This window comes from Magallana gigas, chromosome 1 (genome assembly GCF_963853765.1).
Source record: "Magallana gigas chromosome 1, xbMagGiga1.1, whole genome shotgun sequence".
Classification (NCBI taxonomy): domain Eukaryota; kingdom Metazoa; phylum Mollusca; class Bivalvia; order Ostreida; family Ostreidae; genus Magallana; species Magallana gigas.
This window is the reverse complement of record NC_088853.1, coordinates 14,064,477-14,174,686: the sequence shown is the minus strand read 5'-3', so window position 1 is coordinate 14,174,686 and position 110,210 is coordinate 14,064,477. Positions and strand designations below refer to the sequence as shown.

At 34.4% G+C, this 110,210-nt stretch overlaps 6 protein-coding genes across 10 annotated transcripts; 2 read left to right on the top strand and 4 right to left on the bottom strand.

Annotated features, from left to right (window-relative positions):
* The first annotated feature begins 13,994 nt into the window (after nucleotides 1-13,994).
* Nucleotides 13,995-18,053, top strand: LOC105324623 (uncharacterized). Its single transcript, XM_066085228.1, has 3 exons — nucleotides 13,995-14,014; nucleotides 14,397-14,436; nucleotides 17,075-18,053. Exons 1-3 carry the CDS (start codon nucleotides 13,995-13,997, stop codon nucleotides 17,987-17,989), a joined length of 975 nt encoding a protein of 324 aa, XP_065941300.1. The 3' UTR covers nucleotides 17,990-18,053.
* Nucleotides 18,054-18,634: 581 nt separating this feature from the next.
* LOC105324622 (kelch-like protein 6) lies at nucleotides 18,635-22,463 on the bottom strand. Of its 2 annotated transcripts, none has more exons than XM_011423745.4 (2): nucleotides 22,018-22,463; nucleotides 18,635-20,838 (listed from the first exon to the last, which is right to left on the bottom strand). In XM_011423745.4, the coding sequence occupies exon 2, from the start codon at nucleotides 20,788-20,790 to the stop codon at nucleotides 19,039-19,041; it is 1,752 nt and encodes a 583-aa protein (XP_011422047.3). In that variant the 5' UTR covers nucleotides 20,791-20,838; nucleotides 22,018-22,463; the 3' UTR covers nucleotides 18,635-19,038. The 2 variants fall into 2 exon arrangements, with proteins under 2 accessions (XP_011422047.3, XP_011422048.3); XM_011423746.4 differs by lacking the exon at nucleotides 22,018-22,463 and adding an exon at nucleotides 21,415-21,625.
* An 8,753-nt stretch (nucleotides 22,464-31,216) lies between these two features.
* LOC105324621 (sarcoplasmic calcium-binding proteins II, V, VI, and VII) lies at nucleotides 31,217-42,137 on the bottom strand. The gene is made up of 6 exons (XM_066083607.1): nucleotides 41,927-42,137; nucleotides 37,864-37,916; nucleotides 35,269-35,374; nucleotides 34,825-34,953; nucleotides 32,713-32,825; nucleotides 31,217-31,464 (listed from the first exon to the last, which is right to left on the bottom strand). Exons 1-6 carry the CDS (start codon nucleotides 41,982-41,984, stop codon nucleotides 31,222-31,224), a joined length of 702 nt encoding a protein of 233 aa, XP_065939679.1. The 5' UTR covers nucleotides 41,985-42,137; the 3' UTR covers nucleotides 31,217-31,221.
* A 7,895-nt stretch (nucleotides 42,138-50,032) lies between these two features.
* On the top strand, nucleotides 50,033-73,092 carry LOC105324620 (zinc finger protein 271). 2 transcript variants are annotated; one of them, XM_034465695.2, is made up of 8 exons: nucleotides 50,033-50,171; nucleotides 54,415-54,687; nucleotides 62,136-62,404; nucleotides 62,704-63,125; nucleotides 64,128-64,247; nucleotides 64,696-64,804; nucleotides 65,478-65,705; nucleotides 66,201-73,092. In XM_034465695.2, exons 2-8 carry the CDS (start codon nucleotides 54,452-54,454, stop codon nucleotides 66,497-66,499), a joined length of 1,683 nt encoding a protein of 560 aa, XP_034321586.1. In that variant the 5' UTR covers nucleotides 50,033-50,171; nucleotides 54,415-54,451; the 3' UTR covers nucleotides 66,500-73,092. The 2 variants fall into 2 exon arrangements, with proteins under 2 accessions (XP_034321586.1, XP_065939671.1); XM_066083599.1 differs by lacking the exon at nucleotides 64,128-64,247.
* Nucleotides 73,093-76,914: 3,822 nt separating this feature from the next.
* LOC105324619 (uncharacterized) lies at nucleotides 76,915-86,402 on the bottom strand. 3 transcript variants are annotated; one of them, XM_066083595.1, is made up of 16 exons: nucleotides 86,185-86,402; nucleotides 84,761-84,838; nucleotides 84,170-84,325; nucleotides 84,008-84,059; nucleotides 83,370-83,440; nucleotides 82,716-83,039; nucleotides 82,260-82,398; nucleotides 81,904-82,173; nucleotides 81,537-81,818; nucleotides 80,955-81,067; nucleotides 80,398-80,539; nucleotides 79,512-79,778; nucleotides 78,538-78,604; nucleotides 77,990-78,050; nucleotides 77,102-77,212; nucleotides 76,915-76,982 (listed from the first exon to the last, which is right to left on the bottom strand). In XM_066083595.1, exons 1-15 carry the CDS (start codon nucleotides 86,314-86,316, stop codon nucleotides 77,105-77,107), a joined length of 2,262 nt encoding a protein of 753 aa, XP_065939667.1. In that variant the 5' UTR covers nucleotides 86,317-86,402; the 3' UTR covers nucleotides 76,915-76,982; nucleotides 77,102-77,104. The 3 variants fall into 3 exon arrangements, with proteins under 3 accessions (XP_065939667.1, XP_065939664.1, XP_065939665.1); XM_066083592.1 differs by having other exon boundaries at nucleotides 84,761-84,841; nucleotides 86,185-86,401; XM_066083593.1 differs by having other exon boundaries at nucleotides 76,915-76,963; nucleotides 84,761-84,841; nucleotides 86,185-86,401.
* Nucleotides 86,403-87,446: 1,044 nt separating this feature from the next.
* LOC105324617 (uncharacterized) lies at nucleotides 87,447-99,049 on the bottom strand. Its single transcript, XM_020065643.3, has 3 exons — nucleotides 98,923-99,049; nucleotides 95,289-95,438; nucleotides 87,447-93,884 (listed from the first exon to the last, which is right to left on the bottom strand). Exons 2-3 carry the CDS (start codon nucleotides 95,434-95,436, stop codon nucleotides 90,910-90,912), a joined length of 3,123 nt encoding a protein of 1,040 aa, XP_019921202.3. The 5' UTR covers nucleotides 95,437-95,438; nucleotides 98,923-99,049; the 3' UTR covers nucleotides 87,447-90,909.
* Nucleotides 99,050-110,210: the final 11,161 nt, after the last annotated feature.

The following is a 110,210-nucleotide window of genomic DNA, read 5'->3' as shown; positions in this document are numbered from 1 at the left end:
GATTCCACTAATCAAAACTCTAAAGTCTGCCCCCATTAAGGATCTAGAGGGCTGGCCCCTAAAATATTCAATCATTTGTATCTCAAAAATGAACAACAATTTTAGATGGGTGTAAGAACAAAAAATGTTAGTATTCGTGAGACCTTTCGATTGAACTCAAGAAAAAGGGACTCGTAAACTGTATTACAGATAACTTGAAAACAATCAAGATTTCAAATACCTTTGGTACCTAGCCTTTTTACAAAATTGATACCAGCGAGATTTTAGTCACTGTAAGTGATTGAGACACAAACTTTTATAAATGATAGACAATCGATTGAAGATATATTTAACGGGTTTTCTTTTGTCAACCGTCACTTCCGGTACTCACCAGAAGAGTTCAAACAATTTATTTTTTTCACAAGTTTAACTGATTATCTTTGGTGTTTCATCTTCCATGATTAACAGTGGTGTACACTAAACAAATGTATAATAAAACCTAGCTTTTATTTTCATAAACCTCTTTTGTTCGTCCGTTTTCGGTCTCGAGACAAAAAACCTAGATTCACCAAGATCGCAGATTTGGCAGAGAATATCGATATTTCATCGTATCATATGAAAATAAAATCGGGCGGAAGACCTAATCGTTACTCGTAACGAGATCTAGTTAAGGTCTTCCGTTTCCAACGGAAGACCTTATTGTTTTCGTACTGTTTATTATTATTTTTTTTTTCCAAATTTTGTGCACGCGATTTCTCGAAAACTACTCAACCGATCTGAACAATTTTTTCACAGATGATGGGAAATTATCTGAATTTTATATGTTTTTGAATTTTTTGTCGTCGTCACTTCCGGTCCGGATTTACGGTCGATTTTGTAATTTTTTACGACCAATTTTGTGCAGAGTTGATCTCAGAAACTATAAGAGATATGACTTTGAAATTTTCAGGATAGGTAGAGCATGGTTTGAAGTTGTGCACTATTTAGTTGTTTTGCACCAGTGGCGCTATTCCTTGGAGCTCGCTTAGGCACAAAAATGGGGTACAGATTTCGAATCAAAATTTCCATATGTTTTGATCAGTATCTTTTTATCAGTTGATATTTTGACAAGACATATAGAACAAAAGTAGTAGAGAATCAAAAGTTCTATCCAATAAAATCAAGAAAAAGGGACTGGCCCCTTTAATTAGGGACCAAGAGACTCGTAAATTCTATTACGAATAACTTGAAAACGATAAATATTTTGTGATGCATTATAAAAATCTAAGTTGTTGATCTCTACATTATCGGTTTAAAAGAGTTAACGTCAGGCCCATGTATGACGTAATTAGGGTTTTTATTCTTTATCTTCAATTTTTTTTTTTTTTTTTGGGGGGGGGGGGGGGGGTAATTTTGAAATTGTATCGATATCTCATGGTATCATTTTATCTAAAAAAAAAAATCGGACGGAAGACCTACTCGTTACTCGTAACGAGGTCGTATCTAGTTATTATTATTATTTTTTTCCACAAATTTTGTGCACGCGATTTCTCGAAAACTATTCGACCGATTTCAATTATTATTTCACAGAAGATGGGACTTGATGTAAACTTCATACGTTTTTGAGATTTTTCCTGTTGTCACTTCCGGTACCGATTTATCGGCCATTTTGCACATTTTCACGACCTATTTTGTGCAGAGCTGATCTGAGAAACTATCAGAGATATGACTATGAAATTTTCAGGATATAGTTAGTCTATAGTTTGAAGTTGTGCACTATTATGTTGTTTTACGCCAGTGGCGCCATTTCTTGAAGCTCGCCTGGGCTCGAAAATTGAGTACAAATTTTCATTCAAAATTTTCATCTGTTTTGATTTGTATCTTTTTATCAGTTGATATTTTGTTAAGACATATATTACAAAAGTAGTAGATATTTAACGTTCTTTCCAACAAAATCAAGAAAAAGGGGCTGGCCCCTTAAATTAGGGGCCAAGACACTCGTAAACTCTATTACAAAAAACCTAAAAATGATAAAGATTTTGTAATGCATTATAGAAGCAAAGTTGTTGATCGTAGCAATATTTATCAGGTAAAATCATTTTCACACCCATTTATGACGTAATTAGGGAATTTTAGGGGCCAAAGTACTTAAACTTTGACGCAATATATCTAGAGATGGAGACATATTTTGTTAGACATCATAGAGGAGAAAATGTTTGCATTAATAATTTAAAGCGATTCCACTTATCAAAACACCAATGTATGTCCCCATTAGGGATCTACAGGGCTGACCCCTAAAATATTCAAACATTTGTATCTCAAAAATGAACAACAATATAAGATGAGTGTAAGAACAAAAAATGTTTGTATTCTTAAGACCTTTTCAAAGAAATCAAGAAAAAGCGGCTGGCCCCTTTTTTTTGGGGGGGGGGGGGCAAGAAACTCGTAAAGTCTATTACAAATTACATAAAAACGATTAAGATTTCGTAATGCATTATAAAAGCAAAGTTGTTAATTGTAGCAATATCTATCTGGAAAACTCATTGCAACACCCATTTATTACGTAATTAAGGATTTGTATACATTATCTGAAAGTGTGTGTGTGTGGGGGGGGGGGGGTAATTCTAAAATTATATCGATTATTCATGGTATGATTAAAAACAGAAATCACAAGGAAGACCTACTCGTTACTCGTAACGAGATCGTATCTAGTTAAGGTCTTCCGTTTCCAACGGAAGACCTTATAGTTTTCGTACGATTTCTTCTTATTATTATTTTTTTCCACAAATTTTGTGCACGCGATTTCTCGAAAACTATTCGACCGATTTCAATCATTTTTTCACAGAAGATGGGACTTGATGTAAACTTCATACATTTTTGAGATTTTTTCTGTCGTCACTTCCGGTACCGATTTATCGGCCATTTTGCACATTTTCACGACCTATTTTGTGCAGAGCTGATCTCAGAAACTATCAGAGATATGACTTTGAAATTTTCAGGATAGGTAGTTTATAGTTTGAAGTTGTGCACTATTATGTTGTTTTACGCCAGTGGCGCCATTTCTTGGAGCTCGCCTGGGCTCGAAAATTTAGTACGAATTTTCATTCAAAATTTTCATACGTTTTCATCTGTTTCTTTTTATCAGTTGGTATTTTGTTAAGACATATATAACAAAAGTAGTAGATAATTAAACGTTCTTTCCAACAAAACCAAGAAAAAGGGGCTGGCCCCTTAAATTAGGGGCCAAGACACTCGTAAACTCTATTACCAATAACTTAAAAACGATCAAAATGTTGTAATGCAAGATAGAAGCAAAGTTGTTGATTGTAGCAATATTTATCAGGTAAAATCATTTTCACACCCATTTATGACGTAATTAGGGATTTTAAGGGGCCAAAGTACTTAAACTTTGATGCAATATATCTTGAGAAGGAGACATATTTTGTTAGGCAATGTAGAAAAGAAAATGTTTGCATTGATGATTCTAATCGATTCCACTAATCAAAACTCTAAAGTCTGCCCCCATTAAGGATCTAGAGGGCTGGCCCCTAAAATATTCAATCATTTGTATCTCAAAAATGAACAACAATTTTAGATGGGTGTAAGAACAAAAAATGTTAGTATTCGTGAGACCTTTCGATTGAACTCAAGAAAAAGGGACTCGTAAACTGTATTACAGATAACTTGAAAACAATCAAGATTTCAAATACCTTTGGTACCTAGCCTTTTTACAAAATTGATACCAGCGAGATTTTAGTCACTGTAAGTGATTGAGACACAAACTTTTATAAATGATAGACAATCGATTGAAGATATATTTAACGGGTTTTCTTTTGTCAACCGTCACTTCCGGTACTCACCAGAAGAGTTCAAACAATTTATTTTTTTCACAAGTTTAACTGATTATCTTTGGTGTTTCATCTTCCATGATTAACAGTGGTGTACACTAAACAAATGTATAATAAAACCTAGCTTTTATTTTCATAAACCTCTTTTGTTCGTCCGTTTTCGGTCTCGAGACAAAAAACCTAGATTCACCAAGATCGCAGATTTGGCAGAGAATATCGATATTTCATCGTATCATATGAAAATAAAATCGGGCGGAAGACCTAATCGTTACTCGTAACGAGATCTAGTTAAGGTCTTCCGTTTCCAACGGAAGACCTTATTGTTTTCGTACTGTTTATTATTATTTTTTTTTTCCAAATTTTGTGCACGCGATTTCTCGAAAACTACTCAACCGATCTGAACAATTTTTTCACAGATGATGGGAAATTATCTGAATTTTATATGTTTTTGAATTTTTTGTCGTCGTCACTTCCGGTCCGGATTTACGGTCGATTTTGTAATTTTTTACGACCAATTTTGTGCAGAGTTGATCTCAGAAACTATAAGAGATATGACTTTGAAATTTTCAGGATAGGTAGAGCATGGTTTGAAGTTGTGCACTATTTAGTTGTTTTGCACCAGTGGCGCTATTCCTTGGAGCTCGCTTAGGCACAAAAATGGGGTACAGATTTCGAATCAAAATTTCCATATGTTTTGATCAGTATCTTTTTATCAGTTGATATTTTGACAAGACATATAGAACAAAAGTAGTAGAGAATCAAAAGTTCTATCCAATAAAATCAAGAAAAAGGGACTGGCCCCTTTAATTAGGGACCAAGAGACTCGTAAATTCTATTACGAATAACTTGAAAACGATAAATATTTTGTGATGCATTATAAAAATCTAAGTTGTTGATCTCTACATTATCGGTTTAAAAGAGTTAACGTCAGGCCCATGTATGACGTAATTAGGGTTTTTATTCTTTATCTTCAATTTTTTTTTTTTTTTTTGGGGGGGGGGGGGGGGGGTAATTTTGAAATTGTATCGATATCTCATGGTATCATTTTATCTAAAAAAAAAAATCGGACGGAAGACCTACTCGTTACTCGTAACGAGGTCGTATCTAGTTATTATTATTATTTTTTTCCACAAATTTTGTGCACGCGATTTCTCGAAAACTATTCGACCGATTTCAATTATTATTTCACAGAAGATGGGACTTGATGTAAACTTCATACGTTTTTGAGATTTTTCCTGTTGTCACTTCCGGTACCGATTTATCGGCCATTTTGCACATTTTCACGACCTATTTTGTGCAGAGCTGATCTGAGAAACTATCAGAGATATGACTATGAAATTTTCAGGATATAGTTAGTCTATAGTTTGAAGTTGTGCACTATTATGTTGTTTTACGCCAGTGGCGCCATTTCTTGAAGCTCGCCTGGGCTCGAAAATTGAGTACAAATTTTCATTCAAAATTTTCATCTGTTTTGATTTGTATCTTTTTATCAGTTGATATTTTGTTAAGACATATATTACAAAAGTAGTAGATATTTAACGTTCTTTCCAACAAAATCAAGAAAAAGGGGCTGGCCCCTTAAATTAGGGGCCAAGACACTCGTAAACTCTATTACAAAAAACCTAAAAATGATAAAGATTTTGTAATGCATTATAGAAGCAAAGTTGTTGATCGTAGCAATATTTATCAGGTAAAATCATTTTCACACCCATTTATGACGTAATTAGGGAATTTTAGGGGCCAAAGTACTTAAACTTTGACGCAATATATCTAGAGATGGAGACATATTTTGTTAGACATCATAGAGGAGAAAATGTTTGCATTAATAATTTAAAGCGATTCCACTTATCAAAACACCAATGTATGTCCCCATTAGGGATCTACAGGGCTGACCCCTAAAATATTCAAACATTTGTATCTCAAAAATGAACAACAATATAAGATGAGTGTAAGAACAAAAAATGTTTGTATTCTTAAGACCTTTTCAAAGAAATCAAGAAAAAGCGGCTGGCCCCTTTTTTTTGGGGGGGGGGGGGGCAAGAAACTCGTAAAGTCTATTACAAATTACATAAAAACGATTAAGATTTCGTAATGCATTATAAAAGCAAAGTTGTTAATTGTAGCAATATCTATCTGGAAAACTCATTGCAACACCCATTTATTACGTAATTAAGGATTTGTATACATTATCTGAAAGTGTGTGTGTGTGGGGGGGGGGGTAATTCTAAAATTATATCGATTATTCATGGTATGATTAAAAACAGAAATCACAAGGAAGACCTACTCGTTACTCGTAACGAGATCGTATCTAGTTAAGGTCTTCCGTTTCCAACGGAAGACCTTATAGTTTTCGTACGATTTCTTCTTATTATTATTTTTTTCCACAAATTTTGTGCACGCGATTTCTCGAAAACTATTCGACCGATTTCAATCATTTTTTCACAGAAGATGGGACTTGATGTAAACTTCATACATTTTTGAGATTTTTTCTGTCGTCACTTCCGGTACCGATTTATCGGCCATTTTGCACATTTTCACGACCTATTTTGTGCAGAGCTGATCTCAGAAACTATCAGAGATATGACTTTGAAATTTTCAGGATAGGTAGTTTATAGTTTGAAGTTGTGCACTATTATGTTGTTTTACGCCAGTGGCGCCATTTCTTGGAGCTCGCCTGGGCTCGAAAATTTAGTACGAATTTTCATTCAAAATTTTCATACGTTTTCATCTGTTTCTTTTTATCAGTTGGTATTTTGTTAAGACATATATAACAAAAGTAGTAGATAATTAAACGTTCTTTCCAACAAAACCAAGAAAAAGGGGCTGGCCCCTTAAATTAGGGGCCAAGACACTCGTAAACTCTATTACCAATAACTTAAAAACGATCAAAATGTTGTAATGCAAGATAGAAGCAAAGTTGTTGATTGTAGCAATATTTATCAGGTAAAATCATTTTCACACCCATTTATGACGTAATTAGGGATTTTAAGGGGCCAAAGTACTTAAACTTTGATGCAATATATCTTGAGAAGGAGACATATTTTGTTAGGCAATGTAGAAAAGAAAATGTTTGCATTGATGATTCTAATCGATTCCACTAATCAAAACTCTAAAGTCTGCCCCCATTAAGGATCTAGAGGGCTGGCCCCTAAAATATTCAATCATTTGTATCTCAAAAATGAACAACAATTTTAGATGGGTGTAAGAACAAAAAATGTTAGTATTCGTGAGACCTTTCGATTGAACTCAAGAAAAAGGGACTCGTAAACTGTATTACAGATAACTTGAAAACAATCAAGATTTCAAATACCTTTGGTACCTAGCCTTTTTACAAAATTGATACCAGCGAGATTTTAGTCACTGTAAGTGATTGAGACACAAACTTTTATAAATGATAGACAATCGATTGAAGATATATTTAACGGGTTTTCTTTTGTCAACCGTCACTTCCGGTACTCACCAGAAGAGTTCAAACAATTTATTTTTTTCACAAGTTTAACTGATTATCTTTGGTGTTTCATCTTCCATGATTAACAGTGGTGTACACTAAACAAATGTATAATAAAACCTAGCTTTTATTTTCATAAACCTCTTTTGTTCGTCCGTTTTCGGTCTCGAGACAAAAAACCTAGATTCACCAAGATCGCAGATTTGGCAGAGAATATCGATATTTCATCGTATCATATGAAAATAAAATCGGGCGGAAGACCTAATCGTTACTCGTAACGAGATCTAGTTAAGGTCTTCCGTTTCCAACGGAAGACCTTATTGTTTTCGTACTGTTTATTATTATTTTTTTTTTCCAAATTTTGTGCACGCGATTTCTCGAAAACTACTCAACCGATCTGAACAATTTTTTCACAGATGATGGGAAATTATCTGAATTTTATATGTTTTTGAATTTTTTGTCGTCGTCACTTCCGGTCCGGATTTACGGTCGATTTTGTAATTTTTTACGACCAATTTTGTGCAGAGTTGATCTCAGAAACTATAAGAGATATGACTTTGAAATTTTCAGGATAGGTAGAGCATGGTTTGAAGTTGTGCACTATTTAGTTGTTTTGCACCAGTGGCGCTATTCCTTGGAGCTCGCTTAGGCACAAAAATGGGGTACAGATTTCGAATCCAAATTTCCATATGTTTTGATAAGTATCTTTTTATCAGTTGATATTTTGACAAGACATATAGAACAAAAGTAGTAGAGAATCAAAAGTTCTATCCAATAAAATCAAGAAAAAGGGGCTGGCCCCTTTAATTAGGGACCAAGAGACTCGTAAATTCTATTACGAATAACTTGAAAACGATAAATATTTTGTTATGCATTATAAAAATCAAAGTTGTTGATCTCTACATTATCGGTTTAAAAGAGTCATCGTCAGGCCCATGTCTGACGTAATTAGGGTTTTTATTCTTTATGTTCAAATTTTTTTTTTTGGGGGGGGAGGGGGGTAATTTTGAAATTGTATCGATATCTCATGGTATCATTTTATCTAAAAAAAAAAAAAAAAAAATCGGACGGAAGACCTACTCGTTACTCGTAACGAGGTCGTATCTAGTTATTATTATTTTTTTCCACAAATTTTGTGCACGCGATTTCTTGAAAACTATTCGACCGATTTCAATTATTTTTTCACAGAAGATGGGACTTGATGTAAACTTCATACGTTTTTGAGATTTTTCCTGTTGTCACTTCCGGTACCGATTTATCGGCCATTTCGCACATTTTCACGACCTATTTTGTGCAGAGCTGATCTGAGAAACTATCAGAGATATGACTATGAAATTTTCAGGATAGGTAGTCTATAGTCTGAAGTTGTGCACTATTATGTTGTTTTACGCCAGTGGCGCCATTTCTTGGAGCTCGCCTGGGCTCGAAAATTGAGTACAAATTTTCATTCAAAATTTTCATATATTTTTATTTGTATCTTTTTATCAGTTGATATTTTGTTAAGACATATATTACAAAAGTAGTAGATATTTAACGTTCTTTCCAACAAAATCAAGAAAAAGGGGCTGGCCCCTTAAATTAGGGGCCAAGACACTCGTAAACTCTATTACAAAAAACCTAAAAATGATAAAGATTTTGTAATGCATTATAGAAGCAAAGTTGTTGATCGTAGCAATATTTATCAGGTAAAATCATTTTCACACCCATTTATGACGTAATTACGGATTTTTAGGGGCCAAAGTACTTAAACTTTGACGCAATATATCTAGAGAAGGAGACATATTTTGTTAGACATCATAGAAGAGAAAATGTTTGCATCAATGATTTAAAGCGATTCCACTTATCAAAACACCAATGTATGTCCCCATTAGGGATCTACAGGGCTTTAAGATGAGTGTAAGAACAAAAAATGTTTGTATTCTTAAGACCTTTTCAAAGAAATCAAGAAAAAGGGGCTGGCCCCTTTTTTTTGGGGGGGGGGGGCAAGAAACTCGTAAAGTCTATTACAAATTACATAAAAACGATTAAGATTTCGTAATGCATTATAAAAGCAAAGTTGTTAATTGTAGCAATATCTATCTGGAAAACTCATTGCAACACCCATTTATTACGTAATTAAGGATTTGTATACATTATCTGAAGGTGTGTGTGGGGGGGGGGGGGGGATTCTAAAATTAAATCGATTATTCATGGTATGATTAAAAACAGAAATCACAAGGAAGACCTACTCGTTACTCGTAACGAGATCGTATCTAGTTATTATTATTTTTTTCCACAAATTTTGTGCACGCGATTTCTTGAAAACTATTCGACCGATTTCAATTATTTTTTCACAGAAGATGGGACTTGATGTAAACTTCATACGTTTTTGAGATTTTTCCTGTCGGCACTTCCGGTACCGATTTATCGGCCATTTTGCACATTTTTACGACCTATTTTGTGCAGAGCTGATCTCAGAAACTATCAGAGATATGACTATGAAATTTTCAGGATAGGTAGTCTATAGTCTGAAGTTGTGCACTATTATTTTGTTTTACGCCAGTGGCGCCATTTCTTGGAGCTCGCGTAGGCACGAAAATTGGGTACGAATTTTCATTCAAATTCTTCATACGTTTTCATCTGTATCTTTTTATCAGTTGATATTTTGTTAAGACATTTATAACAAATATAGTAGATAATTAAACGTTCTTTCCAACAAAATCAAGAAAAAGGGGCTGGCTCCTTAAATTAGGGGCCAAGACACTCGTAAACTCTATTGCAAATAACTTAAAAACGATCAAAATTTGGTAATGCAATATAGAAGCAAAGTTGTTGATTGTAGCAATATTTATCAGGTAAAATCATTTTCACGCCCATTTATGACGTAATTAGGGATTTTAAGGGGCCAAAGTACTTAAACTTTGATGCAATATATCTAGAGAAGGAGACATATTTTGTTAGGCAATGTAGAAAAGAAAATGTTTGCATTGATGATTCTAATCAATTCCACTAATCAAAACTCCAAAGTCTGTCCCCATTAAGGATCTATAGGGCTGGCCCCTAAAATATTCAATCATTTGTATCTCAAAAATGAACAACAATTTTAGATGGGTGTAAGAACAAAAAATGTTAGTATACGTGAGAACTGTCGATTGAACTCAAGAAAAAGGGGCTGGCCCCTTAAATGAGAAGCCAAGACACTCGTAAACTATATTACAGATAACTTGAAAACAAGCAAGATTTCAAATATCTTTGGTACTTAGCCTTTTTTACAAAATTGATACCAGCGAGATTTTAGTCACTGTAAGTGATTGAGACACAAACTTTTATAAATGATAGACAATCGATTGAAGATATATTTAACGGGTTTTCTTTTGTCAACCGTCACTTCCGGTACTCACCAGAAGAGTTCAAACAATTCATTTTTTTCACAAGTTTAACTGATTATCTTTGGTGTTTCATCTGCTATGATTAACAGTAGTGTACACTAAACATATGTATAAAAAACCCTAGCTTTTATTTTCATAAACCTCTTTTGTTCGTTCGTTTTCGGTCTCGAGACAAAAAACCTAGATTCACCAAGATCGCAGATTTGGCAGAGAATATCTATATTTCATCGTATCATATGAAAACAAAATCGGACGGAAGACCTACTCGTTACTCGTAACGAGATCTAGTTTATCATCTGTTTTATCCCTCTTTGAATAGCGTCATCAATGATTATAATTGTACCAAATACGATGCATTGAAACGATATATAAGGAATATTGTTGGGTTTGTTTCACATTTGTATTCACTAAGGGACACAACCCAATTTATATATTTGTAAGATTATTTTTTTTTTCAAAGCAGAAGTCTCTTCCTCTGTCAAGCAAAGATCATAAGCATAAATATCGTATACAGAATTGTTAATATATCTATACTGACCCCAGTCCGTACGTGACTAATAATAAAAGTTCAATGTTTAAAGTTCAGTTAACAATTATAATATCCGTTGATCGCTGTCAAGAAACGAATCATCGTTCGAGAGTTTTTAATCACCCTGATCATTTCGGTGGTACATGTATTATGAATTTTTGTCACTTATTCGTCCTGGTCAGTATGATTGACGTTATGAACTTCATAGCTGTTCAGTAGATAGTTCATAATAAGCGTTTATTTCTTTACTTTATAGGGGTTATGTATTTTTTTTCTGCAATGATCGCTGCCTTCATAACCCGCATGAAGCACCAAAACAGCAATTTATTGTTTATATTTACATCTATCTTATAACAAATTAATAGATTGATTGTAAAAAGTAAGTAAAATTCACTAAATTGCTGTTAATGTACATGAGTACGTTAGCTAAAAGAAACAGTTAAAACTTCTATTTTTATATTTTGAGTCTGAAATCATAGATATTAGTTTGTGCAGTCCGCTTTTTTCTTAGGTCGCTGAAGATTTCAACCAATCGACAAACGGGACATGTAGATTGCAGTCTGGCTGTTTTATAGAGCAATGAATTAACTATAAGTTTCAAATAGAGGGATCATGCTCGGACTGAAATCTACGTGATCCAGTTCTATCTGGTTTATCGATTGGTCGAAACATTCAGCAATAAGAAACAACCAATGACAGCACGAAATTTAATTACTGAGCAATTATAATGATTTCAGACTCAAATTCCAAAAGAAGATGAATAGTTTTGCCAGTGATTTTTCTCTTATCTAAGGTACTGGAGTACATGAACAATTAACAATTTTAATTACGTTTTACAATTAATTAATTTGTTCGTTAAAAATTATAAATATAAACAATTAATAACTTTCTTTGGTGATTCATGCGGTTTATGAGCAACATTGCAGAAAAAAGAATAATCAGTGGTTTAAACGTCCATGCTTGGATATTAGGAGTCCAAGGGGCCAATCCATATACGCCATGTAATATGAAAACGAACTTAAAAAATATAATGATTTTTTTTCTCTGTATATTTCCATATTTATGCACCCTACATGCAAAATAAATTACATCAATATGCAAATATTATGTTCACATGATTGTATGAACATTTCTTTATAATGAAGGTAAATAATTATTTCACAGATCTTTATTTTAATATAGTTTATACTTATTTCTGTCAGTCTCTGACATCATACATGCAAGATGAACCATGTGACTTATTAATGACAGCATAAGAGTTTAGAGATATGTCTACGTGTAACTTATTATTCATGTCCACATTCATACGGAAGTTAGAAAAAAAACCTGCTGACCACTCCTTGTTTCCGGAAATAATATTTAAGAGAGCTCGACGGTCGTTGCCATTTTAAGGTGGAATAACACATCGTCATAAAACGGCTGACCTCTGATCAAAACGACATTTTTTTAAGGATTCTATCGACGGTAAAATAAAACTTACTTCATAGCCTAGTGGATAAAGTGTCGGGCTTGTGATCTGTACGTACCGAGTTCGAATCCCGCTGAGCCTTTTGTTGTTATTTGATGAATTGATTTTTTTAAATATCATCCCTAATTTGCAATGTTTTGCTTATTTGACATATATATAGTTTATTTATCATTATATCTTTCATAATCAAATAATTTACAGTTAATTTGAGTGACTTTTTTCCAGGTGTGTTATTCCACCTTAAAGAATTTTGATTTCCTTAAGAAGGAAAGGTACATGTATGCACAAAGGAAATGATAAAATCTTAAAGCTAAAATACTTGGATTATTTCCTTACTAAATATTAATAACAGTTAATTGACAAACATGCATTTTTCAAAGTTTGATACAGATCTTATGATTAATTTGCCCCCCCCCCCCCCCCTCTCTCTGATCCTTAACCTCATATTTTTAATATTCATGTTGTTCTTTAGGTAAAGATTATGAATGAATAAAGGAAATGATCAAATTTTAATGCTAAAATACTTGGATTATTTCCTCACTTAATACTAATAATAGTTTTTTGCCAAACATGTATCAAAGTTAAACACAGATCTTATGGTTAATGTGTTGACACCCCCCCCCCCCCCTGGGATCCTTAAACTTATATTCTAATATTCATGTTTCTTCTTTATGAAAGGATTGGGAATGAATAAAGAACATTGAATCTGGAATGAACGTCTGGACTTTCGTATCATTGAGACACTTTCCCTATAGCAGCTGCGACCCCGGAACATGATTTCGGCTAGCTAAAACTACTTACCGATCTCTCTATGTGAATGGGTTATAATTATCATTCCCTTGGTTTTAAACAGACTGGTGTGGATGCACTTTAAACTTTGTATAGAAATGTTGGTATTTGTCAAAATATAACGGTATCCTCTACGAATATTTTTTACAAAAAAGTATTTGACCTCTCTCGGCCGACGGATGATAAACATGATAAGTTACAAGACATTTTGTTAACATTCAAAACAGATTAACGTGCATTTTTCATCATCAGCGTACTGTTATTCACAGATTTTCATTCAATATTCATAATATCTTTTCTTTTAAAAACTGCTGTTGAACTTTTGATTTTAAGCACTGTTCATTATCACATCATTTTATATTTTTTTTAAACTGATGTTAGCCTATTAATTTTTTTCGTTATATTTAGTATAAAATACTGATGTATGTTTTACTTTTTTCATTAGTATGAAAAATATATCAAATTGTTTTTTAACTACTACGTTTGCTTATGTTACACTCATGGATTACAACATGTGCAATATAGGAAAGTTAATGTAAGAAATGGGAACTTGAACTTTTCATACCTTCTCCTAATAAAAGCCTCAATGGCTACATGTAACGAACGGTAACCGTGCAAGCTGATTTCACAAAACAACCTCCCTTTTCATGTCCGACAACGCATAGGTACATGTAACGGAATTATGTATGAATATGATTATATGAACAAGAGTAAGAAACAATCAATACAGACTGAACCCCTTCACCAGACCTGCTTCTAGTCCAAACATGGCGAGTCCTTGTATTTCTCTGGTCCCTGTGTGCATCCTTCTTTCTATCTCTCTTCTTCCGGTTCTGTCTGGCAAGTATCAATTTTGCTTATACTTATCTTTATTGTAGATAGGTTAAATATATGAGAATACCTAAATATTTATATTTTGTTAACCCATCTTATTTTACTACTAGTATTTATTGAGGAATATAAAATTTAACCCGTTTTGCCTATAAAGATTAATTGGATATTTTTTTTTCTCATCAGCTCGCTACGTGGTAAGTGCAGTTACACTTTCCCTTTATTTAGATATGGTCCCATGGTTGGAAGAACATAAATTGTGAAAGAAAATATATATATTAACTGATAGAATTAGTACTTTTATTGATGAACATTAAGGGGGATATGATGCCATCTTGTACATTTGAAGATAAGAATATAAACATTTCTTGAACTGGCTTGTTTCTGTCCGAAACTGGTAAAAAAAAATGTTGCCAAATGATATAAAAGCAGTAAATATGAAGTCATACATCCCATTTTGTTTGAAAAGTATGCATACAAGAACATGACAATGTCTTTTTAATGACCCAGAACAGCTGACGGACTGCGCAGCTACAGACTTATTTTGATTATTTAAAAATCTGAAAAAAAATGAAGGGGATCATTGATATGCTCTCTACAACCATTTGTTGAGAAAAACTTTGAATTTTGCTCATTTAAGTTGTATCTTTGTCAGAAACAAGCCAGCTCAAGAAATGTTTACATTCTTATCCTCAAATGTACAAGATGGCTGCACGTCCCCCTTAAAGTATAAAAATAATACCTTGTATGCCTGGGATTTGGAAACGACAATATATATATATATATATATATATATATATATATATATATATATATATATATATATATATATATATATATGCAGTAAATCAATGAATATAGTTATGATAGAAAATAAAGATTAACTATAGCTAACCACCAAAAAAAAAATTAGGACCACTCGACATGTAAAGTAACAAAAGCAAGAGCGACCGATGAATAAATAGTTCAAGGCAACACCTAATAAACAAAGTATGCAATGGTGAAACTGTGTAACTACTTGTGGAATGTGTTAGAGGCTCCAAACTTCCTCATTGTCCGATTGTTATCCAAAGTCCACTGCTTCAAACTGTTATAAAACACTTAATGTCTATTGATATTTTTTAGCAAAAATTTTGAATTATTATCAAAAAAAATTATTATAAAAAATAAATCATCCCCAGAAACGGAAGGCATTGTCGGACGCATATCCAGGTAGTAGTTCTCTTTCTTTTTAATTGGGGGGGGGGGGGTCAGTGGGTCATTATAATGATGTTTATTCAGAAGGTTCAACTTACGCAGTTACTATTAGTTACAAGTATGCTATATTTAGACTTCCTCAAGTCTAAAATTGGGGGGGGGGGGGGTGAAACCCCTGACCAAGTGCCCCCCAGTTAAACGTTTCTTGTAAATAACCTTTGATATATTGATCTATTTTCAACAAACACCAAGAGTGTCATTTTGTTAAAACAGGAATATAAGTATCACTATTGTAGAAGTGATACTATTATAATAATAGAAGATTACGATCAGTGGGATATTTCTAAATTTGTTTTAATGGAGACCAACAATAGTATTGTACTGTTAACATATTACATTTGGCAGTGTATTCTATATGGCGTTTTTAGGCGGAAAACTGTGTCCGCTAAATTAAGCACATCGCCAAATGTAAAATAAATAAGTAGATGAATAGGTACATTCAGAAATGCGCTAAATCAAATTCACGCTAGCTTGTTGAAAAATCATATTTCCGTCAAATATCGTACACGTTAAAAATAGTACGTTAACTTTACAGTAGTTTGATAGGCCTATAAATGCCTTACCCCTAAAGTTCCGCGCAACACCACCTTTCTTTTTTCAGAAAAGTACATAATTATACTTTCTAGCTGTGCGGATTCTCTAATTACTGCCAATTTATTTCCTTTGGCTGAGAGAGACGCCGTTTTTGAGCCAACACGATCATGTATACATGCATATGTTGAAAACAACTTTCACGTGAAATAAAATGAATTTTTAAGATAAAAACTCATTGAAGGGCAAAACTTCGGTATCTATATAATGGTTACCAGAAAAGACGACCCACATGCATATGCCTAATTGTGATTTTAAAAACGCCAGTAGGAAGCTTGGAAAAGAGTTATTACACAATTTACCACTGTCAAGTTAAAAGTTCATGCAAAATGCAGAAAATATAAATAAATAAAACCAATAGTCGATAATGAAAAAGAAGAACAACAAACATGGTTAAAGACAAACGAAAACCAGGTCTAAGCTGTTTAAAAAAAGAAAGTCAATGTTTAGAGCAAAAAAAGTTTTTCTTGCATAACATAGTAATGAAACTGGAATTCCAAAAACATCTCTTCCTTGATTGTTTGACAGTCGCATCAATACATTTAATGAGTGTATGATACTTTATATATACTTGTAATATTCTGTTACATATGTATTCACGTGCACCATGGGAAACTGACAAGGTCGATTAACAGTACAATGCTGATAAACTGCTCTCAAACAATCGTTTCCTTTTGTTACAGATAATTTAGCGATTCAATTCGAGTTGATGTTTTTCACTTGTAAATAAAACACATTGTCAAGTACAAATCATTAAAACTTTAGTGTTTCATTTCAAAGGGCAAAATTTCCCAAAGTTTACCGATCCTGCAAGATCTTTCTATTTATTCCACAGCTTTCCTTCAGTGTATAGGTCATGTTTTTAAACACGCACTATTAAAGATAAAATTACGTTATTTCATTTTTTTTTAGAATTGCTTAAAAGTTTTATTAAATCATATAATGACAATTTAATAATGTAATGAACTTTACATACTTTGTTTTCAGAACAGCGAACTGCCGACCATTTTGTCCCGCACTCCCCTTCTAATAAGACGTGTCTATGAACCCAAGACACTCTATCCACACACTCACTACATACCACAAGGTACCATCCCTTTCCACGGGAAGTCCAAAACAACTCACGGAGAAGTGGTCGGAAAATTCCATGGCGGTGTTTTCAAGGGAAAGTACTGGTCCAAACATTTCTCCGGAACCTTACGTAAAAACTATGGAGGGAGGGCTCTAAGTGACCGGTATGAAGGAAACAAGAGTTTGTATCAGGGGCAAGTCGTGGGAAGATTGAAAGACAGAGGCTGGTACAGGGGCTTGTATAAAACTTACAGCAAAATCACATATTACCGAGGCAGTCTTCAACCAAAAGCACCGAAGCCACGGAGATATAACGCAATCAGCCGCAAACCTGTGTGGCCGGTTCAGAGAATATATTCGCCATTCAGCGCCTATACCGGGTATTATTCAGGGCTCAACAAGTACCCAAGATCTCCCTACAGGTTTTACAAAAAGTTCACTAACTATCCGCGGTACACGGGCAATCGATTTTCTACGTTTAAGAGCATCAGCGCACACTCTCGGAAGCTCCCGTACCCTGCTTATGTACCCAAACGGAACGGAACGCCAAAAATTCATCAAATTACACTGGTTGCTAAGAAACATCGACTAAAGAAACAGTTCAAGCGGAACTATTTAAGAAAAGGGTCAAAATTCCCGACTTTAAAAGTCTCTCAAGTAAAAATTCGAAAATTAAAACGAAATAAGAGTAAAAAGAAACCGAGGCGTGGAAAAAAAGGAAAATCATCCAAAAGCAGACGCGAGTTCATCCGAAAGTTTGCCAAGAAATTAGAGAGAACCAGAAAAGAAGCTAAGCAGAAAGCAGTTTTGAAGAGAGTAATAAGCATATAATGTGGAGAAACTGCATCGTTTTATGTTTGTTAAATTGTTAAGAATAAAGATGTGGGTAAATTAGCATTGTATGTTCATTCTCTCTCTCTCTCTCTCTCTCTCTCTCTCTCTCTCTCTCTCTCTCTCTCTCTCTCTCATACATAATTGCATCATATGATATATATAATATATAACTGCAATATTTATCACGTTTTCACAGAACACTTTGCGTTATTACATATTAAAACCTGGTATTCCAGCGTGAAAGAAAGTACACATATTCTGTTTTAAACAGAACAAAATATTACGTAAAATATCAAGTATTTTAAGCATCTAGATAAAATCAACAAATATTAGTCATGTTGAGAAATAAGTGGGTTGTTTTGTTTTACATTTCTTTTCCTATGGATTTCCTCCTTATTTATATTCCAAAAATGCCACTCCCTTGATTCTTTTGTAGAGGTGTTTTTATTCGAAGCTTTACAAACGATACTGCAAAATGATATCTTAAGAACCTCTAAAGATTTTATCACATTATGCAATTACATCACATAATTGCATGCTCATGCTTTAATGAACACATATTCATATTCGAGGAGCATTATCTCTCCCTCTCTTTCTTTCTCTCTCTCTCTCTATATATATATATTTGCATGCTTATGAAAGTAAATCATATTTATTTCTGACGCCTTCTCGGTAACGGTAAATATTATATAAGTGATAACAATTAAAAGTTTACGGCATGCAACAAGGTATCTTTATTATAAAGACTTCGAACAGAAATAACAAAGCTATGCACTTTAATTAATGTCTCGGTTTGATATTAATAATATGTCCCACACCGTCACAAGTACATTGTCCTTACCACCACTCTTAATTATAAAATCGTTCTCAAGATTGAATCCCTTTATAACGGACGCCGGTGAATAATGTTGAGAGATCCCACTTAGGCAACACGTGTCGAGTCTGATTAGAAAAACCACAATCACGTGAATCACCGGATCCGGAAGTGAGGAAATGCAATATTGCAATCTTATTTCCCACCATGCACACAAAAATAAAATCTGCAATTAGCAGGCCGAGTCCGCTTTCAGGGGAACTAGATGGTCTTTGGGTATATTAATTTTCACACAGCCGTCCACTAACCGCGGGGTGAAAAGCACGTCCCCCAGGGTACGGCACTCCATGGTATCTGTGTCACACTGCAGGAAGTCGTTACAGGGCTTGGTGTTCTCTATCACCCCGCCAATAATAACCACTCCCTTGTTTTGTTCCACGACGCCGAAATGCGTCCTCTGAAAATTCTCGAACCGCGCAACGAACTTGCACGCCGCCCTCGAATCCTCGCTCTCTTCGAAATATTCGATCACTCGACCGTCGTACAGAACGAGAAACATTCGATCGTTGAACACACAAGATCGAGTCAGTTTACACGCCATTGGTATCTTGACCGTCAGAATCACACAGGTCTTAGTGTTGACGTTATAACACTGTATAACAGACGTATCCATTCGGCTATTCTCCTCGCCGCCGAAAGTGTAAATGTTTTCATTTCGGTAAATCGCGGCAAAACAGCTCACAGGCGTAACGAGTTCTCCCGCGGGCTCCCAGCTTTGATGGGAGATGACGTATTTCTCCACGCTTTTCAACATCTGATTCCCGACCCCCCGGTCACTATCGTAACCCCCCAGAACGTAAATGCCGTCGGTGACAGCTACGCATGCGTGCCTCCGTCGGCCATTTAACAAGGACGGTAACTCTGACCAGACGTTCCGATTGACGTTATACCATATAAAACTGTTTTGCTTCATGCCTCCGCCGGTGATGTAGATGTCATTGCAGTAAGTCACAGCGGCAAACTCGATGCCCGGATCATAAGGAAGAGAAGCCAGTTTAAACCAAGTCTGTTGTCTGAAACTGTAACAGTACGTGGATGTGGAGCGCGTGTAAGGTGGCTTTGTTGCCTCGCAACCTCCCAGAACCACCAGCACGTTTTCTAAACTAGATGTTGCGCGTACCCGTGCAACCTTTGTTGCCATTTCGTGCTGCCGGGCTGGGAGAAGGTGGTAGTCTTTTACAATATTGATAAGATCTAGACAATTAGGATCTTTGGCAATTTCTGGCTTTCTCTCCAATTTGACGAGGTATTCTGTCCTAACGAACGCAAGTCTTACTTCTTGTAAAAATTCACACATATGATCTGCATGTTTTTTGTTTTGGTCCAACCAATAAAATATAATGTTACACAAATCTTCCTCTGATGCGACATTCAAGTTTTCTTGCCTTATGATTTCAATTATCTCCTTCGGGTCCAGGTGATAGAAATCGTCCAACTTGGACACTTTTCCGAAGTTGTCCAGAATGTGTCTGAAAGCTGCGACTTTTATGATTCGACAGTTGTTTAAAACGGACACCTTCCACAAATGGATACAGTTCTCAGTATCAATGTGTGGTTTGAGATACGTTTCACACAATTTCTGCAGCGCTCTGATTTGTAGAAACGCCGATGTCTGTAAGAGAGCGATGGCCGATTCGACTTCGAGTTCGATTTCCCCTGTGTAAATAAAGTTCATGGCTTTCTTGAAAGTCCTCGGTTCCATCTCCTCAATCACGACAGAACCGGTCAGGCTTTCTTTCATCCCAGAACCAAACATGGAGTCAAAGTAAGACGACATTGTCGCGAGGACCGCCTTATGGCACAGAAAAGTCTCGTTTTGGACCTGGATTGTGACGTCAGAGTGGTCCCCGCTCAGCCAAAGGCGCTTCAGGCCCACGAAGAACGTGTTGATGTGATCTTCCCTCATATCCAGCTTGCCTGACATTCCAGCGTTTTTGTTTTCAGGGTCTCACTTATATAAACCGACCTCAACCTGGAACGGATGTTGATGTTAATGTATATTTATATATAAATCATCTAAACGTATGTAATTTTGAATTCAATTTGGAATTCATTCAGCATTTCCTTTTTAAAAATGAAAAAAAATGTTAGCAAATGCGGAAACTTTTTTCAAGCATTGAAATAAATAATTGTCGTTTTATAGGAACATTAGATATAGGAATGTTTTATTTGGTATTATTTATTGCCTTAATAGTACTGCATGCCACGTTAACATTTCGTACATTGTAACTTCGCCTAGATTGTAACTTTGCCTTAAAAAAGTGTGATTAGTCAATTTTGTATTTCATATGAAAATTATAAATATTAGTTTAACAAATGAATGTTATCGATATTATGCGGGATAGAGGATAATAAAATTGAGATAGTCGCAAGGGAGGGGAAGGATAAATGCAAATAATTTAAACCATTAAACTCAATTTTGTCGTATCGTTTTATATGAAGACAATTTTTAAGGCAGAAAAACTATTAAAACACAAATACAGAGAATCGGTCATTTCCTGCTTATATAGGAAACTACGGAGAAAAAAATGTCCCCTGTTAATTATACCTTGAATATTTCTGTTCGATAAAGTCCATTTATAAAGTTGTGTAACATGATCCAAACGACACATGAAGGAATAAAGAGAGGGAAGGGAACCCGATACTGCCGTGATTCATTCAACTTGTACGGAAACGTCCGCGTGTGCTTGGCAATAGCTCAGAGTTAAACTTCAAAAGCGTTTCATTTTGCCACATTTATATTGCATTACATGGAAACACCTCTCATATACATATTTAGTGCAAATTTTGTTTGCGACATTAACCGAGAGCGTAATAGGGATAAATTAGGTCGCGCCACATAAAGTGTCTGCCATTAAAGCTATCAATGTACATGTATTAAGTCCACTTACAATTCGTATGGTTTCAATTCACCACACCGAGTTCAGAAATGAAAATAAAAATATTCACTAAAGGTGTTTTCAAACTAATCGATGTAATCTCAGTTTTGTTCTAATCTAAACATAAGTTCGATTACGGTTTCAACGATATTATTCATTGTGATTAGAAAACGGGTACATTACGTACACAAATAATGAATTTGCAAGTCATAGCGAAGGTGATAAAATATATATGTACAAGCTTCCATTGTTAAATATTTCACAATACCTACCTTGAGATCAATAGCTCCCTATTTTGTTCCTTCAAACGTTGAACTGAAAGCAAACTTACACATCGTTTCAATGTGTATACAAGTTAAAAAATGTTCCTCATAATATCAAGTCATCGCAAAATTTACACACCGCTGAGTCGGCGCTGACGGGGGACATAAATGCAACAGCCCAACCGGCCCGGCCCGACATTCCATCAAATGAACGTTCCAAAAGTTTCGTCGATTGTTATGGTCGTCATTTTCCCCTTTATACAAGGTCTTAAGAAATCTGTAAAATGCTCAGTGTAAGCTACTACACACGCGGTGCCCCCTTTACTGAGTGTCTCTTCCTGTATGGAAGATATATCGTTAAGAAATATTAGTGGGGGTTGTCTGATATCGATGTGTACCACGTTAGTGTATATCTATCCAGACCGCGGCATAGGTGTTCATTCATCCAACAGCAAACCTGTTTGAAATGTGTATATTTAACTGGGTCGATTTTACTGCACTTAAATCACAGGTGCAAAACGAAGAAACAGCTGTCAATATGAACAATGCGCTTGTTGAAATCAAGGTATAGATGTAGTTTTTTTCAAGTTGAATGTTTCGATCGATAAAACAGGTTTCTGAATTTAAAATTGTCACGTTGCACGAGGTAAAATGTCGTTTAACTAGACAAAAAAAATATTTTTTGGATTTCTGTTAAAGATAAGACACAATAAATGGATTTAAATTTTAATTAACACGTGTCCTAGGCTTGTTGTGTCTCGATTCAAGAACGCATTGGATTCCAGTCCCTCAAAAATCAACGTTTCATGCATACTAGAGTATTTAAAGTTTTAGTATGCATGTCTAAATTTTCTTAAATTTTCTTTTATATTTAATTACAGTACTTTGATTAAAAACAACAGCAAAATAAGAAATATTTTATTATTTGTCTTTAAAACAAACCACAATACATATATTTTTTCATTCCGACATAAATAATATTGGCAACATGTTCCATGGCAACGGATCGAGCAATTGATATACAATTATTTAACCATCAAGAGCAGATTTCGAGGATAACATAACATATATAATTATGATTATCATTATAAAAATTATATGTATTTGTTGAGAGGCATTGTACAATGTAGATACATGCAAGTTCATTGAGATGTGGTCGTATAACGTTTTCAGTAATTTATGCATTCCTAGCTGTAATCCTTCCATCATGCATTTTTGTTTCATAAATATTTCGACCAGCATGTACCCCCTAGAGGGAGGGGGTAGGGAGTTCCCACAGAAAATTAAAACTAAAAAGATTAGATAGATTATTATCGAAAATAGACCTCTTATTCCCTATTCCACTCCCCCCCCCCCCCCCCCCCCCCCCCCCCCCCCCGGAAAACAAACATATCATTCGTTCTATCTCAGGAAAGAAAATATTGCATTGTGGTATACATAAAAGAATCCATTTGACTCTCAAACATGCTTTCATAACACAACAATATCTGAATATTTTGTAGAGTTCACACTACCTACATTTTAGACCAAAAAAAAAATAATAATAAACGCGAGCAGAAATGGAAAGCCTGCAATATATTTTTTTTTCTTCTTTTTCCTATTAAAAAAAATGCCAGTAAGTAATAAGTATCCAGGAAGGAAATTTGATACAAACGAGATCGCATTATTGCATTACACGGAAAATCACTCTCAGATATCTGGACAAAATCATGTAAGTCTTAAAGAGGCTCAACATAATTATCAATCAGATATGTCTAAAACTTTAATGTTTGTATAATTGACTGTTTAAGGAGAGAGCTTAAATTGGCAGATTGCCGGACGCTCCAATCCTTAATATTTAATATTTTACTTTATAAAATATTGTTAAGATTAAATCTAAAATAAATGTCTAAAAATTATGAATATTTTATCTTAATTCATAAACTATAGCTCAGTAAATAAAACATTCCAGATATGTTAACTTAAAAATGTGAAAGTTTTCCTATATCTTTTTATAGATCTCTTCTTCTTATATAGTCTAAAATAGCCTCGACCATTGGGCCCTCTACATAAAATAGAAATGTTATACACATGTACGTTATCCATATCCATATGTGTATTAAAGAATAAGATATATCAAAGGGTCCTTGACTCCGATTAAATACTTATTTGAAATATTTCTTTATCTCATACGTGTGGTGTATACTACCCGTTTGATAAACCTTTGCTATATCAAACGGGTGATGCTTTATCAAATACTTCCGGTCCGAACTATTTTTGACACAACACCCCCCGCTTCAATGCTTCAGTGATTTGCTAGTACTTTCAACATAACCATATCTACTACATAAATTGATATAAAATGGATTTTGTCAAAGACTTAGATTACATATATGAAGAAAAAAAGATAACTGCGTATCATAGGCGTCGGAACCCGGGCTAATTGCAGGCACGTAGCATCGTTTTCGAAAGTGGGGGGGGGGGGCAGACCCATCCAAAAAATCTTGACAAGCAAAAAAAAAAAAAGGGAAACTTAAAGTTTCCAAAAATCTTCAAAATCCTTAATCCGTGTGTGTGTGTGTGGGGGGGGGGGGGGGGGGGGGGCTCAACTATACTTCCAAAAAAAAAATTTTACTACTCATTTCCTTATTTTCATATCACCTTTTTACTAACTTCCAAAAAAGTGGGGGGGCCAACTCCATTTTAATTCATTTTTTTAAATGTAAATTTTAAAAAATTCGTTGCTGCGAGAAAAAGTGGGGGGGGGGCAGGCCCCCCCTGGCCCCCCTGATGCTACGTGCCTGAATGGGGGGGGGGGGGGGCTAAAAAATTATTTCAAAGTTTATTTCAGTGAAACTTTATATTAAAACAGTAAGATTTACCTCAGAACTGACGTAATAAATTGTATTGCGCCAGGTCACAATAACCGCATAACACAACATTGCATCATCGTTTTTAATCTTTGAAAAAAAAATCAATTCGGGTCTTATAAGTGACTGTCTCAAAAGCTTCATAATATAAATCAAATTGTATGAGATATATATTTAGAACATCTATAATTGTGTGATTTTATATTTGCTTTATCCAACTCGTTGAAATGGTTATATTCGCTAGGCAAGCCTCGCGAATATATACACCATTTCAACTCGTTGGATAAAGCAAATATAAAGTCACATAATATAGATATCCTCTATTTACAAAACTGTTCGAAAAATAAATACGTGTCTTCCTTGTATCGTAAGCTGCTAATGTAAGAATTATAGAAGGGTGTTGGTTAAACTGTGTGAGTTATCACGTCACAACAGAAAAAACAGTGCGGATTAAGTGCATTAAACACCTGAAAATGTTTTTAAGGATAAAAAGTTTTAGAAATACCCCAGCACCTTAAAAAAGAACACCGAAAACAATTTTGTTCAGGATATTATCTGACGGAAACAAGGAATTGAGCTTAACAAGCATTTTCCGCATATGATTGTCGAGTCGAATTAAAATCAATAATTACGGAAAGATTACCATAAAAAAAGGATGCGTATTATGTCAAATGTAACAGCACAAAAACTGGTACACAGATTAAAAATATAAAAATCATTCCAAATTCCAACGCGAACTCGATTATCTACATGTAGTACATGCAGTACGTGTACTCAATGTGCAACGGGGGAAAATCTTCTTTTTTAATCTATTTGTACATAATTTATCAAATTGTTTTTTTTTTTTCAAAATATAAACGAAATATCCGGTTATATTCGCCATGACCTGATTGTGCTTACTCGCAAAGCAAAAAATACAATATACAGAAAATGAATCTGGGTTATCTAAAAACAAAATGACAGCCGCAAATAGAAAATTATCCATACTTGCAAATTTCGTGACTTCCGAAAAACCAGGATTTATGGCGCAAGGTACAAGGAAGTGGAACATTTTTTGGTTGTCGCAATTTCAAAGTACGTCTGATTTCTATTGGTAGTCTGTCTGTCTGGGGGGAAAGGTATATAGCGGACATCGCAGATAAGGAAAACAGATTGGTTCATAAATCTTGTAAATTGTTTTTAAAAATTATTTAAATAAACTTTGGGACACTGTACAAACAATTTGATTCAATTTCTTTTTTAAAAGTGATTGCTTTATATTTCTTCTCCATAAGACACGTCTCTTTAAAATATTTTATCCATAGGTTTAAAAAATATGAACACAAGATGTTTTTTTTAATTACATAAAAAATATTTTATTAAAAAATTTAAAACATCTTGTTGACATTACTGGACATGGTTTATTAGATATTTATATTATGCATTTATTCACATCAAATTTTACACTCTACGGTGCGTTACTTGCAACCAAAACATATTTTCCACCTTTTCCGAAAAATACAAACAAATTCGTATGAAAAATTAAGGGCAAATATCCTTCTTTGAACAACGCAATCTTACTTTAAAAATGATACTCTAACAATCCATAAAATAAAATTTTGGTGTAGCATTCCACCTTAAGCTACAAAAATGCTTGTCAGTAGTCTTTATTTTTTTCACGTACATCTATAATGAAAAATGTTACGACCTCAAAAAAGTCCACAAAGAGTCAAGTTTATAACTTCTAATAAAATGATAATTTTCATAGGTATTTAAATGAACAAATATATTTTCAAGGACTTCACAATGCCTGTTGTCATATCAGATTGCTAACAGGGGTTGTTGGAATGTCAATCTCGAATTCCATTCTAATGGAAATTTGGAAATTATGAGGTGTCAACAATACACGACTGTGATAAAAAGACAAAAATAGAAGTTAACAAAGCGTAGACTATTAATATCCCGTATGAATTTTCACAGAAAATCATTATTATTATTATTATTATTGGGAAAAGGACATGAAGAAAAGATGTTTTCCTCTTCGCAACAAATAAAATTGTTTGTATTCTTATGAAGCAGAATTTATTAAAAAAATTGTACGTGAAAAAAAAATAAATCACTCGCTGTGGCCTTCAAATCAACATTCAGGTATAACTATATTGACGACGTATTATCAATTAACAATTGTTATTTCCATACTTACGTCGACTCGATTTATCCCGTGAACTTGAAATAAAAGATACCACTGAGTCCGCGTCATCTGTTTCATATTTGGATATTTTACTGGAAATGGACATTGATGGTAACCTAACAACAAAACTTTATGATAAACGCGATGACTTCAATTTTTCTATAGTCAACTTTCCTTACTTATGTAGCAATATACCTTCATCACCTGCATATGGTGTTTTTGTCTCTCAGTTAATTCGATACACAAGGGCATGCTCTTCGATGAACAGTTTCTAAGGCGAGGCAAGCTACTAACAAACTAGTTGATAAAACAGGACTATCAACATTCTCGTTTAAAGTCATCTTTTCGTAAGTTCTATGGTCGATACAACGACCTTGTCAGCAAATACAATCTTCCACTGGGTCGCATGCTGACTGATGTTTTTCATACTAATTGTTAGACCATAATTAATCACATAATTGTCTACGGACTTTTCCGTTTTTTTCCCGATTAAGACAAAGAGCACACACGGGCGGGTGTGATCGGTCAGCAGAGGATGCTCACTCCCCCATGGCACCTGATCCTTCCTCTATCTATCTAGAGGTCCGTGTTGCTCTGCTTTGAATTTGTATTTCGTTTTATGGATTTTTGAGATGGTTGACAGTTTGTTATTGTCATTTTTTTTCACATGAATAGTTTAATGATAAAAATAAAGGAAACGCTCTAACGAGAGAATAACCACGTGACCACTGAGTAAAAAGTTTTGTTTGCATGGCGTGTGGTCTCATATTTGAGCTGAAAATCTGCGTTCAGTAATGGTTGGCCATTTTTAGACAATATAAATCTCTTTTAAAGAAGATCTCTGTATCAAGATACATACATGTTTATTCAACTTTAAAATCTTTATGTTTCTCTATATCATCATGCAGAGCTCTTCTCCTTGAGGAGATTAATTCATAGTCTAAAAATGACCACGTCCATCCAGCCCTCTTAATAGAACCATTTTAACTGGAGCTACCTACGTGACGTAGGCCTGTCTATTTCATTGCTGGTCTCACAGATATGGCTCTTTGAAATCAACAAGATTTGTCTGGCTTTTGAGCTAAGAATACATAATCAGTGTATATTTCGCTTGAAACCAGCGTCATTTTTAACTGAAATTAACAGTTACATGCTACTGAAAATCCAAGCTCTTGTTAAAATGGTTCTAAGTATGTCCAAAAAGGGCAAATGAATATTTGACACGCCTATCGCAGAACTGAACATAAAACATGCATCTAAAAATAACAACAATCCAGTCTCAATTTTTTATCTTTGTTTAGTCATATAATTACATTCAGTGCATTCAGTTTACGAATTTGTTTTTCTATTAAAACAAATTGATCGATTCTCTTCTGATCAAAATTGTTGATCGTTACTTTGCGGAACGGAACGAAAAGAGACATTTTAACAAACTAGTAAAGGTAAAGGGGTACCCAACAGGGAAATGGATATTACAAAATGAAAATATTTTTTTAATCATAATATATGATACAAGATTGATGTTCCATCTTAATGTTTAAATGTTTTAATCAATTTCCAATTCCCCGTTGGGTACCCCTTTAATGGTTCCGTTCCGTTTCGCAAAGCACCAATAGACAATTTCATCAAATGTCATTTCGTTCAGTTGGTCAATAATGATTTCAAAAATTAAAACGACAAAAATACAATACATCAAACTTAAAAAACAATACTGCTCTAAATACTACACAATCAAATCATAAAGAATTCAGATCAAAAAGCATCTTCACTTGGACTATACTACAAGGTGTAGATCCACTCCGCTCCCCATAAACCGAAAATCCATGCTTAGCGAAGATATGATAAAAGAGTAAAGAAAGATAATAGAAAACAAATACATGTATAAATTCATTACTTTGGTCAAACAAAGGATTGTAAATTTTGGTACAAAAGATATTTGATAAAAATCAAGAAAATCAAATAAATGCTTGCAAATTTTGGTCAATAACAAAAGATGGTAGTTGAAACACAACAGTAACCAATATTGGATTGTAAATGATTTTCCATGCCAATATATATGTATACCATATGTATACATGAAATGGATTATATTTCGACTTTAGCCTCCTGCTTGACAAACTATTCAAATTATGGATGGCAATCAGCTGTTTAATTTCATTTTGTAATTGTTACAAAGAAAATTGTATATTTTATTACATGCAGTAAAACTACACACTTTTTCTTTGTAACGAAAAATGTCTTCTTTCTATTTTTGATATATACATAAATTTGAAGTGTTCACAGAATGATATTTTTTGCAAACACAAGAGACTGTATAAGCACTCTACAATTGATTGTTTGTTAACCCCACAACCACTATATATACAAATGATCATTTCTTTTGGTATCAATATAGAAAATAACATTGATTTTTCTACACTTTACTTTCACACATTCATATATCTGTTTTAATTCATTTTTAAATAGCTTAAATAACAAGTAATTTATTCAAAAATTTCTCGGATATGAAATAAATCGTATTGGAAACTTCTCGGTAATCAGACAGAGGAAGTAAGACAGCACTGCATGGCGGGACTTTTTGAAATCGATTGTTTGTTGTCAAATTGACCAAAAGATCACAATCGGGACTTCTCGTGTCTTTCCGGCAGAGCTCGGAATTTTTTCCGAGCTCTGCCGTAAATGTCCGAGAAGTTGCAATTGCAAATATGGGAGTAAAAATTTACTATTTTAATTATCCATTCCATATTTCATCAAACACGTTCATATAGAAGTAAGGGAATGCTTGATTTAGGAGCAGACCACAGGCACCTGACGTCATATATTTTTCTCATAATAAAAATAATACACCGCTTACCTAATAATACACAAGGTACCCATCCCCGCCATCTTGGATTTTTTTAAAACTGTCACATCGCCGTGAATTTTCGCTTATAACTCAGCGGTAACATTTTTCTGCGATCATCTCCGCCGTCCGATCGGTCACTCGATTTATTAGCTTACTGCTGATTCAACCAAAACGGCCCATAACATCGTTTATTAATAAAAATATCTCCTCATTCTGCATCTACTGCTGCTGATTTGCGACAAAAGGCTAAAGGGTGGACGGAAGTTGACATCTTTGCGTCATCTTTTGGGATATCCCTTTTCTGATTGGTGCATTTTTTGCAGTATTTTATTAGGGAAAAAATGCACCAATCAGAAAAGGGATATCCCAAAAGATGACGCAAAGATGTCAACTTCCGTCCACCCTTTAGCCTTTTGTCGCAAATCAGCAGCAGTAGATGCAGAATGAGGAGATATTTTTATTAATAAACGATGTTATGGGCCGTTTTGGTTGAATCAGCAGTAAGCTAATAAATCGAGTGACCGATCGGACGGCGGAGATGATCGCAGAAAAATGTTACCGCTGAGTTATAAGCGAAAATTCACGGCGATGTGACAGTTTTAAAAAAATCCAAGATGGCGGGGATGGGTACCTTGTGTATTATTAGGTAAGCGGTGTATTATTTTTATTATGAGAAAAATATATGACGTCAGGTGCCTGTGGAGCAGACTGGTGGCAAAAAAATAGACAAAACGCATACAATTTTGATATTAAAACATTATTTAAAAAAAGAATTAATAACAAGATAAAAATCAATACTCGAGCTTCAATTAATTTAAACATCAGTCTGTAAATTGCAATACTTAAAAAGAATAGAACCAATTAATCAAAGATAATATATTTCTTATATAAACGTATTTCTTTTAAACCGCTAGTTTTATTTTAACCACTCATTTGCTTCGATATATTAAATCGAAATAACCCTAGTGTCCTTATTCCCATCAGAATATTTAATTAAACAAAATGGAAATACAAGTAACAGAGTAAACCAGACCAAATAATATGTAAATTAATTTTGTTTAATAGGTGTACAATGATACTGACCATAAAAAAAATGAAAAAAAAAGTAAGCCTGTCAACATTCATTGTTAGTTCACAAACCTTCATAACAATTAAAACATAGCAAAACAATTTGAAAAAACAAACAAGTACATTAACAAAATGCAGATGATATGGAGCTTACAAAAAGGAATACTAGTAGATTGACACTTTTTGTAGAGAAAAAAAAAGCATACCTGAAAAATAATGAGCAAATTTGTAACCTCTTTTTTTTTTATTTTTTATCTTTTTTTCGGGGGGAGGGGATATTCTTACACTTTCTTTAACCTTAGCCTGACGGCTTCCGTTGACCCACGACGACCTTTCTTCTCGACGTTGATCTTGATTTCCTCTTCGTCGTCGTCAGTTCCCCGGATGAGCTTGAATTTGGTGTGATGGGGACTATGCTCGAAACAGCCGAAGATAAACCTACCCGGCCCGTACGGAGTTTTCCCCAACAGGAAGTTGGCAAAGATCTGCTCATAACCAGCCAGATCCAGTGGGTACCTGCCGTACTGTAGCACACAATACAACATACAGAGACAGAAATACATGTACAACTTACCAAAACATACATGTACAATATTATACATATAAAACGTGTGTATCACTATTTGCGTTATTTTATTATGGTGAAACATATTATTAAAATGCACCAATCGCAACTTTTGGGGTTTTTTTTTCAACAAGCAAAAAAAAAAAGAAGCAAACAAATAAACAAACTCAAGGTGTTTTCAGCTCTAACGGAAAGAACCAAAAGGTTGCGATTGCATCGGTTGATTTGGAAGGACTTGTATGAATCGTTGTTAAGAATTCAAGGCAATTCGTAAAAGTAAAAAACTATCCCAAAAATTGGTCAGTATCTGAAGCAGCGTGTGTTCAATGTCAGTCTTCGCTCTATTCGACTACAGATAATGAGATTCAGAAAATTTTTTAATCAAACGGAGACGGTTGCTGCAGATCATTATATAAACTTTGAATCATTGTCTCATCATAGGTTTACTTTAGTCATAACAAAAAAAAAAATGAGAGCGCAAATATTGACTTACAATTGCTCTGATATCACTTAGTAGTGTCGAACTGATTCACGTTTAATAAGTTGAATAACTGTGTATATAGTTTATTTCCGTTGGTGAATTCTAGAGTTATCGGACTTCGTATTAAATCCTCGTTTAATTGAATGTATAATGCAACTTACAGCCGCATTTACGACCATTTTCTCAATATTCATACTTAAAAATTTACATTTTGTAGCTATCTGACCAAAACTTAACACCCCATCCCCACATACACACTCCTTTTATTTTTTTTTTAAGCAAAAGAAAAGAATTTAAGTATGTAAACTACTGGAATGTTCATGTATATATATATACATTATCATAAATTTCATAAAAAGTTTTGTGAAACATGTATTCTTTTTTCTTCAACTTTTCAGTTTTAGATGAATTAAGCGAGACAGTTCATCGTTTAAAATAATGCAAAAAATAATCAAAATAGAAGCAGTAAATTTTCTCTAAAATTTAGACATTCCGTATAATAAAATAAAAAGAGCCTGTTTGGTAGGGTAACAGTTGAAACTGACATCCCTCGAAAAACATTGTCAACCTTCGCTTCGCGTCGTTTAACAATGGTTTTCTAGAGGGTCTCATTTTCAACTGCTACCCCCCCCCCCCCCCAACAGGCACTATTTATATAATGATATCTACGCCGATGATCTGTTATGGTATGGTATAATATATATTTAGTTATATAGTAATACGTACGTCTGTCATGGTATCGTGGGCGGTTTTGGCCACTACTTTAGCCTCCTGACTCTCCAGTTTAACGAATTTTGTGTAGAAATCCGCTAGCTCATCCTCTCTTATAATACCATCCTCTGGGGAGAAAAATAAACAGTTAACGTAGCACTTAGTCATCCATACCGGCCCACCCTCACTATCACTGGTTCTTTTCTACGATCATTGCCCCTGGCGTCGGAACCTTGGGGGGGGGGGTCAACATTCGCGATATGTGTCGCCCCTCCCACTTTCAATTTGCTTTCGACGCCACTGTTGCCAACTTTTTCTAAGATTATTATCGTCCCTATATATGAACACAATCTAAATAATCTAATAATATGTATCTACCATCTCTATAAATGGTCCATGTAATTTAAGAATCTATTACCAACCTATCAAGCAATATTTCGAAAGGAATCATCACCTATCGAGCTTCCTAAATTTGGACCTTTTTATATCATATCATCTCTACTAATAATCCTATTGTATTTACTACAAACCTTTTGTTTTATTATTATTCTAGTGGTTTAATTGATAATCCTACTCTAGGAATTTGTTTATCAACCTAATCTCTCTATGGGTATTCATATTATAGGATTTCCCACCAGACCACATGCTAGGACTATGCTAGGACTTATGAACCTAATTTAAACCTCTCTCGACATCCCTATTCTAGGATGCCCTACCAACCTACTATTTCTCTTAATGATCCTTCAAATAGATTTATTACCAACCTTGCAGATCTTTGACGATTATTTTTTTACAATTATTACACCATCCTACTTTCTCTATCAAGGATTTCTCACAAACCTACCATTTCTATTGATGTTTCTCTAATGGTATCTAATATTAACCTAGACGGTCATGTCCTTGGATTATTATCAATCTATAAGCAATATAAATTATCCTTCCTACAAACCTCCATGTACCCTCTTTATCATTGGTCCAATAAGTCCAATCCACACTTTGCAAAAGTTATTCCCCTTTGCGGGGTCAACCGAAAGGTCAAAAGGGAAAAAACAACTTTTTCCTTCTTTATGCAACCAAATATGTGGGCGTCCTGTGAAGAAATCTCTTGGAATTTAGTTTATTCCTTCGATGTGTGGGTTGCCCCACCTTAAAGCAATCAAAATTCACAGAGGAACCTGATTTCTAATGTCAAATGACAAAGTTACTACCCTCTAAACTACAAAGGCTACTGTGAGAAATATATGGGTTTTTCCCCAAAGATGGCGGCCAAGGGACATAACTTTTGTAAAGTGTGGATTGGTCTATTCTAATATTTAATACAGAACTACCATCTCCTTTAGCCATTATCCCATTCTAGGATTCCTTACAAACCTTCCGTTTCTATCGATGATCCTGTTCTGAGATTTTTTTATTAACCTAACCCCTCTATCGATAATTCTATTTTAGTATTTGTTACCAATCTACAGTCTCTATCAGTGAACCTAGCTATTCTACGATTTTTTGTCAACCTACCGTGTCTATCGATGATCCTATTTTGGGATTCATTGTCAACCTACTGTCTTTATCGATGATCCTATTCTAGGATTTATTGTCAACCTACTGTGTCTATCGCTGATCCTATTCTAGGATTTATTGTCAACCTAACGTCTCGATCGATTGTCATATTCTAGGCTTTTTTGTAAACATGCCGTGTCTATTGATGATCCTATTCTAGGATTCGTTGTCAACCTACTGACTTTATCTATGATCCTTTTCTAGGATTTATTGTCAAACTAACGTTTCTATAGATTATCCTTATTTAGGATTTATTGTCAATCTACCGTATTTTATCGATGATCTTATTCTAGGATTCATAGTCAACCAACTGTCTTTATCGATGATTCTATTCTAGGATTTATTATCAACCTACTATGTCTATCGCTGATCCTATTCTAGGATTTATTGCAACCTAACTTCTATATAAATGATCCCATTCTAGGATTTATTATCACCCTAACGTCTATATGGATCATCCTATTCTAGAAGGTAATAACAGCCCAATTTTTTTTTGGATGATACTAATCTGGGATTTGTTACAAATCAATCACCTTTTTCAGTGATCCTTCAAAGAATGTCTCATTAACCTACCGTCTCTATCGATGATCCTGAATAAGGACTTTGGTAGGAGTCTAAGCCACACAGGAAAGTTCTGCATCCCCATACTCCCATGAATCAACTTTGACCACAGTTTCAGCCAATCATCAAGGTCCACTCTATCTACAAAGAATCAACATTTCTAATAAGGAGTACGAAAGAGGAAAACAACAACAAAATATTTGCATTCTGACTTTAACGATCTGTGTAAGTCTTCACGTACTAAGTATATAATTTAGTCAATCGAGCTTACGAAGACGTCATTATAATAAGAAAAGGCATGAAGATTATGTTAGAACGTAACATATGATAAGTTTACTAGTATATTACAACACCCCTATGTTTTAATATATACTAGTGTACCTGTATATAGGGATACCTGATCATCAAATCCTCGTCTGTAGTTCTACATATTCAAAATTCATAAAAATTACATACTGTGTTCTGTTTTCTCCATCAAAATCTCGAAGAAAGCCTCGTGCACGCCAAACATCTCGTTGTAGGCGGGGGAGTTGGTACTCCATTGGGTGTAGTCCACAATTCTCTATGTAATAAAAAATTATAATCATGACATAAACACATTAAAACATCGCTATAACGAAGCGCCAGGAACGGACGAATTCGATTTGTTATAAAGTTATATTCGTTATATTTAAACTGTTTATGATAGACAAGTAAAAAAAAATCGCGGATAAAGTGACTTCGCTCAATTCTGTTGACTTTCTTTTATGACGTCAAAATGATCATTGCACGTCCTTATCGCTTCTCGGTTAGATTATTGAAAACAGGAAAACTCGGTAATTTTTACAATTCTGAACGATGTGCCTTTTTAAAATGTAAATACATGTAATAAATAGCAATATTATAAAGTTCACCGGGATATGACCTTGGTTGGAACGTGATCATATTTTCTGAGAAGCCCCTCGGGTTTCATATGATTTGATCACGTGATCAACCAAATTAATATTCCGGTGAACTTTTTAACTTGCTGTTTAATTTTCTTAAATAAACATCACTAAAAACAACCAACACTATATTAAACTGCATAATGACAATGCGGTGTTTTTATTTTATGTAAGTTGATTTATTGTGAAACAAGTGTGAATGGCCTTGAGCTACTCTGATGTATAACTTATCCTAGGTCTGTGTTTCAAGCGTAGAAGAATGACATTTTTATTATGATCCAGGTATTTTAACATTCATGAATACTAGTCATTTTCTTTTATTATTTTTTTTTCTTTTTGACTTTTATTTATGGGGGGGGGGGGGCTTGTTATATTTTCTAGTTTGCTTTTTGGTGGGTTTTTTTTTTTTTTTTATAATTTTGTTTTATCTGCAATGGTAATTATCAGCATTCTTCTATATAAGTTACACACGAAACATCGGGGTTTTTATTAAGAAGGAGCCGGGGGTATAAGAAATCATGTCGAACACAAAAAAACACAAAAAAATATTTTCCCCAAAATCTTAATCCGTGGATAGGGGACAAATATAAACATCTAAAACTTAAATTATTATGGTTAATTTCGTTAATTTTCATATATTTTTATCTACACTTTAAAAAAAGGGGGGGGGGGGGCTACTCCTCTCCCAGTCCTCCTTCATATGAATTGTCTGATCGGATGTGACGTGTCTAATCGATTTTGATTATCCAATAAACTTAAAACTTAAAACCATGTGACAATACTGTTAACGAACTTTTATATATTTCCGATGATTTTTTGTGTGTTCTATTAATCACTTATTCCAGGTCAGTAATTAACTTGTTTTCGCAACAAAGTCTAAATTAAACAAGTATGTATATATAATACACGTGTACCTTTAGGGAGGTTGGGTAGTCAACAAATTGAACCCCAGAGGCGTGTTCATCAGACCGAGTGCTCGCGAGAGCTGGCGGGTGCCCGCGAATGCTTCGATCCTCTGCTGGACACCCCTCTGATCTAGATACAGTTTTTCAGTAAAGCCATTATCTTCCGTGAATCTCTATACACAGCTCTCGATTTTCTGAATCTGATGCATGTTTAGTTGTTTTCCACGAAGAATGAACTTTACTCTTTGCGCATGTGCATGTACACTGTACTTCCTAAAGAAGTTCTTTCATAAATATCGCCATGTGACGGCATGAATGTTTGCGTCTCAACTTTAACATCAACATAAAATTAGTGCCCCTAAGCACTATAAACATATTATTTAAAAAATTCACATGCAGCTATAATTGTTGCATACTAAAATTAGAAATGCACATAGCGTACAGTACACCCAAATACAAATGTAGTTATATTTGTCGTATGCCTCATGTGGAATCAACTGAATCGACCGAAATCGATCATAAAACCTTAGTTGCATGCATGGTATCAGCACTTTATACTGTAGATTAATGGAAGTATATCTATGGAAGCAGACTGAAGGCCGAACAATGCCTTCTGGGGACAGGCGAACTTAAACCGTACATTGACTCCCTGTCCGCAATGTCAACTCTTGGTTAGGATCAAAGTCATACACATGATACAGAGCAACCCAATCCGATCACCTCGACCTTTTTCCTCGCAAATTTTTCTGCTAGCGTGCGAGGGAAAAGGGCGAGATGATCCGATTGATTCTGTAATGTGGTCAAACCTTTTAAATACTAACAAGATGTCCTCTTAACCGGAGAGATCTGACCTAGTTTCAGCTATATATCAAACAATTAACAATGACCAGTTTAGACCATGTCAACAAATTGGTTTTTCTCTGGCTGCGATATTGTTAAAGTTCAAGTTTTGTATGAATTGAATATTTTATTGTGTTGAAACAGTATTTTGTCTGTTTGTGATTAAACATTGCTGTTACGTCGTACATTTTGTATTACAGACAAGAATATACGTTTAACAGTCAGATAGTTTAAAAGTGTTAGATATCAGTTTGACCTTAGACATTCAAAATCAGAATATCTCGTGTTTAAAATCAACAATTGAAGAAAAAATAAAGGTGTCTGATGAAAATCAACCAGAAATATGCTCAAACCAACGAACGAGTTTATTATTGTAGTATTACCTTCATAAAGCCGTGCAAATCGTCGTGTTCGATAAAACTGTCGCCATTGGAATCTAAAAAAGAAAAGAAAATACATTGCATTCATTAAGTTTCCCTTTCAGAAATAACAACAATTATATAAGGATTTTAACTTATATGTAGTATTGGGAAGAGCTTTTTTAAATTAAACTAGACTTTGACCCGTGCACGCACGGGTTGACATTGCATATGATAACTGGCATTTACAAAAAAGATACATCGAAACACCGTATATTATTGCATGACATTTGCATAACCAAACTTGAAGCCTACAATAATGTTTAGGCCATTAATTTCACTACACTCTGCTGAGTTGGAATAATCTAACTGTGTCTCGGGAAAGGCCTTCACCACAGTTAAAATGCCTCCCATATTCCCGTAATGTAGCAGAAAATTGCAGAATCGCTCCAAAACGATTTTGGAGAAAACAGAGACAAAGATAACATTTTATTTATGTCTCTGGAGAAAATTAATAAAGTTGCATTGAAAATAACAGTCAAATTGTTCACAACAAACCATGTTGAAGCTGTAAATACCTTTCTTTAAAAAGTTTAATTCTATAATTGCAGAATTTAACATATTTCAACAACGTTTTTTACACACCATGTTGACATTCGAAACTCTCGGGATTTTTTTAATAAATGCACTGTGTAAGAGTTATCTCCCGTATTTTCTTTGATGAACAGAAAAATTTCCAATGAAAATTAACACACATTTGTTTTATCGTTTCCAAGTTTACCTATGCAAATGTGATACTGGGGTAGTATTGTGGAAACATAAAATAAAGAGCCTCCCGTGGTTTAGTGTGAATGTAATGCGCATTCGCAAGATTGTAAAATCCAAAAAATTCAGATGATTTCCGGAATTTTTTGAGGAATTTTCGTTGATTATTAATTAACGAAGCTTGATTGAGAAAAAATAAAAACAAATTGGTAATCTTCAAGTACCAATGATGTTTAAAATATATAAAACAAAAGACAGTACTCTTCCGATTTATCGGTATCAAAGCTTAAAAATTCGAGTCTATTATTTTAATATAGTAGTATAGAGTTAGATACTAAGAATGTTCTCTTTTTTTCTGTCGATGCGCATGTGCAGATCATTCTTCTTCCCGTCAGACACCATCTGGTGTAATGTCGATCCCGGGGTGTAGTCAAAGGAATAAAAAAATTTTGCTGGGGAAGGGGGAGGCCTATTTTCCATATTAATACATTTGAATTTCCCAAGGGGTCCCCCCACCACCCCCACACCCTTAGATCGTGCAGGAATACCTACATATAGTGGCGTAACGCAATATTTAGTTAAATCATAGAATTTTGAACAAGATTTTTATAGTCAGATATTATAAATGTTAGTATACAATCTAACAATATAGGAAGAGTGATTACCGGGACGTTGATGTTTAATAAACACACATTGATATTTAAATGTTGTCATACCACCTCAAAAAACACAATCAAGTTACTTGCTGAGAATAACACTGTTGCATGTTGCATTAATTTTGTAAAAGTATGATCCAATTAAAGTGGTTAGTGTCTGAGCACGTTGTAGCTTGGTGCATAACCTGATTACGCATATCTTTCTTGCTCTAGCTTGCATGTTTGACAACAGGCTGTTTAAAGCAAGTTTCTTGGGCTTCAGTTCATGTATTTCGCTTTTCCTTTCTTGCTGATTGTTTTGGGGGCACATGCACCAGTTTACCTTGAAGTATAATAATAACACACAAAAACAATGAACAATGAAAACAATGAAAATCTGCTTATGTTTGAGAGGCACGGGGTGCATGTCAAAATTCGAGATTTCGCATCAATTGACCAGTTCATACCAATTCGCAACTATATTAGTTCCGCTTGACTGGTTGATTACAAATCTCCTTTTCGGTCTAAAAGTAGTATGTAGTGAAATACTGGTTATGTTGACAAAGGTTATTGAGGATTACGTAATGCTGTATCTAATTTTTGTAAATCAAGACAGATGATAAAGTTAAATCAAATTTACATATATGATGTATAGTGTAGAAACTTTAGATATAACTGGATGATAAATCGAGTCGCAGTAGCATATAATTCAAGGTGTTATATTTGCATTTCCATTGTTCTTTCCCACTGTAAGCCCATACGGAGGAGCTGCAATTATTTCTCTATAATCGCAATTGCTCTGTCAGAATACTATGACGTCATAAAGGTGTAAGTTGCTATTCATAACGCCATGTTCACTAAATAATCGTTGTTTATTACTTATATTTGCATTTTACCACTCGCAAATACCCTGTATTAGCCTAGAACTTGACATTTAGCTATTACATCAAATGTAAACATTCAGACTGTAATGTATCTTTTTAATTCACATAGATTTGTTAACAGAATCAATGATATATAACAGTAATTCCTTTAAAATGTTATCAAAAACATGTTTTAATATTACCGGTACATGTAAATACGTCAATTTTAATGGAGTTGGAGAAAACACATGATGTATCGTATAGTGGTTTAAATCTATAACGTCATGGAAAAGTATATATAACGTTACACCTTTATGACGTCATAGTATACTGACAGAGCAATTGCGATTATAGAGATATAATTGCAGCTCCTCCGTATGGGCTTACAGTGGGAAAGAACAATGGAAATGCAAATATAACGCCATGTTCACTAAATAACGTTGTTTATTTCTTAAATGGAATCAACATCACCAGATCACGTGAGCTCCATGCATGTGCATAGTCACTTGAGGACAGCACCCCATAACCCCATCCCCATCCCAACCCCAACCGATTAAGACTTCCAGAGTAATTGAATGTCTCTCACTATACAGAAATTTCTTCAAAATCGACTACTATCTCACACATTTATACACGTAATACAGATCGGGAGGTATGGCTGAATTTTCTTATATTTTCCGTTATTCTTGATTTTTTTGTTACGCGTCTATAGAAATCAAGAAAATGGGGTGGCTATCTTCAAGCACCTGTATGCGTAGCTGCAGGTCTGTAGCTCCCGGTCTGAATAAATTCGTCCATCCGAATTTTTCAGACCGGGAGCTACAGACCTGCAGCTACTATATGCGGTACTCTTATTCTAGCGAAATTCGTCGAGATTGCAGTAAAAAAAAAATTGTCGAACGTCTTCAAAATGTTTCCATGGTTTCAGTCCCGCCGAATCTCGCTGACATTAATGGTACACGAGCACTTGTACGTACGTTTGAAATTGGATATACAGAGTGCGGAGAAGCATCTAGAATGGACGTTGATCTAAATGAAATTCATCCATGACGTCATTTTAAATGACTTTTTACGGTTGACTGCATATGGTAAAGTACTTAAACTATTTCACTGACGTCGAAGGAGTACTTAATGAATAAAACTTGTTGTATTATGTGCAAAAAGAATAAAAGCGTATTGCAAATGAACGATCTTCCTTTTCATTTGTTTGAGATGCAAGCTTTGGGTTTTTCTCCTTTTACGGGGGAAGGGGGATAAAGTACATGTAGCCAGCCCTTCGACTGTTTTATGCATTAATGTGCATGCCTGTTGTATATTTGACCGTTGATTTCGAATCATAAACGTTGTAAAATTAAGTGCAAACGAATGACCGGTCATACATCTTTTTACATATATACATATACACTGCAGGTTAACCGACCGGTAAGCAGTTGGCCATCTAGATACTTTGTTTACGTCCAGTGAAAACTGGCCAGCGGCACAAGGTTGTGTTCCGTGACCTAGATTGCCTGTCTGTTTTGTCAACAACTGACCCTCGTGAATGTGGGAGGGAGGGGGGGTATTCGAAATTAACAAAACGGGAAAAATTTCTGCACGCTATTCATTGTGAGCTTGCATTGATAATCTGCAGTGAATTTGAACACCAGGTCAAATAAATCTATTTTCATGCATTTCCTTTATTCAACCCTTTTTACGTCGTAGAAAAAAAATGTTTATATAAATTTCCGCGAAGTTGTCTAATCAAATTTATTAACGGTAATGTAAACAAAATTTGTGACCGATGATCAATTAATTTCAAACAATAACAACAACGTGTCAACTCACCGAAAAAGTTGAAAAAATATTCCAGTTTCTCCTTCTGGAAGGGTGCAAGAAGTACCATGGTGGAAGATGCACAGACAACAAGCACACAGAACCTAAAATCCCAGGGTAGAGTTATAGGACCGAACTACGTGTAACCTGTGTATGTGTGTGGTCGGAGCGAGACCCTAAGACTTTTCACAATCACACCGGCCGCTCGATAGCGAGTGAGTGTAGCGTGTGTTGTTTATTTTCAAGCGATTGTACGACAGTCTGTCAGCGGATTAATTTGATGAATTGTCGGTTTATCTGGTTGTTGGCAGATAAAACAGAAAGTGGTTTGTTTCCCTTCATTCACCGACTTGACTCTAAAATATACATATCTTAAATCTTTTATTTAAATTGAATTGTTCTTCTCATGTCCTTTCTTCCTTATTTCTTCGATCGTTCCTTCCTTCTTGTCATTCTTTCTCCCTGTCATTTTTCTTCCTGTCATTTTATCTTTCTTTCTGTCTTTCTTTCTTTCGTCGTTGTTGTTGTTAAATTCCCATAGTATTTCTACTCTTTACCTTGATCAAGGGACTTCATTGTCAACAAATTATATAGTTATATACCCATCAGATATAAATGTAATACATGTATATGCAACAGACGGACCAAAATACGATTTAAGATCAAACTTTCTTTTTTTTAACTTTTTCCTGCATTACATTGGTCTGTGTCCCATTTTTATGTTTGACCAAAATTATAATATTTAAAGTCAAGTCACAATTTAAGCAAGATATTGGAGGTAACTTGGAAATCATTATTGTTAACAATGCTCAAATCTTTTTATGTTTTTGTTTACAAAAAAGTAAAGTGTAAAAAAATAGTATTTCTTTGTCAAATGACAGGTTACAAACAAGATAGTTCATAATGATGCTATCAACAAAAGAAATAAAAAACGCTTTATTAAAACCTCCACCAATACATATTTAAAACACTAACCAAGACTCTAACTTTGTTTACAAACCCCAATATTAAGGTCTTCCGTTTTCAACGGAAGACCTTCTTGTTATTGCTTAGTTTCTTTTTCCCTATTATTATTGCACCCCTGAATTTGCTTTCAAATTTCTATACAGTTGGTTATACATGTATGTAATAAGATCAGCCCCATATACACATTATGGTAAATAGAGCTTGGTTTCTCAAATGCACGATGCTTTATCGATATTATCGACATCGTGATGTTGGTCGATAAGCTCAATATCGTGTTAATTCTGTTAGTGTTAGCATGATGCAGACCATTATATGTGCTTCTTATCCTGTTTACATCGTTAATATCGACTCAACATCATAACTGTATCGTTCGTTTCGCTTCCTGTTCACACCAACTTCTTTGACAAAATCATTTTTTTTCTTTACAATTATACACGATATCTAAGACTTGAGCTAGGAATGACGATCATAACTCACATTATATTGTGTACTATATCTATATTGTCGATATATCGCAAAAATATTGATTAATGAGCTATGACATAAATTCGATACATATCTTACATATAATAACATTCATTTGCTGACATCGTGACAGATGGAGTGTAACGATTCATAACTAGATATTGTTCCAAAATTGTCGACATCGCAATGTCGATCGACAATTTTGACTTAGAAGTGATAACGAGTCATAGTATTTTAACTTGATATTGTATCAACATTGTCGATATATATTACGATGTCAACTATAAATAGTAAGTAAGTAATTTATTTATTTATAGTGACATGTGTATATATTTCCAAGTGTAATATCAACAAAGTCAGTATAGATTTAACACCCGGCCCGTCGGGCCTACATGCCACTTTAAACACATTATGCATTAAAAAAGGAAATAAGCGGTAAACAAAGATATGATTGAAAATATACATGTATAAGTATAAAGCTTTTCTTAGAACACTTGAGTTTGCACCTCTTGTTTTGATTTAACAGTTTATATAATACAGTATACATGTATGTTTATTTTCTGAACAATAAAGATTGTCTACGTGTAATTATAAAAGAATGATATAAGTATTTGGCAACCTGCCGAGGATAATTTGAAATAAGAACAATTAGTGCATCTGTATCTTACAATTCTAGTTATATAAAGGACAATGTAATGAAAAGTGAATTTCGTTTTGTACACCATATTTACAACAAAAATTACAAATTCGCTCCTCAACGGGTTCACCGTGGTATCTACCCGTCTCAAATTTACTGGTAAAATCCCACATCTAAACTGAGCTAAAATTGATCGCAAATAATTAGGCATATCTAAAACTACATTATTTTCTCTACTAAAACTGTTTTAAAAAGTGCGTAAGTATACGTAGTTTTGGAATATTGAGCCGAAAATGGATTCATAAACCTCTTGAAGCACTTATCTGTCCATCATGATCTGAACCCAACCCTCTCAATCCTTACCCACGATATACGTCATTCGATAGAGTTTGGGGAAGGGTCTTTATTGGAAAAGGATGGAGTATAACCCCCTCCTTGGAGAAATTTCCCAGGATCGCGGTTTTTGGAGAAATGGTTGTTCTTTTTGGACAAGGTCGTTTCGTTGGTTGCACATGTAAAGAATAGTAGGTCAATCACTGTTAGATCTTTATCGGAAGGAATGTCATCTGTTAATTTTAAAATGAAGAAATAGGCCTCTTTGTAACGTACGTTCATTGATAAGAGCGTGTAGCTCATATATACAGATATGTGTGTCAATCAGAGAGAGAGAGAGAGAAAAAAAAAGAGAGAGAGAGAGAGACAGACAGACAGACAGAGAGACAGAGACAGACAGACAGAGACAGACAGACAGACCCAGACAGACAGACAGACGGACAGACAGACAAAGAGAGCCAGACAGACAGACGGAGAGAGAGAGAGAAGAGAAAGATGTATCTATAGATATGAATAAGACGAATGTTTAGTTTTTGTGTAATAAATCAACTAAATTAATAGAATTTCAATAAATAAACTTTTTATTCACCTTTTTCAAATATTTGTTTATGTAACGATTACATTTTGTACGGTCTGGTCTTTATTGTATAAAAAGACATTACGTCCGATTATATTCCTTTAGTGTCAGCGTAATTGGTTCAGGAGACCCTATAACCCTATAACCCCAACCCCCCCCCCCCCAACCCTCACCTATTCACTAATTTTGGAAACGGGTCTAATTTTTTCTTTTTTAAACCAGCTGTTCTCCGCCATAAGTGTTTTAGGAGTCTAAATATCATATTACTACTAGTAAAAAGTTTTTATTGGTATAAATCAGATTTAAAACAAACGCATCCCCACCCTTTTGGACTAAGTTAGGATTTGATGGGATTTGTCTGACCCCCCCCCCCCCCCCCCCTCCACCTCTTAACACAAAACGATGCAATTATGCTTATATATACATAATCATATACTGACATGTCCATGATTGGTGTCACAGTGAAATAGACAAACGCGTAAAAAAAATAAAGTAGGTCAAAATTATGTCATCATTTCTTCTCTCCCCTACCGAGTTTAACTCCTTTTTTGCAAATGTATCTATTTCGTAAATGTCCGATATCATATGCTATGTCAACCCGTGCACGCACGGGTCAAAGTCTAGTAAGGAATAAAAGATCAAGGAAAATCATATAAAATTGAAGAACGTCTCGTGTGTCCTTAAGATATAATATTATTACAGCTTATATATACTTTACGGAAGCTGGTAGACCTGTGCCAATTTAGAAAAAACAATACTTATCGTTCACCATATTTATTCGGTCGACGCCAAATACGTTTCGAGCATAAAATAAATATCTTTCAGCCTCTGTGTTAGTCTCGTTCAACCAGAAGCTCGGCTGTTTCCGAAAATCCTCGACACTGCTAGTCGGAGATTTCAATTTCGGAGACACCAGACGCTCGGCTGTTCCCGTAAATCTCCGACGCTGCTTGTCGGAGGTTTCAAGTACGGAGACCGCCGAGCGTCTGGTTGACCGGAACTACCAATACGTACGATCCTTTCCCAACTTGAGCTTTGTGGACTGCGGACAGTGGGTCAGCGAGACGATGCCAAATTGAGTCGGTTATCGATTAATTTGAGCTTGTTGAGGGCTATTGCAAAGGTCGGGAATTTTGGTGAAATTTCCTTTGAACAATTTACCTGATAATTGATTTTTTTCTCTTAGAGCATGGTGAGATTCTATTCTTATTCTAATTTACACTTAAAGGTCGGAGTGACGGTCATGTATCCAAAATGTCAAATACATGTACTTTGTATTTAATCATCATTCTACATTGCATGTCACTGCGTAGATCCACCTACGCAGTTAACCAAACTAGCTATTCCCCTTGATTGGGTCATTTAATTTCAGCCTCTTTTCTATTCAGCGTGGTGAACATTTTCGGTCTTTTGGGTCGGAAGCAAATTGAAAGTGCGGGGGGGGGGGGGGGCTAGACTAATCCTCAGAAATATTGACAAGCAAAAAAAAAAAACCTATTTTCCAAAATCATGAAAATCCTAATCCGTGGGGGATGGGGGTATACCTATAGTTCCAACAAAAATAATTCTTACTTACCAAAAACAGTTTTTTTCCCAAATCATGTAATTCCTAATCCGTACTGGGGGCGGGGGGGGGGGGGGGGGGGGGCGCCAGTATGCCTATGACTCCAACTTCTCAATATTTCAATCTTTTCAAGGTAAATTTAGGAACAATTATGTTTCCTGCGAGAAAAAGGTGGGGGGGGGGGGGGCTGAACCCTCTGTGATGCTATGTGCCTAATGGTTTGGTCTAACTTTGCAAAAAAAGGTGGGGGGGGGGGGCTAAACCCCCTTAGCCTCCCCCCACCCCCTCCCAGTTCCGACGCCTATGCAAAATCATGTAATTAAAGATTTTTTTCTGAGATCAATATTTACGCATATGTTTCATACTATGAAGGTTATTTGAAAAAATGTAAGGCCGATTTTACGTACGCAAGATAAAATCAAGGTATAAATTTTAAAAAAAAAACATGAGTATATTTTGAATTTTTGTTTTGGCCACCTGCACTTGACGTTTATATGAGACGGTGTAACTTTGTTATCGTAAATGAGTTGTTTTTTTTCACCGGATAAAGCGGATAACTAGAACACCCATTCTCCTTTCGGAATAAATTGGGAGGCTTAATTTTCTTTTGCTTGACAATGTCTATGCCCCCACCCCTAAAGCACTCACTTTGAAAATAAATACAATGTGTCTGGATAATTATTCATTTTTGTGTAAAAATTGATATGAATAATGGCCTGAGGCCTCTACACACTGGCTAGAAAAAAAACACAGGAATCGTTGGTTCGGTTCCTCTTTAAGCTATACTCATCGTTCCTCTTCCACAGCGATTTAAAAAACAAGAGGCCCTATAAATGCTTTGACGGTCAGCTAAATCCTAATCCGAGATCCTGCTGACTGTTACCCCTGTTTTTTTTAATTTGATGCTTGCAAAAATCAATTAAACACTTGCACTCGGATTCTTTATATTTGTATTAAACTGGATAGCCTGTTTTTGATTCCCAAAGGCTGTCGCTAGCTGATAATGAGTTAAGAACCATTTTACTCAGGTAAGCGACGTGACCCCGGGGCCTCTCTTTTACACAAGTAATCACGAGTTATCTCTCTTTCTCCAAAAATTTATTAAAGAAGAAAAACATCTGGCAGAATTTGAATGTTTAAACAGAACTTATAAATGTAAATTAAATAGAGTGTATGTATACAGCTGTAACAAGCATTATTTTAATCTATTGTGATTGAATTGGTGAAATTAAAACTTTAATAGCGAGCGAGGGCACCAGAGAGAGAGAGAGAGAGAGAGAGAGAGAGAGAGAGAGAGAGAGAGAGAGAGTATATGTGAAAGTGAATTTTAAAACATCAGAAGAGGATTGGTTTCAAGAGAGGATGCTTCGTAAAAAAAAAAAATAATAACAATCGCTATATCATATTGCACGTTTCAAATTGCGTGTTAAAGTGTTTGAGACATGTGACGTTAAATGTGTCCAAAACATCAAGACTTTGTTCTTGGATGCAGTCCACTGTTCAAGACGTCTTTCACTGTAATGAAAATGTCTTTATAAAGCATGTATACATGTTGTACTTATTGATCTTGATCAGTAGGTTATGGATGTTTATAGTTACCAGTAATGGTAACTTGGCAAATCATTTCTTCATAGATATTTCGATTTGGGTTTTTTTGTTGTTTTTGTTTTTTTTGTTTGTTTCTGTTTGATTTTTGGATTTTTTTAAATATAATAAACTATCTGTTCTATATAATTTTACCAGTGACTGAATCAACTGTGCCTTGCGTGATTCCACGTGATATTCGCCACGTGAAAGAATGAATGAATGAGTTGGAAAAATATATCGTGATTTACACCTGAATTGAACTCTATGGTGACGTAAAAAGAGGAATAACTCCTCAATAGATTATCAATCATTATTCTCTGTATGATTGGGGCGAATATATTTCTTAATATCATTATTTATACATACATCTACACCACAGTATAGCGGTTTAATTTTAGTTTATGGTAGATACCAATAATGAACATGCTGATGCAGATATTTCCAGGTCACTTTCCATTGGCGGATCAAGAGGGGGTTCCGGGGGTCGGAACCCCCCCCCCCCCCCCTTTCTCTGGGACATATGAATTTTTTTGAAAACGTTTAATGCCTATTTAAAGGCAATTTTTCCCATTTATAATAGAAATACTGTAATTATCTCAAATAAATGCTTTTAAAATTGCTTATTTAAAGAACTCCGTATTGTTTTGTTTCCATGAATCGAAAATTCTGTTACAAAAATACCGTGTAAGGGGTTAGCCATTATGAAAATGCAGAACTTTTAAAAACTTTTCTAAATATAATCGCATCTGTACTAGTGCCGGATGATGTTAGCGCACTCATTACAGAGGTCACATCAAGTTCCCTGGGACGACAATTGCTTTTACCATTGTATTACACACGTACCATCTTTTCAGCAGATAAATTATCCTCATTTTTTGTCATATCCTATCATTTAGACCTTTATTTAAGAAGGCAATCGATAGAAATCGAAATTGACAAATTGTCAGAATTTAAAAACATCAACGACATAAAAAATATCCAAAATATCCATTTCTGTAATAGTTTGTCGCAATTAGTCTGAGTTATTTTTTTTATTAAATACAGTTGTATACGCACTGAAAACGTTCAAAAAGTCCTTGTTTATTGACAAATTGCTGGATCCGCCTCTGCTTTCAATGTAAGACCCATTTTGTGACCGTACGGTTACTGAAAATGTAGGTGGGGCGAAATTGAAATACATGCATGTAGGTGTTGTTAACGTTGAATGACCAATGTCCGTCTAGGTGTTAAATGATATACCCAATGAAATAAACAGAACACAAAAGATATAGAAATTCAGTTACATTAAAACTTATAATAAAAATATTAATTTAGATAAAGCTAAATGCATTTAAATAATTTTGATTAATGCATCCGTTTGAGAAAAAAATTACGGTTATCATGAATTTATACCCCCCCCCCCCCAATGAAACTTTTTGAATTAAAAATTTGCTTATTTGATGACCATGTACATTACATGTATGTTCTCAGAATTGTTAAAATTAGCTGATTGCATAATAATTTAAATAATGATTTCATGTCAAAGCTTAAATTGTCTACCAATAGTTTCTTAAAGAAGCATATATATACGTGCAATACGAATTAAAATAAAAAAAATTTTGATGCTTATGAGATTTCGTATTTAAAATAACCTAGGTTTTTCATACATGGCTTATTGTTCAGTAGTAAAAAGAAAAAAAGACATAGCCTGCTTTTGACTCAATTCTGAGTGTAGCCTTTCTATACTATTCATATTTTACATCATTTAGAAATATGTGCATAAATAGTGAAAAGTGAAAAAAATTGACATACTTTAATTTGACTTAAATTTGAGTGCATAGCTTTTTTAATTTCTATACTATTCATCTTTTATATCCATTAGAAATACGTGTATATTTAAAAAGACTTAAAAATGTAATATAGAAATCGATGTAATAAATAAATTAAAATAAACTAATGAATAAATAAATTAATAATTCAACAGCTGCAGGTAAAAAATGTGAATGGAACTCTCCATTGAAGGAGGTACAAAACCTTGTGATACGAGCGCCCTCTGTCAACAAATGGGAACACAATGAGCATAAATTTGTGTGGAAATATCACAAAGAAGAGGGATAAAGCCATGCCTCACTGGACATAGCATCACAAGGTATTCTCCCACTAGAAAATCTATTTATTTACTAATATTGATCGGGCATCAAATGTCTTGTAATCGCAGAACTTCCCGAATTTATTCTGCCCGACGATGTGGAATGTCAAGAGCCTAGGAAGTTGGTCTGAGTTTTGCCGCCGCTTGGCGAGTTTCTGAACTCGATAAACCGCGAACGGGGCGAGTGTCGTCTGTAACACTGGCCGAGAGTGATAAAAGACGACGTACCCAGGGGTTTGTGGGCGATTTTACAGGTCTAGGCAGCTCTGGAAAAGTTTCACGGAGTTTTGAAACATCAAAGAATTCGGACATGGAATTTCATTAACTCCCTTTGCAATACTTCATTAAAAAGTGAATGATGACATGCTATAATTAACCCCGTGCGCCCCAATTTAAGGTCGACAGTACATAAACATAATGCAGACGTTATTTATTGATTTAAAAGTCAATCAAACTTGGCCGGATTAGTATTAAAAGGCAGGATTTTGAACTCTTTGTACTTCACATGCTCGGGGTCAAAAGTTCACTAACTATGGTGAGTCATTTTTAGTAACATGTACCATGTCTTGTCTTTGTCATGTACTGCGGCGTTTTAGTTTTCAAGATTTTTTTCCTCTCCTTTGGTTTTTTTGATTGCTTTTGACAAGCAAAACGATTTTACAACCCTCCTAAAAAATTTAACATGCAGACTATAAGCTTGTGAAGCATGAAATATACTGATAATGTGAATTATTACACTCATGTCTTCAGAGTCCGTTACAGGTAAACAGGTTATTTTTTATTTTCCCTTTTGATTGTTATAAGAATGTCAGAATGATTTATTACTGAACGCTTTAATAAGAGAATTCTAATTACATAAGAAGTCACATTCTTTTTTAAAATGTACAAAACAAAGTTTCCGGATCAAGTATACAAAAAAAAATATTTTGAATAATGATGCATGTTTTGAAAAGGTAATTTGAATTAATATTTTTAATGAAAATAAATCATTAAATTTTGTTATTCAAAACACCTTCCATTATAATATTCAGATTTTGTAGTAATATTAATTTCAGAAGAAAAAAGTTTTAGTACACAGCAAATGTTGATTACTGGGTATTTTTATAGAGCTTCATTTTATGCTAATTCATTTGGCCAGGGACATACTCAGGGCTAGAAATGATTTTTTTACTGGTATTAAATTGAAAATTTTAACTTGGTTATTGAAAATTTTCAGTTAAAGTCAAACTAAACCAATAAATATACAGATAATTTGCCTTTCTGTGGAAATCTGATAATATGTGTGATTGTATAACAATGTTGTATTTAACTTGTAAGAATTGATAGAGTGTTACTCTGTAAAATGTATACCTATCAATATTCATTATTGTCATATTTTGGGGCACCTGCTATAAAAAGCCAAGAATAAAAAAAAAGCTAGTGTAGAATTTGAACAGCACCCCTAACCAGCATTTGATTACATCAATCAAAAGGAATATTTTTGGATACTTTTTTTTTGCAACAAGGGATAACATGCATGGCTTTCAATGCCAAGTTCAGTACATCAACTCTCAACTTTTGAGATCCAATCTCTCTAGGATATAAACTTACTCTCTTCTTTGAATTATATATGTCTTGACTCTGCATGTCTGGAGGGCAAGAAAAAGTCAGAGAGTGAAAGAGAAGAAAAAAATTCTTACTGGTATTTTGGGCAGAGCATATGTTTCATTTAAATCATGAACTTGTCAATAAGTCAATCTGAATATACACACTTGTACCAGGTGATATATATGCCAACAACTTTCCCTTGTACACACGTTTTGTAGACATACTCTCTAGCAATGTAATGCAGAATTCAATGAGAAAACACAACTGTGCTTGTAGATATTTTAAGACTGTTTTTATTGCCAGTATTCCTGGTATTTAAGGTACAGTATCCTGTCTGACTGATGCATGTACATGTACCACCTGTTTCTGAATCAGTCAGGAGCAAAAAAATATTACCAACACCGTGCACACGCAGCATATGTATCAGTGATGTCAAAACCTACGGTAGTCATGAAGTCATTTATAATTAGTTAACATGATTTTAGGTCCTGATATTTAATTTTTCTTCTACACGTACCGGTAGGTGATTTGATTCAGAGAGAGTATAAGCCAATAACACTAAACAATTAATGATATTACCATACAAGTAAAAATTAAAGATGGACATAGAGGGAAAGAAACCAATTTAACTTTCTTTTTAGCTTACCAATATATGTATATATATACAATGATACTAGTTTTCCAGATTGAGCAAAACTTTGATGATTTTTCAAAATTTAAAATTGGCAGGCCCTTTTTGAGAACAGATAAAAATTTATTGGATAAAAGGCCAATGGGGAGGGGGGGTCTTTGGATGACATTAGTCTACAGGGTTTGGAATACTGTAGATTCCTTATTATACGTGAGTATTTAATTCCGGGATTCAATGATTTTCCATCAAATCACGAGAACATAAAATCGCGAAAAACTGAAATTTTATCATATTTCATGTAGTTTACATGTGTCCGAAAATTAAAAGCGAGATTAGCTTCTCGCGATTTTAAGCGGATATTAATTCCTCATGTTTAATTAGGAATGTACAGAGAGAAAAAGCAGAGATGTATTGTACTATTTGTATCACTAGTAATCATGGTCATTCATTTCATTGTGCAGGCCTAAGTTCATTCAAAGTGGGGCACTATACATTATGTCATCTTTACTCTTGCATACAAAAAGTGTGCATCAGATGTGCACCTATAATTGTAAAGCAGCAGCATTGGTTATTGATTTAGCACACATGAATGCACGCAATTAATTTCTGATCTAGATGTAAAAGGTGTCAAGTATGGATTTGATTGTTCTGGTAAATTGTGTTAAACATCTGTTAGTCTATGGTTCTCCTTTTCGCTTACTTTGTTTCTCCATATGACTTAAATTCAAAATACAGATATACAAAAAATATAGGTTGAACTTTGTTCATAGATTGGTCAATTTCAAGTAGCAATAGTCTAAAAGGAGGTTTCACACAGTTGCACAATTGCTTTAATTTTGCTTCTTCTATAATTTAATGCATAGGACTTTCAAAACTTGATATATTCTTTAAAGATTAGGGAAAAGGAATCATCTTTCATATTTGCTGATATAGGAGTAAAAGGTCCCAGGGCTAGATGAACTTCGTTGGCTAGGTGGCAAGGTAGCTCTCTGGGCCAAAGTCAATGCAGTCCATCCACTGATAGAGAAAAGTTTTTCCATGGAGGATCCGAGAGATAATTTCGTTTGCCAAGGAAGTGCCAAGGCCTATTTTCAGTAACTTTACTGTGTAAATTTAATAAGTTTGAATTTTCCAGGAGCGTCTGAACCCAAACCCCCTCTCGACCCTCCCCCCAAAACCTCTCTAGACACCCCCACCCTCTAGATCAAGTATTCAGTATTTCAGTAGATTTGGCATATTGCAGAATTTTTAGTGGGATGAAAATAAATTGATAATATGCAACCTGTCATATGTACATATATGTACTTTTATGTCAAAACTTGACTGAAATAGCAGTAGTGAATTATTTTGATTGATACTTTATCTTTCTCTATTACACATGGTACTAAACATGTATGCAGACTCTATAATGATTTGTCATGCTTGATAATATCCATTACAGTAGATTTTGCATCTAAATACTGTAAACCTACGTTTATTCGCGAGCGAGAAATTTTTGCGAGCTTCGTGAGAGAATCATTGTCGCGAATCTTTCTCGTCGCGAACCAGCCCTTGTTGTATGGCTCTTATACAACACATAACTTTATTAGTCTTACTCGCAAAAATTAGTCTCTGCGAACTAGTTTGTGTCCAGTAAATTGCAAAATAATGTCGTCACGAATAAAAGTTGGTTTACAGTACATCTTGTTTCTCATTATATATATGTATAAATGGAAAAGCATTGCACCAAATTGAAAAGTAAATCGTTTCAATTTGTTGATTTGCATACAAGTACAAATTTTGTGTAAGATAAGAAAGTCATTGAATTTATCTATTTATAATATTTCTTTTTTTTTTAAATTAATTTTGAGTTTCAGTGACATGTTGACAAGGAACCAATATCAATTTTCATGTAATTTACAAGGATTCAAAAACAACAATATTAGAATATAGAATTTTAAGGTCTATAATGAATTAATACTAAAATATGTCAATGAGGTTTAATGTCGGGTCTGTATTCCTAAAATTTGCGATTTTATTTTTCAGGTGACAGAGAGAGCGAGAGATCGAGAGAGTAGGCACAATGTCTGATGCGAATTTGATGGCAGAATCTTACGCTGAAGACGCCATGCAAAACGTCGCCACGGACGAGGAGAACAAGCCGTGCTGTAAATTCTGCGGCAAGAAGTTCGCGCAGTCCAGCTACATCAAGGCGCACATGAGGCTCCACACAGGAGAAAAACCGTTCGCCTGCTCGTTCTGCCCCAAACGATTCAGCGATTGCAGTAACTGGAAGAAACACGAGAGAATTCATATCAGGTAACATCACTCGTCGTTTGTGTATTAATTCTATCGTCTATGATATATTAGTTCAATCACTAAATGATTCAGTGATTGAAGTAATTGGTGGAAACATGAGAGAATTCATAACAGGTATCACTCTTATCTGTATGTTATCTATTAATAATTAATAATATATTCATTTAATTGTTAAATTATTCAGCAAATGAACATGCTGAAGAAATCCGTAAAAACATGAGAGGATTCAGACTAAGGTATCACCTTCATCTATCATATATAATTATAGAACTAAACGATTCCTCTGTTATCTATATCAGTATGACAAATCAATTCATTCGCTAAACAGTTCAGCAATTGAACACGAGATAATACCGGTACATATCTGGTAAGGGATTTGACATCTGAAAGATAATACACTGTATAGGGAAAATTAATTTTTCTCAAAAATATTTTTTTTCTAAGTTTCCATATCTCTGATCAATATATGCAATAGAATATCTCATAATCTCCATCTCAGTCATGCCCAATATCTCATATATTTCAACTTGGTATCTTATTTATCTCAGGCAGGTATCTCAGTTATCTCAATCAAATTGCTGAGATATTTCTTTATGGTTCAGCATCTAGTTAGCTCACCTGAGCTGAAAGCTCAAGTGAGCTATTCTGATCACTTTTTGTCCGTCGTCCGTCCGTCCGTCCGTCCGTCCGTCTGTCCGTCCGTCTGTCTGTCCGTCTGTAAACTTTTTACATTTTGAACTTCTTCTCTAAAACCGCTTATCCAATTTCAACCAAATTTGGCACAAAGCATCCTTATGGGAGGGCAAATATAAATTGCAGAAATAAAAGTCCGATCTGTATTCAAAGCGGAGAAATCCTCGAAACTGTAGAAAAAGGGGGGTGCATTTTTAAAAATCTTCTTCTCAAGAACTACTGATTCCAATTCAACGTAGTTTAGCATAAATTATCCTTATTGGAAGGAAAATATAAATTGCAAAAATTAAGGTCTAATTCTGTTTCAAATCTGAGTTATTACGAAAATAATAATAAAGGAAAGGCGTGTTTCAATCAGTTTAATAGCCTCGGATTCGGCATCCGGTAAAATGGGTAGACAAGACTTAGCCTGGGCAAAACAAAAGATAAGCAGTTATTAATCTGCCAATCTCATTAAAATTTCAGGATATTTGATGGACCAGTATATTTGTATTTGCTGTAAATATTGCTGCAAAATAATGCGTATTTGGAATTGACGATTGCCGATCGGCCCCGGCTTTTATTTTGCCACGGCCCGGTTTTGCTTACCCATTTTACCTAGACTCGTATTCCATACTTCTAAAACGAGGTTCTTTGTTTAAAGCAGCCATGACATTATACGAAAAAGGGTCGATCTGACTATGATGAATTTGCTTGTTGTGCAACAGTTCGCGTATGAAGGGAAATTTTTGAAACATGAAAAATATATTGGTGCCGATTTTGTGAAGTAAATTGAGGCTAAATATTTCAATGCGTTGACAGTTTTCACACATGACGTTGATGTTAGCTTGTTCTGATTTTCGTTTCGTTTTCATTATTTATGCTTTGTAACCTGGAAACTGTCGTCTGTATTTCGTGATTTTTACGTATCAAATCAAACAGAGACTTCGGTAAATCAAACAGTTACGTTAACTGTTAACCTGCGCAAATTAAGCAAAATCTGATGTAGGAGTACTGAAATACAATTCATTCTATCGGTAATTCGGCATTATTTTTTGCGTAATGGTAGATTAATGCAATAGGTTTTTGTTGAGATGCTCGGCATTTTCTCTAGTTTATTCAGTTTAAATAGAGTTTGATATCGCTTACGAAAATATGTAGGTATATACATGTATATATATGATTCATTTCGAAAAAATAAATTGTGTTCTTTATTTGTTATACATGTAGTGCATGTTTCTTGTGTTTAATTGTTAACAATTTTTATTTACTAACCATTTTTGAGTGTTTGCTTCGAATTATAAGCAAGATACAGAGATTTGCTAACAATTCTATGTTTGTACACAGATCTTAAAAGCTAAAGATTAAATCAAAGTACTGATAGTACTGAAGAGCGCTAACCCAGCTTCTGTATGTATATAACAGATATATGTATATAGCATTTCAGCTTCTGTATACGCACTATATTTCCTCATCACTGCATGACAGTCCCTGCAATGATGTATGTAAGCCCCGTACATTAATTTCACAATAACCCGTAAATTAGATTCACAATAGGTCGTGCAGTTATGTGCATAAACCCCTGAAACTGGTTCCCTAACCAGTTTAAATGATGTATACTTTTGCTTAGAGGGGGCGGTTATTCGATGCACCGGAAGTTGAAGTCTAACGACAATAAAGGGCTGAGCTATGCTTAGCGCTTTAAAAAGTAAAAAAATTGTCAATATTTATTACGAAAATTTTCAAAATCTGTTCTTCCAGAAACCAACTTATTGAATTGTAAACTTAACCTTTTTAGCTCACCTGAGAATGGGGCCACAATGGGGGGTCGAAGTTTAACGAATGAATATATAGAGTAAATCTTTAGAAATCCTCTTCTCATAAACTAATCGGCCAGGAAAGCTGAAACTTGTGTGGAAGCATCCTCAGGTAGTGTAGATTCAAAGATGTGAAAAGCATGACCCCTGGGGATAGGGTGGGGCCACAATGGAGGGTCGAAGTTTAACATATGAATATAAAAAGTAATTCTTTAAAAATCTTCTTCTCAGAAACTAATTGGCCAGGAAAGCTGACACTTGTGTGGATGCATCCTTATGTAGTGAAGATTCAAATTTGTGAAAATCATGACCCCCGGGGGTAGGTTTTGGCCACAATGGGAGATCGACGATTTACATAGGAATATACACAGTTAATCTTTAAAAATCTTCTTCTCAGAAACTAATCAGCCAGGAAAGCTGCCACTTGTGTGGATGCATCCTCAGGTAGTGTAAATTCAAAGTTGTAAAAATCATGACCCCCGGGGGTAGGGTTGGGCCACAATGGGGGATCGAAGTTTAACATAGGAATATATACAGTAAATCTTTAAAAATCTTCTTCTCAGTAACTCATTCGAAGGCAAAGCTGGAACTTGTGTGGAAGCATCCTCAGGTAGTGAAGATTCAAAGTTGTGAAAATCATGACCCCTGGGGGTAGGTTGGGGCCACAATGGGGGAATGAAGTTAAACATATGATTATATACAGTAAATCTTTAAAAATCTTCTTCTCAGAAACTAATTAGCCAGGAAAGCTAAAACTTGTGTGGAAGCATCCTCAGTTTTTGTGAAAAGCATGACCCCTGGGGGTAGGTTTGGGCCACAATGGGAGGTCGATGTTTTACATAGGAATAAACAGAGTCATCTTTAAAAATCTTCTTCTCAGAAACTAATCAGCCAGGAAAGCTGGAACTTGTGTGAAAGCATCCTCAGGTAGTGTAGATTCAAAGTTGTGAAAAAAATGATCCTCAGGGGTAGGGTGGGGCCACAATGGGGGGGGGGTCAAAGTTTAACAAAGGAATTTATAGGGTAAATCTTTAAAAATCTTCTCAGAAACTAATCAGCCAGATGATTCTTTATAATTGTTAAGACTTTGGCCCCAGGACAATTCTTTGGCCTCACGAGAAGGTTGAGAGTTTACTGTACGTTTATATCCCATATATAAACTATTGTTAGGGATCTTTTTGAGAACTGCAATACTCAACACATGATATGACTATAAAATCATCCTGTTAGAAAAGGGACTAATGATTATAAACATAAGAATATCCAGGGGAAAATGGATTTTATTTATACAGGATTTACATGAATTATTGTATATTGTCCAGATAGTTTGTATTATGACTCCATTGAGCTAATTTTATCATACCTATTGTTCCTCAGGTGAGCGATGTGGCCCATGGGCCTCTTGTTTTGGAATGTGTTGAATGGAAAAAAATTGTTCTTTGTTAATTTACATAGTATTACTGCATATTATTAATTTATTATTATTATGTGAGAATCTATTCATGTATTAATATATTTGTAGTAAATGCATTTATTAAACAAGTTCAAAGAATTGAGTATATTTATATATATATATATATGAAAACTGCCTTGGGCAAAGCTAGATGTAAATAATTTATATGGATATGAAACATGTGAGAGAGAGAGAGAGAAGAGAGAGAGAAGAGATGTCTTTTAATGACTTCATTTTGTGTTTCTTTTACTCATCTTTCATCCTATTCTTGTAGAAACTTCACAAGGTTATGGATACATTTTTTAGTTAATTATAGCCACACCCGACAATTATAATTAATATTAATTAATTCCATATCATAAACAGACCGACTGTTTGTACTGTGTGTGTGAAGTATCGTTGCCGTAAATTAATTCTGCGGTCGGACTGATTGTCAGACCCTCTTCATTTGAATAGCGGAAAATTTACCTAGAAATTAACTTTCTACCTGTTCTAACGAGAGATATATTTGTGTAAGTTAATTAAATGCACTGGTGTGTTTGTTAAGTCTTGTACTTTACCGCTGTTTCGTAGTCATAAATTCATGCTCGGTCGACCTTGTAACAAAAAATGACAAGTGACAAGGTATACATCCCAGCATGCCTTTGTCTGCTGTGAGTTGACAGTCGTAACAACTAATAGTCTCCAAAGTCTCGTACAAATTCTTTTTTTCTTTTTTATTCGTTATCTGTCCTCGGTCACTTTTGAAATACACCATTTGTTGGGAAGTTGCGTTTGTTCTCCCGTAAAAACGGTGTACCTGATTTCTTTGTCTTTTTCCAAGAACTTGGTATATATTAAGTAAGAGAGAGTTAGACCATGACCTTTACATCAAAGAAATCTTCAGAACAGAGAACAGATGTTAATAATAGACAATTGTCATTTTAAAGTATTCTGTTGAATATTTAAAGATAGACCCCCCCCCCCCCCCCAAAAAAAAAAAAAAAAAAAAAATTTTGCTCTTTACCTGCAGATTTTTAGCTCACCTGAGGTAGTTTTTCTGATGAAGATTTGTCCGAAGTCTGTTGTCGTCGACATCATTGTTGTCATAAACTTTTCACACTTTTATCTTCTTCTCCAAGACCACTGGCCCAAATTCAACCAAACTTGACACAAAACATAACTGGGTAAAAGGAATTCAAGTTTGTTTCAATGAAGGGGAGATAATTAAGAATTATTAAAAATTTGTTGATATTTTTCAAAAATTTTCTTCTCCAAAACTATTAGGCCAGAATTAAGAGCTGAAATTTGTATGGAAGCATCCTTAGGTAGTGTAAATTAAAGTTTGTTCAAATCATTGTCTCCCGCGATAGGGTTGGGTCACAATGGGGGGGATCAATTTTTATTTAAGAATATATATTAGAGAAATCTTTTAAAATCTTCTTTTCAAAAATCATTCAGCCAGAAAAGCTTGAACTTGTGTGGAAGGCTGGTATAGAAACTTGATAAGAAAAAACAGTGCTTTAAGTTATATTGCTTTTTTCTGTGTTTTCTTTTTCGGCTAGAAATTAAATTTTGCTGTACTTGACAAAAAGTGAATTTCAATCTTAAATTTGCAAGAAACCAAAATCATACATGAACGACATGATATTGTTAATATTATATTCAATGCAAGTGAACTGAATGCAGTTTGATTTTATTGAGTAATGATTTTCTCGACGAACTCTTCTTTAAACTTCTTTTTTGAAAGTATCGTACTTTTTTTAGATCGTGTTCAACTTGACTAAAATTGGCTTTGTAATATGCAATTAATGACAAGTGTTTAGACCACAGATTCATTAATTAGGCATCAATTTGTCAAGGGACTGTACATTTTATACTTCACTGACCCAGGTAAAGAAAAGATAGAAAAAGACTTAACAGTCATAAAATTAATGTAAAAAAAAATACAATTGATGTTTAAAGAGGCTTTTGGTTTTTATAATGCATGTATAATTTATTCATTTATAGAGTCTGACATAATGCTATAAAGAACTTTTAAAAATACATATATATGTCTACTATTTTTGTTGAAAAAAATCTGCAGAAATTCTTCTCTCTCTCTCTCTCTCTCTCTCTCTCTCTCTCTCTCTCTCTCTGAACCTTTCTGATTGAGTCAACGCTCCTTTGAATTCCATACCTGTATATCATCATTGACTATTTACCCTATCTTTATTCTTTTGTTCTTTATTTTCTCATGATTTATTGCTCCACTTTCTATTTTTTACTCTTGGAATAGTTTGTTCTCACTCTCTCTTTTTTTTCTCTATCAAAATGTGGTTAATTAAATTAACTGGGTTAATTAGATATGACCAGGAATCTTTGATGAGTTACTAGAAACCAAACATGTGCTTTAAATACCAGCTGTTAGTAATATTGCATGCTAATTTTTTTTGGTCATGATAAAATTTCCCTGTGAATTAGCAAGCCTGCTGACAGGCGATTTGACTGACTGGATTTATTTTTGACTGATGTTAGTTGTTTTTAAATGTGTTTATGTTCTTTCACTCTTTGGTTAACTTTATCAAATAAAAGTGTGCAAATGAAAATGTAAGTATAAATTAGGAAGCCATGGAAAATAAAATGAAAATAAATATTGCGTTGATCAGTCTACGGACACATGTGTGAGACCATTAAGGTCACCAACCTAACCCACCCCCCCCCCCCCCCCCCCCGCCCCCCCCCAACACACTCTCACAACTACTTTTATAGGTAAAACAATTGATACTCAATTTATGAAAGTAGAGTAATCCATTTTGAGATATCACTTGTTTATTTGAGAGCAATATATGCTCGAAATGCAATTTTAAATAAGGATTCATAAATATGTACAAGTAAGTTGAATGCTACATGTTCTTCTGGCAGAATAAGACATGATTGTATAGTTCCTTGTTCTGTGACAATCTAGTCTGGGCACTTAAAGTTAAATGACATCTATAATGGACAGCATTCTTGTCCTTATTTTTGTGCAATTATAAAATACAGTACTGTAGATTCTTAATTAAACGCTAGGAATTAATATCCGCATAAAATCGCGAGAAGCACCTTTCGCAGATTTTAAAATCTTGACATTATTTACTGAGGGTTGAAAACTTTAAGAAATGAGGATAAAAGTTCCTTGTTCGCGATTTTATATTCTCGCTATTCGACTCAAAACAGCAGGATTGTGGATTCAAGTTCTTGCATAATATAAGGAATTTACAGTATACTGTTAGTAATAGTAACTGCAGAATATCCCAAAGTTGTTCATGTTGTTGATTACAGGAATCAATTTCAAAAAGAAAATTTAGGGGCATGGTATACTATAGAGTATTGAAAAAGAGTAACAAAATTGTATAAATTTAATTAGATAATTTTTTTATTGCATACAACTTACATTTACTTGCCAATGGGTAACTGAACAAAAATGTAGATAAGGAATAATACAGCATCACAAAGTCATATAAATTGCATTGTTATAATTTGGTTCAAATTTTTTCCTATTACAGACAACTTGGATTAAATCCAGACAAACCGACCAATCAGAGCAAGAACCAGGTGGCAGCCGTCGTCCAGAACTACTCCACCCCCAAATCCAAATCGGACCACAGGGATTCAAACTTCCAGTGTAAGGTGTGTAACAAGACGTTCTCCAATGCCAGCAGCCTGACCACGCACCGCCGCATACACAGCGGAGAGAGGCCGTACCGCTGCGAGACCTGCGGGAAGTCGTTCACACAGATTGGCACGCTCAGAACCCACGAACGAGTTCACACAGGTAAGGTAGTGTGTACACTGAAAATAAAGGTATAGGTTCACATTGGTAACTCAGTTTTTTAAATGTGGCTTTAAAAGACTTTAGATTTGAAGCATATATAATAAAAAGAGAAAGCATTGATAGGGAAAATTTTATCACACTCGGGGATTGAGACATTGATTCAATAGTAAATTATTATGGAGGGATTGACTAGTAAATTATTATAGAGGGAGATCGGTTGTGAAGAAACATTGACGGAAATTTGGAGCATGGAAACATTAAAACGTTGGGAGAATTGACCAACCTTTTATTTGTTGCAGGAGAGCGACCATACATGTGTAAGCTATGCGGCCAGACCTTTGCCCAAAACGGCAGCTATCGCATGCACGAGCGACGCCACATGATGGAGATGCTCCACAAATGTCCGATCTGTCCCGTAAAGTTCTCGCAGTGGGAGGACGCAAAGGCTCATCTCGCTACGCACCCGGAAATCGCAGGCGTTGCAGACTTCATGAAACACCTGCCTTCCATGTCGTCCGCTGGAGAGACTGACGAGGAAAATATGCCCCCCATGGACGGCTTCGCCCCTCAGATTGAACAGCTCCACCTGGATCAGTTTCCGCCTCCGGGGTTCCCCTTTCCCTCTCAGTTATCTCCCTTCTTCAATCTTTCGTCGTTACATTTTGGTGCTGCCCTCGGTGATTTACCGACCCCTGCCGGACTTTTTGCTGCCCAAGGACAGGTTTGTAATTTCTTTCAATTTTTGTTATTTATTTATTTATTATTTTTAAAAATTTTGAATCGAAGAATATTTAATATTTTTTGTTTTATGTTATTTTTGTATCGTTTTTCTAGACCTTGAATAATAGGTTTGTATAACCAAAAATATTTATTGAAAATTACAGAAAACTATGTTATTTAACTAAAAAGTAGTGAAAACAATATAATTTTTGTTATTTTATTGTATTTATTTTGAAAAGCGACCTTGTATTTTAGGCTTTTATAACGAAAATCATGTATTACAGAAAACTATGATACAAGAATATATATGAAAACAAGATGGATGATAGTAATCATTACATATCGTGCTATTTTACTATCTTGCTAAAGGAGTCTATAGTTTTGTCATCTCGCTGTTTTCTGTCTGTTTTCTTTTTATAATCATGATGTAAAAAATGAAGAGTCAAATTATTTGACATCAAGACTAATGACCTAATATAGCTCTTTTCTTCAGATCTGTTTTATTCTATGATAGGAGAAAGGTCAGTTTAGGGTCAAGGGCATTTAAACATAGGTCAAAAGTCAAAATTGTTTCTATGGCAACCATTCCTTGGTGAACTAGATTCACAAATATTTATTTTATTCATTCAATAAACCTAAGCTCTGCAAAATAACTAAGTATAAAAATATTGCAATTACTCATAATTGTAATTAAGGTAAAATATCTTTAAAAAGTTGGCCGCAAGAAAACAACACAGTGGCACTGAGTGCAGCTAAAATAAGGGCATTTCGATTGCATGGTTTTAATGTCCATTTAAGTACAACACAGGAAAAAACAAGGGAATTATTTTCATCGCCTTTAGTTCATTGGTATTCCATAAGGGCCATATCGTGTACTCTTAGACTAATTGACGTAGCATTTCAACATGAGGTGCATTGTAGTAGTTTCTAGAAGGAAATAGATGTTGAGTGTAATTTTTTTGGGGAATGTTTTAAATATTTTAGTTTTAATTTTTTCTTATAGTTGATTAAAACAGAGGGCCTTAACTTACACACCCCTCGGTCTACCCCTCAGGAGGACCTGTATAGACAGTCCGCGGAGGTCACGACCTCTGTCGCTAATGGAGTCGTCCCTTCCCCTAATGTATGTATAGAATGGTTGTGTAGGGAACATCTCAAAATTACATGTTTGTGTACATTGAATAGGGAACATGTTAAAACCTTTACAAGTACATTGAATAGAATAATGTTGAATAATGTAGAATAAAATTGATGTACTTAGAATAGGGATCTTCTCAAAATTATATGTTCATTTGATAGAGAACATCTCAAAAAAAAAATCTCAAATTAAGATGAACATATTATATGCAATGAATAGAAAACATTATAATGTCTGATTTGACAATTAATCTGTATGATACATTGCAGAAATTAGTTTTTTTTTTTATCATGTCAAGAGCAGGATAATTTCATATTAAAAAGTGAATAAAGGCAATATTTTTTTATCAGTAGAAGAAGATCTGTATTACAACTTTCAAACATTCCACTTTTAAGACAAATTACAAATTATTGATATGTTTGGCATATTTCAGGATAACGGGGACACAGCGGTCAGCACGACCACAGCGAGGGACAGGAAGTACAGCTCCGACTCCCACACCTCAAGGTCACTGTCCACCCCCGACAACGGACTCGAAAACGGTAAGTAACATTACCTCGCGGTCACTGTCCACCCTCGACAACAGACTCGAAAACGGTAAGTCACATCACCTCATGGTCACTGTTCACCCCCAACACCAACAACAAGACACATGGTGAGTGAGTGAATGTAACAAGGGGCTAAGACAGGGTTCTATTCACACCTTGTTAATATTTGGCAAAGCACTCCTTTATACTAGGGGGTGTTTCTTTTCCTTTCTCTGCAAATCATATCCCATGATTATAAGTTTTTCACCATTTGTAATATATCGTTCTGGTTCTAAACATAACTTAAATTAAACGTTAACATTTTAGCTGATTTTAAATTCAACCATCAACAATGAGATTGAAAGGGGAAGGGGGGGGGGGGGGAGCAAAGACATACAAACAGTTATCTGTGAACAGTATGTTTATTAATTATGATCAAGTTATTTGAATGTTCCTTGTTTATCAAGTAGAAAAAAAAATGAATCGGCCAATTTTAAATTCCACGACTAACAACTGGGTGAAATGAAAGGGGAGGGGGGGCTAAATTTCTTTGGGAACAATATTTTTACACGAAGCAATGAATTATGTGATAGTAGTTCTATGTTTCTTGAGTAGATATCGTTTGAGCAGAAGGTATGCTTACTTTTGGGTGCAATCAGTAAAAGATTATATTTGTCTTTAACAACAGGCACAAACAGAACGGACACAGAGAAAGGCAACATGGAGACAGACTTCGTCCATCCAGACACGGAGCAAGGCGCCAAGCCAAACTCGGAGGACTCGAGCGTGGTCAGCGACCACTCGGATAACAACAACTCGGAGGAAGTCCAGGGGATCAAGTGTACTAACCTCCACAGCCGGCTGTCCGGAAACTCCCGCAAACAGAAGTGTCCGATGCGGCGCTACAGCGGATCAGGTAAGATCTCGGAAATTTATTTGTGATGCTACAGTAAATCAGGTAAGGAACCAAAAATTAAGTGTAGGAACCTGGATTGGATGAAGTGAAAAAAAATAGGTGTAATAGTTTGATAAAGTAAATGGTTGAAAAACAAGGTTGTGACTTGAGAAATGTAATTCCTAAATGGTAATGGGCTAAATGCAATGTACATATACATTAGTTTCATCATTATATGAGTGGAAAGCCAGTTTTCCTGAATTCTTTGTCAATTTTTAACAATAATAATATGTAAAAGAACAAAAAAAAATTGGCATTTTCCTGCTGTAATAATTAGGTTTAAAATAATGAATAAAAAAATAATGAGATTTTTTTTTATCAAAATGGATGCCACAAATAATGATCATTAGTATTTGATAATAATGAAAAAGACTTTATTTTGCACCTTTGTAGATATATTTTGAAAGGGGTGTGGAATTATGCCAGATAATAATAAAAATTTTGACATATTTCCAGCTGCTTCCTCCATGGTTGACCCGGATACATCAACCCACGTTACGCAGAGTCTCCTGAACGAGTCGGACAGCATCTACTCTGGCGACCAGAGCATCGAGGAATTCCAGGATATCAACAGCATCACGGGAAAGCTCTACCGCTGCGAACACTGCCGAATCCTGTTCGAGGACTGCACGCTCTATCTCCTTCACAACGGGTTCCACTCGCACGACGCCGACCCGTTTAAATGTGTTATATGTCGGCTGTCGTGTCGCGACAGGATCGAGTTCAACTGCCATCTTATCAGTCACATCAAGTAAATGAGGAAAAAAAGCCCTTTTACTTTTAAAGGTTTGTTGTCGAATGGGTTCAATTGTGTGTCAAGACCTGGGTTTATTTTTCACGTTGAATGATTCTGATTTTTTTGTACAAATGAGAACAAACATCTGTCCAAATGTTTATTTTTTTTCGTACTATTTTTTTAAGGTGCCTATTTTTGAAAGTTATAAATGCTGTTGAAGATTTGTTTTTTAAACTTCATGCACCTATAGAATTTGGGACAGATAATCCATGAAGTTTATTTCCAGGCCAGATGATAATTTGCCTTTTGGTCAGTATTTAGATCTTGGCTTATATATGGTTTAATCTGTATTCTTGCAATGAATTATAGATCTGAAAATAGATCTGATAAAACAGTTTTTCAAAAAGCTGTATGGAGGAAACTCAAAATGATGAGTCAGCAATTTTTACTGGATATCTTCCACCCCTGTATGTTTTTTGTTGATGAACAAATATGAACTGTATTATTTTAGATAGTAGTTTTTTTTTTCTTTTTGTTTTATTATTATTATTATATTTTTTTGCAATATTCACGTAGTTTTAGATCTGTTCCACTTTTCATATACCGTATTCATTATGTTAGAAGTTATTTTTGTCCAGTGTTGGCTATTATTTCTCTATTTATTATTTTACCCGAGGATCAAAGTTGGGTTTGTCATTTACAGCTACTTTATTTTACTTCTAAGAAAAGTAATTCTTTACACACAAGGTTAGTGCTATAATTCTTCCAAGGTTTTATTTTATTGTAAACCAGGAAAAGGATCATACATACAAAAGTGCTCTGAACAATTTATCCCCAAAACACGGGTTCAGGACAAACAGATTTATTTTTTTGAATATTCAAATTTTTACTTACATGTACTTGTTTATTGATGAGTTACATACTTCCAAGTTTATAAGTTGCATCTCAACTTTTATGAATAAGGCACCTGAAGTAGGTCCAATGAATTTTTAACTAAAAAATATTAAAAAGAAACATAGTTGTATTTATTCTTTTTTTTAAAACCTCAAATAACCATTATAGTGCTAAAAATAGATCTGAGAAATGTCTCTTAAGTTGTTTCTGTTATGCAGGAAGACAACTTGACACAAAAATTCTAAAACACTGGGATTTTGTTTTTGTTGTTTACATGTTTTTGTATTCCATTATTGTAGTGCATTATCCCATGTGGATGTTATTTTAGTTTGCATGTATCATAATTATTTTGTTTAAAGTTTTTGTTGCTGTCCGCCTAATTCCTACAGCAGTTTTGCTGTGGTAAGCACCCCCTCCCCCTAGTTATTTAAAAACAAGCCTCATGGGGAAAATTTCCCCTAACAAATCCTTGCACAATGTATTTTATTCTTTACATCTGTGTAACTTTATTTTCATATCAACATATCTTCTTGGTCATTGGTGGAGTTGAAAGTAAGATTTCAGGTTCTCTCTCTAGCAGCCTCTGGAAAAGCCATATTTTGAAGCATTATTTATAGCAAAACACACTGGGGGGGTTTTAAGCATTAACTAAAAATCAGGGCCAAAATTTATTCTTAAAAACGAATGTGCTTTGTAGGTTTGACCAAATTGTGATTTGAACATATTTTATTATGCAAATATACATTTACATAAATGGATTAGGCAGCAGGCAATGCCTATGTAAGCCTTCTCCATGAATTGACCAAATTGTGACCTTGATTTAAGAATTATTAGGAAAATTAACAGAATTTTCTTTTTCTTTCGGCAATTTAAATTTTATTCAGAATTTTTCTGAATGCAATTTTTTTTTCACAATCTTGCCTGTTAGCTTTTTAAGTAGATATTCTGTATCAGAATCATTTTTGAAAGTACTGAATGGACAAGATATTAAAAATTTACAATTCCCTCCCTTTATCCCTCCCCTCTCCCCCCAACTTCACACACCATTGTGCCATGTATAGGAGACTGATCAGCCATGGGTGTTTATAGTTAACATTGTAGAGTACATATCATTTACATGTATTATACATTTATATCACAGGGGTCTGCTCTCTGGTTTTTTTTTTTTTTGCACGGTTGTATATTTTAGTATGCATTTTTGACCCCCCTGTGACAAAGATCATTTTGAGTTCATTTTTTGCCCATAGTGATGTATTTTATTTTTGGTTGTTGATGTTTTATCATTACCTCTGTGTCAGAACTTATTGATTGATATTCACCTGTAGTATTTCCAAGGGTACCAGTATTTTTATATGAAAGCTGTTGTCCAATCGATATCTTCTCTGTCGAATGGTCAAGGGCATTAGTTGTTGAATTTTCCAGTACTATTCAGATATATCACAATTCTTTTATTCGTTCATTCTTTATGAAAAAAATTCCGTACAGAACTAATTTCTCATTCGAATCTAAGGAGGGGATTTCTGATAGAAGATGATAAAGATTTAGGTCAAATCGCACATGTAAGCATTAGTTCCAGTTTGACAGATACACCGTACTCAAACGTTAAATATTAACTGTCTAATTTCTATCTTAAACAGCATCCTTCTGTTAAGTAAAACACTAAGGTTTGTTTTTCAGAGGGCATCTTATTTTATTTCTTTAATTTTAGTTGAGTTTTAGTACATTATAAAGAAAGGCTTTAAAATCAAGAAAAATGAACATATCTCAGTGTATATTTTATTTTTCTGATCTTTTTTATTGAGCTCTCCTTGCCAAACAAATGATATAAAGTATATTGCAGTCCTTGTTTTGAAACATGATTTTTATTGCATGTACGATTAATAATGCATGCATATCAAAGACTTCCATTTGTGTCATATGACCTTCGTAAAATTTATTTTTAAAAGAAAATTTAGATGAATAAAAAACTGCTGAATTGACTTTCAAAAAGTTCAAACTAATAAAATCTTTGTTGTTGTATGCAATAATATTTAGCAATACATGTATCATTCTTCCATCTCTGTTTATAAAAAAAGTTTGCTTTTCCGAAATGGCACAACTTGATATTTTTTGTTTTAATTAATTGGTTGATAAATCTACAACATTTTACATTTCATTTTGTGTGTCATGTTAGAATATTTTTTCTCGTATAAAAATATCATTCTGTATTTTGCAGCAATATAGTTATCAATGTTTATTATTTTTTCTTGTTAATAGTTGTTTTGTTTTCTTAATAGAAAACTGGCCAGTTTTCTTATGAAAATTACAGCTTTTTTTTCTAGAAGACCAAATTTGTGGGACTGTTTTTGTTTCAGTGCCGTAGTTGTTATTTAAAAGAAATGCACCAATTTTTCAATTAGCATTGCAATTTTTAGCTTGATTCATTTAAGTTTTTTTTCATGAAAAATTCTTTTTCTACTTCTGTTGTATAACAGTTAAGTAACAGTAGCTATGACAATATTTTTCCAAAATGTTCATCAATCTGATTTAAGTCTTACTATGTTAAAAATTATTTTACTTATAACAAAAAAAACCAAAGATGAGACAGTTTCGCCTCCTCTCAACATTCCCCAAGAAAGTTAAATGATATACATGAGATTCTAAAATTGGTTCAGGAATCATTGTTGTATATACCTGGTATTTCTTGAACATTACACCAAACAAACATATCTCATTGTTAATTCTCTGATTTTTAGGGGGGAGGGGGTGTCCAGTAATATGCCCCACAGTCATCATTTACATCACGAATTGACATTTTTGGGCAGTGAAAATCAGTTTTATTCCTTTAGATTGTTGTTTTTAATCCCCCATCATAAACAGTTTAAATTCTTCAGACTCTTCTTTGTTTAGAGGTAAAAAAAAAAAAACCTCTATAAAATGACCATGACTTTTTAGCTTGGCAAATTTTTTGGGTGTTTGGTTTGGTTTTTTTTTAACAACTACAGCACATGAAACTGAAAACATGTACGTTTTGTTAGAATTTAGTACATATCAGCTATAATTACTAGTGATAGTTTGTTAGTTAGTTGGGACCATTCAAATGATTATATTTATAGTGATTATTTTTTGCTGCTTCCAAGTTGTGAGGAAACAAGGTCATTTGTAGATTATTTTTCTATGATATTTTTTCTAAAAAAACAGTCTGTTCACATTTTTTTTTTTGAAAGTTGGTACCTTTAATTTTTGTCACAACTGTAGTTTTCTGTACCTCGTAAACTTAATGACCACTTTCTATTACACTTTGATATCAGCAATGTTTTTCTTTTTTACGGGATGAAATTCCATACCTTATATTTTAAGATGTCTGTGGTAACTTTCTACGTTTTATTGACCACTGAAACTATGGACACAATTATGACCAAAGCCAAATACGAAACTTTCTAAGAGATCCCCGCCCCCATTTTTCCTTTTTCTTCCACACATTGACTAGACACAAGGTTTTCTTTTTATGTCACTGATGTCAAAACCTGTGATCAAGCAATTTTTGCCAAATATTTCTGTATTTCTCTCACTTTGTTTTTCTTTTTTAACACATGGAAGTGATGATCTGTCTGGGTTTTTTTTTTTTAACTGTGTATTGAATGAATGTTTTGATAATAATAACTGACTAAACTGCTGATAGTGTAAATGCAGAGCTTCCAGCTTTGCTTAACTGTGAATAATTATCATACCCTTCTTTTTTTCACCCTCCCCATCCCCCTTTCTTTATGTCTTTGTGTAGATTTACAGGGTAACTATGGGAAACTGTGTTGTAATTTCGCTTTTTGTTATTGATTCTCTTGTTTCATCAAGTCGAAGGGGTTTTCACATGAAAACACTTGTCCAACATTTTCTTTATCTTCCTGAAATTTTGAATTAGTTTACACTTTTCAAATTCAGTTGTTTTATATATTTGGGTTAGTTGACACAATAAGACAAATCTGCTGATTTTGAAACAAAGTTGCAAAGTGCTCGAGATATTCATCCTACTCAAATGTTATTTCTGTTGCTTTTGATATATACTTAAGTTGTGAAACGAATGTTGCCAGAAAGTTGGATTTCGTTGGATTTAACACAATGTGATAAAGAAACCCCCAACAAAAATTGTTTTAACATTAACACATGATATACTGAACTTTGTGATGAAAAGACTTTGGTGCATCCATTGAATGTATGCAATAACTTTTTATTTTCTCTTGTATTAGATGTTGCAGTTTTAGATACTATGATTATCTACATGTATATTACCAAAAAAACTACATACATATGTAATCACCCCCCTCAATGTATAGATATATTTTTGTCTTACATACCTTGTTATGTATATATACACACATTTATCGTTCATTATATTCTACATGCTTGCCTCGTCTAATGTTCTGTTGTTTGGATTCAAACAAAGCATCTTTGTAAACCCAATGTCTAGGTATCAAAACTTGTTAAAGGTTAAATGTCATAATGGGTTTTTTTTATTCAAATATTTTTTTTGATTCATGTTTGCTGTAAGATTTTTTTATTAAGTACTTGTATTTTGTAAACCGTTTTCATCATATTTCTTTTGAAAACAAAATTTTAGCAAAAATTTCATCTGCATATCATATTATTGTTCTTAGTACTTGAAAGAGATGATTTTATTTTAAATATCGTATTGAAATTTAACTTTAAATTTATTCTAATAACTGTACGTACAAGTTTTTTTACCCTGACATTTGGTTCTCATACTTTAAAACCATGAAATGCATTTATTTGTAATAGAATCTGTTTCAATTAACTTTCAAATATTTTTTTGGATCATCATTAATTATTTTCTGCCAAAGCTCGGCAAATTGTTATTTAAAATGAAAAGGTTGTTATGAGCGCCATTTTGAATTACAAATTTCATTGTACACCAGGTTTATTTTTGTTTACACTCCTGAATCAAAGACGGCATTTATTTGTATTTTTTATTTCTAATTTTTTGATAGTTTTTACAATTATTTGTTTACTTTTCATTTCTACAAAGATGGTCAAGTTCTCCTAAGGGAGACAACACATATAAAGAAAAAGCAATTTTTGAAGATGAATTTTATGGCTAGGCCTTGTATTATACTTCAACAAATATAACTTTGATCATTCCTGTATTTTGCTTGAGCCTTCTTACTTCAGAATCCCAAATTCTAATGTCAATTTTAGGAAGAACCATTTACATACAAATTCTCAAATTGTTTGTCAGTCTCACGAAGTCAGTGAAATAACTAGTTTTATGAAATCTTGAAGTACAAATTCAAATTCAGTGAACAGATTTTATGAAAGCATGAAGGGAAAAAATCATTCTCCAAGAATGATGCAAGATATTTTTATTAAAGCCAAAGTCCAGGAATGACAAATGTTATTTATAGTGATTTTCATTAAAAAGCCAAAATCAACCATTGATGTCTCGGCAAGACCAATGGGAATTCTCTGTCATGTAGATGTTTTATTTTTTTCCACGAGGTACTATCATTGACTTAAACATTTAGCACACCTAGATCTGTATGATACTATTTTTAGACTTTGTTGGCCATTGTATACATGACTTCGTTGTAATGGTATTATTATCAGTAGATGTGTTGTGAAATGCTTTTTCTTTCTTGGTGCTAAATATATATATTGATGTTTTATGCTTCATTGTTAGAATCGTACTTAAAAGTACACCATTAAAGTTAGATCTGATTAAATTAATGTCTGGTTTGTTGTTGTTTGTATTAACCCAACCCTATGTTTAATCAGGGACGTATATGTTAGTATATACGTCCCTGGTTTAATACTCAGTCTGGTCCTTTTTAAGGTTGGATAGTAAAAAAAACTATATATATTTATCAGATATGCCTTACAATTTTGAATGTGAGATTTTTGGTCATATACTTTAAGTAAACAGAAAATCCAAATATTGTAACATGAAAATTTGAATAATTTCCTATATCGATATACAGCGCTCTTCATATAAGGAAGATAATTGCAGTCTATAAATTGCCTAGACCATTCAATCCTCTAAAGACATAATGTTATGCCTGAAACGTAATATCCATGAATTCTGTACTCCGTGTTCACCAAAGGATAAAGCATAACTAATATATAGTAATAGGCAGGTTGCCCTTTGTTCCACAAAATCTCCAGGCTTTTAAGCAATTTTTCATTGTAAAGAAGATGGGTGGATAAGGCGTGTAAAATGCCCATACACAGTCGGACAAGCTACTGAAAAATTAAAATATCAATAAATCTGATGGGTTTTTTTTCAAATCATTGAAAACAATATATATTTAACGAATCACTGATTTTTAACCTATAGGTATGTTCAATGCTTGGAATGTGTTGCCTCAAACAGGCGTGTACGTATCAAAACCTGCAAAAACTGTCATTTTTTTTAACTTCAGGGCATTTTCTTTTATAGAGTGGGTCTGTGCTCCATATTTTTCTCATAGTCTAATTAAGGTCTATTGGAAAACAAACCGATTTCAATCAACAAAAACGTTGAGAGATGACCCACTATACATTAAAAATATCATTTTGTATCCCAACAATTGAACGTTTTGAAAAAATAATACAAGTCCGGTTGTTCGTGACCTTAGTCACACATAATATTTAAAAAGCTCACTTTGTTGTGTCTGAAATGGCTCAGTGGTTAAAGCACCTGACATAAGCTAACCTTATATATCTAGGGGTTTTATGTTACGGGTTCGATACCACCATAATTTTCGACAACATTTTTAAGGTCTTCCGTTTCCAACGGAAGACCTTATTGTTTTTCTTCGGTTTCTTCTTCCCTATTATTATTATTTTTGTTTTTTTTTCTTACAAATTTTGTGCACGCGAGTTCTCGGAAATGGCTCGGCCGATTTTCATGAAACTTTCAGATCAGATAGATATTGATCTGAACCTTATTGGAAATTTTTTATTTTAATGACGTCATTTCCGATTCAGAGATATTGACGTTTTAGCGATTTTTAGAGGGTCAGCTTGTCCGTCGAACTCCTCCTAAACGATAAAAGATATCAAATTCAAATTTTCAGGAATTGTAGACGAATGATTGTACTTTTGTCTAAAGTGAGCCATTTATGTTTGGCGCAAAAGGCACCGAAGCTCGCCTGCACCCGAAAATTGAGATTTAAAAAATGTAGTGATTTTTCTTGGTTTTCTTTAATTATCTCTTTTGTCGAAAATGTTTTGTTAAGACATGTAGAGCAATTAAAATTTATTTTTACAAGAGCTTTCATTTGAGATCAAGAAAAAGGGGCTGGCCCTTCAAATAACGGGCTGATAAGGCTCTAAAGTCTTTTGATGATAACTTTTAATGTGAAATATTTTGTGATACGTTATAGAAGCAATTATGTTTATTCTAACGTTATTCACCCATACATGGCAATCATTTACTCCTATATTACGTAATTAGGGATTTTAAGGGGCCAGAAGTCCAAAACTTTGATGCTCAATATCTCTAAATGGAGAAACATTTTGATAAGCAATATTGAACAAAAGATGCTCAAAATATTGAGCTTATCAATCTTCAACAATAATTTCTTTGTTATGCGGTCCCTGAAAGGAGTTACAGGGTCGGCCCCTAAAACGACCCTCTCCAGATATCTCCAGAACGGTACAGAATTTCTAAACACTTGTTGAACAAAATGTGTTTGAATTGACACGAACATTCATTTAAGATCAATGAAAAGGGGCTGGCCCTTCAAATTAGGGGCCGATAAGGCTATAAAGTCTTTTGAGGATAACGTTTTACTGTAAAATATTTTGTGATACGTCATAGAAGCAGTTATGTTTATTCTAACGTTATTCACCTATACATGACAATTATTTACTCCTATATTACATAATTAGGGATTTTAAGGGGCCAGAAGTCCAAAACTTCGATGCTCAATATCTCTAAATGGAGAAACATTTTGAAAAGCAATATTGAACAAAAGATGCTCAAAATATTGAGCTTATCAATCTGCAACAATAATTTCTTTGTTATGCGGTCCCTGAAAGGAGTAACAGGGTCGGCCCCTAAAACGACCCTCTCCAGATATCTCCAGAACGGTACAGAATTTCTAAACACTTGTTGAACAAAATGTGTTTGAATTGACACGAACTTTCATTTAAGATCAATAAAAAGGGGCTGGCCCTTCAAATTAGGGGCCGATAAGGCTATAAAGTCTTTTGATGATAACGTTTTACTGTAAAATATTTTGTGATACGTCATAGAAGCAATTATGTTTATTCTAACGTTATTCACCTATACATGGCAATCATTTACTCCTATATTACGTAATTATGGATTTTAAGAAGCCAGAAGTCCAAAACTTTGATCCTCTATATCTCTAAATGGAGGAACATTTTGAAAAACAATTTTGAACAAAAGATGCTAAAAAATTAAGCTTAACAATATGCAACCATATTTTCTGTGTGATACGGTCCTTAAAAGGAGTTACAGGGTCGGCCCCTAAATCGACCCTCTCCAGATATCTCCAGAACGGTACAGAATTTCAAACACTTATTGAACAAAATGTGTTTAAATTGACAAACACATTCTTATGACATCATAAAAAAGGGGGACTGGCCCTTCAAATAATGGGCTGAGGGGGCTCTAAAGACTTTTAATGATAAATATTTACTGTGAAATATTTTTGATCCGTTATAGAGGCAATTATGTTTATTTTAACGTTATTTACCTATACATGGCAATCATTTACTCCTTCGTTACGTAATTAGGGATTTTAAGGGGCCAGAAGTCCAAAACTCTGATCCTCTATATCTCAAAATGGAGGACAATTCCGAAAAGCAGTATTTAACAAAAGATACTCAAAATAATGTGCTTTACAATGTACAACCATATATTGTTTGTAATCTAGACCTTAAAATGAGTTTAGGACCAAATATCAAAATGATTTTTCACATATATCTCAAAAACGATAACCAATTTCTAAACACTTATTAGCAGTACACAAAAATACCTTTTCACTAAAATGAATGATAAGGAGCTAATCCCTCAAAAAAGGTACACAAAAGGGGTAGATAGTCTTTCACCCATTACTCTTAGACCCCGCTTCCATTTCCAGATATGTTTCGTTGACGAAGATCAAGAGCAAGGTCATTCCGTATTCTAAAAATCGGACGGAAGACCTCCTCGTTGCTTGCAACGAGATCGTGTCTAGTTTTTCTTATTTTTTGTTAAATATATTAAAAACTGACAGTTAGAAATTTTGCTTCTGTAAAGTTTTATTATAATATATTTGAATAGATTTAATTGGGGAAAAATAAATTCAAAATTGTATTTCACTACTAAACCGAATGGGCATTTGCGCTATCTTATTCCCCCATCTTCTTTGATTTTAATTTGTGGGCTCAAGTAGAAAATTAACAATAGAACAAAGTAACTGTTGCTTTATTGTATATTTTGCTTTCTTACCTATTCAATGAATTCATAATTTACATTTTAAAGAAATGCAAACCCCCTATTTGGTGCTAAAGAAAAGGGTTTATTTATTAAGTAAGAGCAATAAGAAATAACAGAAATTCAACAACAAAAAAACGTTTATTGCACCACCGAATACCCATCTTCACCCTTCAAAACAAAGTTTGAACTGAAATGGCAAATATTAGAACATACATTTCAAGGAAACGTCATTATAGACAATTGTAGTGTATATTTACATGAATTTGCAAAACGATGTTAATTAACATAATCAGAGTCTTTACGTACCCGTTAAGGCATCTGTATGGTGGCGGTAGACCCGGATGTTGTCCACGTGACAACTCCGCCATTGTTTCGTATCGCCCCGCTCTGAAGTCCTCTCAAACACACGGGGTCAGACTGAAAGAAGAATTTCTTAAGAACAAGGTGATGCAAAGTTACCCTACTGTTAAGAAACATTTTTCAGCGACAGGTAATGTTCGCGATATTCGCGGGCCCATGTACATTTTGATTATTTATGCAAGAGAGATCGCTTTGAACCACGCAATTCATTTATCGCTTGCGACAAAAAATATTGTTTACTGCATTTAATTTTGAATTCATTCTGGAACTATTAGAAATAACATTAGAGTGGGAAGGATAGATTCACAAATAGCCAGACACCATAAAGTATAATTTGATATTTATTCATCTATAGCAAATTTGTCATACAATTATGGCCTGCAATATACATGGACTAGAATGCCGAAATCGTGTGCATATTAACCTAGTTTTAGATTTTCTTACAGTAAATAATCAGCTCTTATATATAGCTAGAACTATAGTGTGCAACCATTGTGCCTTTTTGATGTCATAATTTAGAATTCAGTGGGGGAAATACAATGATTACTACAAGAAAAATTTAGAGAACATTGAGCTGCTGGTCATTGAGAAGAAATCATGCGCGGATCTGGGGCGTGAAAGGGGGGGGGGGGGGGGGGGGGAGAAGGGGTCCTAGACACCCCTTCCCTTGTAAAAATTGATGAATTTTTTTTCAATTTCTCATAGTAAAGTACCGAAAATAGGTATCAAACCCCACCCCCACCCCAACCATCCCCGGAAAACACAATTTTCCCTCGGACCCGCCCCCTCTCAGGAAAAAGTTTTTTTGGATCCGCGCATGAGAACGTAGCTCACCGCTGGAAATGAGGTGGTTCCATCCACCACTACTTGCTGACATCCAGCCGGGCATTGGGCTCTGAAATGTTACAACAAAATATTACAAAACGATGCTGTTTGCATGGTTCGTTTTGGGTTTTTTCTACACTTTACTTCAAAGTATTAGTAATTTTAATGGTTTCTGTAGCACTTCACATGCAATAGTGCCTCACGTGATTTTTGTTTTTGTTTTGAAAATTCAAAAACCAGTATTTGTGTGATTTCTACACGAAAAGTTTATGCAAAGTAAATATCGTTCATTTTAAATTGATGTAAAATGGCGAAACCAAGAATTTTAAAAGTCAGCTGAAATCAACTTATCTGGGGGGTTTTTTCTTCCAAAAAACATGTGGAGTGAATTGTATTGAATCATTTGAAACAAGACTCCGTGTTTTATTTTTTTATACACGAAATTCATAAAAGACTCAATTGTCCAGTGGACGTGATCTTGCATTTTCTAAATGTGAGCGAAATGCACCTTCTGATATAGGGCGCAAAATAAGGGAGAGAATATAACAATGACTTACCCACAGAGTTTGCCGGGGCATGGAGTGAATGGAGCATCGCATGTTGTTGTTCCCTTGTCCTCGTATACTTAAAATGTAAAACAACGCCATTGTTGTATAATTTTTCAAAAAAGCGATTTTTAATAAGAATTTGGTTGCAATATAGAGGAAATTTGATATTCGATCTTTACCTCTGTTGAAATATAATGGTTGAAATAGAATTTTAAAGGTAGCACGTTTTTCATTTGTGAACATATTTGTGATTCATTTATTAAAGGACTTTATGATGGATTTGATCACGCCCCGACCGAAATTAACACCTCATAATATTCAAAGAATGATTCTTTATTACTTATATAATTTTAAGCCATCGTACGATTGAATATTTAAATATAAATAAGCAAACCCCGCTGGCGCCTCAATTTGGCGTCATTTGAGGTTATGGGTTTTATAGTACAAAATCGATACGTAGTGTTATCGCAGGCAAAGACACTGGAAAATGTAAATATATCTCAATGCATCGTATCAAAGTGACTTCGATCTACTATGTTATATGCTATTGCATAGTATATACCTTAGAATGAGTACTGTAAGTGAAGTCCGTATGACAGATGACGTAACCATAAAAACTAGACAATAGTTACTTAGTAACGGGTTAATTAAAGCAAAATTATAAAATGACATCGCAATTAAATTTCTTAAGAAAGAAGTTTACTAAAATTATAGAAAAAAGGAGACAGGAAAGTTCTAAGACTGAAAATTAAGTACAGTAAAATCTCGTTATCTCGAAGTAAATGGAACTGTATCACAACTTTTCAAATTCCGAGTATTCAAGACATCGAGGGTAAGATGCTTAATAAATAAGTGGTCGGGACTTACAAATCACTTTGACATACCCATTGTACTCAAGATATCAGTGTTTGTGATATCGAAGTTCAAGTGTACACGTATTGCTAATTGGTTTCAATAGAGCAGTAGTTACTATATATAGTTACCGAAGGCTGTCGCGTTGTCGGAGCCGTACATATTGGTGGCGACACACATGTATCGTCCGTAGTCCGCCGGCCGCCGGACCGACAGCACCAGCAGAGTGTTGTCTGGCAATACCACGTGGGTGGGGTCAGGTGACATGGGGGTACCGTCGTGGTACCACTGGACGTTAAGTGGTGGCTCGCCAGACGCCTTGCAGTCGATGGCGAAGTTCGTAGAGGTTGGTTCTATAGGGACCAGGTGGGAGCCCGCAATCTCTGCTTTACCCGGTCCTGAAATACACACAACAGTTGAAATAAATTTCACCATATAAACAATAAGATGATTGTAACAGGTGCCCGTTGACATGTAGGTTATGAGATTTACTATGTATACTAACAAGGTGAGATAAAATGAGATAAATTGAATGACAATGAGATTATCAGAGCAGGTGTCCTTTGAGATGTGGGTTATGGGAGTTTCCATTTATTACCAAGATGAAAAGAAATGAAATACACTGAATAATGAGAACGGATGCTCTTTGAGATGTTAGTTATTGGAGAGACCATGGTCCAACAAGGTGAGATGAAGTGAAATAAATTGAAGGACAATGAAATGGTCAATCATATCAGGTGCCCTTTGAGATGTAGGTTTGTAGGGTGGGGTTACTATGTACCATCAAGGTGAGATGAAATAAATTTCACTTTAAACGATAATGTGTTTGTTACAGGTGCCCGTTGAGTTGGATGTAGCAACAGGGTGAGATGAACGTGAGATAAATTGAATGAGATTATCAGAACAGATGTTCTTTGAGGTGTTAGTTATGGGAGTGGCCATGAACTACCAAGGTGAGATAAAGTGAGATGGTCAGTCAGAACAGGTGCCCTGTGAGATGTAGGTTATGTGAGTTACCATGTACCACCAGGGTAACGACAGAGCTGGCCGTTCCGAACGAGTTGCTGGCTTTACAGATGTAGGCCCCGGCGTCCCCAGACTGAACGTTCAGGAGTATCAGGTCCCCTTTCTTATCCTCGTAAGCGTTGTTTACGTTAGGCTTTGAAATAAAAGAAAATGGCATGGTTAAACGTCAACAAAACAGATATTATCTTGTTCGTAAATACTGATCAAAAGTGAACAAATTTGCAGAAAACTCATTGTTCCTAATTCTTTACAGTACTCGCTAACAACATGGTCTAATTAACATGCAAATAGTAAAAAAAAACCTAAACAGTATACAATTCAACAAAATGGGGAAAAAAACCACTTACATGTACAAGTTGTTCCAATTTCTTTTCAATTACTAGTGTCACGAATTGATTTTTATATTTACAAATTATTTTTAAAAAATCATAAAGATTTAAAGTTTAAACAATTATGGAAGTCTTAAATTCGCTAATTGATCTAAATAAATACAAATGAACGAATAATATTTATACTAGATAGGTGCGCGTTGTTCTAAATATACTTACCGGTGCTATCCAGGAGGTGGTAGGCTTGGGGTCACCCTCTACGTCACAATGGAGCGTGATGTTATGACCGACCAGGGCAGTGACAGGTCCTTGCTGTAACACCGAGGGCGGGCCTGAGAAAAAAGATGACGAAATAAGCGTGTCGATTAACTTTGATTGCATTTGGTATTACAGCAGTTTTGATAGGAGTATATGCACATAAAATGTAAACAATTTGTTTTTCTCCTAGATTTTGAACAGACGTTACCAATAAATTACATGTACAGGGAAAATGAAAAAAAAAATTATTACATGATAACCAATTTGTTATAATTTTCAATTTTCAAATACAAGGGTAAATCACACTGTTTTCAAAGTTATTATAAAGACTGAAACTTTTTTTTTTAAAGGAAATGGATTCATTTGTGAAAGAAAGTAGGAATATACTCGAAATCAAGTGTATTAGGGCTGCTACACTTGTAGGAATAAACAAGCACAGAAACGTATGGGAATACGAGGGACAAAGACACAGATAGAGAAACAGAAAGAAAGACAAAAAGTTAGAGATAGAAAGAAGACAGAGACATTAATTAAGTGACTGACCCTCGGTCACCAGGTAGGCGTGTTGTGACATTGTCTCTATCCCGTTGTTTGCCTCGCACACATACTCCCCTTTGTCCGACATCCCGACAGACGGCAGTTGTAGCTGGGATCCCTCTGGAATACTGATAATTCCGTTTGTTATTTGAGTTTTAGCGCCATTTTTCTCAATGTGATACCACGTGACTGCAGGCTTTGGATCACCATCGAATTTGCACTCGAACATGACGTTCTGACCGACGAGCAGAGAGTGATTGGCTATGTGGTCAACTATTTTAATGTGCTCTGTAAAAAAAAACATAGTGAGTTATCTCTCTTATTAGAGGGTTCATGTACCTTAAAGTGATAACTTTATCATTACGTAACTTACGGTAGACATTAAGCTGCACTGTTTTAGACTCTGCTCCCAGAGCACTGGTCGCCGTGCACGTGTAGGTGCCGTAGTCTTTGTAGGGGTCAAGGCTCATGATATTTAGGGTGTCCTGATTGCTCAAGGTCATTACCGTCCTTGACCCATTTCTAGAGGTCATCGTCCATTCCACGGTTGGCTTAGGGTGACCATTGGCGTCACAATGCAGTGATACTGACGTTCCCTCCAGTGCATTGATGACTTGAGATGTTTGATTGAAATAAGGCCTTTCTAAAGAAAAAAATTGTAGATGCTTGAATCTGTTTTTAAAAAAAAGTCCCCTCTCTCTCTCTCTCTCTCTCTCTTCTCTCTCTCACCTAAACTGTCACAACAGGTAGATGTTTGGAGAGCTGGTTGTACAACCACCGCCTCGCCTTTGGGTCCCGCCTCACCCTTCTCCCCCTGAATTCCCGGAGGACCTGGAAGACCGGAACCTCCTGCCTCTCCCTTGTCTCCCTTCAAAGATTTTAAGTAATGCTTAAAGATCTTAAAACTCTGTTTGAATAGGAAGATGTGTGTCTGAATCTGACCTTCACATAAGGCAGCAAACGCTTCAAACATACTGTCTAGCATTCTGGTTTTATTTTTTTCGAAAACTCTGGAAAGAGTCTGTTACGTCTGAAAACTCTGTCAATTTTTCTTCGACAACATTACGGTGAAACAAAAACGATAGATAGATAGATAGATAGATAGATAGATAGATAGATAGATAGATAGATAGATAGATAGATAGATAGATAGATAGATAGATAGATAGATAGATAGATGGATACCTTTAAACCGGGGAAGCCCGCCTGACCTTTGGCCCCGGGAATACCTGGTGGCCCGAAGTCTCCTCTATCGCCCTTCTGTCCCATCATCCCAGGGTCACCAACGCGACCTTTGTCACCTTTAGCCCCTTGAAGTCCAGGGGCTCCGTCTTTTCCGGGTTGACCCTGTAACCCCACATCACCCTTCTCACCCTTGACCCCTGCTGGTCCACTAGATCCGGGCACACCAAAATCACCCTTTTCACCTTTGACCCCTGGAAATCCAAGCATGCCGGGCTCGCCCTTTTGACCTTGAAGACCAGGAGCACCGCCATCACCTTTCGACCCCTGAAAATAAACGCACATCATTCACGAGAAACATTTTCATTAATAGACTATAAAAAGTTGACAATTTGTTAAAAAAATTGTAATTTAAGAAGGTTTTTTTCGATCATCAGTCTAAATTTTATTTACTGACGATGCATGAATTCATTAAAATTCATTTTTTCAAACAAAATTTTGTTGAGCATTCGGGTTTTTCAAACAAATTAAATTTAAGCTATACTTCATTGCACAAAGGATTCAATTCGGAGTTTATATCACAATTTGGTTGAGATTCGGAAGTCAAATCGTCCTTATCGCCGGTTGACGGGGCTATCTTTACACATGTGACCGTACCTTCTCACCTGGAATTCCAGGGGCGCCCTGAGTTCCTGTTATCCCAGCATTCCCTTTCTCTCCCTTAGGACCTGTAAAATATCACGCTTTTCCTTAAAACGCACAAAATGCAATACACACTATATGTATAAATGTATTATAACAAGAAGTTACTGCTGCAAGAAAATTGTCGATTCTACGGTTACGTGCAGTAAACACAATTTATGTACCGTAAACATTTATTTGACTCACAGGATTTGTAGCTGACATGTTCACAATGTGTGAAGAACCAATTGCAAATTTCATTATATATGTTTAAACAAGTATTGGTGAATAAATAAAAGTGTCCATACGCTTTCCGAACAAATACGCATTAGTAAATCCTTTTGAAATTTGTACACATAAAAAGTGAAAGAGTTTCATCACAATATCTTTTAATTCAATATATAATACATAGATTGTCGACTAAAAAGCAATCAATATGTATACCTGATAGCATATTACATATGTATCATCAAAAAATCTTAAAAGTTTACAGTGAAAGAAAAACAATAGAAATGTTTCAAGATTAACACAGAATTACTGTAGTGTCAATTGTATATTAATTTTTAGGGTATAAAACTTTAAAAAATGACCCAAACGGCAAATATAATCCATACCTGGCAGACATATTGTACTATTTTGTCCACAGTACTTGTTGAAAATGGCCAGCTAAAAAATTAAAAAAGTCAATTATTTTGTGGATAATATGCTTATAAAAATTATATGACGTTAGACTTAAGGTCATGGCTTTTTTTTATTTGCATTGACAACAGGCTTACCTCGGAGTTTGCAAGCTGTTCAAATATTTGCGCCATTTCGTTACCAGATGTTCCCGATTGGCGGAGTTTTCGCGCCCTTTCGGTGTCGTCTGCTTTTAAGAAATCGGCGATCTGGCTCAAGATACTACGAATGAGTTCCCTCTCACTTTCTTTTGTCTTGAGAAAAAGAGACACGCTTAGACAAAATTTATGTTTGTAGCTTTTAAAAATGATCTGATGGCAAGACAAAATTTTAGTGTTTATTTCATTAAAAAAAACACAACTTTTCCCTTATCAAATTCCTATTCTAAAACATGTCTAAGTATCTGGACACATAAATAGAACTTAACATGATACTGTCAGCTCCAAATTATAAATGCTTTATTTCATAACGAATCTTCGACGAAAAATTTCTGCATGCCTTGCCAAGAACTATTCAATTCATTCCCCGGTTTGCAACAACTGACCTGAATCGCGAAAATAAATATCCACGAGTAAAAGATTGTTCGCGAAAGTCGTGGAAATTTATGGAACGCGAATAATACACGATTTACAGTAGCCGAGAAATATTTTCTTTGAAATAGCTCTCTTAATGAATAAATGTTAACTTACCTCTACTGCTCTTTTGATTCGGTTTCCTTCGATGCCGCTAGTGACGTATTCAAAGTGAACATTCTGTCGTCCATTTTGCTGCTGAATAGATAGAAACGAGTTGTTAACAATAGAAACTACGTATATCACTGATTAAGAAAATCCAATCATCAACAAAAAATTACAGAATGCATCATCGGAGTCACGATATTTTAAAATAACAACCACCGTGCATAATTGAACTTTGCAAATGCTTCCCTTAAAATACAGAATAGCTACTCTGGAAATAGTTACAATTTAGAATGGCTCGATATTTGTGGACTCCCAAAAAGTAACTCATCCACAATTTTTAATTACTATCAACGAATAATCTTTATTTTAACATTAAAATAAAGTTTAGAAAAAAATTTCCTTCGAAACTAAAATAAACTGCGTGGTGATCCACGGAAAATTGGCACTTTCGACTTAATAAATAGTATCCCGCAACGTTTTTTATTCTGACATATAAGTCCACTAATAATTAACAGGCACGTAATTAATTTTTTAAAAATAAGATGAAATATACATGTATATGAAAACAATACTGATCATAGAAGAATTTATGTGAAAGAATAAAAAGGACAACAGCATGGCACACTAAAACGCGCAAATGTTTTAAAGATATTGAATATTACAGATTAAAATAACTGAAATTCAAAAAAATGAATATTAAGTTAACTTTATATGGTTGTACATAAAAGTACATGTTGTAATCACATACACATATCTAGGTGCTGTAAATGATATCATGCCAAACGTATTAAGATCATATACATAAGAATTTCTCTCAAAGAAACTTTTACAGTGTACCATATCTATCGAGACTGACCCATTATAAATCCCGTCTCTTTGCATATTGGAATATAATATACACGCATGTACAACAATCGAAGTCGGATACTGATAACGAAAATTCCGACCCTTTTGAACCAAAACATCGTTTTATATACTTATAGTGTGAGATTCTTGACAAATTCGGCCTTTTTAAACTTTGCCCACCCCCCCCCCCCCCCCAAAAAAAAAATGGTTGTTATAAATGTAATATGAATATGAAAGAATTGGTTACAAAACCAAAAGACACTTTTAATGTACATGGATGTTCAAGAGGATTTGTTAGGATATTCGCTACACATCCATTCCTTTTGAAACAAGTCATCCTTACATATACATACATGCAAGCCGAATTGGTACAACACTGCTTAAATAGTCCATCCTTTTGAACTAAAAATCGCTAATTATATATATAATTATGTAATACTCTTTTCGAAAAGAAATGAACCTTTTCATACTTATACTGTATTTACCGATCGGTGAAATATTGGAAACATGTACACATTTACATATACATATAACATCATTGATAAGAATGTACACATGAACCTATCCAGCAGAGGGTATACCCTCACCTCTAGGTGACGGATCCGTAACTCGTGATACACAGACACACTGACAAAGGCACACAGATGGAGGATCCCCCCACACACCACCAGTCCCAGGGACACGGTCCGTGCCGTCCCGCCGCCGCCATTGGTCCGCATGGTTCCTGGCAGGCGATAAATATATACCACTGACTCACAGCTCTCTCAGAAGTCTCGATCCCTCGCCCCCTCGTGTCAAGGTGCCTTATCTATTATGGCGACCTTTTTCTCTGTGGAGAAAGTGTCTCTACATACAGAGGGTTCCAATTCTTTGTGTGATATACTTATAATGTCGTCCTTACAACGCTGTAGGGGGCTCAAACCGTTAACGTACTTAAATACCAGTAAATTTAATATGCATTTTTGCAGAAAAAAGTAACAAACATACATTTATATTTGCTGTAACATTTTACATTTAGTGTATACATTGTATATTCCTCTTCTGTCTGCTTTGAAAAATCGGTGACATTCATATTTCACTAACGTCAAACCTGATCACTGTTGTGAACATTAGGAGACACCTACTGCACCTAGAATGCATCTTTGATGATAACATTTAACAAAAAAAGGTCTTAAGTTGTCAATTTCTATGTTATTTAAAACAATTAATTAAAACGCATAATTATCATAATCGTTGCATGCCATGTATATACGCGCTATGTAGTCCATGTACGTTCAAGTCTTTTGAACAAGATCTAATATGTATTTGGTTTCAACCAATCACAATTCCAGATGTTACCTTATCTGTTTTCAGCCAATCACATTGTGCGGCTTTATCTTATTCGTCCCTTTTACATATATGTAACCATTCACATTCAGGCTTTTTATTTTCCCCCATTTCGTTCCTTTCGTCCTCGTTGTCATGCAGCGGGCAAATTTAAGACTGGGCAAATTCTATTCCCATATTAAACACAACTGCATGTGTATGGGCGAATTCAAGACTGGGCAACACTGTTAGCAAGTGTAGAGGGCGAAAATTGCATGGGGCGAAAATAACTCTGTTTACAGTACTTATCAAACCAAGATCACATTTACTATTCATTTATAAAGGCCACCTTTGTAGCAACGCGAAATGTAATGTTTTTTCAGCTGGCGTTGTTATATTTAATTCTCTTTATATATAAATATATAAATATTTAAACTCTACTGCAATACGCTACGAAGCGGTTTTACAAGACTAACAATTAGATTGCTTTTTTGAGTAACACAGTTCAGTCCTCGTGAAAAAGAAAAAAAGACAACACAACTCGTTTCTAAGGTTAAAACATTTATTTTGTATAAAGAAATGCATTTTTGGAATAAATTCCAACTGTTATCAAATTCAAAGTACATGAAGCAACATTATTGTTATTCTTTTTAAAGAACTTTTAAGTTTACATTTTCGGCACGGTTTCAGACTAAAATAAAGTTGGCAGAATTAAAAATAGCAGTTACGTCGCCAAAGTGTTTGACACCGGCTTGCTCACAAGTTTTCACTCAAACATTCAAACATGCCTCCATTTATTCTCAAAATAAAGTAAAAGAAATTTCAAGTATTTCGACTTTTTGGTCAAATGTATGCCATCATTTTAAAAAATACTAACATTTTAATATTAATCTTCAAAATTTTATATGATTTCAAAGGGTTAAACATTACAAAAAAAAAGATGTTTCATTGGTTGGTAATTTATAACATTGCGTATTTTTTTGAGATATATCAAAGACTGTTAAATTCTGGAAAAACACCACAACCTTGAACATATCATGTTTCCTTTGCAAAGAGAAAAAATTGTCATTTTCACCAAAAAAAGGCCCCGTTTTGAACACTTTAAAATCGATGAATAAATGAATGAATGAAGTAAACTATCAATTATTCAAATATTAAAATATACAAAAACAAGATGAAAACAAATCTTAATGCCTGTAGTTGACAATCAAATAAATGTGTTGTAAGAAAACAAATAAAAGGATGAAAATAGCAGTGTTAACTAAAGAAAGACTCTACTATCTAAGCTATGGACATCAAAAAATGCTATACAAATAAACATGAACAGAAAAAATGCAATCAAATAAAAATACATAAATATGAGCATTTCAAGGGGGTAAGTTCTTATGGTAGAACAGCTTGCTACAAAAATAAATTACAGGCCAATTGTAAATGAGACAGCAGTTATTCCAATGGCAAAACTCTGGGTTCAAAGCTCACGTCTTATTGTTGGCTTTGGTTTTCAGATTTTCGTGTACGAATATTAAAAAAAAGAGCTAGAACATTTGATTGAAGAGGTAAAACCTCCGTGTTAGGAAAATGCACCTTGTCAAATTTGAATTTATAAAAAACATACATTAATCCATAAGTGATAAAATTGCAAATAGTTTCTGATGCAGAATTTCAGATAATTAAAAGTGAAAAAAAAATATTCTTTTCAGCCTAATACATGATATAGACAAATGTGTCATTTCTTTTAATGAAAATATGGGAGAAAGTTCAACTTTTGACATATACTTCCATAAACATTCTTATCATTATCTTCCGCATACAACACAAATCTTTTAAGGCTCACTGAGATCATTAAAAACAGTTCTATCTACAATATGAATATTTTTAAATAGAAATTGGCTTTCAAACAAAAATGTTTGAAATTCTAAAAAGAAAATACTAAATACACAAAATATGTATAAAAACACTGTTTACTGAGCGTTTGCTGGAATGCTAAATATAAACACAAAATAATGGTACTCATTGGATGAAGGAAAATGATATAACAAAACTTCTCATTGGATGATGATGTAACAGATTTTCTGATTGGACGAATATTTTGTACTACCCTCTGATTAAAAAATCAGTGACTTTGTAGAAATTAAACTCTGAGATCACTTTGTATTTTACAATGACAATTATTCAACATAAAATTATATAATAATAATATGTACAAAGGGAAATAAAGGGAAATAATCACACACGATTTGTAGCCCATCATAGGTAAGTGCATTAGTTCTATGTGGGAGTTAAAAAACATATGCTGGTTAGGGACAATGCTTGATACATAGAAAATCAGACATTCACATTCATAGCATAATGAATGCAAAACAGGAATTTTTTTCCCAAATACACAATCTTTCATAGCAAGTGTTGAATTCTTCATAATGACATTTACACGTACAAGCAATTGCAAAGACATTCACAAACATGCAACTTTTTTACCAAAAAAAAAAAAAAGAAGAACAAGAAAAAAAAATCAAGCAAAGTTGAAGAACAAATCAATTCTAAAATGGTCAATATAGAATTGGTAAAGGATCAACTGATCACAATAAATACAATATGGGCACAATGAAATTAATTACAGACAACTTGGCAGGACTCCAATTGACCTGAGACAGCATATAAACACTGGACTCCATCTACAATAGCTAAGTTTGGGTACTGGAATGATAAGTATTACCATCTACCTTTTCGCTTATCCCCCCCCCCTTCCCCTCATTTCTCCTAATATTAGAAATTTCAAAGAGTGAAGCTGTCCCATCTAATTGGCTTGTGTATCACTCCAACATTTATTAAAAAAATAAATAAACAAACAAAAATTAAGAAATGTATACATTAATCTAAGATGATACAAAGCATGGTTCAGGGAAATTTCAAACTAGGATTTTTACTAAGGAATTTCTTCAGTTGCATTGAATATTCTCAATATCTGGAAGCTACATGTTGAATAGTTGGGACTGTTGTGTATTATCTATGGCACAGTTTACAGTCTGACTAGCTGGAATTTCATTGAACAAATTCACAAATCCCTCGTTTTGTGTCCAGTGTTTCAACTTAAATTAAAACATGTTTAATTAACTATACACATCTTGCATTTCAAAAATGAAACTTATGACTCTGTTATTCAAAAATCAGGTCACTTAACTGAAAGTGAAAGTAGTCGCAAAAACTAACTAATCTAAACACATGACTAAAGGACTTTCGCATTCTACTCATTTGTAATCTTGCTGCATTATTATAAAAGAGGATTTCCGCCATCTTATGGCAATATAAACACATATTGGAATGTAAAGGCGAAAATATTCTCCACAATTATGGCACACAAAAATATCTAAAAAGAAAAAAATATATATATTATTGCTATAGTTTTTGCTAAGACAAATATCCTTGCACGCGAAATTGTTGTAAAAGAAAAAAAATCCTGAGTTCCAGAACAATTCTCACTCTGGGTAAATGACTCGTTGAAATGGGGATGAATTTTTTTGAATTGAATGGAAATATGATTCACAACTCAAGTTACATTTCACAAATCATGGAAGCTTTATAGACGGTTTTTGAACACAAGTCATTGTGAACATTAATATGCATAATCGTACGTTGAGCAATTGAACGGTTTGATTTAAGCAAGACAGTGCTAAATTCAATCATTTGAACACAAAAATTGAACATTTTTTTCAATTCTTTTAAACAAAAATTGGATGTTTTGGCTCTCAAAAAAAATCCTCATTGCAGATTTTAAAGGACTGTAAATTGTAAAATACAAAAAAAATCGTGAAAACCTCATACATAAACTCGTCAACATCAAAGGCACATGAAACTAATTTCCAATGGACGTTTGGGAATTGGGACAAATGCAGTGGCAAAAATCAATAAATCACAATCATTAGCAACCACATGCTTCATTCCCTTGAATGAAAAATATAAAATGGCTGAATGTATGAAAATCATGTTTTGAGCATTACATTGGCAGTAAATTATTTATCGACACTCAAGTCAATCGGTGCAGGCGTTTCACCACTAGGGGTCTGGAATCTGCCTGGAGGGACAAGGGGGGAAAAAGCCTGGGGCTGGGACGTCTTCATGAACATGTTCATCGGATTTCCAAATCCAAAAGGTGCGGGTGGTGGGGTCCCAGGCATGGTTGTGACTGGGATATTGGCCTTGGTCCCTTGAGCGTTTGGGTAAGCCTGACCAGCCATGGCATTGGCAAACATGGCCATGTGAAGACCTTGGAGCTGCTGCATTTGCATGAGGTACATTTGCTGCACATCGGATGTAATGTTCGGCATCACCATCGGTGGATTAGGGACTTGGGTATTGGGACTTGCGGAGTGGACAGTGTCCGGATTTGGAATGCTTTGGCTGTCCATCTCGGCTTTCTTTCTGCGTCGCCTTCTCTTCTTTGGTTTCTCCTCTCCAACATCTAGCTTCTCTTTCTTGATTGCCTCTGGACTCAGGATGTTTTCAGGTGGACTGGCTTGATCCGATATCCCAACTGCCGAGTCTGAAGACACGCTGGAGCAAGGAGATGAAGCAGATTTTAAACTTGAATCTTTCCCACCTGGCCTGGAGTCTTGAGATGAAAGATCTGTGTCAGTAATCCGACCAACATCTGGAGATATTCCGTAATTCTCCGTTTTCATACAAGTATCCTGGATTTGAGCTGGATTGAAATGAGTGATGATCTTGTCGTCTTGAATGGTGACTTCCTTCTGGTTTTGCATGGGATTTCTTGTTGGATTTTCCTGAGTATCTGGGTGAGACATTGCGTCCATGGTGGATGATGTTTCTGTGGATGGAACACTTTGGCTGCTGGATTTTGTGAGAACTTCGATAGTTGGAGTAATAGATCTAACTTCGTTGTCACATTGACTAGATGCTGAGGATATGGGTGAATATTGAGGGGTTGATGAATATTCAACAGGGGGCGGGGTGTCCACTGATATCTGACTCACGTTGGACCTTGGCAGTGATATAGCAGAGTCAGCTTGACTGACATTGGAGTCGCTTCTCGGTCGAACCAAATTATCCACATTTCCGCTGTCGACACTTGCAGAAGATGAGTTGGACGGACTTTGAATTTTACAGAACAATTCTTCGATCTCAGCAGCAGATGGAATGCCCTTCTTTCCGTTTTTAGCATTGAGATCAACGGCTTTCCCGATTTCCTCTTCGTGCTGTTTTTCAATGTGTTTGTAAAGATGACTAGTCTGGGTGAACTCTCGGTGGCAGAACTTACAGGTATACGGCTTGGAGGTGTTGTGCATGCGCATGTGGATGGTCAAATGATGGCGGTGAATGAATGCCTTTTCACAGATGTTGCATTTGTATGGACGGACTCCCAGGTGCATTTTCTTGTGTTGCCGAAGAACGCATGCTTTACTAAAGGATTTCCCACACACGTCACAAGTGTGAAGCTCGTCAGCGCTGTGTGTCTTAACGTGGCGCTGAAGTTCCGCATTATCCCGAAAAGTCAAGTTACATACGCCACACTTATATGTTCTTTCCCCCGTGTGCGACCCGATGTGCATCTCCAAATAAAAGACCTCATTGAAGCTCCTCCCACAGATATGGCACTTGTACGACTTTCCGCTGTGGACGCGGAGATGTCTTCGCAGGTTGTTGTACTGACTGAACTCCCTGTCGCACTCGTTACATTTATAGGGCATGCTCCCAGTGTGCGTGGTACGCATGTGCCTCTGCAGCTCATAACTATCACTAAACTCCACCTTACAAATTCCACAACTGCACGACTTCTCGTTATGAAGTTTCATGTGGTTATGGAAGTTCCCGACCTGTGAGAACTTCCTACTGCAAACCTTACACTCATAAATTTCCACAACCTCGCTCTTTTCATCTGAGTGGCTTTTCTCATCAGACAGACTTCCCTTCCTTTCCACATTCCTCTTGTGGCGGTTCGGGTTTTGTGTGCGCGGCGCTTTCGTCTTCTCCGTTTTCGGAGAAGCCTGCCTCTGTGGTGACATCTTTGGACTGGAAACTTGGGCAACCCTCGAGGGCAACGGTGAAGAGGGCATAGCATTCACTTGTGGAATAAAGCTGCCATTTTGCTGACTTGAGGTCATGGGTGGCATGAACATTCCTGAATTCATATACATCATTGGATGAGGCGGAAAGTTCATTGGCATGGCAAAGTTTCCATACATGTTCATGTTAATAGCCGGATACATTGGATGCTGTGTCCCCGGATTCATTGGCATTGGTGGATAAGGTAAGCCGTTTTCCTGCTGTGGTATGCTTGGAGGGGCTTCACTGTATAGAGGACCGGGCTGGGCATTAACAAATTCTTTCGGTTTTGCGGTTTCAGGGGGCACCTGCCCTTGAAACTTGGAGGCTGTGTAAAGAAGCTCTGTCTTTTTAAGCTTCTCTCGGATTTCGTGGTTCTCCTGATCGATTTCCCGCTTTGCTTTGTTGATGATTTTCTCGTACTCCTTCTCAATATCATCTTCCTGTTTCAGTTCACCTTTCGTTTCCAGGTAATTTTTCCTCTTTAACTTCTTGTGTGTGTAAGACATGAACTCGTCTTCAGGGGCAGGACTATTGCTAGCTGTATCCAGCGGTGCAGGAGAAGTACTTATCACTAGACGGTCCTCCTCATCATCATCATCGTCATCATCATCTTCATCATCATCACAACTATGAAGATCCTTCACCTTATCCTTAATATTTCCATGAAAGCCATTCCTGGAACTCTCTTCCCGACTCTCTCTTCCTTTGGAGCTGTGGTCTTTCTGAGAAGCTTGAACTGCTTCAAGAATCTTTCGCTTTTTGGGATGAATAGCACCGCTGTCTTGCTTTGGACGGATACTCTTTTTCTGTGTATATTGGTTTAATTCAGTCCGTAATTCCTCTGTGTGGTCGCAAACTATGTGCTGCTGGAGGCCAAGAAGGGTCGAAAATTTTTCTTGGCAATGCCGGCATCCGTAAGATTCTACAAAAAGAAATTTCATCACTTAGTAAATTGCTTTTAAACATCCACCCCATATTTTTATACAAATCAGGATGAAAATCAAAACATTAATAATTTTATGTGGTCAAATTTGTTTTTAAACATGATTCTCAACAAATGAAATAAACTATCACCACATCCTGATGGTATGTAGTCTATGCTAGGTTGGCCTCTAGGCGTTTTGACCTTTATCATATTTAAGATAAACAAAATTGTGGAAAATGGCTGCAACTTCATGACTTTATAAAGACAAAACTTTTGTTCAATTTTGTATAAATTACACATTCAGTGAAAAAACAAAACAGGAGGGTCAAGAGGGCTTTGATCATATTTGTTAGAAGAAATGATAAGTACATTTGAGCTTTGACAAATTACTTAATTCCCATTCATCATCAAGAGTCAACACCCTCCCCTGCCCCCCTAAAGAATGTTGACCCGAAACATAATAGCTCAATGTGATGCATAATGAAACTTTTATACGGTATATCTAGCGTTCATTTGTGAAAAAACCTAGTTACATTGACATATATAAGAATTATATCAGAGAAAAAAAAAGATCATCAGTGAGTTATATGGACAAAACCCTTAGGAAGACTTGAGAATTATCCTACATTCTGATTAGGCCTAAAAAAAAAAAGTTGTGTGTTTAGGGTAACCTGACCTAACCTACAAAAATGCCCCTATCCTACCATTTTTAGATGTCTATTTTTATCCGATTGTGGATTTTATATTATTTCTATTTAAAAACACGTTTTCAAATATGACACATTCTTAGGATTCTTGCAGAAAAAAATGACAAAATAAAAAATAATACCTACCTACCTAACCTGATTTTTTCATCAGTGTTACCCTAAACACACAATTATTTTTTATAGGCTTTATGGAGAACACTGTTAATTGTAATATTTTACAGGTTTTATGAATGTGTCCATTGATCAATGTCTGACAAGAAACAAAAATATTTTTAAAATAAATCGTAGACTATTGAACTCTCATCTCCCTCATTATCTTTTTTGGGGGGAGGGGGGGATCAATATTTTTTGCCTGTCATTGAACTCTTTTTCTCTTTTTAGAGTACTGAATTTTAGGTAGCAATATCACTGATGAACATCATAAGAAAACAGTGACAAAACTTTTTTTTAATTTTTAAGGAGGTATAAAAAAAAATAGGATCATGATATGAAAACATGCATTTGTTCATGGATGATAATAGAGATTTCCTCCAGAAAAGTATATTAAGAAGCCAATCAAAATAGGGCCTGAATATTCATGATTATGACAAACTATCCAGGAGTTGGCCCCTAGTCAGTATATATATATAAAGCATATGCAAGACAGGCGGTGGGGTTCTGGCAATGTAATGTAAGTTAAGGCTTAATAGTGTACCATTTTTAACATTTCCATCACTGCTGATATTCCGAGGGAGGTTGCTTTCTGGAAGAGTCCTTCCTTTATACTTGTCAATCATATCTGTCACCATGGTTACATCATGCTTGAGCACGCCCATAGTTCCGCCTAACACTGTGTCCATCATCCCTGAAACAGAAAAAAAAATGTAAATAAATGTAAATGATTCTCTGTGAATCTCTACAGACACAATATCTTCACATAATTAATTAATTTTTTTTCAGATACAGTATAATATATTCTGCAATGAATTGACATATTTAATAAACATGATTATATATCCCTATAACTAGTATATAGTTGAACTGTCATTATACATGATTTAACAGTATCGCTATATAAAAATGTAGCCAATTAAATAAATTCATGATTCAAATGAAATCAAATGTTAAATTATAAATGTACACCATAAATTATGTTTTGTTTGAAATATTCATCAACACTCTCCCATAACATATAATAGCTAATGGAGGGAAAGTCACCAACTGAAATGTTAGCCATTACAAAATATTTTGAAAATCAATGTGACTTTAATACAGTATTGGAATAACATTATGGATTGCATCCAACCCATAGATTTGTTAACTGTGACATAAGTAAACCTTGGGCCGGGACATCAAACAATATGTGTCATTTTTGGCAACATTGATTCTGATCCCTCTTGGGATATTTTGCTTCACTTTGGCATGCAATATTTTGTCCCTCTGAGCTCCATGATAAACGCTTCTCTTAATCCCAGTCAACATCTGTTTATCGACCATTATAATTCAGTTCAAATATATTTTTCTGATAATTTTAATATGAAATTCAAATAAAAATAGATTAAAACTTTTTATTTTTGAAAAAAAAAACCAACATTCAGACCTTAAATTATTTCATGTTTAAAAATTACCATTATGTCAAAAAATCTTCTTCTTTTTTCAAAGTTAAAGATGCAGTAAACAACTACACCCTTACCTCCAGTTTTCACACTAGGTGTAAATTTCTTCACACATCAAAAATCTTTCCTTATTTGAACTTTTTCTCTCCTACTCTGATTTTTTTTTTCATATAAAGGTGATAAATAAATTTTTGTTTACATTCATTATTTGATGTTATAACAGCAAGTTAATTATAACCAATATTAAAGGTAAATTGATTACAGCTGACTTTTGCTTGAACATGACCCACAAACAAAGGGGTCGACGTTTTCCCCCTGCCCCAGTGTATAGAAGTGACAGAGTGTATTAGATGACATAAGACAAGCAGTCCCAATGTTGACATAGCTAACAGCCTTCCTCACAGACGACCATCACAATACCCCTTGGTTGAATCATCTTACATAACCGAATTAATCCCAAACACTAAAAACCCTGGTGATGAATTTCTCAACATAGACAAAAGACCCCCATTGTGAAATAGAGAGAGAAAGAAAAGAAAGTCCATATGCTTCCAGGCATGTGTGTGCATACACATCTGTGTGTGTGTGGCCAGAATGTGTGTATACATGTGTGAATAAACAAACAAAAAAGCAGGTGCCCCCCTCCCCCTTTTCCACTGCTATGACAAAAGGAGAGAGGAAATAAAGAGGCACACAACACAAAGGACCCAAGATAAATACATTAATTGGTGCAGCTCAATACATTGTTGGCCTTTTGTGGATGTATTGAGCACGAACAATAGCACTGATTAAGAAAAGCCAACACCTCCCCTCAGGCTTGGCTTACACAAAAGACGACCCAACCCCATTGTTTGTGAGGGGAAGGATAATTGTCTCCCTTGTTTTTTTAACCAGTGCCTGGTCATTAGTCATACACTGGGATTAAGACGTGGACTTTTTGTTGTGTTCTCATTTGTGTATACCTGTTAGCTTTATTCTTACATAATGGGTGGATTTTCATGATAAGAAAATTGCTTAAAGTCTTAAAAATAAAATAATGATCATATTCGTTTTCTTGCTTCTTGTGATAAAACTGTTACTGTATTTCTTTAATTCACTTCAAGACTTTAATATGTTTAAACTTTATTGCTTTTTAAAACCACAAATAAAAAGTTTCAAGACTAAGGAACTATTGTTAAGATTAGAGTTTTTTGGTTTTCATTTTAGTAAAATACCAATGAAGGTAAAACTTTCTTCTATTGATTTATCTCATCTTTATGTAATACATGTAGCACACAAAGGCCAGGCTAAAATATCTGATATAACATAATTTTTTATATTATCTCATTTATTTGTGTAAGAACACAGAAAAGCAAGGTTAAAAAAGATGATGTAACAGAAATAAGTACAACATTCCTTGTGTTGATTACACAATCTTCCTGCTAGTTACGGAAAGGATATTAATAATAAAAATTAATGTCTGTGTACCCCTATCTCTTTGTGTGAGAAAAATGTCAGTCATTGATATATTGGTCCTGGGGTATTCGTGAATCAAAAGCTTTGATTAATGTATTTTTGTCCATTTAACATCAAGAGAATTTAGCCTAAGGTGCTAAAAAACTACAGTCAACAGAAAATGTGTACTTGATGTCAAAACGGAAATCTAAACCATAAAATGATACACAATGAAAATTTAGCATGGTCATTTTGAAATAGAAACCTTGTATTATAATGAAATCTTAATAAATATCAAACAGGTACAACATTATCATGATTTTTTATTTATAGCATTATAGAAAACCTATTTTAATCAAGGAATCCACGCCCTATAAAAATTCGAAAATCACATTTTTAAATAACAAAATTGTTTTAAAAATATTTTAAAAAATTAAAATGAGCACATAATTCTTAAAAACAAATCCATGTTTGGCAGGAAATATTTAACTGAACTGAATTTGTACTTCCCCTACCACTATATTTTCAAGAGTGCTTCCCACACTTTACAGAAACCTCAAACAAAGGATAACGGTTCTTGCAGTTATTTCTTCTTCTTTTTTCAGAAAAAAGGAAGACTACACACTCCATTTTCAATCATGATATACTTTTAAATCAGTACAAAAAATATAAATAATTGAGTTACTGACTATCATGAGAAAAAAAAAAACAAAGTTGGAGACCAATTTGTATAAAAAAAAAAGTTTTTTGTTTAGAAATACTCAAAGTATTCTTTTTCTCTTTAAATTAAAACATAGCATTAAATTTATTTTTGTTTTTTTTTATATTGAACTCGATGACTAGACTGAACACGCCGCTGTATGTATGGCAGCCTTTGCACCCTGACTGGAGGGGGAGTTCTTTGTTTATTCCCGATCATCGACCTTTGTGATCACTCGCTATAAGTCGATACACAAAACCGCAGATAATGAGTCCTAGCCACGTCATGTGAAACTATATCTCAAACTAACCCCCATTACAAATCGCTGGGCATATTCATCGCAGAATAAGTCGATATCCAATTATGATGCATCCACTTTAGTTAGTCATTTCTGTGTTTAACCAATACACAGGGATTCTACGACTCACATGTGATTTACCTGGGCATCGTTGTTTACATTCGACGCCACATGCATTACAATGAAAATACCTGCATTTGCGCTTCGACATGGCATCTGATTGCATTTATGCATTACGTGTTGTCTGAAAGAGCATATTCTCGATTTCCGAAGACCAATAAATAAAATTAAACTTATTTACCTGACCGAAATCCTTCCGTTGTTTTCTCTCGAAATCCATTCTTCTTTCTTACTCCACTCAGTCAGCGTCAACCGTATGCTTGAAATTTAGTCACTTCTTTGTAGGTAAGAAGAGTTTTGGAGACTAAGATTTTCTTTGTGCGAGACGCGTGTCTTCTGACCAATCATTTTGTTCGTTGCATTTTCGCGCCTCCTTTAACAGAAGGCGTGGATCTCTTTGTTTATAGTTCTCAACTATACAGTTTCTAGTATTACTAATATAGATTTTAACTAGACGCATTATTTTCAAAAGAGATATCCCACAGGATATAATGAAAAAAAAGATGGAAATATGGACATGCAGGCCTACATGTATAAAAAAAGACAAGAAAACTGAAGGGATTTACCCCCCCCCCCCCCCCATGGCAATTTTCTTATTCCGTATCCAGGAGTGGGCTCGGGAATAAAACGTGTGGGAATAAGAGTATTTGAGTCTTAAATGCCTTTGTTAAAGTTAATTAAGGGACACGCGTATACCTGTCCATATATATTAATGTGGAAAAAAGTACACAATAATCAAAATAATCTAACCGTTTTAGATCACAATATTTTGGCCACAAAATATTCTTTTAAAAATATTGAAAAAGTAAAAATTATAAAAGTTCTAGCGGGATTCGAACTCATGACTTACGACAAAGCACCAACTTACCTATTGCTCTACGCTAAAGGGGGGGGGGGGGGTGGGTAGAAAAGATTTATAAAATGACACTTGATTTTATTGTTTATTTCGATCGAAAATAAATCACAACCTGGACGTGTCCCATACCACCTTAAATCAAAATTCTAATATAATTGTATGGATGGGAAGAAAGGTACACGTATGCATGTACTTTCGATATACATAATTATGTCAAATGAAAATAAAATGAACCGCGCGCGCAATATAAATACACACATACATAAAAAATGTCCACAAGAACTTTCTCTGCATATCAATAAATTCTTGATTAATCACCACAGAAACATTTAATTACTATTATATTAAATAAGTATACGAACGTGAATATCACCCAAATATATTAATTCCTTGTACAAATGACCTTGATTGTTTAATCTGACAAACATTTTAATTCCTTTAACCCTGTCTTTGATATCGTAATCCTCCTATATAAAGCTGCCAATCATTTATTGATGGACAATAGAAGAGTGAAATTATCTGAACAGCTGTGAGTATTTTTGGCATAATCAACTTTTTCTTTAGACCCACCCCCCCCCTTTTTTTTTTTTAAAAGAAATAACTTTTGCTTGACACTGTGTTGTGTTGAACATATTTTATTGACTAATGCCAAAAGGATTGGACACAAGTTCCAAAAACTTAGAATGTCCTCTCCTTGTACATAATATATTACAGTGCCATACAATGCCAGTTAACATTGATAACAGTTATAGAACATGTAATGAAATACAAATAAATCATTAGTTTTAAATCTAGAATTAGAATTAGGATGGATAAGAAAGTTATGCAAATAATTTAAAAACTTAGATAAATCTACCACACTTTTGTATAAATGTATGAACTTCTTTAAATATTTTTATGTTTTCATCATTCATTCATTCATTCATAAAGTGTTGTCTCCCCAAAGTAACAAATGTACATCAATTATATTCAAAAAGTTCAGTGATAAAAGATTATACATAAATGATTGTCTTAATGATGAATATTTTTTACAAACGAAGAACAAGTGATGTGCATCTTCTAAACTTCCACATGAACACATTGGGTTGGCTATTATGTTACACCGATAAAGATCACAATTGAGAACACAATTATGCCTTAATTTCGTATGAATGATATTCAAGAATCTTTTACCAAAAGAAAAATACTAAGGAGGTTTTGTATAATTGCTCTGTAGTGATTTCTTAAAAATATTTATATATAACGAAGTAGCTTCCTTGGTATTATTATTCAGACTATTCCACTTACAAATAGTGTCAGGAAAAAATGACTTATTAAAAGCTTCTAATCTACATCTAGGCAAAGAATAGTTTGAGGAGTTTCTAGTATTATAGTTGGAAGTGACATTTCTAATTTCAAGAGTTATGTCTTTTAGATAAGAAGGAACACGATTGTTATGAATTTTGAACGTAGTAGATAATTTAAGGCGGTTTCGTCTCGTTATTAATGGTTCCCATCCTGTTTCCAAATATAGAGAATTTCTTGAGGCTATGACTGAAAGACCTGAAACTATTCTTGCTGCATAAAGTTGAACCTTTTCAAGCTTATCCATATCAAATTGGGTACATCCAGACCAAACTTCAACAGCATACTCTAGTTGTGGTCTTATAAATGATACATACATTTGTGCTAAAATATCTTTAGATACAGTAAATTTAAGTTTTTTAAGTAGACCAAGTTTTTTGTAAGCTTTTTTAACAATGATGTCTATGTGATTAGACCAACTTAAATTTGAAGATAACAATACTCCTAGATGCTTGTGTTGTGAAACATATTCCAAGGTACAATCATCAAACATCAAATTAGGAAATTTTTCAACATTTTTAAAACTAAAGAATACAACTTTTGTTTTTTGTGGATTAAATTCTAGAAGCCATTGCTTTGACCATTCCTTCAGTACATGAAGATCATAATTAAGATTATCTTCTATGACAGAAATATTGTTTGAACACTGTTGTAATGAACTATCATCAGCATAAAGTCTACATATTGATCTCATGTTTTCAGCCACATCATTTACATAGAGTAAAAACAATAATGGGCCAAGAACAGAGCCCTGGGGAACACCTGCATTTATGAATTGGCTGGAAGAGAGTTTGTTTTTATACATAACCTTCTGTGTTCTATTACTTAAATAGCTAATAAACCATTCAAGAATTGGCCCAGAGACTCCATACGATTTAAGTTTATGAATTAGACCCTTATGCCAGACCCTATCGAAAGCTTTTGAAAGATCACAAAAGATCATACAGCAGTAATTACCATCATCAATACTTTTCACAATAGAATGATATGTTTCTAAAAGTTGGTAAACAGTTGAATGTCCAGGGAAAAAACCAGCCTGGTATTTATAAAATAAGTTGTTGGCGTGTAAAAAGTTGTATAGATGTTTAAACAAGATTCTCTCAAAAATTTTACTAATACAACTCAGCAATGACACAGGTCTGTAGTTTGATGTGATAGATGGATCATCTTTCTTAAATAAAGGAATTACATGTGCCAATTTCCAGCAGTCAGGAAAAGTCTTAGATGTTAGTGATTTGTTGAATAGAAGACACAAAGGTTTTGAAATAGTTTCTTTGCAGGATATGAGCATTTTGTGACTTATACTGTCTGGGCCTACTGCTTTATTAACAGGTATTACTGACAAAATGTCAAAAACTTCGTGTTCTTGAATGACAAGGTTTGAAAAATTGTCTGTACACTTGTGTTGCAAAATAGGTAAGTCCTTAAGATTCTCTCAAAAATTTTACTAATACAACTCAGCAATGACACAGGTCTGTAGTTTGATGTGATAGATGGATCATCTTTCTTAAATAAAGGAATTACATGTGCCAATTTCCAGCAGTCAGGAAAAGTCTTAGATGTTAGTGATTTGTTGAATAGAAGACACAAAGGTTTTGAAATAGTTTCTTTGCAGGATATGAACATTTTGTGACTTATACTGTCTGGGCCTACTGCTTTATTAACAGGTATTACTGACAAAATGTCAAAAACTTCGTGTTCTTGAATGACAAGGTTTGAAAAATTGTCTGTACACTTGTGTTGCAAAATAGGTAAGTCCTTATTGTTATTATCTAAATTAGAAATTGAACTAAAGTATGTATTTAAAAGTTCAATCTTATCGTTATCTGAGAATGCAAACTTATCAGTGCCATTATTGTCTGTGTAATGCATAGGTGGTATTTCAGTTGTAGATTTGGTGTGAAAAACATCTTTCATTAACTTCCAATAGAGCTTTTGATTGTTTTTACTTGCATCACTCAAATAGGAATCAATATTATCATAATAATTTGAAATGGCATATTTTTTCATGTTGTTGACCTTATTTCTAAAGGACTATGTGCGGTTTGGTCAAATATATGCCCCCGATTTCAACCAATTTTTAAATAGTATCGTATAAAAATGAAATCTTCACAAATCATTGTAAAGAGGATGCCTATAACTTTAATTTTGATTTTAATCAATAATGCTCACTCGCTTTTTATCTATGACGTCATCTAAATGACCTAATTCCCGCAAAGTTGCAAACAAATGAAGATATTCTCATTTTTGCTCTATATTTTGCATTCGGAAGTATAGAGCGCAGGTCTGCTCAAGTGTAATTTTAACGTATGTTTTTCCTCAAATAGTTATACATATTATACTAAAAAATGGTATTTGAGCAAGCCTGCGCTCGATGTTTCCCAGTCGAAAAACCATCGGAAAACACCCATATTTTGCTACAAAACATCAATTTATCAAAATAATGCAATATTCATAACGTCATTTCTACGTTATGACGTCACTGTGGTGATAACCTTTTACACCTTTATTTCCAATATGATTTTAACTATTTTTCATCTTATTTTAAAGCTCTTTCTAAAACTTTGATTTTGGGGGGCAAAAATTGCATAAAACCGCACTTACTCCTTTCCGAAACAAATACCAATCTGAATCTTTGCAGGATTTCTGAGCTTTTTTTCTCAACCTATTTCTGATACGTATAGTTTTGCGTAAAAGTGAATCCATCCAGGGTTTATCATTTGGCCTAATAGTAACAGTTTTTTCTGGTACATTACTATGTAAAAACGCAAATGTATGTTCCTCATGTTCCATTGTATATAAATGGTTTAAGCGAATAATCTAATCGAATTGAATAAACGGTTATTTCTTCGTTAACTATATATGTCACTGGTGGATTTAGAGCCCCCCCCCCCCCTTCCCTGTGCTCAAAATATTTTAAAAAGTATACATGCATGACAAGACCGGTAGAAAAAGAATGTCAAATCAGTTTTTGTTGTTATTTATCGTTCTTACAATATGTCAAGTCTAACTAGAATAGCTCATAAAAGTGTCTTAAACATCTCAAAACCCGGGAGCTTTGCCCTGGACCCGACCCCCTTTCATCAATTCCTGGATCCGCCACTTTATGTTACATAAGAGGAGCGTTGATAGTTCTACCAGTGGTGCCACCTGTACCAATAAACCTTGAACAGTTTTGGCAAACAAATGTGAATGATTTTACCAATGTTACCAATGGGTTTCCAATGGAAACGTTGGTAAAATTGACTACGGTTTTGAAAACATGTCAAACAACAACCATCTTTTTACAGTCCAAATTATGCAACAACAATATTTTCATCATATATTGCATCCCAACTATTAATAATTGGAGCGAAAATCGCTTTCCCAAAACCGTAAACTAATGCCTTGATTTTCGCAGCCATGTCTATAATGAGTTGTAACGTCATTTACCAATACTTCCCACACTCTAGACCGTCTGCAGATAAATATACCATTGGCAAAAAACATACCAAAAGGTACCAATATGCATGCCAATGGTAGTTAATTTTACCAACAGCGATTTTTGTCTACCAAACACACCCAAGGCGTAGTTGTTGGAATGTCGGTGCGGATCAAAGGTCTGATTTTAACTGAATCAGATTTATTAGAACTCGTACGTCTGGTTGTTATTATATTTACATCTACCAAGCATGTGTTAAACATGAAGGTACATTTACAGAAACATTTAGAATCTCAGCTGGAGTTCTACAAGGTGAAATATTGTCTCCATTATTATTTTCAATGTACCTTAATGATTTTGAAAGATATTTTATAAATAGTAATTGTACATCAATTGAATTACAAATGATTAATATGTTTTTAATTATGTATGCTGATGATACTGTCCTTTTGGCAGAATCGCCCGAGGGTTTACAGGATATGCTGAACACATTGCACAGATATACTGATGAATGGAACTTATCTGTTAATGTACAAAAAACCAAAATTGTAATTTTTAGAAACGGAAAATGTGTTAAAGACAATGAAAAATGGGAATACAATAGCAAATACGTAGAAGTAGTGAATCAATTTAACTATCTTGGTATGTTGTTTAACTACAATGGTAAATTTTTATCTACACAAAAGCACTGTGCAGCACAGGGAAATAAAGCAATGTTCAGCATATCTAGTAAAATGAAAGATTTGAATTTTAATGTTGAAACTCAATTGAATGTTTTTGATACTTATGTAAAAAGTGTACTTAGTTATGGTGCTGAAATTTGGGGATTCCATAAAGGTCAAGATGTAGAAAAAGTCCATATAAATTTTTGTAAGAAGGTTTTGGGTGTCAGAAAAAATACTTGCAACAGTGCAGTTTATTATGAAGTAGGTAGATTTCCATTAGAGATTTTCAGGAAACAAAAAATTTTTAAATACTGGTTTAAATTAAGAAACAGTAAAAACTGTATTTTAAAAGCATGCTACGAAGACATGGTGAAAAATAATGACATATGGATTTCAAATATTAGGAAAGAATTGTCCATCTTAGGCTTAGCCGATTTATATCAAAGTACTATGAAAGAGTCTGTTATTTTAGATATTATATTTAATAGAATGTGTGATGTCTTTAAACAAAAAGTTGTTAACGATATAAGCAATGCATCAAAATGTATATTATATAAACATGTTGTTGATCATTTTTGTTTACAAGTTTACCTAAAGAAACCAATTCATGTAAAATATCGTAAATTAATTATATATAATTATACGCTTACGGTTGTCCTCACATGACTTAAAGATTGAAACAGGGAGGTATGATAATTTACGCAGTACAGTTAAGGCGGTCAATAAAAATATGGGCAAATTTTTGTGATGAAAACACGTATACTTTAGTTAAACTGGCATGTCCTTTTTAAAATCAATAACAGTCACTCAAATGCAATATATTTCTAAAATATATATAAAACAGTACAATATTTTATGTTCATAGTGGTCACGTGATATGGCAGTCGCATGGTACAAGCAGATGTATTTGTGGTTTTGAGGTCATTTAAAAAATTCAATATTGCAAGGGCATAATCATGTCAAAATTCACAACTGAATTATGAAATAACTTGATGTTATATCGTAGATTTTGAAAAACGGTGCGAACTTTTTAAGATAAGAATATTTGTTAGTAGAATCCGTAATTTATAATGCATATGTTGAAAAATTTTGAAGGTCACAGGGTTAATTTCATTAAAAAATAATTAATTTGTAAGATTTTACAAGGATCGTAGAAGTTTTTAAGTTACATAGCATATTTCAAATTCACATGTTAAAGTTTGTTGGGATCAGGTAAGTGTATGCCCTTGCAATTAAGTGATTTATTTAGGACCTCAGATTTTAGATATACGATATTTTATACAAAACCGAGGTGGCTTCTTTATGCGATGCATACTTTTAACAAAATGAAAATAAGAATATATAGGTAGCATTCTACTAATAATAGCGAGCGCAGCTCGCCGGCGCGCAGCGCCGGCGCGAAGCGAGCTCTACCGGCAAGGCGTGTGTGAATAGAAAATTCGGACTAGTTGCACATTCATTCAACGGATTTTTTTGGCGTCAGTAAATCGGACCAGTAATGCATCGTTTTAATCGTCCCAGTAGTTCCCTGTAATCATGGCAATTTTTATCACTTCACACTCTCACGAGAATCCGCAAGACAAATTTAGACAGTAAAAACAATAACGATGTAAGCGACATACAGTCAATGTTACCTCTAAAGTTCACCTCAGTACACTTTCAATCAAAAATAATCGTGTGACGTCACAAACGTTTACACATTGATCCGATATATTTTCTCGGAGTCAGTAAATTTTGACCCACAATTCATAGTACCAATGGTTTCCAACCTCACGTTCCAACATCACGTTCTCCCGAGAATCAAAGTAAAACCTTTGAAAAGCTTATAAGATGTGTAATTTTAAGAACATCATGCTTTTTAAGTAAATAAAACAGTATACTTCGCATACTTTTATTTCTCAGGGGAGTTTTAAAGAGTAAGACGACACTTAACCAACGTCAGCTTTGACGTCACAATAAGCACTGATAAGGGGAAATTACTCTAATTGAAGTTATTGTAAATCTGCTGAAATCCTCTCAAAATCTTGCAAAGGCTAAGATAAAGAACAGCTGACGAATAAGGACATTTCTTCAGATACAGGAAACAGTTGTAAATTGCACGAATTTGGATGAATGCTCACAAATATTTTATTCACTATAATTACGGTAATTTCCTGAAACGTAACGTTATACGTAGCATCGCCTTTTTTTAAAGGGGGTGGGTGGGTGGATGGCAGCCTCATCCAAAAAATCTTTGCAAGCAAAAAGAAAAATAAATCATGAAAATTCTAATCCTTCAGCTCTTAAGCAGTTCAATGGTTTCTTTATTATAACTTACATTTATTACATGCTGGGGGGGGGGGGGGGGGGGGGACAACACCATGTTCTTTTAACATGATAAGCAAATATTTTTAAGCGTAAACGAAAAATAAAATTAAACATTAATTTTTTTTTTTAAGTGGAGGGGCAAATCCATGGTAAGTCGATTTTCTATGTATAAATTGACAAAAATGAAAAAAATTTTAGCATGGGGGGAGCTCTATGATGAGTCAAGTTTTATATGAAAGTTTAAGAAAAAATGTCTACTGCAAAAAAAAGGGGGAAATCAATCAATCAATCATAAATCACAATCACTTTAAAAGAGGAGATGCAGTGCAATGAATATTTATATATTAAAATCTTTATTATTTATCAACATTGTATCTGAGATTAAACTATTGTTCTACATATAAATAAATAAATTATAACAAATCTTATAAACTATGAATAATGAAAATTTACTGAAAAATAGGTATGTTTTATTTTTTGGCATTCAAATTTCACGTTGTTAATTTTATTTTATTAATTTATTATAATTCATTGTTTGATCACATGCTGTGCTCGCCCCAACGGTCGCACCGTAAAACATATTAATTTTAAACAAAATATTCATCTATACTTTTCCGTTAATGTATGACATTTATTTTTCTTCGCTATAAAACTGCACGATAGCCTTCAATGATTTAACTTAATGCGTCATTTTGAAGCATATGACGTCATATTTTGTAGTACAGCGAGAACAACATCTCGCTTATTTTTCAGTGTGTACGATATAACGGACATCAAAATTGTAAGTAATAGCATTTGTTGTTTTTAATTAAAAGATTAGTATAAGTTAATTTTACTAATAAATAGATTAATAAGTACTTTCGGGGTTTGTAATATACTGTGATGTCATAATGCAGATTTCCCGTACTTTTTGTCTGAACGGAGTTTATTGACAGCCTTAACTGTGCTGCGTAACACGTGATTGTCGAAAATGTGAATCTTGCAACTTAACGAGGCCGAGTACAGAACGAGTACGCACGCTTTCGCGCAGCGTTTCATTTGTATTGTGACGTCATCTTTTTGCTTGGTTGACGCCATGGCGTGATAGTTTGAACTGCAGATATTCAGCGAAAATTGTTGAAAATATCTCGTTTGATGCGTAAAAATAATGTTATATTGTGGAATAAACATAAATGTCTCGAAGTATAAGCTATATTTGGGCTCGGGTCGAAAACGAGAAGAGGGTTCAGCAAGCCTAGCCCTCTGTCACGTTTTCTTAACCCACCTAAATATAGCTTAATTCATATATTTCAAGACAGTAACCATGTATTTTATATTAATGACCCTTAATATGTGATGTTATATATTTTGTTATTACTTAAATAAGTCTGAATGTTTTAATAATACTATATAGATCACCTTTTCCGCCTTTGTCAAATAAAAAATAGCCATTATCTGACGAATCTGGGAAATTGGGCATACAAAAATCAATTTTGATAAGACCCCTGGAACAAACCAGGAGGTAAAAGGTTTTTTTTATTTGACCATTTGATGCCTTTTAGCAATAACTTTAATATGTAGAACAGAAAAAGAAATCCCTAGGGCAGAAGTTTTGAAAAAATGTAAAAAATATGCAAAATTGATACATTTCAAGCAAAATCCCATAGGGTCCTATGTTAAAGATTAACAAACTTTGAGATGACCCCCTAAACAAACGGTGTGGTAAATGTCTTATTTTTTAATCTTAAAATAATAATTATATCAGTAGAAATTCATGTAAAAAGTTTCATCCAAAAATCTAGGGCAGAACAAATTAGACCCGGCCTCGTTAAATGTAATTGAAGATGAGTTCCATTTTTTACTTATTTGTCCATCACTTTGTAGTTTAAGAGATAAGTATATTAAAAAATACTACTCCCGAAAACCAAGTGTCTATAAAGTTATACAGTTATTATCTACCTCTAATACTAAAGAACTGTGTAATTTAGGTAAATATTTATATTATGCAAACAAGCAACGAACTCTCCATGTGAATTATCCAAATTGATTATGTACACTTTGTTTTTCTTACTGTTTATTTAATATGTATATGTTCATATGTATAACCTATGAGACATTTGTCTCTTGGAATAAAGAACTTGAACTTGACCGCCAAGCATAATTATCTCTATTTCTTACGGAAACATAGTTAATTCATAGCTCTATAGAAACAGCCAGACTGAAATCTACACGCCCTATTTATCGATTGGTCGAAATCTACAGCGGCTGAAAGTGACAGGACTGAAATTGATCGACACGCCCTGTTTATCGATTGGTCTGAACCTGCAAGTAATCTATTATTTTACACTCGCAAAAATAAAATCTGAAAACACAAAAACATTTATTGTGGAAAACATGTGGAAAGTTTTACTGAATTCTGTAGCTATATCAAAAAGTTATGAGCGGTTATTAAAACCATGGTGCTCGCGGTGGCCTCTGATTTATGAAAATATGTTAAAAGTTATACTGTATGTAATTTCACGGCGTGTTAATTTTGAATGATTTTCTTGTTTCTAATTTGTGCAAATATGCATGTCTATTCACAAGACAATGCAAACTTGTTTATATCATGACGACCCGAGAGTATATATACATGTTCAAGTCTAGGGAACCCTGCCTTTTGGGGGAGGGGTTGAAAAACTGCCGTTATATCGTTCAATTTTAAAGAATTGGCGTGCATTTTCATATAAATTAGCACTGTCAGGTTCTAATAAAACTAATGCGGGTGCTGAATAATTTCACTTTAATATTGGCGTTTTAGGGGCATAATTTTATAGATTTTGTATACCATACAAGCGTCTAAATAACTCATTTTACACAAAATTCGTATTACATAGAAGCTTTTTTGGTTTACGACG

Bases quoted from the DNA above. Each gene is read 5' to 3' on its own strand.
- LOC105324623 (XM_066085228.1), top strand. From the start codon at position 13,995: ATGGCTACATGTAACGAACG. The intron at 14,015-14,396 runs GTAACCGTGCAA...TTGCCTATAAAG, and splicing joins ATGGCTACATGTAACGAACG to ATTAATTGGATATTTTTTTT. The intron at 14,437-17,074 runs GTAAGTGCAGTT...CTTTGTTTTCAG, and splicing joins TCTCATCAGCTCGCTACGTG to AACAGCGAACTGCCGACCAT.
- LOC105324622 (XM_011423745.4), bottom strand. From the start codon at position 20,790: ATGTCAGGCAAGCTGGATATGAGGGAAGATCACATCAACACGTTCTTC.
- LOC105324621 (XM_066083607.1), bottom strand. From the start codon at position 41,984: ATGGTACTTCTTGCACCCTTCCAGAAGGAGAAACTGGAATATTTTTTC. The intron at 37,917-41,926 runs GTGAGTTGACAC...TTTCTTTTTTAG, and splicing joins ATATTTTTTCAACTTTTTCG to ATTCCAATGGCGACAGTTTT. The intron at 34,954-35,268 runs GTATGTAATTTT...GATTCTTTGTAG, and splicing joins GATGGAGAAAACAGAACACA to ATAGAGTGGACCTTGATGAT.
- LOC105324620 (XM_034465695.2), top strand. From the start codon at position 54,452: ATGTCTGATGCGAATTTGATGGCAGAATCTTACGCTGAAGACGCCATG. The intron at 54,688-62,135 runs GTAACATCACTC...TTCCTATTACAG, and splicing joins CACGAGAGAATTCATATCAG to ACAACTTGGATTAAATCCAG. The intron at 63,126-64,127 runs GTTTGTAATTTC...TTTTTCTTATAG, and splicing joins TTTTTGCTGCCCAAGGACAG to TTGATTAAAACAGAGGGCCT.
- LOC105324619 (XM_066083592.1), bottom strand. From the start codon at position 86,316: ATGCGGACCAATGGCGGCGGCGGGACGGCACGGACCGTGTCCCTGGGA. The intron at 84,326-84,760 runs GTAAGTTAACAT...CTTTTTCTCAAG, and splicing joins GAATCAAAAGAGCAGTAGAG to ACAAAAGAAAGTGAGAGGGA. The intron at 83,441-84,007 runs GTATGGATTATA...GATATTTTACAG, and splicing joins TAGTACAATATGTCTGCCAG to GTCCTAAGGGAGAGAAAGGG.
- LOC105324617 (XM_020065643.3), bottom strand. From the start codon at position 95,436: ATGATGGACACAGTGTTAGGCGGAACTATGGGCGTGCTCAAGCATGAT. The intron at 93,885-95,288 runs GTACACTATTAA...TTCTTTTTGTAG, and splicing joins TGATGGAAATGTTAAAAATG to AATCTTACGGATGCCGGCAT.